The 142,059-nt window shown below is 50.1% G+C and overlaps 2 protein-coding genes and 1 pseudogene across 3 annotated transcripts; 2 read left to right on the top strand and 1 right to left on the bottom strand.

Moving 5' to 3' along the window:
• Nucleotides 1–9,285: 9,285 nt before the first annotated feature.
• On the top strand, nt 9,286–10,572 carry LOC129405892 (uncharacterized; annotated as a pseudogene).
• Nucleotides 10,573–65,161: 54,589 nt separating this feature from the next.
• TMEM106C (transmembrane protein 106C) lies at nt 65,162–71,610 on the top strand. Of its 2 annotated transcripts, XM_055142746.1 has the most exons (8): nt 65,162–65,275; nt 65,565–65,850; nt 66,954–67,017; nt 68,111–68,270; nt 68,367–68,507; nt 69,344–69,393; nt 70,059–70,112; nt 70,888–71,610. In XM_055142746.1, exons 2-8 carry the CDS (start codon nt 65,661–65,663, stop codon nt 70,982–70,984), a joined length of 756 nt encoding a protein of 251 aa, XP_054998721.1. In that variant the 5' UTR covers nt 65,162–65,275; nt 65,565–65,660; the 3' UTR covers nt 70,985–71,610. The 2 variants fall into 2 exon arrangements, with proteins under 2 accessions (XP_054998721.1, XP_054998722.1); XM_055142747.1 differs by lacking the exon at nt 70,059–70,112.
• A 3,948-nt stretch (nt 71,611–75,558) lies between these two features.
• COL2A1 (collagen type II alpha 1 chain) lies at nt 75,559–105,328 on the bottom strand. The gene is made up of 54 exons (XM_004610429.2): nt 105,244–105,328; nt 100,794–101,000; nt 99,356–99,372; nt 99,096–99,128; nt 98,963–98,995; nt 98,811–98,864; nt 98,565–98,666; nt 97,520–97,597; nt 96,880–96,924; nt 96,742–96,795; nt 96,335–96,388; nt 95,566–95,619; nt 95,161–95,214; nt 94,962–95,015; nt 94,740–94,784; nt 93,009–93,062; nt 91,383–91,427; nt 90,111–90,164; nt 88,965–89,063; nt 88,700–88,744; nt 88,514–88,612; nt 88,312–88,365; nt 88,063–88,170; nt 87,711–87,764; nt 87,527–87,625; nt 87,351–87,404; nt 86,933–87,031; nt 86,586–86,639; nt 86,234–86,287; nt 86,038–86,091; nt 85,854–85,907; nt 85,664–85,708; nt 85,442–85,540; nt 85,144–85,251; nt 84,809–84,862; nt 84,539–84,592; nt 84,141–84,194; nt 83,818–83,871; nt 83,255–83,362; nt 82,790–82,843; nt 82,155–82,208; nt 81,730–81,891; nt 81,432–81,539; nt 81,242–81,349; nt 80,066–80,119; nt 79,792–79,899; nt 79,581–79,634; nt 79,376–79,483; nt 79,090–79,143; nt 78,681–78,788; nt 77,920–78,208; nt 77,192–77,379; nt 76,596–76,838; nt 75,559–76,114 (listed from the first exon to the last, which is right to left on the bottom strand). The coding sequence occupies exons 1-54, from the start codon at nt 105,326–105,328 to the stop codon at nt 75,968–75,970; spliced, it is 4,464 nt and encodes a 1,487-aa protein (XP_004610486.1). The 3' UTR covers nt 75,559–75,967.
• Between the last annotated feature and the right edge of the window lie 36,731 nt (nt 105,329–142,059).

Below are 142,059 nucleotides of genomic sequence, written 5' to 3'. Positions count from 1 at the left end.
ATACCTTTAGCTTCAATATCATGGAGAGTTTTGTTGACCTTGTCGTCAATGTACCTTATGGATTCTGGTCTGATGTTGAGATCTTTAATCCATTTTGATCTGACATTTGTGAATGGTGTTAGGTAGAGATCTTAGCCCATTTTTTTTGCATGTAGCTGTACAGTTTTTCCAGCATCATTTGTTAAAGAGGTTTTCTTGCTCCACTTCACACTTCTTGCTCCCTTATCAAAGATTAGATGATCACATATTTGAGGGTGTGTGTAAGGATATTCAACCCTGTTCCATTGGCTTTACCTTAGTTCCAATACCATGCTGTTTTAATTATTACCACTTTGTAGTAGAGTTTGAGATTGGGTAAGGTGATGCCTCCCACTTTTTTCCCAAGAATTGCTTTAGCTATTCATGGTGGGGGGCGGTTGTTGCTCCATATGAATTTCAGAAGTGTTTGATCAATTTCTTTGAAGAACTCCATGGGTATCCTTATAGGGATTGCATTGAACCTGTATAATGCTTTGGGAAGTATTGCCATTTTGACAATGTTAATTCTCCCAATCCATGAGCAGGGGATGTACTTTCATTTCCTTGTGTCCTCTTTTATTTTGTAAAATAGCAATTTGCAGTTTTCTTTGTACAGGTCCTTTACCTCCTTAGTTAAGCTGATTCTGAGGTATTTGATTTTCTGAGGCATGATTGTGAATGGCATTGCTTCTTTCATATCGCTTTCTTTTCACTCATTATTTGCATATAGGAAAGTCATGGACTTTCGGGTATTGATTTTATAGCCTGCGACTTTACTATACAAGTCTGTTGTTTCTAGAAGCTTCTTGGTAGAGGCTTTAGAGTTCTCCAAATATAGTATTATATCATCTGCAAATAGTGAGAGCTTGATTTTTTCCTTTCTTATCTGGATGCCCTTAATATCTTTTTCTTGCCTAACCATTTACATAAATAACTTTTTCTTGGTTTGTTTTTGGGTCATGCCTGGCAGTGTTCAGGGCTTACTCCTGGCTCTGCTCAGGGATCACTCCTAGTGGGCTCAGGGGACCACATGGTGTGCTGGGGGTTGAACCCAGCTCTGCTGTGTGCAAGGCAAGTGCCCTACCTGCTGAATTACCACTCCAGCCCCACATGAATAACTTTTTAAAAAAAATAAACAGCGTTTATTTTAATGTAAAATAAAATTTAAGAACTAAAGCATGTTTTACCATTTAAAATCAGAAAAGGAAAGAAAAGAACATACTCTTTCATTTGCTATATAAAGTCTGCAGCTCTGCTTAAGAGCTGTTACAATAAGTCCCTGTTTAGGACCTAAATTCCTCTGAGTGAATGCAAGCATTCTAAGAGGAATAAACCTGTATTTTTCAGACTATGATTCACAGCCATCTAGTTTATTGGAATGTTGAGAGAGGTTTGTACATAGGAAAAAGCAGTCTATGACAAGGTAAGACAGTTCATCTCCTGATAAAATTCTAAATTATCTGGCCCCTTCCTACCTCTCAGATTGACTTCATCACACTCCCCTTCACTCTAGTTCAGATGCACCTTTCAGACATCAAGCACAGTCCAGCCTCAGTACCTTTGCATGTCCTGGTCTCTCTACCTGGAACACTTCCTAGACATTCACATTCTCTAAGCTAACTTTCACAAGCTTCTTGTCACTTGGGCCTCAGTTCCAATGTCATTTTCCCAGAGTGCTTCTTCCCTGTCCATATCATTGAAAATCAATGACCTCATTATATCACTCATCAGAGCAGTTTTTAACAGTATCTGAAATTACAAGTTTTGCTTGTCTATTATCTGTTTCCTCAATTAACATAAAAACCATGTCTATCCCATTTATTGTTATAATGTCAGATTAACATATAATGCCTAGATTAACATCCAGCATACTATACCAACTAAATAAATATTTGATTGAATGAAACAACGTTGAATAGATTTCTTGACCATAGGACTTCTTAGGGCCTTTCAAGTACAGATTTGTGTCTAAACTCTTCAAGCAAGAGGTATATAATAGAGGGTTTTCTAAATATGCATTCACTGGAGCATCTAATGGAAAGCATTTTTATTGTGCATACTTTTGGGGACACTGATTTAAGGTTTAAATTACCTTATGTTTTTTAAAAAATGATAGTTTAAAGAACTGGAGTGTAAAAAACACAAAAATAAAAAGAAAGGGCGCGCAGGCGGCTAGGCAGTCGAAGGAAGGAAGAAGGCCAAACTGGTTGCTCAATCGGTTTATTTCATGTCCATCTCCATTCTCCTCTGATTCTCCTCCTGCTTCTTTCTCCCCCATCCTACTTCATTCTCTCTCTCTCTGCCTCTCTCCCGGCTCTCGGTCTCTCTCTTGATCTGTGGATCTGGCCCCGGTGGATCTGGCCCCGGTAGATCTGGCTCTGTGGATCTGGCCCCGGGGATCTGGCTCCGTGGATCTGACTCCGTGGATCTGGCCCCCAACCCACTCTTACAGCCTAGTTAAATCTCCACAGCATGAGGGGGTTGGGGCATACACATAGGTGTGGTCAGCAATAGGGTAAGGTTCTTTTCCCTCAGGGGATACTTCTCCTAGGACTTAATTCTCTTTCAGCAGGAGGATCCACCCAAGGGCAGAGTCCCATGAATGTGTTTCTCTTCTCCTCAGCCAGCAAACATATAAGAATTCATAATATTAATTATTTTGTATGGACACAATAAGAGATGCATTAAAGCTTATAGAATTGCTCTCCTGGGGCCATCTCAATCTCAGATCTACAGTGCTCAGGCCAGATCAGTCTTTCCTATCCCTGGCAGGGTCCCAGTCTCATAATTACTATTGGATCATGACAGCATTTGTCTATGATCAAGCTCTTAACTTATAGTTAAGAATTAGGCACTTTGGCCAGGCCCATCTCGATGCCAGGGTAGCACATAACTCACCGCTTGCCCTGGATCCTTCCCATCCCACGTCGGGGACCCTACTTTGGGGTGCTAGGAACTGAGGGCAACTGAGGTTTAAGTGGAGAAAGCAGATGCCCAGGAGGGAATATCGAGGCCAATTAAGTCTTAAGTTATAAAAACATAATATTGTCTTCTTGTGTCTATACAAAAAGGACATAGCTTTAAAGTAAATTATTCAAAAGGCATAAAGAGGAGAGAAAGGCAATGTTATAATATTCAGTGTCCTAGAAAGTTCTGACCTTACCAATAAACAGAGTTTGATTAGAGGAAGAGCAGAAAAACTGGTAGAAATGGTTACAGATAAACAAAGGAATGGGAGTGACTTTGGAGCACTTTGATGGGTGTGACTGATAAACCCAAGCTCCTAGTGGCAAGGGGGAAAGGACAAACCAATGATATCCAACACTGGAGAATCAAAATCATGAAGCTATAGAAAGAGGGAGTATCTGAGCCAGAGAAAAAGAGAATACAATTGTGAAGGCATTTGCCTTGCATGCAGCTGAATTGGATTCTATTCTTGGCTCTACATATGGTCTTTTGAATTTTGCCAAGAGTGATCCCTGAGCTCAGAACCAGCAGTAAACCATGAGCACAGCTGGGTATGCCCCTGTTCAAAACAAAGCAAGACAGAGGGAAGATTAATAGAAAGGGAGATGGATATGGAAAAGATCCCAGAAGTAGCAGACAGAGACCTTTGCTGAAAGTTGAATCCAATATCTAAAACACTGGTCTTTAGCCATTGTCTATGGGCCAGTGTCAGTTTTTAGTTGTAGAAGGGTTGATCTACTGCCTTGGTTATAATTGCCAGTTTTTGGACCAGATGCAGGACAGGTCCTACAGGTGTAAAGGGGTCGAAAGCACTGATATAGAACACTACATCTCTTTCAATAAATGTATTTGACTTAGGTCTTGCTCAGCCCAGTTGTACCATGTGTGGCACTCACTTGCTTCTGCTGAAGCTTTATTTACAAACAAGGAAGTTTCCACCCTCGTTAAAAGCAGTGACAATGCACAATGCACTCACACTCATACTCTCGCAACTTCAATAAATGCTGTAAATTACATCCTAACAGATAAATTAGAATGCAAGTAGTAAGGATGTTATTTTATAACTAACAAAGATTCTGCTCCTCCAACATTAAAGTGATTCCTTATTTGAATATCTCCATAATTATCTCCTTGCTACATCCATCGAGTGCTCAAGTTGGGGAAAACCAGAAAAGTGCCAAAGAGTGGGTTTTATCACTTTCTATATTCTGGAGAGAAAATATTGATAAGTCTTTCTGAACTTCTTGACTGCTTTCATCAGACAAATTACTTCAAATTAGAGGGCACAGTAACAGGGAGGAAAAACAGAACGAAACTGAAATAACACTTCATCTTGAATGAACTGTAAACAGGTTCAATAGTTTAATTTGCCTGGAAATTGTCTTTGCTAAATGATTCTAAATTGGCTTAATAGCTCAAAGGAAACAAAATGATCTTTATGGGAATCGGAGTACAATTACATGATGTACTAGCTGCAGAAGTGCCATGATTGGGTTTAAATGTGATTACCATACATTCTTTTCTCTGGAAAGATTTCTAAGAAACTGATGAGAGTGACAAACTTTGGATAAAAGAATTTGGGGAGGAGGAAGATTTTTTCTTCTTGGCTAATTTTATGTTCTACTTGGGTTTCTACATTTACATATTACAGTTATTAGTTTTTTAGAAACTAATCGTAGTTGGTTTGTTAGTTTTTAAAATATATTATTAGTTTTTAAAATATCTATGCCTAAAGGATGCACGTCCTTAACTAGGTCATATGTCTCATTTTAGTCCCTGGATCTGGAGTAGGAAGAAAAAGAAGTGCAAAACTTGCAAGAGGGACTAGAAAGAGCCATCTTGGAGTTCTTGCAGAAGAAACTGGCTCTGGACCAAGTCACGGGGTTTGATGCTTCTTGCCTGCTCTGACGTGTGGAGAAAGGTGTGCCTTATAATTAATGGAAGAGAAGAACTATACTCATGGGTTCATGACCCCCACTTCTCAATGGGTGGAATATAAAAAACAAGCTAATACCATGTTATTGAAATGGATACTTTTCCGAGAGAAAAGGGTTGGATTTTTCTCATTCTTCTCAAAGTTTCAGGTGTTAAACTTGGCAACTTGACCTGATAAAAATCTGTCTGATATTAGAAAAATATCCACACCACCAGACTTTATCCTTTGTAGCCTGTTATTTTGGTCCCTGCCCGGCCCATAGGAGAGGAATGACCACTGGGCTGCACTAATTAGGACACATTTATTAAATTATTTCTTTCGATAAATATATTATGCATTTGTTAGGAACAAAGGTGCAAAACATAAGTTCTTGTCCCCTGGGGATAGTAAGCAAGAGCGAAGTCAAATTTTTCTAAATTTTAATTTGAAGAATACAGAGGAGAAGGAAGTGTAAGAGGAGAAAGAAATATTTTTATAACATGGAGTTTTCAAGTGTCTTTGATATCTATATAGACATGTGATTCTTCAAATTGTTCACCTTTCAGGTGCTTGTCATTAGATCCTTATAGCCTCTACTTCTTTCTTCCCTTTTTCTTTCCTTTCACAAATATTTATTGAGCATCTACTAAGTGGTAGACATTGGTACAATAGAAGATACAAATCTAAATACGATGCTGTACCTACTCTCAAATTAAAATGTGACAAGAAGTTGAGTGGAATGTTCATGCAGTACCAGAGATGGATTATTTCTTGGTGGACAGACTAAGAAGGTTTTGCAGTGGTGGTAACTTTTAAACTAAGAAGAGAAAAACGTGATTGGCAGAATTTAAGATGGGCTCCATGTCCCTCAGCCCTGGTATTGTTTCTTGGTTATGTGGCAAAAGAGAAATTATTCATGTAAACTTAAGTTAATCCATGAAACCTTTTGTTTATTTAACTGATGACAGAAGAATAATTTGGAGAGGTCTGAGGCATGAGCAGGGCGTGAGTTGCCATTGCTGCTTTATGGATGGAGAGACCACATGAGAAGAATGTGGGTGGAGTTAAGAAGCTGAGGGAGAGCACTGGCCGACAGCCAGCCAGGAAACATGCAGCCACAGGAAATGAACTTCGCCAACAGCGAAGAATAAGCCTGGAAATAGTCTTAGTCTCCCGCAGAGTCTCCCGGAAGGAGCCACGCCACCAGCACCTTGGTTTGGACCCCTGAAGACTCTAAGTAGAGAACCCAGTGGAGCTCACACTTGGTTGACAGAACAGCCGGGTCAAAAAAGAGAGTTTTGTAAGTCATAGCCTATGTGATCCCACACAGTAATGGAAAAGGAATCCAAAAGATTTTTTTTATGCAGAGGAGAGAACATGAGCACAATAATACAAGGGTGCTCAGAGACTCGGGCAGGGGGTGGGCCACAGGGGAGGAGCAAACAGCTCGAAAACTTGGGGTGCGGAAGTGCGTAGGAAGTTGCATGGAGCATCTACTAGATGAGTTTGAGCCAGATTTAGGAAGTCATTACATTTCTTCAGATGAAGGCATTTGGGCTAGGCTCTCCCGCCCACCCTCTTCTCCTGCCAGGGACGGTAGCCCCTGCTTGGCACAGAAATATACTTCTCTCATTTGACAGATGTTTGGGATATTATTCAGCCTTTACATGCTTCTGTCTTTATTTTTCCTCTTCCTTCACTTTTTTTTTTTTTTGCTTTTTGGGTCATACCCAGCGTTGCACAGGGGTTACTCCTGGCTCATGCACTCGGGAATTACTCCTGGCGGGGCTCGGGGGACCCTATGGGATGTTGGGAATCGAACCTGGGTCAGCCGCATGTAAGGCAAACGCCCTACTCGCTGTGTTATCACTCCAGCCCCCTTCCTTTACTTTTAAGCTCCATTCCCCATCAGGGAGGAGAATGCCCAGTAGCCATGCCTAATGATGTACTAGGAAGGAGAAGTAATTTTAGGACGTAGCCTTCACAGTGCTCTTCTGCCTGAGTTCCCTAATGTTAACCACCATAGGGACCGATGCTAGGTCAAACAGAAGGAAGAGTGTGAGCTGACTCATTAAGCAGGAAGGGACAAGGCGTTGGCCGTGAGACCTTGAGCAGTGATCGAGAGTCCTCTCAGTCATATGAGTGCTATCGTTTGGGAAACGGAGGAATCGAGATGTATCTGAAAGTATTTTCACAGGAAATACAGTTCACACCGAGGGTTTGAATGAAGGGAATTTGAAGAAAGCTCAATTCACAGAACAGTGGGTAAGGTCTTTAAAGGGAAAAAAAGTAGAGTGTAGTAATAGCAGTAAATTATTACCACCTAGGCCTCAAGGTCCAAGAAATAAGGGAAGAAAGAGAATCCAGCATCCTCTGAGAGCCAGAGACCTGGAGAATGGGCACCTGCCTGGAGCTATATGCAGAGAGGCATGGAACAATTGCCAAATGATTGCTTTGAAGCAGAGAGAAGAACCCAGTCTAGCCTCTTTTCTTCTGTTCTCTCATCCCCCAAAAGGACAATCAGATGATAGTCCAAAAGGAAGCCCAGCGATATGTGGTCCAGAGTGGCCAGTCTCCTGAAACAGGGATTAGGGAAAGGAAGATAAACAGTGGACCTGAAGGTGTGAGGAACGGAGGACGATCAGTGTATGAGACCAAGAGATTCCTGGTTTTGCCATGATGTTGACTTTGCCATGACCTGGGTTCAGTGATGATCACTTTTAACCATGGACCTTTCACTCTGATTATATTCCTGCTTTAGGGTCCAGAGGAGGGATCATCTGGAAGGTGGGAAAAGCTCAATCACTGGTCTCCCATACCAGGAACCTCCAGGAATGCAATCACCTCCCCAGGAAGTAAGGGGCTGGGGGAATACATGCAGAACTATCACATATCACCGTGGAAGCTTCTAGTCCAAGTACATTAGGGGCTTCCCAGAGATGAGGTCCTAAACTATTTAGGGTCTATAGTCTCAAAGTGGTGGGAAACTGGGTTCGACCTGGTGGTCTGGACTGGCCGTTTCTGCCAGAGCTGTGTTTTGAAGGGTGAGGGGCAGGAAAGAGATCACACAGGGAAAGATGTAGTTAAGTCCTTCCTTAAGAACACAGCTTGTTATCTTTTTGGTCAAGAAAATTACAGGGGAGTGATAAACTTACTAGAACAGCAAGAATCACAGTTGTTGTTTTGTTTTGTTTTGTTTTTTCCCCAAATTTACAGGACATATTCTTCCCAGAATTTCTTCTTCAGCTTAAATGATTCTAGGAAAGTTTCTGACCAACCAGGGGCTTGAAATTAATTCTGGCCAAGAGACACCATCAGTGGCATTAGGAATGATAGAGTCCTTGAATAAGCCTAGTGCCACCACATGCCCACCAAGCTTCCTTGTCCACTTTGGACGTCCTCCTGCTCCTTCTTCAATGTTTGACTCAGAAAGGGAAGCAGTTTTCTCTCACCTCTGACCAAACCCCAAAGCCTGCCCCATATCTTCTAGGCTCGGAGGGCAATGTCGCCATTTTTCGTGGGACACTGGGGGACCAGTCTAGAAACGACAAAACGTTTGACTAAGTGTAGGAGTCACATGAGGCATCCTGAAAGGTCCTTCATGGGCTGCGTGTCGTCTCCCCCCCTCCAGATGATTGTATGTGGCTTGTCCCTGGGCTCTACGCCTGGACTCTGGGTCCTCTCCCTCAACCTCAGGCAGCTGGCCGGAACCACACTTCCTAGGGACACAGTCCATTTGCTCTTTCTCAGGACCCAAATTCCTTCTGCAGTCTAGAGGAGGCCCCCACAGAAGAGATCTGACCCCAACTTACACAATTTGCCTCTCTTCCCTCCCATCACAGAGGGTCTGGGCCAAGATGGGGGTGGAGGCTGGGGTCAGCATTCTGGCCAGTTTGCTCTGTGGTGTCTGTAGCTTCTCTGAGACCACAGGCCAGACACACTTGGCAGCATCTTTGTCCCTATTGTCCAGGCAGTTTATGGCTCCCCAGGGATTTTGGAGTTCATGAACTTGGCCTCAAGCCATGAGTCAGACTTTGTACCCAGTACTCGGAGAGCCCGGCAAGCTACCAAGAGTACCCCGCCCACATGGCAGAGCCTGGCAAGCTACCCATGCCGTTTTCATATGCCCAAAACAGTAACAACAATGGGCCTCATTTGCCTGACACCGAAAGAGCCCCCAATACAGCAGCGTAAGGAATGATTAGCAAGGAGAGGCTGACAAAATCTCTCTTTTTAAAAAAATTTTATTGAATTACCGTGAGATAGTTACAAGCTTTCATGTTTGGGTTACAATCTCACAGTGATCAAGAGGCTGACAAAATCTCAGGGATGAGCTAGACTGACAAAATGAAGAAAGACTAAAATGACTGTACATTCAATGCACATATACGCTGGCATTGGAAGCATCCATCGAGGACCTGATGGTGCAAGCGCAGAAGAGCAAGTACGACATCGTTGGTCTGACCAAAACGAGAAGGCATCGACCACATCACGCCATTTTCGACACTGGAGAAGAATTGTTCCTCAGAACATGCAACAACAGAGGCATCGGTGGCATCGGTGTCCTTGTCAACACGAACTTGGCCATAAGCATTGATTCATTCGAATGCCTAACAACCCAAATCGGATGATTACACTTGAATAGATGTGGCTCACTGCTGGCAGTTTCTATCTTTGTCATCTATGCACCAACATCCAACTACAATGAAGAAGAAATCAAGAAGTTCTACATGGAAATGGAGAAGTTCTATAAAGAAGACCACACCTTCTACAAGATAATTGTTGGTGAGTTTAATGCCAAGGTAGGACCAGGAAGGTCATATCTTGGCCTAAAGAACTCCACATTGAGACCCATGGCCTAGAATGGAACGAACAAGGTGAGAGACTGTCTGAGTTCATCATGTCGACCAAGACCATCCATGATAACTCACAGTTCCAGAAGGCCAAATCTAAATGTTTGACATGGGAGTCTCCCGGTGGACAGTTCCACAAGAAAATTGACCACATCATATTCAATCAAAGGTTTTGCCTGACCAATGTTGCTGTTGTCCCAAAATTCCAAACGGGATTGGACCACCATCTCCTTTGTGCAAAATTCTGCCTCACAGAGTGGGGAGAAAGGTCTGTAAAGTTTAAGTTTAAGAAGAGAACTCCCAGAATGACCACCAATTGGGAGCTCTTTGGCACTATTGCGACAACGTGAGAAGATGCCATGGTTGACAACATTGATGAGGAATACGATCGACTGGTTCAGCACCTCCATGACTGCGCGAAGAATGCTGAGAGTGGGAAAGCCACAGACACCTGTCTTTGGAAACTCTTGAGCTCATTCGCCAACGTGGTTTGGCACGAGCCTCAGGCAACCACAAGCTAATGTCCAAGCTCTCAAAGTTGTGCAGAGAAGCTATAAAGGAAGACCTCAAATAGAGAAGAGCAGCAGTGTTGCTGATGCGACAGAAGCTGGGAAAAGTATTCGCAACGCTCGCCTGTCCAACTGTAAGACCAAGATGACTGCCCTCCGACGTCCTGATGGATCGATCACATCTTCCAGAAGGGCAATGGAGAGGATTATTCACAACTTCTACTTGGATCTCTTTGACAGCCACATCTACCTGCCCACATACCAAATTCTGCAGGATGGATATGTCATTCCCAACATCCTCCCTTCCTAAATCCAACATGCCATTTCATCGGTAAAGATGTGTACAGCACCCAGTCCAGACAAGGTCGGTCCCGAACACCTGAAGAATCCACTGCCAGTACTCGTCAATACACTTCACATGCTATCTATCTGAATGCAAGGTTCCATCCCAGTGGAAAACCAGCAGGACTGTTCTGTTGTACAAGAAGAGAGACATCCACAACATCGGCAACTATCGCCCAAACTGCCTGTTGTCCGTCGTCTACAAGTTGTTCACTTGAGTCATCCTGAATAGAATAGGCAGAACACTAGACAAAGGACTACCATGCCAGGTTCTGAAAAGGATTCAGCACAATGGACCATATCCACACAGTGACCAAGCTCATTGAAGTTTCGTGAGAGTTCAAGATGCTGCTCTGTCTAACATTCATCGATTTAAAGAAGGCCTTTGATTCTGTTGAGACTGAAGCAGTCATCGAAACCCTAGCCAAACAGGACATTCTAACTCAGTACATCAAGATCCTCCTCGAGCTATATTATGGATTTACCACCAGGATCTCATCATTCTACAAGGAAGTGATCATGGATGTAAAGAGAGGGGTTTGGCAGGGTTTCATTTCACCGAAACTCTTCAGTGCCACCCTCAAGCACGTCATGCGACGACTGGAATGGGAAGGAATGGGAATGCAGATAGATGGTCAGCAACTACATCACCTCCGCTTTGCTGATGACATCGTTCTAAACACCAAACATTAGCCAAATGGCACAAATGCTGGCTGACGTCGACTGCGAATGTGGAAAGGTCGCAGCTGAATCTCACGAAGACAATGTTCATGAAAAATGAAATTGTCCCTGATGTTCCATTTGCTCTCAATGGAACGAACATCTCCAAATGCAGCAGCTATGCATACCTGGGTCGAGAACTCAACATAAGGAACAACTTGATGCCAGAACTGCGCAGGAGGAACAGAGCAGCGTGGAACGCCTTTAAGAGCATCGAAGAAGTGGTTAAGAGGACGAAGAACCTCCGGCTCTGGGCACCTCTTTTTGACTCCACCATTTTTCCTGCACTAACATACACCTCAGAGACCTGGGCCCTACGAAAAGAGGATGAGAACGCTATTCAGGTATCCCAAAGAGGAACTGAAAGAGCTATGCTAGGAGTATCACCTCTCACTCAACTGAGAGAAGGAATCCAGAGTTCTGACCTCCGTTGACAATCAAGAATCAGGGACGTTGTCTCGTTTGCCATGGTGTCAAAAATCAGATGGGTGGGACATGTATTGTGATTCAGAGACGACTGCTGGACTAATCCAGCTGTTACTAACTGGATTCTACGGGACGTCAAAAGATCACGTGGCTGCCCACCAACGAGATGATCAGACTTCTTTGTCAAAACCCTGAATGAACGGTTTGAGGCTCTTCCTGTTCCTGGAGCGAGCAGATAACATTGGACTACACTAGCATGCGATAGGGATGAATGGAGACGTTACTGGCACCCGCTCGAGCAAATTGAAGATCAACGGGATGACGAGTGATACAAGTGATACTCGTTGGCTAGAAAGGTGCTCAGGTGGAGGGAAGGGCTGTCTTCTTCAGATTCAAGGATCAAAGATGAACTAAGGACCAGACAGAATGTGCAGTTCACTGGCTTCACTAGACCAAAGACCTAAAGTAAGCAAACAACCCACAGTTAGATGTTTCTGAGTACCATCAATACCCACCGAGGTCCCAAGTCCCCAACCCTAGACCCTAAGGCCCGCCCCATCACACACCCGCCTCCTCCCCTACAAATTCTCTATTCGGGAGGCACCAGGTACAGTGCTGCTTTCCAGTCAACAAGCCAGTTTTCTATTCCGATTCCCTAAGCTTAGTCCGTTGGGGTTCAGCCCCCACGCTCCTCACCGTAGCAGCACAATCACACAGCTGTGTAATCAGTAATCAGGCCAATTACTCTAACTGCCGGGTGTCAGGAGGAAGGGACCCACCCACGTACCCGAGGTTAAGATACTTTCTTCCAGCGCTGTTTTCCCACTCCGGTGACACGTGCATGCTCTTGGGAACTCCGTGTACCCGTGGCACCCCAACAACCGCCCCTGCTCGCCCCCCACCACCCTGTCCTCCTGTAGGGCCAGGCATGCCTCACAGAGCAGAGAGGACATCCATCTCCCCAAGATGCCTCATGGAAACCTGCACAGCACAGGGCAGTGTCTGCCCAGAGTCCGAGTCACCGGGATTGGCTGCACCGTCTGTGGAAAACTTGAGATCCCCTGTGATGAAGCGACCCTGGGCTGCAGACCCAGCCCAGCACCCAGATGCAGACTTCTGCCCCTGCATCAGGTGTTTTTGGCTTTGCTCACTAGGTAAAGACTGCTGTCTTGGGGCTGGAGCGATAGCACAGCGGGTAGGGCGTTTGCCTTGCACGCGGCCGACCTGGGTTCGATTCCCAGCATCCCATATGGTTCCCCGAGCGCCACCAGGAGCAATTCCTGAGTACAGAGCCAGGAGTAAACCCTGTGCATTGCCAGGTGTGACTCAAAAAGAAAAATAAAAGACTGCTGTCTTTAGCAAGCTCCATCTTCCCAGGTCAGTCTTGGTCCACTGATGCTGGGTGTTGGTTTTACCTAGCACCTTGGGCATGAGCACAGCAGCAAGTTAGTGAGTAAGACTATGCCCTGTTCCTGCTGCAGATGAGGGGGACACAGAGCTCACACAGGACTAGGGGCTATTGGAAGCTTTGATCTCTCAGCATTTCAGTCCCCTACTTATAGTGGACAATTGTACAGACATGTCCACCAATCACTGCCTTATATCCCATCCTCAAGGACCGATATCAAGAAAACAAGATGGGGGGGGGGTAAAGATATAAGGTGCTAGCCTTGCATGTGAGTAATCCAGGTTTGATCCAAATCCCAGATGGTCCCCCTGCGCCCTGTCAGGAGTGATTCCTGAGCACAGAGCCAGGAGTAAGCCCTGAGCAACACCAGGTGTGGCCCCCAAACAAAATAAAAACAACAACAACATAATCAATATGATTGGCCACAGGCCATTACTTAGAAATATTTTACTGTTATTTTTAGTCATGGATTTGTGTGAACATCTGCATTTTAAAAATCAATATTTTATTAACATTATCAGTGGCTTTCAATACTACATAAATGCCTTGATCATAGCTTTCCACTTCTATATGAGCATACGTTTCACCTAAGCTCTGGTGCCATTTCCATGATTGTGTGAACCCCAACCCCAACCCCACTGTCCACTAGCCTTTCCTCATACCCTGCCCCTCCCCCTGGCAGGGAACGTTCTGTTTTAATGAGTTGTTTGGTTACTAAGCACAGGTTCATAGTTAGAGTTTCTGAGAAGCCCCATGTCACCCAGAGCACTACCCCCTACGCTTCCCCCAGGAGGAAGATCTACAAGCAGTGGCAGCTACCCATGGCCCCACCTGGAGTGGAGTCTCTGATGAGTTGGTCTGCAGACCCTCCAGTTATGTGAAGGTTGAATAATGCTTCTGATGATCCTACCAAAGTTCCCTTCATTACTCCCACCCCTGCCTCCCTAAATCCTTATAATTCTGTTCTCTGATCTGGGCCTAAGAGCGCCCCCTCCTGCGGCACCTGGGCAGAGTGGCATTGGGAAATGATTATATATTATTTTGCTCACAATTTCTCCCAGGGCTGCCTTTGGCTAGTCTGTCATATACTGGTTTCAGATGACTGATGTACCCCTGGATACATGTACCTCAGGACCCCATGCAGAACCTCCTGAAAAAACCAGGACCCCCATGCAATACCTCAAGGCCCCATGCAGAACCTCAGGACCCCATAAAACATCCAGAACTCCTACACAGCACCTCAGAACTCAATGCAGTATCTTAGGACCCACATGCAGTACCTCAGGGCCCCCCCATGAAGTTTTCCGGGGTCCCTGAATTACCTCAGATCCTGTCCTCTTATCTATCAAGAGCGTCCACCAGGCCACAGACACAGTTGCCAGGCCTTAAACCCCGTAGCACTCAGTTTTGGAGGCCTGAGTGAGAGAGAGCCTGGATACTCTCAGTCCAGTCCTATTGGAGACATGAAATAGGGCACTCACAAGTGAGCTATTATGAAGACTTCCTGGTTACCCCTCACCAGTCGCATTAGGTAACCTAACAAGAATCCCTACCTCCACTTTCTTTTTTCCACTTCTCCCCTCCCAAAACACACTTATGTTTTTGCCAACATCAAAGTAGATAATTCTCAAGTGGGACTCAGCAAAATAGTCTCTGTCCATGTCATACAGAAGACAGCATAGGAGTCTTCATGCATGTGTGTGCATGTGTGTGTGTGCGCACACACACACATGCAAAAGCAAGCATGGAGAGAACTATAAGGTAGGAGAAAGGAAGGTCAAAGTGGCAAAATATTCATATGAGAGAGCAAAGTCTTCGACTTGAAGTTCAGATACTCACAGGGTTCACTGTGCTGAGTCCTGTTTGTACATTCCTCCTGTGTTTCGAAGGAAATCAACACTCAAGTAAAATGCCCTTCTCGGGACCAAGCAGTGAGGGACAGAAGTTCTCAGGACAAATTTGGGGCTATTACAAGCAGGTGGCTGCGGAGGTGACTAAATAAGATAAAAGTGCAATAAACAGAATAAGAAAACCCCAAGGGCCAGAACTCAGGAGAACTATGAGAAAATGATTCACCTTCTACTTTTGCTTCCTCTCTGGGTACTGTCTCTTTAAAAATCTAAAAAATACTAAAGAAATACTGAATAAAAATACTAAAAACGTAATGGGTATAATTCTGCTAGATATACTGTATCTGCTAAATGACACTCTAAGATTAATGGAAATTTTTGGTTTACATGACTGACATGTTTTAGGGATACAATTTCACACCTCTTAAAAACATGTTGCCACAGGCTGTTCTCCACCCAAGGACCCATTTTCTTCACCACAGTCCAGAGGGCCCCTGCACCCTTTCAACCCTCTTCCGCTGTGCTCATAGCCTCGGTTCAGCAGTCAGAGTCCAAGGGTTTGTTTTCTTTTCACTTGACTTAATCTGCTCCCTCGTTTTGTGTCTTTAAATACTACATAAAAGTGTGATTATCTGGCATTTGTCTTTCTCTTGACTTACTTTGCTTAGTCTATTCTCCTCTAGTTTCATTCAGATTATCACAAAAGACAAAATTTTATCTTTTCTTAGAGCTGAGTAGTACTCCATTGTATTTATGTTAGGTATGTGGGAGTCGTGCCCACAAACCACCTCCGGCTCAACTATACAAGCTCATTTATTGGCCTTATTTCAGAGACCCATAGATAAATCACGAAGGAGATCAAAAGCCACAGTTAATCTCAGACCCGCGCATAGCTGAACAGACTGGGATACATTGGAGGGGGGCAGGTTAGCCCATGCCTGCCCAAGCAGAGTCCCTAGGAGCTGCTTTCTTCCACAATCTAAAATTGCCGCCATACCCCCAGCCTGACTCCATTTTCTCTGAATGAACCTCACCAAGACATAATCTGCTGAAAATTCGGGTATGCGGGTTTTGTGACTGAAGCCTCCAGGCTTTCACGAAGTTGGGATAGGCTACTTCCCCCCACTTCCCAATACACATGGAAGCACTGGCAGTCACTCCCATGGAACCAACTCCAGTGCCACCCTGTAAATTCTATTACTGGCCTTGCTTCACAGATTCATACCATAAATAAATCTTGAAAGAGATCAAAAACCAGAGACACAGCAGTGAGTCCCGGAAGACACCACAGAACCAGAGATCTCTCCGGGCCCCATACCGAGCCAGTTTCACAGGGGCACCCCAGATGGAGCTGGTACACTCTCCCCTCCTAGTCCAGATGGAATCCTGGTGCCAAAGAGTTTCCACAAGCAAGGCCTATGTATGTGGGTTCCAGGACTCAATCTCCATGCCACCTGGCGGCAGAGGGGCCGGTTGTCCCTCCCTAGCTCCCCGCCCGCTTGTTGGCCTGGCTGTCACTCCCACAATGTGCCTCCAGGCGCTATCTTAGTGCACCAACAATCCTGGTTGATGTTGGCCATTTCATTTCTTGGTAAACTTGGTCCCACGTTGTTGGGGTCTGGCCAAAGGCACAGCAGTAATTTTGGGGTGTCAGGAAGCCTGAAGGCACCATCAGGCTGCTGATGCACTCGCCCTGCATGTATAGGTTGACCTGTTGGCATAGTACAGAATACCCCCTGTACTACATTTTCTTAATCCATTTGTCTGTCATTGGGCACTTGGGTTGCTTCCAGATCTTGATTATTGTGAATAGTGCTATAATGAACATAGGTGTGCATGTCTTTTCAAATTCGTAGTTTTCTGCATTTCTGGAATAGATGCTTAGTAGTGGAACTTATAGGTCATATGAGAGATCTATTTTTAATTGTTTGAGATGTATCCATAGAGGTTGAATTGATTTACATTACCACCACCAGTGAATGAGGGTTCCTTTTTCTCCACACCACTATGAGTGCTTATAGTTTCAGTCCTGTTTGATATAGTCCATTCTGACAGGTATGAGTTGATATCTCATTGTCACTTTTTTTTCCGCTTTTTGGGTCACATCTGGCAATGCACAGGGGTTACTCCTGGCTCTGCACTCAGGAATTACTCCTGGCAGTGCTTGGGGGACCATATGGGATGCTGGGAATCGAATCTGGGTCGTCGCATGCAAGACAAATGCTCTACCCGCTGTGCTATCGCTCCAGCCCTCATTGTCACTTTGATTTGCATTTTCCAGTGATGATGAAATTATTCCATGTGCCTATGGTCATCTGCAAGTCTTCCGTGGTAAGATGTCTGTTTAGTTCTTCTCCTCATTTTTTTTGTTTGTTTGTTTTTCAGCCACACCTAGTGGTGCTCAGGGATTATTTCTGGTTCTATGCTTAGTAATCATTCCTGCTTGGGGAACCACATGGGGTGCTGGGAATCAAACCTGGGTTTACCTGCTACATCTTTCTTTCGCCTTCTCCCCATTTTTTGAGGGGGTTGTTTTGTTGTTGTTGTTGCTTTTGTTGAGCTTTCAGTTGCTTATATATCTTGGATATTAATCTTTGTCAGATGTATAGCACCAATTCAATAGAGAAAATTTTTTATCATAATTTCTTTCACTGTGTGATGCCTTTTTATTTCTATGGGGTCCCATTTGCTGATTTTTTTTGTGCTTCCCTTCTTGTGGGAGTTGAATTTGTAATGACATCACTAAATCCACAATGTCATGGAGTGTTTTGCCTGTCTTTTCAGCTAATTTTATCCTTTCAAGTCTAACATCCGTCGAGTTTATTTTTGTGCATGGTGTGATAAAGTGATCCAGTTTTATTTATTTATATTTGCATATGACTCTTCAGTTTTCCCAATGTTGTTTATTTCAGAAATATTCTTTCTCCATTATTTCCTCTTGGCTTTCTTCCAGTCTTAAAGATACATGTAACTGAGGGCTTAATTCTGGGCTCTCAACTCTGTATGACTATTACTGTTTTGATTACATAGCTTTGTAGTATACTTTGACATAGGTGCATATGATAACTCCATTATTCTTTTTTCTCCATTTATCTGGCTATTTGGAAGCTATTTGGAATTCTACATAAAACTCGTTAACATAAGTTCTACTTCCTTGAAGAATGTTTTTGGAATTTTTTTTTTTTTAATGAATATTTTATTTATTTTTTTTTAAGTCACAGTCAAATACTGATTAAACCACCATCCCTTCACCAGTGCACCCGTTCCACCACCAAGAACCCCAATAAACCCCCCTCCCACCCCACCCCCCATCTAAGTAGCTGATGATATTCCCATTATTCTCTCTATATATTGAGTACATTTCATATTTCCATACAGAACTCACTACTATTGACTGGAAATTTTCCCCAACATAAGGCCTGCTGAATAAGCATCATCTAATAAATTCTCTTCGTTAGTAAAGGTGAAGACTTTGAGTCCGCGCGGGCGCGATAGCGGCCGCGCGGTTTTGGGTTTCTAATATTTTAGCTCAGTTCGCAGTCAAAATGGATGGCTGCAAGAATCTGCTCTGGTGCCAAAATGGGTTAGGAGACCTCAGGATCACAGTCAGTAGGCGGGAGGCTCTGCTTCTCGTGCCGCGGCTCTCGGTTCATCTCTGGGCGGAAGGCGCGCCGGGAACACCTCCCCTCCCAGGATCACCTACAGGCTACGTCACTAAAGAAAGTCCTACCTCCTGGTGGAGGGGTCTTAGAGGGTGGCTCTCACCGCGTGGCTGCTGCTGCTGCCGCCATTTTCGCTCAGAAAAATGGGGTGGAGAGGGAAAAAAAATCCCTCCCCGGGCTGCACGAGGTTGTAGTTCAGTTCGCAGTCAAAGTGCATGGCTGCAAGAATCTGCTCTGGTGCCAAAATGGGTTAGGAGACCTCAGGATCACAGTCAGTAGGCGGGAGGCTCTCTGTTTTTGGAATTTTGACAGGGCTTGCATTGACTCAGCATAATACTTAGAGTGAGATGGCCATTTAAACAATGTGAATTCTTTCAATTAATTAGCATAAAATATCTCTCCACTTCTTTGTGTCTTCTATTTCTTTTAAAGGTGACTTGTGGTGTTTTTGATTTACAAGACTTTTGCCTCGTTAGCTCACTTTGTTCATAGGTACTTAATTATTTTGTTTATGACTATAAATGGGATTGTTCTCTTGATTTCTTTCTCTACCAGTTTGTTGTCCATAGAGAAATTCCCCAGAGTTTAGCATACTGGTTGATAGCCTGACACTTTGCTATATAAGTCTTTTTTTGTCTATCATTTTTTTGGTTTGTTTTTTATTTTTATTAAAACACTGTGATTTACAAAGTTGTTCATAATACAGATGTTTCAGGCACTTAGTGTTCCAACACCAACAATCTGACCTTCCCTCCACCAACATCCCCAGTTTCCCTCCCAACCCCAACGTCAACGTGCCCCCTTAGTCACATAACATGTGACTTTATATTGCTTGCCATAAAGAAATGGCAAATAGAAAATAAATCAGTAAAAACCAATTTGTGATTGCTATACAATTTTAACCTAGGTAAATAAGGACATTAAAACTATTTAACGAAATATAATTAAATGCTTATTCTCTTTTACAAAACTAAGTTTTCAACTCTGGAATCTAAATATTGCATTAAATTTTATTTTATACTGGATCCCATTATGGTAATAATCATGTCATCGCTATCATTGATAAAACAAAAAAAACTGTGCTAGTATATTTCTTACTTTACATGAAACAGGTAAAGCCTACATATGTAAAAATTTTCCCCTACACTTTATTTAAACACTGTGGTTTACAAAGTTGCTCATGATGATTTATTACAGGCATTCTAATACCAATTTCACCACCACTATCACTTTCCCTCCCCCATTGTCTCCAATTTTCCCAATCACCCCTCAAGTCTGCCCCTGTAGTAGGCCCAAATAATTTATTTTATATTGTTTATTATGTATTTTGGTGTTTGGGGGCTAGTCTAGCTGTGCTCAGGGCTTACTCCTGGTTCTATGCTCAGGGATCATTCCTGGTGGATCTGGGGGAGACCATATGTGGTGTTGGGAATTGAACCACCATCAGCAGCTTGCAAGGCAAGCTTCTGAACTCACTGTACTATCTCTCTGGTCCATTGAATTGATTTTTATTGTTCTTATGACATTAACCAATATAGCAGAGATAATAATAGGGCTGGCATCTCAAAGCCTGCTTGGATTGGGACTGGGCCTCTTCCACTTAGATCCCCCATTTTCCAGTAGCTAGGTGGTCACACCCAAAAACTGCCCCCGGTGCTGTGTAATCCCATCAAGGGCCAACATCCAGAGCCTATAAAACCAAGCTCCTGGAAGCGTATAGCCTAGTTCTCCTTCTCAGAGAACCTGGCAAGCTACAGAGTGTTTCCTACCCACATGGGAGAGCCTGGCAAGCCCCTGTGGTGTATTCATATGCCAAAACCAGTAACAATGATGGGTCTCATTCCCCTGACCCTGAAAGAACCTCCAATGAGGCACCACTGGGAAGGATGAGTAAAGAGAGGCTGCTAAAATCTCAGGGCTAGGACAAATGGAGACGTTACTGAGATCACTCAAGAAAATCGATGATTGGGGCTGGAGCAATAGCACAGTGGGTAAGGCGTTTGCCTTGCACGCGGCCGACCTGGGTTCGATTCCCAGCATCCCATATGGGCCCCTGCGCACCGCCATGGGTAATTCCTGAGTGCAGAGCCAGGAGTAACTCCTGTGCATTGCTGGGTGTGATCCAAAAAGCAAAAAAAAAAATCGACATCAACAGGATGATGATGATGATGATGATGATGGTGATGATGATGATGATGATTGTTTGTTACCAATAAAATGCTAACAGAATAATAAAAAATATTCCCTAGAAGAAAATTAATGTAAATTAGTGTAAATTGGAGTCTGTGTATGAAGGATTACTAAAATGTTATTACAAATTAAGTCTTTTGCTAATTAATGTTTTTGTTAGTTAAGATTGGTTGGCTTCTGCATTACACCCCTCCAAACTGGATTATCAGTGTGTGGAGTCCAGAGATGTCACACAGCCAGGAAATCCAGTAAATCCAGAATTTTTTTTTTTTGCTTTTTGGGTCACACCAGCGATGCACAGGGGTTACTCCTGGCTGTGCACTCAGGAATTACTCCTGGTGATGCTCAGGGGACCATATGGGATGCTGGGACTCGAACCCGGGTCGGTCACGTGCAAGGCAAATGCCCTACCCGCTGTGCTATTACTCCAGCTCCAAATCCAGAATTTTTAACTTGGTGGTACAAATTAAAATTTCAGTTGGAGTAAAAATTTTAACTGGCAATGGCTTTGGGGTGGGGACGTGACTGCTGGGGCTTCTGGAAGGTACCGAGAGGTAGCCCATCCGGACTCCAGAAAGCCTGGAGATTTCAGTCACAGGGACCCATCGTGTACCTGAGTTTTTGTCAGGTTAATCTCTCAGTGGGGCTCAGTACTGAGATGATGGAGTTTGCTGGATGCATGGCGGCCACTTTGGAGTGCCGGGAGAAACTGCTGTGAGGCTTTGTTTGGGCGGGACCTGAGTCACTCTGCCAGGAACAGATTGTCTTGATTTTTTTTAATGGAGTCTTTATGATTTTTACATCTATGTCTTTAAGATAAAGTTTGTCCTTTTTTTTTTTTGTTTTGTTTTTGTTTTGGGCCACACTGGTTGTGCTCAGGATTTACTCCTGGTTCTGACTCAGGGATTACTCCTGGAGGTGCTCAGTGGACAGACACGGAGCTGGGAATCAAATCCGAGTCAGCTCCATGCAAGCAAGTGCCCTACCGAACTCTAAACTCTCTATCTGCTGCCCCCTCTCCCGCTTACTTTTCAAAAGTTGTAAAAAGAAATAATAAGAAAAAATAAAATAAAGGTTATTCTACTTTTTCCCCCCATAATGCACAATGGCACAAAAATGCTAAATGTGAAATTGCCTAAAAAGAAAGTGTAATTGCAAGTCTGTAAATGTACCTCAAGGTGATTCACTAATAAAAAAATTTTTAGAAAGAAAGTATAATTGTACTAACATATGGAGGAAGAGGCTTTGAAGCAAGAAAAAAATACAAGCATCGCAGGGTAATAAGGATAGTTACTTAAAAATATGATACAGGAAAGATAGGGTAATAACTAAATCTGCAAACACTAAGCAAAATAGCCTTGAAATACAAAAAGTGAAGTTGATGGAATTACAGAGAACTTAACATCTACAATGAATGCTGAGTTCTTTTCATCATTTTCAGAAACCTAAAGCTTAAGGAGTTAAAGATTGAATAAGAACACAAATCATTTAATAGAACTATTACATCTTGATCCAAAGGACATATATAAAATTTCACTTCTTGGGAAGTATACAAATTCTTTTCAAGGACAGATAATAAAATATTTACAAAAGTAGGCCAAAAAGCAAGTCTCAAAAGAGAACCCCAAAAATTATATTTTCTCTGACCACATGAAGTAAAATAAAATTTAAGTAAAAAAAATTAATTCAATTTTTATTTGTTAAACTTTAAGTTTTCTAAATAATTTATGTAAAATAAAAATAATTATGGTGAAAACTATAACCAAGCAAGAGTGACAATTATAATGAAAAGAATACACATCAAAGTTTGTTGCAATAAGAACATTTTAGTGAAAAATATAGTTTTAAATACATGTAAGAAATTTATGGTAATAAGACTGAGTGTGAATGAACTTCATGCTCAAGAGCGACAGGGAATATAGCTCAGCAATAGACAAGAGTAACCCTGAACTGGTTCCTTGACCCAGCAACGTCTCATCATCCAAGCACCACCAGCAAGGATGCCTATAAAGAAATTTAAGAGCACGTCCAAAGAAAGTAAAAACAAAAATAAATGTTAAAATTAACAAATCAGTAGACAATGAGTTGTCACACTCAAAGGCAGGTTTCCAAGATTACTAGATATGAGACTTTTCTTTCTTTATCTAAATCTAACAAAGACAAATAAAATATCAATATTGATCTAAGAAAAAGGGGCGGGAGGGGAAATGTAGCAGAAACAAGTTTAATGGCAACCCGAGGCAGTATCTCCTTGGGGATGCAAATATGCTTCCTGCTTTCTAGATGACCACACTGTGCCCATGTCGTGTTTATCTTTCTGTTTTCAAAGGGAGGGAGCCCGGCACCTAATAGATGTACAGTGAGTTTGCTGTGCCAAACGGTTTTCCTTCTTGAGAGAGCAGACCACTGACCCAAGAAACAGTGAACTGGGTCTAAGGACAGAGTCCTCGGCAGCATGTCCTAGCTACCATTTGTTCCCAGTGTTAAATAAAGGGAGTGTTATACTCTAAAACATGACCAGAACAAAAGCAAAACTATCCTTAGTATCATATTCTCCCTGCTTGGTTGAGATGGACTGGAGTGATAGCACGCGGGTAGGGTGTTTGCCTTGCATGCGGCCAGCCCGGGTTTGATTCCTCTGTCCCTCTCGGAGAGCCCGGCAAGCTACCAAGAGTATCCCGCCTGCACGGCAGAGCCTGGCAAGCTCCCCATGGCGTATTCGATATGCCAAAAACAATAATAACAAGTCTCACGATGGAGACATTCCTGGTGCCCGCTGGAGCAATTCAATAGGACGACAATGCTATAGTGCTACAGTGCTTGGTTGAGATGTGTCTGAACACGAGTTGAAAGGGCAGAGATATCGCAGGGACAAGGCGAGGGCAAGGGGTAGGCATTGCCAGGGAGCTTAGAGCAGTCTTCGTCCCACACCTGAACTCCAAATGCCAAGGTTATCTGTGGGGTAGCAGGTTAGGAAACCCTGGCTGATAATGACGGCTGTGCCCAAGCATGTCTGTGGCCAAGAAACGCAGACCTGCTAGATATTTTCCTTTCCATCTTTGAACCCGAAGGAGTTGTCTTGCCTTTCTCAAGCACGAAGCGGATCGGGAACAAGATTAGACACTCAACAGTGTTGGGATATCTCTGGCTGAAAACGGCCAAAGGCAAAGCATATGAACATGACCCTGAAGCCCAGGATTTCCCAGGCTGAGGAGAGGTTTCCTGGCTCTCTCCCGAAGTACTGCTTTTTCCAGCACGGCTCCCAGACTCCTTCATGTCCTAGAGAGGTCCCTCCTGCCTGATTGCCCATTGCTGAGTTGGAGCATCGGATGCTTTCTTTTTTTTCTTTTTTATTTTTCTTTTGGGGTCACACTTGGTGATGCACCGGGGTTAATCCTGGCTCTGCACTCAGGAATTACTCCTGCTGGTGCTCAGGGAACCATATGAGATGCTGGGGATTGGACCCAGGTCTGCCGCGTGCAAGGCAAACGCCCTCCCCGCTGTGCTATTGCTCCAGCCCCTCGGATGCTTTCTTGATCTGCCGGGGGTGAGTTGGGTGGAGTGAGCACAGGACAAGAGGGTGTGAGGGCACCAGTTGCCCTGGGGGTGAACAGGGAGAAAAGCTTTCCTGTGCAGAATCATTCCCAGGACCAGCCCTGATTGCTTGTGGAAACTGCAGGAAGCTCCCACGGCTGGGCGAGGAAGGAATGTCTCTGGATGCCCTGCACAGCAGATGCCAGTGGACTTTCCGGGTCACAAGGCCGCAGGAGCAGCAGACAAGAGGGCGGAGGGAGTTAACACGGGGTATTGGGCTCAGCAAATGACAGCTTCTGGAGAGACAGCTTCACGTGTGCGCCGTGGGGCAGATGCAATACTGCACCCGACTGTGCATCGTTATCTCCTCTCCATCAGTCCAACTGCCTTGTCAGCAGCGCCCCGGAGCCTTTGAAGGTAAAGCCCGGTCACCTAAAAGCAGCAAGAACACATGTTTGTCAAGCACTTCACAGTACAGAGCGACCCTTGAAACTCACTATCTCCTTCAGGGCCTCACAACATCCTCTGGGAGTAGGTATTTTTTTTTAATTTGCAAAAGAGGAAGCTGAGGCTCAGCAAAGATAAAGCTATAGGGGCTGGAGCGATAGCACAGCAGGTAGGGCATTTGCCTTGCACGTGGTTGACCAGGGTTCGATTCCTAGCATCCCATATGGTCCCTCGAGCACCGCCAGGAGTAATTCCTGAGTGCAGAGCCAGGAGTAACCCCTGTGCATTGCCGGGTGTGACCCAAAAAAGCAAAGAAAAAAAAATAAAGCTATGGGCTACCCTGGGACTTCATACTCCAGACCCTGTTCTGTGTCTTTACTTCTGCCAGCGTGATCCGGGAACCTACAGCAGCAGCCTATGCCAGAGCTTGCTCGAACATGGGAATCTCGAATCCAGAAATAGTGAAGCAGGACCTAAGTTTATAAAAGATTCCCAGCAGATACATATTAAAACTTTAGAGGCGCATATTCCACCACATAGACCACTCCTCGTAACACCTGATTGTCTCCTTAAGTTCCATGTATGTTCAGGCTGAAAGCAACTTCACAAAAGCCACTCACACCTACTTCATAATAGTACAAATGATGATGCGAACAAATTTTCACAATAAGACCCTGGCACCACTTAGATGAAAACTCAAGTCTCCTCTTTTTTACTCAGAAGGTTTCCATTATGTCTTCCCTCTGCCTATTTGCAGGGCGTGTGTGGGGGTGCGATTTGGGTGGGGGAGTGGTTCATATTTGCTGTTGTCTTTTGAAAAAGACTTCCTATAACTTTCTATAACTTTATGTGTCACTTAGACTCATAGTAAACCTCACATTTTCTGAGGGCATGTTAATAAAAAGTGAAATGAGAACAGAGAAGCCTGGCCTTTGTAATTTTTAAATAAAATTAAAAAATTCATTTTTTAATAAAATTTAAAAATTCATTTTTTAATTTTATTCAACACAGTCCTCTTCACCCGCCAGTCCATGGACTGGTACTGGTGCATCCAGAAGTGCAGAAAGGTTGAAAGCCACTGGTCTTCTGCCTGGGTTTTAGCTGTCAGTCCGTGGGCCAGTATGACAGACAGGAGCTGATCTGTCCTTTAGTTTAGTCTGTCAGACTTTTCCCAATTACTGAAGCCCAGGATTCAATCGTGTGGAAGGTAGTGATGGAAAACCAGCCTACTATGAAAGATTGGCTCTGGATAATCTGGAACAATCATTGAATTACTTACAAATATATATTAGATGTAATAACATGTGGAGAGATATACTTAATAATGATGTTTTGAGAAATATCTACATATCTACAAAGATGCAGGTTAAATACTGTGCCTTTCCTGCACAAGTGCAAAACTATGGAAATTTTCTGGTTAATTTGCTAAGACTAGATGGTGAAATCTGGTCTTTCAGACCAGTGGGATATTTTTCAACCTAAATATTTTGATTTGACTGTTTTTTGTTTATAAAGCTAACCTAATACTTAGCAAATAACTGTTCTATGCCTTCATGCCTTAGTGAGGGAAAAAATACTCATGTGAGAATGAACATACACATGTTTAATGTGCAGTTACATATATCTCAGCTTGAATCATTATGTTGAGATAAAATAATCTTGACTTAACTGTTCATCTGCAGGTAGTGGGGAATCCAGTGTCCTTCCCAATATCCTTAGGCGTTTGGGGGTGAGAAGGGGGTGGACCTTATGTGTGTCCCCATCCGTCACTCTGACTCAGGTTTTTACTTCTGTGCAGTTCCCTCTCTCTGATATCTTGCCTCTTGTGAGCATTTCTGCTCTTCACTTGCATTGATCCAGGTATTGAAGTAAATTCATTTTTTAATTTTATTGTATCACTCGCAAGGTCAATAAATACTGTAGACGTTCCCAGTAAATGTGGAAGTAAATGAAGAGAGTATTTGCTGCACGATAGAATAGACCATAAAAATGAAATCTAGAATCAATTTTTTCTGTTGTGAGGATCGCATCTGGGAAGGGTCACGCTACACCAGGGATCAAACCTAGAGCCTTGCACATGTAAGACATGTACTCTACCTCTTGAATCACATTACCGGATTCCCTGATTACTAGAGTATTTGTCCTTAAGAAACTCTCAATTGAGAGCTGAAGAGAAAGTACAGTGGGTAGGGTGCTTGCCTTACACACAGCAAACCTGGGTTTCATCCATGGCATCCCATATGTCCCTTAAGCACTGCCAGGACTAACCCCTGAGCATAGCTGGTGTGGCCCATACCCCAAATCCCCAAAGAATCTTTCAATTATGATGCAACTTCTGGCAGATATCTCTCTGGACTTAGTTACTAAAATACTAAAATACAGAAACCCAAAACAGAGAGGCCGTTAAGTGTGGTCACTCAACCTCATACCTCTTCATTCTCAGCAATGGAAAACAAATTATCTAATGCTTCCTTTTCAGCAGGTCCGACTTTAGGGGAGAGACTCTCCAAACAATAACAGTGAGTTTCGTTGAAATATTGAATGCAATCAAAGTGAAAGTAAAGTGAAATTTATTAGTTACACAGGCGGGGGGGCTAAAGGTGGGGGGGTTAAGGGTGTGGGGGTGCGGGGTGGAACTATACTGGGATTCTTGGTGGTGGAATATGTGCACTGGTGAAGGGATGGGTGTTCGAGCATTGTATAACTGAGACTTAAACCTGAAAACTTTGTAACTTTCCACATGGTGACTCAATAAAAAAATTTAAAAAAAAGAATCTCTCAATTATTTCCTCTCCCTATTGTCACCTATTTAGGCGAAAACACCCTACTGTGCTGTGGATTCTTCACCCAAGCTCCTTCTGAGCCAATAGCCCTCATACATAAATTGCTATGTTAATTATATTTGTCTCAGCCCAAACCATCCTATTCAAGGTCTGCCTTTCAAGACCCAAATGGTCTATCTGATATTTGCTCAGACAAATACCTGAGGATAAATTCTCCCACAGCGTCCTTTCCCAACACACTAATGCCCTCTGTAACAGAACAGACAGCGAAATAGGTGGCATCTGCGTGCTTCTGTATGTGTTTGAATGTATGTGAGAGAGACACACACACATGAGTAACAGTGTGTGGGCATACCATATAGGAAGTGCCCTGGAAGTTAGATTAAATGTGATTAGGAAAATGTGTGTGTCTAGACCTATTCATTAGGTCTTTGACTCAGTGCTGGAAAATCCCACATGAATTCATGAACTCAAGGTGGGAGTTCCCCACACCTGAGCTTCACACCTCATGCATTAATTGGGAAGCAACTGATTGCTTGGCATCTGCTTGACATTGAAAATGTAAGGGTGAAGAGATCGGATTTCCTGCTATCATAGGACTTACATTCTAAAGAACAAAAAGTAAAATAACCAAATAAATAAAATGAACAATACAATAAGTGCTATTATAAATACAACCCTTATGTTTAAAATAGAAATTTAAGGAGGAAGGCTAGTTTGAGCCATCAAGGAAAATCTCTCAGGAGATGAGACTCAGGCCAATTTGAAGGAAGAGAATGATGCTAGTTGTGTGGGGTAAGGATGCTGGACCCTCGATAGAATAGAACAATGGTCGTTAGGCCACTCCAAGAAGACTTGAGCACCTGGCCAGTGGAGAGGGTGTAAGAAGAAGCTGGAGAAATGAGAAAAAAGAACTGGAATGTAGTGCAGTGGTAGAGCACTTACTGCATATGTATAAGCACACGTGTAAGACCCTGAGTTTTATCTCTGTCACACACACACACACACACACACACTCATCCTTTGAGACTGGGGAGATGGATCTGAGGACCGCATTCTTTGCATGTGAGTGCCCCAGGCTTCCTCCCTAGTACCTCATGGTCCCTGGGTGTGTTTCTCCCACAAAAAAGCAATGAAAAAGGAATGGGAAAGTCCAGGGAATTTCAGGTTCTCATAGGTTATGGAAACAGTCTACACACATGTGAGTCTCAAGGAAAAGCATGGGTGCACTGGAAAAGAGCGTTCAGTGGCCAAGAACCGTTCCCCTAGCAAGCCCATGGCAACGGGCGGACGAAGGACCAGGGGAAAGGAGAAACAGGGCGCCAGGCTGGTCGGTAGACAGTTTATTTCTCTCCCTCCCCAGCCTAGTTCCATCCCTCCCCTTACAGCAGAGTAATTTCTCCTCTTTTCTCCCCAGCGTATTCGACTGCTTCCCTTGCAGCAAAATAATTTCTCTTTTCTCTATTGTTGTCCCATTGTAGTCCCCATCCTAGTCCCCTCTCTCCCCTATAGCATAGTTACATAGAAATCATGACGGGTGGGGGTACACATAGGTGGGGTTGAACATTGTCATAACAACAAACAGAAGTAAAGCCCCTCCTTCAGGGGAAGTTCTAGGAGATTAGCTCAAGGACAAGATCTCATCTGAGGGTTCAGCATCTAGATTACTAGGAGATCCACTCAAGGGCAGGATTCCATCCAGGGTGTATTGCCTTCTCCTTTCTTCAGCTAGTAATCCGTTTAAACAATCATAGTAAATTTACTTCTTATTAATACTTCTAGCCATTTTGTCTGAACACAAATAAGAGATATATTAAGTTCTTCCTGGGGGCTATCTGGCTATATATCCCAGACTACAGTTCTCAGGCCGAGTTAGTCTTTCTTAACCCCAGAAGGGTCCTTATTCAGTTATTTCTTTTTGGATCATGGCAGAGTTTGCACCATGACCATGCTCTTAGCTTATTATACTTCTTTTTTTTTTCTTTTTGGGTCACACCCGGCGATGCACGGGGATTACTCCTGGCTTGCATTCAGGAATTATTCCTGGCAGTGCTCAGGGGACCATATGGGATGCTGGGAATCGAACTCGGGTTGGCCGCATGCAAGGTAAATGCCCTACCCACTGTGCTATTGCTCCAGCCCCAGTTTATTATACTTCTTATGGCACTTAGCTTGTCCCGTTCTGATGCCAGGGTAGCTTATAGCTTTCCCTGGGTCCATCCTTGTTCCTCACTGGAACCCTTCTTTTAGGGGTATTATTATTTGGAGTAAAATTATTTGGAGTCAATATATACTTTTTTGTAACTTCCATGTTACAAAAGCAAAGCATCAACTGTCTTCCTGTGTCTATACAAAAAGGACATTGCTGAATAAACCATGCAAATGACATAAAAGAAAGAGAAAAGCATTATAGGATTATTAGTGCTTGATGGAATTGCGTGTGCCCCAGGAGTACTTTTTTTTGAGTAACTCAATAAACCTTAGCTCCCTGCAGGAGGAGCAAGGACAACCCAATGTTATCCAACACATACACACACATTGGAAAGCTGGAGAGATTAGAGAGATAGCAAGGAGTTACAGCACATACCTTGCATACAGTTTACCCCTTTTCAATCCCCAGAACCACATGGTCCCCTATGCATCTTTGGCAATCTTGGGCCATCACATTAAAACAATGGCCATTGTCCAAGAATCACTGAGAGTGGCCCTCGAACCCCCTGAGCACTGCTTGGGAGGTACAAAAAATTAATTACAAAGGAAAAGAAATGCTGAGTGGTGTTTAATTTGACAATTCCTAATGTTTTATAGAGATGGAGAAATTTCAAGTTGGAAGCAGATAGACCAGTTGTGAGACCAGTACAGAGTTCAAGTAAGAAGAGTTGGTAACTTAAAAAAAAAAATGGGGGGGGGTGGTGGCAGTGGAAGAAAATGATGAAATCCAAAGTAGTCTTTGGAAGTAGAGATGCTGACCATGATGGCAAATTGAATGTATCTAGAGATGAGTCAAGGAGCACAGGCTTTAGCCAGGGAGAAGGCGGAAGTGACACAGACCAGCTAGTAACAGGGTACATTTAAGAGTTCTCAATGGGGGGCCAGAGAGATAGTACCGCAGGTAGGACACTTGCCTTGCATGCAGAAGGCCCAGGTTTAATCCCTGGCATCCTATATGGTCCCTCAAGTGCCTCCAGGTGTGATTTCTGAGGGCAGAGCCTGAGTATCAGAGTAACCCCTGAGCATCGCCAAATGTGGGCCAACACCAGAACCAAACAAACGAACAAACAAAAAGAAAAACAGAAAAAATTTCTCACTAGGATAGGTCAATCCTGAAATACCTGGGAAGCAGACCCAAAGGGAAATGCCCAGTGGGAACTCTTTTTTTTTGGGGGGGGTCACACCCGGCAATGCACAGGGGTCATTCCTGGCTCATGCACTCAGGAGTTACCCCTGGCGGTGCTCAGGGGACCATATGGGATGCTGGGATTCGAACCTGGGTCGGCTGCATGCAAGGCAAACGCCCTACCCGCTGTGCTGTCTCTCCAGCCCCGCCCAGTGGGAACTCTCAAGGGGGAGGAACGGACTTTCTGGAGTCAGAAGGGTGGGCTTGCCGTGGTCTGCAGCCCTGGAAACACGAAGCCCGGGACCAGGTCCAACAACGGCATTAGAGTGAGTCACTCTGACGAGGAAGCTGCTGAGAAGCCTAAAGAGGATCCACCAGTGACGCAGGAAGCAAGTTGGGAGCCCTGTTTGGGCATCCAGAAAGGAGAGGGCAGCAGGGAGGACAGCATGGCGGAGTGGCCGGGAGAGGACAGGAGGGCTGTGGTGTTCATGGGGTTCAGTAGCATCAAGCACAGAGGAGTGAGTGGGGAAGCTGGGGGCAAGGTGTAGTGGGGGTTGGTAGCAGCAAGTGCACCCACACTCTTGTAAGGAGCGGGGCTGCTGCTAGGGTGTGGACTGGGAAAGAGAATCGGGTGGGGTCACAGCAGGCAGCACTCAGGGGCCTCTCCTGGGGCTGTTTCAGGGGCCCAGGTCCCAGGCTGTGGGCAACTTAAATGCCTTTCCCGCCTGCACGATCTTTCCGATCCTGGCAAAGAAGAGTTTTATCAACAGAATCTGGTCTGGGCAGAAGCAGGGCAGTGAGGAGAGAGGGCTGCTCGTCCCCCGCCACCCCTGCACTCCCCGACAGACACGAAGGAGCCCTGCCTCCGGACACAGAGAGGAATGCCAGGGTGGAGGAAGCCGAGAGAGGAGGCCCCCCACGCCGCCGCTCTGGAAATAGAACACCGACACTGGTAACTGAGTAACTCCGGGAGAGGGGCAAAGGCACGGGCAGAGTCAGAAGGAGCAAAAATAACCGGTCCCGCTTGGGCGGCGAGGTGAATCGGATGTGGAGGGCGGAGAGGCTTGGCCTGCGGTCCCTCAGCCCGGCTCCCCTCCGTGGCCTGCAGCCCTGAGCACTGCTCTCCTCAGTCGTGCTTGGGCCAGCCCGGAGCCTGGGTTCCCGGGCATCATCTTGTAAAGGTCAAGCTCCGAGCGCCCGAGTCTGCCAGCCTGATGTCCTCTGTTGCGCGGTCACTGCCCTCCCCCCCACCAGACTGACAGGTAAAGCATAGCCCCACATGGTCCCAGCCAGGCCTTCACACACGACCCTAGCCCTAGAAATGCACTGGCCACACTCTGACCACACCAGCTGGCCTGGTTGGAACTCACTTCCGGTGCCCGAAGGCCAGGCCTGCCCTGCCCCAGTGCTCTGATGTACTGAACAGGGCTTGGTTCTTAGTGCAGAAGCCCATGAGAGAAGAGCCCAGGCTCCTGCCTTCCTGCCGGGACGCCTGTGTCCTCCCTCCCCCGGAGACCAGGGCTCCGGTGTCTGCCTTGCCTCGGAGACTGTGGGACGCGAGAGGCACGTGTGCGTTTCCGCAGAGACTGCAGGGAGGCCAGGAGGAGGTGGAGGAACGATGCCACCTCTGGCCTCCGACCCATCGCGTGTCATGCCCAAGGCAAGCAGGACGCGGGGAGAGAGGGGGCCAGGTTCCAAGAAAGGGGGTTGGGTCTCTTGCTCCTGAGGAGGAAAGGAAGGTGAGAATCATTGACCTGAGAAGTTTCCATGAACCCTGGTCTTGAGGGAGGGGGGAGGGGGCAGCTGAAGCCAGGCAGGGACGGGGGGAGGGCGGCTCAGCTGCCTTGCAAAGCAGTTTCTCTGCTATAAACTTCTCAGTGGGTCCCTCGATCACAGACGCACCGGCCAGGAACGTGAGCGGGAGTCCGGCTGTGTGCACAGCCCAGGCCTGCGCCGCTGCCTCCCTGCACGACAGCCGGCTGCCTTCCGGTGAACTGTGTGCGAGAGTGGGAGAGAGGGTGGGTCACGGTTGTCTCTCTAAACGCCAAGCCCTGCGTCCCCCACTGCTGAGTCAGTGCCCCCTTGCCTGCACCCTCGGCACCCTCCTCCCAAGCAGATGGGAACAAAGAGGCCGCGAGTTTCCAGTTGTAAAAACCGGGGAGGAGCAATCAAGAACAAAGATCAAGGCTTTGGATTTTCCATGACACCGTGCAGGGGCGGGGGCACCATGCCTACCTGGCACCCGTCCTGCCACCCATGCCCTCCGGGGAGGAGGAAGCAGCCATCTGGGCACAGACAGTGCCAGCTCACCATCGACAGGGCGCCCTCTCCTGGGGTGACCTTGGCGGGGGAGAGCTGAGGGCTGAAGGCTGGGTTCCTTCAAGCCTCAGTTTCTCCTGGATCTCTGCTGTCAGAAGGTCTCTGAGGCAGAGTTTCACCCTGCGGCCTCCACACTGCAGCGCTGCAAGGAGGTCAAGGGTCGGGAGAGAGTAAGTGAAGGAGCCAGGCCAGGAGATGTGGACTCTGGTGAGTGCCAGAAGATTCCCTTTGTAGGAGGTCTAAGGGCAGCTGGCACTGGGCTGCCCCCCAGGGTGCTGCCAGTCCTCTTTCCCCTCCCCCTGTACCCCCTGGGCTTCCAGCAGGTCTGGGAAACTGGGACCCAGGGACACACTCTGGTAAACATATGATGGCGTGTCTGTTTAATGGTGTAAACTTCAGCTGTTGGAAAGAAGGAAATACACACACACATATATACATATATATATGTATATATATATATATATATTTCTTTTTGGGTCACACCTGGCATTGCACAGGGGTTACTCCTGGCTCATGTACTCAGGAATTTCTCCTGGTGGTAATTGGGGGACCACATGGGATGCTGGGAATCGAACCCAGGTCGGCCTCATGCAAGGCAAATGCCCTACCCACTGTGCTGTTGTTCCAGCCCCAAACAACATATATTGATATGGAAAATAGTCAAAGTGAACTTGGTGAAAAAAAATAGTTGAGAAACAATATATAGATTCTATTTTGTTAAAAATTATTAAGCCTAAAATGAATACATGTAGATATATCTATCTAAATAAATATAGTTTGAATGTACTTTGATATGCAGAAGTATAGATTCCAAATTGTTCAAATACATTATATCTGGGATAATTAAAAACAGAATTTGGAAAGAGATAACTGTGTTTGGCTTTTTTAAAAATAAGAAGCATGTGTAGTTGTATAATTGAGAGAAAGAAGATGGGGTAGAGGAGCAATTCTAGGTAAGCTGGGGGCACACATGCACATGAGGTCATGCCAAGCGGCCCAGGTCCACCAAAGAGGCACATCTGGCAAGTCTGGCAAAATCTTGCGCACACATCGACTCAGACTTGTGCCCCCATTTCTAGGATAACGTGTCAGATAAGGCCCACGGCGCTAGGCAACCACCCCCGTTCAGTTCCCAAGATCCTTTGCTTCCTCAACCTCCATGAGCATCCTTCACTTCCTGCCAGACCCTCACAGCATAGAGAAGCCTGGGGAGTCAGGACAAGCAGTGGACCTAGTGGTACAGGACCCAGCCTGGTTGTGGAGATGCCAGCCCCTCCCTCTCCAATATCACAGCTATTCCAGGGCTTTCTATGGCTCTGGGTTAACAAAGAGACACCTCTGGAAAGGACAAGCCAAATAGAATCCTGGTTCTCTTCCTTACACGTTGGGCTATTTAGCTCTTTTTTTGTGTGGGGAAGGGGCAGAGTTGGCCACACCTGGAGGTGCTGGGGTATTCCTCCTGGTCTGTACTCAGGGATCACTCTTGGCCAGCTCAGGGAACCAAATGGGGTGTCAGGGATCGAACCCAGGTCAGCTGCGTGCAAAGCCAATGCCCTACCTACTTACTGTCTTACCACTCCAGCCTCTATATACCGTTTCTGAGCCTGAGTTTCCTTAACTGTAAAATGGGGGTGGGGTAAGGGAATAAGCTATTGTAGGACTCAAATGTAATAATATCTAAGAGACTTTGGAAGATAAACTAGGAAATGACGATCACAAAAGTCAGGATCCTGGTCCCTCCAGGGCAGAGGGATAAGGAAGCACACGGGCATTCTGGGGTGCTGCCATTGAGCTATTTTTGTTTTCTTCTGTGTCCTTTTTCCTTCAGTGGTGCCAGAAGCTGAAAGTAGGGCACATGCAAGGTGTGAATTCTCCCACTGAGTTATATTTCCAAATATTCTACTCCCCAACCTGTGCAGTGAAAACATGGATTTTTGATTTGCAATTATTTATCTAGTCATAATATTTATTTAATATATGTTATGTTTCATCATCATCATCATCATCATAATCATCATCATCATCATCTGTTGATTGTTGATTTTCTCAAGTGGTCTTGGTAACATCTCCATTCATCCTAGCCCTAGATTTTAGGAGCCTCTGTACTCATCCTTCCCAATGGTGCCGCATTGGAGGCTCTTTCAGGGTCAGGGGAATGAGACTCATCATTGTTACTGGTTTTGGCATATGAATACGCCATGGGGAGTTTGTCAGGTTCTCCCAAGGGGGCAGGAAACTCTCGGTAGCTTGCCAGGTTCTCCAAGAAGGAGAACTAGGTTATAAGATGTCCGGGAGCTTGGTTTTATAGTCTCTGGATGTTAGCCATTGATGGTGTCGTTGAAATACAGTGCTGGGTTCAGTTTCTGGGTGTGACCACCTAGCTACTGGAAAATGGGGGATCTGGACGGAAAAGGCCCAGTTCCGATCCAAGCAGGATCTCAGCCCTGGGTCCTACACACTTGGGTTCCTCTGCTGGTTTCTTCATGCGTGAGGGTCGTCCGAACATGTGGAGAGGGGCCTTGAGCATGGCTGTGGCTGGGTTCCAGAGGTCTTCATCTGTGGGGGCTCTGCTCGGGGCGGGAAGGGAAACTCAACCCACCTCCTCTGAGGGGCCTCGGTGAAGACAGCCAGGAGTGGGGGCAAGAGTTATGTTTCATAGAAAGGAAAAAAGCTTGTGAAATTCCCATGTTTGGTGTAAATGTAAAATTGTGTTAAGAAGCACAAATTCTTGTTCTCATTCGTATTTTCCAAGAACACTCTGGGCGCCTAAGTTTCGCTGGGGTCCAATTAATCTGGGTGCAAGGATCTGCGAACAAGTACAGATTTTACCTATAAATTGAGACCGCCATTGCTGCCTCACTGGCGGGAGAGAGGGTGGCGTCCTAGGATGCCTGCAGTGCAGGGGGCTCTGGGGGGGCCCTGAGGAAGCTTGTCTGTCTCCCTTGCCAGGGCTTTCTCGCCCCTTTAGACACACAGAAGTGGAAAACAGCGAACGCAGCTGCCTGACCTTGCAAGGCAGCCCGAACCCCAAACAGCCCGTTTTCCATAGTTACCCACCATCCCTTAGTCAACATCCCAGCCAGGCCCTTCCTCGGTCCCTAGTCTAGGACTTTCCTGCCACCACATTGGCCCCCGATCCCACCCTGCACAGGAAGATCAGCCCCGGCATTCCCAGGCCCCTGCTGGCTCCTCTGTACTCTGAAGCACGCTCTGCCCACCTTAGTTCCATCTGCACAGGACACCCCCATTCCCTTTCCCCTGCTCTCAGGGAATAGGACGGGAGAGGGCGGGGCGTCAGGCCCCAGACCCCAGGCTGGGCCCCAGCATCCCAGGGCCCCGAGCAGCCATCAGGGCTAAGCCTGCCCTGCCACCGCAGCCGCAGGAATGTCCACGTGGTCCTGGCCCAGCACTGCCTGGTGACCACTCAACTCCCTGCCCCCACTTCTGACTTGTTCCCTGTCTCCTTTTGACTTGGCTTCTGTGTGGCTCTGTGATTTAGTTTCTCTCCCTGTTGTGTGGGTCTCTGTCTCTGCCGTCCTCTGCAGCCTGGCCTGGGCCAGTGGGAAACTTCTCTGTGCCAATGGGGGCCCGGGCGGCGGCAAGAAAGAAAGCACACACAAGCGGCGCTCATGAGGGGTGCGAGCCTTTCCCGCTGGCCGGGGAGGCTGCGGGGGGGGGCTCCCCCTGCTCCCCGTTCCTCGGTACCTGCCCAGCCTCGGGGGCCAGCTGCAGACCACCGCAGCAGCCAGTCCAGAGACAATCTCCCTTTCACAAGCTTATTTATTATTCTTTCCCCCACCTCTCTGTCCCTTCCCCACCAGCTGCTTAAAATATTTTTCAAGCAGAAAAATCCAACCACAGCTGGAAACCAAGCCTAAAGTTAGTCCAGAAGGTGGGAGCTGCCAGGGAAAATTGCTGGGGCTCCGGCAGAGCGGTGGGAGGGGAGGGCCTCGGGCGCGGAGATGGCCACGGCTGCCGGAGCTGGTGGCAGGGACAGGAACCAGGGGAAAGCGGGTGGGCCCCCATGGCAGTCCATCCGATCCTGGCGGAGGTCCCCCGCGGCCAGGTCCTGTGCTGGAATCGTGGGGAGACGCCAACTGGAGGGGTTAACAGGGGAAAGGAAGTTGGGGCTGGAGAGACAGCACGGTGGTAGGCGCTTGCCTTGCATACAGCTGGCCCGGGTTCAATCCCGGCATCCCAGAGGGCTCCCTGTGCACAGCCAGGAGTAATTCTTGAGTGCAGAGCCAGGAGTAAGCCCTGAGCATGGCCAGGTGTGACCCAAAAGCAAAAAAGGGAAAAAAAAAAAGGAAAGAAGGTACAGGAACAGACAGACAGACAGACAGACACACACACACACACACACACACACACACACAGAGAGTCTGATGACAACAGGAGCCACTTATAGTGTTTAACACACCCAGGGGCCTGGCCAAAATACTTCATGTTAACTGTACATCACAGTGATTATTATTATTTTTTTTTTGCTTTTTGGGTCATACCCGGTGATGCACAGGCGTCACTTCTGGCTCTGCACTCAGGAATTACTCCTGGCGGTGCTCAGGGGACCCTATGGGATGCTGGGAATCGAACCCGGGTCGGCCGCGTGCAAGGCAAACGCCCTACTCACTGTGCTATCACTCCAGCCCCCACAGTGATTATCTAATAAATTTTTTTTTAAAAAAGTCCTTCACATGCACTTAGATCCCTTCACTAAGCGCTTTGCATGCCCGTGCGTCACTCACAGCCTGTCAGTCCTGGCGGGGAGGCTCACTGCTATCTCCATCTTCTGGCAGGGAAAACAGGGACACACAGAGCTTAAGAAACTCTGGGGCCAGAGAGATAGCGCAATAGATGGGGCGCTTGACTCGCGCACCGCTGAGCTGGGTTCAATCCCCAGCATCCCATATGATCCCCCAAGCACCACTCGGAACAATTTGTGAGCCAGGAGTGACCCCTAAGCATGGCTTGGTGGGTGACGCCCCCTGCAAAAAAAAAAAAAAAAGGAAGTTAAGAAATTCTTACACCTCCACATGAACAGTCAATGGAGCACTTGGTCTCTGGGCCCGGAATCCACCCTTCAGCAGCTGTGCTGTGCCCGCTCCTGCAGTCCTGCAGCAGGCAGGGCCAGAACCCAGGGAGAGGAAGACAAGCGAACTAACCGGAGAATTCAAAGGGAAAAGAGGTCGGTCCTAGCAAAGGGTCAGAACCAAGGAGTGCTTCCTGGAGGAAGTAACATGGGTGTTGCTGCTGGCAGGGTGATGGGGGTGGGGGGGCTGAGACTGCGCTGGGGGCAGGCTAGACTGCATTTGGCAGACAGGACCCAAGAGGCCAGTTCCCAGACTATGGCCCCTGAGGCCCCAGGGGCTGTCCCAACAGCAGACCGGGCCGGAGAGCCCCTGACCTGCGGGAGAGGGACGGCCGGGCTGAAAATCAGCTCCGATTCCCATCTGCCTCTCCGGCGTCCTTCCCGCCCCTCCCCTCCTGCCAGCTCCCGAGCTGCCTTCTCCTCCTTGCTGTTTGTAGGGGCGTCCCGGCACGCCTGCTCGCAAAGAGAGGTGTGAGGTACAAGGCACAGACTCCTCCGACCCCTCCAATAACACAAATGTCAGGTGGCATCTGATTTAGACCCCCCCCAAAAAATCATCAAACTCTCTTGCTTAGGACAAAGGGCCCAGTGGGGTGTGGTCGGACGGTCATGTGGCCCCCAAGCCCCAAGAGACTGGGTGAGAGGTCACTGTCTTCATCTCTCCTTCCTGCCTGCCTCAGCTCAGTGCTGCAGGTCACTGGGCATCTCTTGAGTCTCAGTTCTCTCTCAGAGGGGGTTGGGGGCTCCCTCAGGGGCAAAAGACCCCCGAGATCAGAGCACCCAGCCCTCTTCTTTCGGCAGCAAGCCGCCTCCCAAAGAGCAGCCGCATGGTTGTTCAAGCCGTGGAAGGTGAGACACAGGCAGGCTGCCGCTTCTGAGGACTTGTGGTCGGGGAACACCGCCCTCATGGAAAGGTGCTGCCTGCTGAGTGCTCACGGCTGGGCCGCACTGTTCTGAGACACTTGCAGGGAATCATGTGATTGCTCATGATAGCATCACCACACATGAAGAAGCAGAGGTCCTTCAGGATCAGGCCCAGGTCACACGGCCAGCAAGAGGCAGAGCTGGGCTCCCCTGTAAGCTTTCTGGCTCCAGCAATGCCTAGAAAGCCTCAGATAATGGACTACTATGCAGCCACAAGTAAACAACGAAGTCATGAAACTTGTTTACAAGTGGATGGACGTGGAGAGTGTCATGCTGAGTGAAATGAGTCAGAAGAAGAGGGACAGACATAAAATGATTGTGCGCATTTGTGGGATATAAGCAAAATAGTCTAAGACGAATACCCAAGGACAGAGGACACAGAGCCAGGAAGATTGCCCATGGTTGGAAGCTTGCCACAAATGTGTGGGGGCCGGAGGGCAGTTAGGATAGACAAGGGACCACTATGACAATAATAGCTGGAAATGATCACTCTGGATAAGACCTGAGTGCGAAAAGTAGGTAAAGGGAGATACCTGGTAAGATAACCTTTCAGTACCTGAAGAGTGGGGGTGGGGGTGGGGTGGCGGGGGTGGGGGTGGGGGAAGAGTGCCTAAGTGCCTGCCATGGATACAGGCGGGGATGCGGGAGCGAAACTAGGGACACTGATGGTGGGAAACATACACTAGTGAAGGGACGGGTGTTGGAACATTGTTTGACTAAAACCCAATCATCTTTGTAATTGTGTATCTCACGGTGATTCCATAAGAAACATTTTTTTTTTTGCATCACACCTGGCGATGCACAGGGGTTACTCCTGGCTCTGCACTCAGGAATCACTCCTGGCAGTACTCAGGGGACCCTATGGGATGCTGGGAATCAAACCCAGGTTGGCAGCGTGCAAGGCAAACGCCCTCCCCGCTGTGCTATTGCTCCAGCCCCTCCATAAGAAACATTTTAAAAGCAAAACAAGTCACAGGGATCGGGCTGTGGGCGAGCCCTGCTGGAGCTGGCCCCAGGACCCTGCCTCCCAGGGATTACAGGGTGGCGGGGGCTCCCATGGGCTGGGGTCAGGAGACGAGGCTGTAAGTTCTAACGAGTTGCTGCCAGTTCCCAGAAATTTGAGGGAACGACTTCCCCCAGCTCTGGACCCACACGGCTCTAGCCACTGTCCCGCCCGGCCCGGCCTGGGTCCTTCCTGGCGCACAAGGCAGGGGCAGGCGGGGCCAGGCCTTTCCCTTCGCTCTTGCCTGCTCCCTGAACCTCCCAAGCAGAGGAGTGACCCAACCCCCTGCGGACTCTAAGGCTTGGGGTGGGTGGGGCCGGGACTCTGCTGGTCCACAGGCCCCAGCACAGCTCCCACCTTCCTCCAGGGCTCACAAGAGGCCGGGTCAGGGCCCACCGTCCTGGGGCCAGCCCCAGCCGGGCTCACCACAGCCCGAATCCCTGTGACTTGCTTTGCTTTTAAAATGCTTTTCATTGAATCACTGTGAGACACACAGTTACCAAGCCGTTGGTGATTGGGTTTCAGTCACACCTGGTGGGCCCGGACCTGGCCTCCTGCGTGTCCTGAAGGAAGACAGGAGCTGTGTTGGGGCCTCTGGACCTGCAGAGTCCCAGCCCCACCCACCCCAAGCCTCTGGCCCCTCACCCAGGCACTGAGTGACCCTCAAGCCAACCCTGCCCGAGGTGCTATCTATTCATTAAGTTCCTCCACCACCAGGCTCTGATCTAGGATCTAGGGACACATTCCCAGCCCTCCCAGAGCTGATGCTTGAGCAAAACATGGCGTTGTTTCATAGATGCTTTTTTCCTTTATTATTATTATTGCTATTATTATTTTAATGAACTGTGAGGTACAGTTACAGACTTGCAAGCTTTCATGCTTGCGTTTCAATCATACAATGATCGAGTACCCATCCCTCCACCAGTGCCCATTCTCCACCACCGATGTTCCCAGTATCCCTCCCACATCCCCCCATTCTTCATCCCCCAACCCCCGCCGTGGCAGGCACATTCCCTTTTACGCTCTCTCTCCTTTAGGGTGTTGTGGTCTGCAATGCAAGTGTTAAGTGGCCATCACGTTGGGTCTATAGTTCACTCTCAGTACACATCTCCCATCCCTAGTGGGTGCTCCAAGCATCCTTTACTTGGTGGACCCTGACCCTTCTCTATTGAACTGCCTTTTCCCCCAGCACGTGAGGCCAATTTCCAGGCCATGGAGCAATCCTCCTGCTCCTTGTCTCTACTGTCTTTGGGTGTTAGTCTCCCATTTTGTTATTTTATATGCTCTTTAGCAGTGGAGGAAAGCACAGGTGCTAGAGAAGAGCCAATGGAGAGAGTCGGAGGGGGGCACAGCTGTGTGGACACTGCAGGGCTGCGTGCAGGGGGCAGGACACAGGTGATAAATCTGCAGAGAAGCGTTGAAAGTAGCCCCAGGCCTGCATAGCATTCCATGGTGTATATGCACCACAGTTCCTTGGTCCAGTCACCCGTAGTTGGGCATTTAGGCTGTTTTCACGTCTTGTTTATTATACTAAGCACTGTGATGAACATAGGTCAACTAATATCCTTTTGAATTAATGGTTTTGTATTTGGGAGACACATTCAAGAAGGGGTATCACATTGGAAGTGTGTACATGGGAAACTATTGTTAACAGTGTTGTACAACCCAGCACCTCAATTAATAAGAATACTAAAGAATGACCCCGGGGCTACACTTGGATGACTATGTAGCATATCTGGGAGCAGGAAGTAGGGGGTGGGGGTGGGCAAGGAGAAGATAATATCATACACAGAGAGGACAAAACAAACCAGCACAGAAAGTACTGGCAGGTTTAGGGAACTACAAACACTCTTCTGTGGTCAGAGTATATGATTAGGGGTTTCAAGCTTCAGAAAGAGCTTGGACCTTACCCTACAGTCCATGAACAACCACTAATGGTTTTAAGGAACAAAATGACATGATCACATTTGCGTTTTATAAAAGGCCTGGACAGACCACTAGTGGAGGGTGGAGGAAGGGTCAGAGGGGCCAGGAGTCAAGGGTGGGACACGTGAACCCCCACTGTGTGACCCTGGGCAAGCCAACTCCCTTCTGACCCAACGTGTCTGGTTCTCCATCAAAGTGGAGCATGATGCCCTGTCTGCAGAGAAACGAGGACACAGGCAGGAAGTAGCTGCTACCGGGCCTGACATGTAAGACATAGTAAGTTAGAACATGCATCGTTTATTCAGGAAGAAGGCTGCTGCAATCACCCAGGCAGGACAGGGAGGGTCCAGGTGCAAGTGGAGAAGACTCAAAAGAATTCATGGCACTCTCTCTCCTCCTCACCCATCTGCATTTTCACAGCCTGCTGCACACAGGGTGTTTCTCCTCCTCACCCATCTGCATTTTCACAGCCTGCTGCACACAGGGTGTTCGCTGGCTCAGGACTGACCCTCTGGCTGACTGGGTGTTAGGCAGAGGTAGCGTGGGAGCAAATCTAAGCTCAGCAGCAGACACAGACAGATGTTTAACGATGGCCATCTCTTGGACCTCACTCTGTCCCTCTGACCTCCTTCCTAGAAACAGCACCAGGAGATACCACCTCTTACCTCTGAACACCACCTGTATACTCTGCTTCTTACTTGTGAAAATGTTATCAAAGGAACAATACCCAAAAAAACAGCCCCAAAAGTAACCACAGTAGTATTTTCCTCACATTGTAAGTGTTAAAATACGCAGACATGTTACTTGATGGATATCAGACAAGGAATGGTACATTTACACATCTACCACTGAGGGCGCGGAGAAAATTCTTTTCTTCACAGCAATATGGAAAGAAAAAAGCTCTTTGGGATTTTAGAAAACTAAATTAGTCAGAAGAGAAAAGAATATTGCATAGTTATGGAAGACATGTGAGACCGAGAATATCTCACATAGTTCATTTTGCAGTCATGGTTATGGAAGAGTTGTGTGCATTATTAGAAATGTCCCCTTATAAAAATTATTAGTCTGCTTACAAGTTTCCCTCTTTCCCTCCCTGAGAAAAAAGATTGTGGTTTGTGGTTCATCAGGATGAGTTTCACAGGGGTCTAATCAAGTTGTTGCCAAATTGGTTTATGAAGGTGCTAAGAGAGAATACATTACCTTATCTTTTCAACTTCTGTAGGATATATTTATTCTTTATTGTATGGGCCCCTTTTCAAAGACAGCAAGAGTGAGTTGTCTTCAAGTTTCTAGATACAAATAAGGAAACAGAATCGCTTCCTTTTAAGTACACTAGTGATTACATAGAACCCACCTGGATAATCCAGAATAAACTTCCCATTTCAATTTCAAGACCCTTTAAAGATTAGTCCTGTCAAAACTCAGTAGAAGCAGAAGTATAAGCCAATGAATTGCCAAAGTAACAATTACTGAAAGTTCATTGTGCACACACCAAAAATACAGTTTGCAAACTGGCAAACCAAAACATGCAATAAGATTGAAAGATATATTGTTATAAAGCCAGTTTGTAGGTGGCACTGTTTATTTTTCATGGTTATTGTTTCTAATATTAGAGCCCTCATATGCTAGGGGAGTAGCTAATGGTCACAGCATATCAATTTTGGAAAGCACTCTAAGTTTTACTTATGATTCCCAGAAATAGAAGCAAGAAGTGACCCAGATCAAGTAAATCTTGCAAAATAAGCAAAATAAAGCTTTGTTTGTGTGAGCAAACTGGTTTTGTCTGCTCAGGGAATTTACGAGACTGGTCATTGTTTTTTTTTTTTTTTTTTTTTGTAATAATTGTGTCTGCAAAGCGTCTTCATGTAAGATAACCCAAGTTCTAAGTATTAGGCTCTGAAGATCTTGCTATTCTTTCTCCTACCACCCTTGGGATTTATGTTTCTTTGCTTTTATTTTTTTCTAAAGATAGCACTAGCTCATAGCATTGGATAAGTTCTAGGTGTACAGCTTTATACTTAGCATCTGTATCACTGTATCACTGTCATTCCATTGTTCATCAATTTACTCGAGCAGGCACCAGTAACGTCTCTATTCCTCCCAGCCCTGAGATTTCAGCAGCCTCTCCATAATCATCTTTCCCAATGATTAGAGACTCTTTCAGGGCCAGGGGAATGAGACCTATTGACACTGTTTTGGCATATGAATGCACCACAGGGAGCTTGGCAGGGTCTGGTTGGCAAGCATTTGTATACATTATGTTATGATCACCACCAATAGTCTAGTTTCCATCACACTGCCCCCACCACACACCCCAGAAAATGCAGTTGCCTTCCCGATATCTATTTTACTACCGCCTCTTTGCCTTAGCACTCTGGTACCTACTATTCCATTTTCAAAATCTAATAGTTTATTTTGTTTTCTTTGTACATTTGCTCTGATTCATCTTTAGAAAATACAAGGTTACTTGGGTTCTATCCCACAACTCCTAATTTATCTGTACAGACTGTTTTAAGAGCAAGAAACAGGGTTTTACTCAAGATTTCAAGTACTTATATAAACAGACTATATTATCACTGTAGATCATTGATATCAGTGTTTCTCAAACTTTTAATGCAGATTTAGATGCCAAGGTTCTGGAGTAAAGATGTGTTACTAATAGTTCATGGACATCACAAGTAAGAAACTTGTTAGAAAAGTTGAAATATATCTACTAACTCGGAATCCTCATTTTCATAAGTTACACAGTGATTTTTAGGACCATTAAAGGTTGATAACATGGAAAATTTACTTTTTTTTTAGTTTTGAGACTAAGTTGCAGAAACACCTAAGCACCATTAGCTTATTAAGAAACATTCATTCAAAAAAAAGAAAGAAAGAAACATTCATTCATGTTAAAGACTTCATTTTCACTTCATTCCGAGGAAGAGAATTTGATGAGCAAGCCCAAGACGTTCCTATTATCAGATCTCTAGAATTTCTCTATTGCCATTGAGCCCACCTGCAATGACCATTTCAGTCCTCACGTGCCTGTAGCACTGTAGCACTGTTGTCCCATTGTTCATCAATTTGCTCGAGCTGGCACCAGTAATGTCTCCATTGTGAGACTTGTTGTTACTGTTTTTGGCATATCCAATACGCCATGGGGTAGCTTGACAGGCTCTCCGAGAGGAACAGAAGAATCGAACCGAGGTCGGCTGTGTGCAAGGCAAATGCCCTACCTGCTGTGCTATCCCTCCAACCCCTCACGTGCCTAGCGAATGAAAATGCTTACAGCTACTACAGGAGTGCTTATAGTTTTGTCATTTCTTTGGCCTCTCCTTCCCATTCTGACACATGTAATTGTGTTAAAATGAAGCCCCTTTGAGGTATAAACATGGAGTGAAACCATCATAAAACTATATAGACAATTCAATAAAGTTGATATTCTATCTCCAACTGCCTCCACTATCCAGCCACCGCCACACTCCAGGCCACTTTCTGGACACTGGGGCATGAGTGAAGCCCCACAGAACCAGGTAAAGCAGAACTGTGCAACCTTGGACTCTGGGCTCAACGAGACCCGGAAACAAGATCCTCTGTCTGCCTCCTGCAATCTCTGGCGCCCCAGGGATCAAACCCAGATGCCCCACCCTACCGGCACCAGATAAATACCTCACCAGCTGACCTCCACTACCTCCGCTACCCAGCCACTGCCACGCTCCAGGCTGCTTTCCAGACACACCATAAGACACTTAATACCCATTTTCCATAATTTCTGCACCATATTTGATGGGGTTCAAGTATGGTGTGAACTATGGGGACACCTGTAAGGGTTATTGGAGGCTGCTCTAAAAGCCTCCATCCCTCTCAGAGAGCCCAGCAAGCTACCGAGAGTACTCCGCCCGCATGGCAGAGCCTGGCAAGCTACCTGTGGCGTATTCGATATGCCAAAAACAGTAACAACAATGGACCTCATTTGCCTGACACCGAAAGAGCCCCCAATACGGCAGCGTTAAGAAGGATGAGCAAGGAGAGGCTGATAAAATCTCAGGGATGAACTAGACTGCCAAAATGAAGAAGGACTAAAATGACTGTCTGTGCTTTCAATGCACATACACTGGCATCAGAAGCATCCATCGAGGACCTGATGGTGCAAGTGCAGAAGATCAAGTACGACATCATTGGTTTCACCGAGACGAGAAGGCATTGATCACATCATGCCATTTTCGACACTGGAGAAGAACTCTTCCTCGGAACATGCGACAACAGAGGTGCTGGTGGAGTCGGTGTTCTTGTCAACACAAACTTGGCCATTGATTCATTCAAATGCCTAACAACCCGAATCGGACGATTACACTTGAATAGATGTGGCTCACTGCCGGCAGTTTCTATCTTCATTTCTATGTTTGTCGTCTATCTCCAAGTGAAGGGATTTGAAATTGAAGTGTGAACAGAGGTTCTTAAAGGTCAGTGGGCATCAGAAACCTCTGGAAGGCTTGTTCATGCAAGACTGCTACCGCTCCAGCCCAATATGAAAATCATGTCATTAATTTTGTTTTAAATCCTTTTAGATTTTAGCTAGAGCACCGTCAAGAAACTGCTGATGACGGCAAGACTTCAGCACCCTTGGCTCAGGTCACAGGGTGACCCTGTGCATTCCTATTGTTTTAAAAAAATTTTTTATTAGTGAATCACTGTGAGGTACAGTTACATACTTATGAACTTTCATGTTTGCATTTCAGTCATACAGTGATCGTTTACCAATCCCTCCTCCAGTGCCCATCCTCCTCCACCACCGTTTGCAGTATCCCTCCCACCACCCTCACCTCATCCCCCACCACTCCATCCTGCCTCTGCGGCAGGGCATTCCCTTTTGTTCTCTCTCCTCTCTGGTGTTGTAGTTTGCAATAGCAGAGGACGCATTCGGGTTGAAAGATGAGTGCTGAAAGTAGACTGTGCATTCCTATAGTTTGAGGCATCCGGTTTGAGACCTTTCCCTCCTTCATCAGGGACACAGTTATAGAAACTGTCTGCAGTTGAAAAAAAGAAACAATAAATGAGCCTTTTAAAAAAAATCTACCAGTAGTGATATAATCAACGGTACAGTTTGTGGTGAGGCAGATAAATGTAAGCATTTGTCAAACTGAAGAGAAAAACAAATCTTTGATCAACTTTCCTGCAACACAACACATTACTATGAAAGTGGTAACATATTTTAATTGCACTTTAATTTATTATTAACTTTTGAAGGGACAACAGAAAATAATGCAAAGAAGCATAGTTAAAATTACAGTGGTAAAAATTTAATGTAATATTGAACTTGTTTGGAAAATACAAAATTGGCACAAAGAAAAGAAAAACAAAAATATAAAGGTTAAACAAATGAAATACAAATAGAAGACAGATCACCTATGAATTTAATTTGTCAAATAAGTGTAACAGGTCTTTATGAAGAAGACAGAGATTATTAGAATTGATAAGAAATCACAGCAGGAAATAGAGAGGATAGGAGAAGACTATAAGAAGTATATAGGGGGGCTGGAGTAATAGCACAGAGGGTAGGGCGTTTGCCTTGGATGCAGCCGACCTGGGTTCGATTCCCAGCATCCCCATTTGGTTCCCCCGATCACCACCAGGAGTAATTCCTGAGTGTAGAGCCAGGAGTAACCCGTGTCCATCGTCGGGTGTGACCCAAAAAGCAAAAAAAAAAAAAAAGTATATAAAATTAAAGTAATTGAAACAAAATAAGGATATATACAACCCACTTAAACATTGAAAAATTTAACAAAACCATCTTAGTTAATAGTCATGATGCTAAGAAATCAGTAAGCACACAGAAGATTTGGAAAACACTATCAAACAGCTTGATCGAAATTTCATTTTGACCAGTTCACTCAATGACACACAGTGTTTACAACATTGCACAATGCTGACTTTAAGGAAAAGCAATCAGTTATTTCGGAACACAAACATGATTCAAAACAACAAAAGAAATGGCAGATTGGAAAGTGTGTTTATGGTGAGATCCAGGTGCACCTTACTGGATCCAAGTCTTACACCACCTAAATAACTTCTGGAGAACCTCACCCTCTATTCTGCAGGACAGGGGATAAGCATCTTTCCTCTGGGAGATGCAGGCGTGTTGAATCCTGTAGCTCACCGACTTAAACAAGTGTGGATAATCCCCTTCTAGACTACCAAACTCAAACTGGATTCCAAATATAATACTCGCAGTTACATTAAGGATTTTAAAATGTGTGACCCACAAAATGTCAAAATGGCCTTGCCACTGCTAGGGAGGACATTGACCAGCCTGCACAGACACGACCCTCAGGATGCTCAAAGTTTAAGGTTTAAAAAAGAGTTTTAAAGGTTTATGGGAGCTGGAATGATAGCACGGCAGGTGGGGCATTTGTCTTGCATGCGGCTGACCCGGGTTTGATTCCCAGCATCCCCTATGGTCCCCTGAGCACCGCCAGGAGTGATTGCTGAGTGCAGAGCCAGGAGAAACCCCTGTGCATGTGACCCAAAAAGTTTTAAGGTTTAAATAAGAGTTAACTAAGAGTTATAAGGGTTTAAATAAAACAATCAGCTTTATAAGCAAATAGGCCTCCAAATTAGAGGAGTGGTAAATATCAACCACCTTACTTAGCTCAAAGGCAGTGTCTGCAACTGAATTGAATAAGAAAAGTCAGGGGAAACTTATGCTTCATTATTAAAATAAATATCCAAATCTGTTCAATATACTGGCAGTTTGAGAAAGGATTTTTTTAAAGTTTTTATTTTATTAAATCACCGTGAAAAAAAATACAAAGCTTTCAGGTTTAAGTCTCAGTCATATAATGATTGAACCCCCATCGCTTCACCAGTGCACATGTCCCACCACCAGAAACCCCAAAATACCCCCCTCCCCACCCAGCCCCCACCTAAGTAACTGATGATCTTCACTTTATTCTCTCTATACTTTGAATACATTCAATATTTTAATAGAGAACTCACTATTATTGTTTGGAATTTCCCCCAACAATCAGGCCTGCTGAAAAAGCATCATTTAATAATTTCTTTTCATAGCTGAGAATGAAGACTATAACCGGCCGCGTGGTTTTGGATTTCTGATATTTTTAGCTCAGTTCACAGTCCCAATGCATTGCTGTAAGAAGCTGCTCTGGGTGCCAAAATGGGTTAGAAGACCTCTGGAATCAAAGTCTTTAGGAGCAGAGGGTTGGTTTCGCGCTCAGCAGCTCCGGAACTTATCTGGGTTGAGGGCGTGCCGGTAACGCCCGCTTCCCATGATTGCCTATGAGCCACAAAACTGCAAGAACTGTACCTCTGGGTTAGGAGTCTTAGAAGGTGGCTCTCACCATGTGGATATTGCTGCCACCGCCATTTTCCGTGCTGAGAAAGAATATTTTTGAGTCGTCATAGTAGAGTCAAATAAAGATTAGGACATCTATGTCATAAATATATCATTTTAGAAACTTAATATAAAGACAAAATTAAACACAAAAGTTGTGGAAATATCACAGGGGGACCCCTCTCCAGGGCCCAGGGTGGGTACTTGCTGGGTACTTATTTAACTTTTTTTTCAGTTACCTTATTATTTTAAATTTTTTATTAGTGAATCACCGTGAGGTACTGTTACCGACTTACAAACTTTCATGCTTGTGTTTCAGGCAGAAAATTTATCCAAGAAGCCTCACATACTGGCAAAACAAGATACTTTATTGGGAAAGGATGCTGAGCAGAGAACGACAGGGCAAGGGATCTCAAAGGGAGCCTGCTCTGCCTCATGGTATGAAGCAAGGGAGTTTGCGGGGATGGAATCTCCCGATTATCACAAGTTCAATCTGTTTTATTGTGTCCACATTTGATCTGACTTAGGTGGAGTACATAACCCAAGCAGGACTGATTCTAGCATGGATATTTCCAGGAAGCTTGTCGGGACCTATTATGGGATGTTACCTCTTCTTCCTTTGAGCTTCTCAGAGTCCTTCCTAGGCAGTTTGGGCAGGCAATTGTTTGTCCAAGGTTTCGCATCAGAATATCGTGTTATGAAACAACTCAGGCAAGATGTTATTTGGTGAGTGTCAGAGTGGCTGATTTTGAACAGCGATTCCTTAACACGTTTCCTCTGAAAGATTCCACATGCCTGGTGCTTCTTGGAAATCAGAGTGGAGGTCGCTCTTCAGCTACTTCCTGCTGGCATGGTTGCTGGGATGCCTCTCTCCACCTGGTTGAGACCAAGAGGGTCTGAGTCTGGAGCTAGTTTTCATTCTTGTAAAACATTAGGTTAATCTGAAAATTTTGGCTCGGTCAGAAATAAACTCAGTGAGTATTCTTAACAGACAGGGCCAAACAGGAAACCAATAGGTTAGTCCTTGATGGATCCAAGAGAGGAGGAACCAAAGGGAAGATTCTAAGCATCTGTTGGACCTAACTCTCAGGTCAGTGACCTGTTCCAGCAGCCCTTTGACAGCTTCCTGAACTTCCTGGATTGGTTATAAGAGAAATAGCATTCCTCCTTTAAGTAAAGGCAAGTGCCTTCCTGTCTAGCAGTTAACAGAACTAGAGTCCTGCATTTTTGCAGAATCAGGATGGCAAGGGAATTCAAATGGGACTGGATTCACTGAAGGATCCTGGTTGTCTTTATTAATAGGCTGTGAAGTTTCATGGGGCAACATTTGGAGCTTTTTCAAAGAGGAAACCCCAGTGGTTATGCCAGAAGTTACTTCTTGCTACCCCACAGGGTAACCCTAAGACCAAAGTTAAAGGAATAAATATTAGTTCATGAGTACCCTAATGATAGGGTACAGGAAAGGACAGGAAGGCATTATTTCTAGTAAAGTCATTGTGAAGTGAAAAATGAAATAGAATAAATGAACCTGATGGGGAAAAATACCCCCTACCTCTTGGGTCCCTCCCATGAAAGCAACATTTTGTTTTAAGACATATCTTGGGGATAGCTTATTTTTTGTCTCTTTGTAGGTCAATCTTTAAAAATTCTTCAGAAGTTCCAAAATTTGGATACTTTTTAGAACCAGTCACTGAGTCCTGAGACTTGAATAGTTTGATCAAATAATGTGTAAGTCTTTGATGCAGAATAAAAGATCATTCTACAGAGACATATATATGGACATATACATTCCATATATATATGTATATAGTATATATGGAAACAAACTGAAAATATGATTGAGAATTCCAAGAACTTTCAGTTTAGATATCAAAGCATCTTTAGTGACAGTGTCTCCTTATTTTATGTATTTTTATATTCTCGGTTATTCAGAAAAACAGCACAAATTTTGTCCAAGTACAATATTGGTGACCATCTTTCTGCAGTAGATAGTAAATTCTGCATTTTAGCTTGCATAATCTTAACTAAGGGATGGACATGGTTTTTAATCTATGCAAGCTAACTCAAAAAGTAGGAAATGTAAGTTCAGAAAGCCATAGTCATTAGAAATATTAGAGAAATTCATTTCAGTGTAAGGAAAATTATCTTTTAAAATTATTTAGAGGACTAGAGGAGAGAGTGGTTGGACATCGGGTAGGACATTTGCCTTATGCATGGCCAATCGAGATTCAATCCCCAGCACTCCATTTGTCCCTCAAGCACTGCTAAGAGTGTTCCTGAGTGCAGGGCCAGAAGTAAGTCACTGAGCACTTCCAGGTATGGCTCATATTTTTTTTAAAAAATTATTTAGAGGACTAAAATCTGATCTTCACAAAAGACGTGATTGAAATACATCTTTTCTCTCTCTCTCCATCTTCACCCTTATTCTTCCAAATAGTTATAGAAATAAATGAAATTTATTCTTAATAAATTTGGCCAGTTATTTCACATAAGCAAGAAAAAAACAGACAATGTGGGGAGTCAGAGAGATTGTATAGTGAATAGGGCACTTGTCTTGCATGTGGCCCACCCAGATTCGATTCCCAGCATCCCCAAGCTCTCCTGAATGCAGAACCAGGAGTAACCTCTGAGAACAACCAGATGTGCCACCCCCACCCAAAAAAAAAAAGAGGAAAAAAATGGATATTTTTAAGAAATTGGAGGGGTGGAGTAAGACCATGCCCAGCAGTGCTCTGGGGCTGGAGCTGAACTCAGAGCACCACATGTGATACCAAGGATTGAACTGCAGTCAGATATATCTAGGGCAAACATTTTTTTCCTTTTTTTAACTGGATCACTATGAGATACAGTTACAAAGCTTTCATGATTGAGTTTCAGTCATACAATGATCGAATACCCATGCCTCCACCAGTGTACATTTCCCACCACCAATGTCCCCAGTATCCCTCCCCCCATCCCACTCCTCCCCCTGCCTCTACAGCAGACAATTTCCCTCTTACTCTCTCTCTCTCTTCATGGAAATTATTGTTTGCAATACAGATACTGAGAGGCCGTCATGTTTGGTCCTTTATCTACTTTCAGCACACATCTCCCATCCCGAGTGATTCCTCCAACCATCACTGACTTAGTGATCCCTTCTCTGTTCCAGCTGCCTCTTCCCCCAGACATGAGGCAGGCTTCTAACTGTGGAGCAATCCTCCTGGCCCTGTCTCTACTGTCCTTGGGGGTTAGTCTCATACTATGTTATTTTATATTCCACAAATGTGTTGCAGTCTGTCCTGTATTCTATGTCTGTCCCTCTTTTTTCTGACGTATTTCACTCAGCATTATACTCTCCATGTCCTTCCACTTAGTTATAAGAAAATTTCATGACTTCATCTTTTCTGGAAGCTGCATAGTATTCCATTGTGTAGATGTACTATAGTTTCTTTAACCAGTCGTCCTTTCTAGGACACTCAGGTTGTTTCCAGATTCTATCTATTGTGAACAGTAAAGCAAGCATTTTAATTCCTGTACTGTCTCTCCAGTATCTATCTATTAAGGTATTTTAGATTAGGAATCTAATTAACCGTCAGGGGTCAGGGGCCCTATCACTTACTTTTCTTTTTCAGAAGTCTATTTTTTCCTCTGTTGATCATTACTGCCCAGATGAGGTCCTGGGGTCCTTATCATCATCCAATCCTTGTCTTATAATATTGATAGGTGTTAGGCGATAATATTGATATAGAAACAATTAAAGAACCAACCAGAACAAGACAGTTCCCCCAGGAGATGTCTCTAGATTACAGGCCTGAGATCAGTCTGTGTTGCTTTCTTAACCCCAGATTCCTTCTCCATTTGGGGGTGAAAAGAAGGGAATAGCATTTTTATTATACTCCCCCTGTTTGTTTTGGAGTCTCACAAAGGACAGCGTTCATGACTGACCATAATTGCATTACTCTGGGACCTTTAGATCTTGTGTTGATTCCAGAATGATGTGGTAGCCTGCTCCATCTAGGCTCTTGATGGGACTCATGCATAGGTATTTGGAATACACCTATGAAGAACTCTGGGGTTAAGAAAGGTAAAAAGAGAGGCTAGAGAGATGGTACAGAGAGTAGGGTGTTTGTCTTGCACATGGCTGACCCAGGGTCTATCCCCAGCACCCGAAGTGGTGCCCTGAGCACTACCAGAAGTGCTCCCTGAGTGCAGTACCAGATGAGAGCCAGGTATGACAGGAAGGAAGGGAGGAAGGGAAGAGGCAAAAACATTGTAGGCTATCTGAGGCATAGGCAAGACTTATGAGTTAAGAACCCAGGACTTTATAAATAGGCATTTTGTTGGGTTGGGGAGATAGTACAGGAGATAAGTCACTTGCCTTGCATGTGGCTACTGCAGCCAAATCCCTTATATTACATATGGTTCCCTGAGCACCAGAAGGGATCACTCCTGAGCACAGAACCAGGAATAGACCCTAAATATCATCAGGTGTGGCCCAACTGCTAAAAGATGTTCTGTTTACTCTCATGATCCACCTGTAATGCTAATATTTGGGGGCTAATTCCTCAATTCTTGAGATTCCTAAAATGTCCTGGACCTTTGGTGTCCTTTAAGTAGACTGGAAACTGTAAGTAATGCATCTTCTTAAAAGATTGCTTCTTTTTTGAAGCATTTCTGAGGTCAATCTCAATTTCTGAAGCAGTAAGGTCTCTGATAGCCCAGCCAAAGACTTGGAAGTATAACAAGTTTCCAAAATATCTATCATGAAGAGTAAGATTTTTCCTGAATTTTGTACAAATAAGCATATTGCAATAAAGTATAAAATACATACAAGGAGTTCTGATGGTGTCAGAAAGATAAAAAAATAAATGTTTCGTGTAAAAAAAAATGGACTCAGACCTCTAACGCCATGCACAAAAGTCAGATCAAAATTGATTAAGTGATTAAAGACTTCAATATCAGACCCCAATCCATAAGGTACATGGAAAAAAATATAGGCAAAACCCTTCATAATATCGAAGCTAAAGGTATCTTCAAAGATGAGACACCACTGAACAAAAAGTGGAAGCAAAAACCAACAAATGGGACTACACTAAACTAAGAAGTTCTGCATCTCAAAAGAAACAGTGACCAGCCTATAGAATGGGAAAGGTTATTCACCTAATACCCTTCTGCTAAGGGGTTAATATCAAAGATATACAAGGCTATGGTAGAACTTCACAAGAAATAAACATCCAACCCCATCAAAAAATAGGGAGAAGACGTGCACAAAAACTTCGTCAAAGGAAAAATTTAAATGACCAAGAGCTGCGTGAAAAAATGCTCTTCATCACTGAACATTAGGGAGATACAAATCAAAGCAATGAGATATCAGCTTACACCACAGAGACTGGCACACATCCAAAAGAACAAGAACAACCAGTGCTGGTGTAGATGTGGAAAGAAAGGGACTCTCCTTCACTGTTGATAGGAATGCTGACTGCTCCAGACTTTTTGGAAAATAATATGGGCATTCCTCAAAAAAACAAAAATTGAGCTTCCATATGACACAGAAATACCACTTCTGTGAATATACCCTGGGATTCTGAAAACAGTAGAAATACCATCCCACTCCTATGTTCAGTGCAGCAATATTCAGAATAGCCAGAATCTGGAAACAACCCGAGTGCCCAAGAACAGATGAATGGATAAAGAAACTATGGTAGGAAAAATGAAGTCATGAAATTTGCTTATAACTGGATGGACATGGAGAGTATCATGCTGAATGAAATGAGTCAGGAGAGGGACAGATATAGAATGACTATATTCATTTGCAGAATGTAAAAATATATAGTAGAAAACTAATATCCAAGGCCATGGAAAACAGGGGCTAGGAGGACTGTTCAATGGTTGGAATCAACCATAAGTATGTTTGGGGTGATGGGGTGAAGGGTAGGTAATATAGAGAAGGGACCAGTACAACAATAATAGTTGGAAATGATCACTGGGCAAGAACTGAGTGTTGAAAGTAGGTAAAGGGATATACATGACAATCTCTCAGTATTGGTATTACAAACCATATGCGAGAGAGAGAGAGAGAGAAAGAGAGAGAATGAGAAAGAGAGAGAAGTGCTTGCCATAGAGGCAGGCTGGGAGTGGGGTCGATGGGGGCTGAAGGGAGTGAAATTAGGGACACTGATGTTGGGGAATGTACACTGATAGAGGGATGGGTGTTGGAACATAGTAAGACTGTATGACTGAAGCCTAATCATGAACAGCTTTGTAAGGGTCTAACTCACAGTGATTCAATTAAAAGAAAAAACTAAATGTTTCAGTTCTACTCAGAGTAAGATGCAAGTCAGCATGCTAAGATTGCTTCCTGGCACAAAAATCTACAATTTTACAGGTCCAATTTTTCCATAAATTCTGAAATTTTTATTGCCAGTTCCCTGGGCAAAACTGCTCTGTGGGGTTGTCAAGGTCTGTTCCCATAAAGTCCTCTGAACACAAAGTATTACAACTGTGTACACGGCAAAAGCTGTTAAATGTTGATAATTAAATATCTTATTATGATATGATTGATAAGAAACTTGTTCAATTTTGTGACATAACATTTTCCACAATAAAATCCAGACTGGATCAGATCATGTCTGGTCTTCAGGAATTCCACATCGTGTTAAAATTATTGGTCAGTGGAGGGGAGGTTGGGCCCCACTTAGCAGGGCTCAGGGCTTACTCCTGGTTCTGTGCTCGGGGATCACTCCTGACTGTGATTGGGGACCATGCAGTACCAGAGATTGAACCTGAGTCAGGTGAGTGTAAGACAAATGCCTGAAATACTGAAATACTTCTTGGTTCCTCATATTATTATCCACATATAAGTTAAAAAAGGTTAAATATTTCTCCTTACATATCTATGTTTCCCATGAAGATTCAATACACCAAATAGGTCTCATTCATACACATTTTTCTTTCCATACGGGGAGAGAGCAATTATTATGAGATGCCTTAGAGCTTCTGAGATGTTGTATCGATTATTTTTCTTTTAATCAATTAAAATTTATTTCTTAGAGTTTTGATTTCTAGGAAGCTTTGTCACACTATTAAAATATTTAAAATACACTAACTTACTATGAAATAAAACTTAATGACCCATTTAATTGAAGTAATAAAGATTTTGAAACTAATATAAAACTTTTATGGTTGCAGTTTCCTTAAAACCAGGACTAGGTTTACTTAAGAAATGGAAGACCTGGTGATAAAAACGAGCATATACTAAGTTATTTTAGTAACATATCTACATTTTCTAGACAGATTACTTACACAATTTAGAGTCTGTGTTTGAAAGTCTGATGCTTCAATCACTTGTGTAAAATGTGTTTGGGAATCTGTAACCCCATCCCCATAAAGCCCATGCTTATTAATTAATCATAATTAAATCAAATGCTAATAGAAAATGTCATACATTATCATATTTAATTAACTCACAATTTAATAGTATTAAATTAATGTCAAATCAAACTAAAATTATTGAATCATTATGATCATTGTGGTTATTTTAGCAAACAAAACTGACACTTGAACAAAATAATAAGTATGAAAATATTAAATGGTAATTAATAAATCTTTGGCATATACTAATATATTAATCACAATATCCCGTTAATCACCGATTTCTCGGGCGGGCCCAGTAACATCTCATTTCGTCCTTTCCCTGATATCTTAGAAGTCCATCTGAACTTGGCCCTCCCAACAATGTTGCACTGGGGGCTCTTCAGGGTCAGGGGAATGAGATCCAGCTTGTTACTGGATTTAGCATATGAATACACCATGGGGAGCTTGCAAGGCTGTCCCATGCGGGCAGGAAACTCTCAGAAGCTTGCCAGTTTCTCCCAGAGGGAGAAGTAGGCTAAAGATATCGAGAGGCCTCCTGTTTCTGAGAGCTTGCTTTTAAGTCTCTGGGTACTGACTGTTGATGGGTTTACACACACCTGGGTTCCTCTGCCGGTACCTTCATGCGTAAGGCCTGTCCAAATGTGTAGAGAGGGGCCTCGAGCATGGCTGCAGCTAGGTTCCGGTGGTCTTCGGCCGCCAGGAGCTCTGCTCGGGGTGGGGAGGGAAGCTGGAGCCCATCCCATCCCCTCTGAAGGGCCCCGGGGAAGACAGCCAGGCGTGCAGGCAAGAGACTCTTAATATATACTAATATATTAATAAAATAGTAAAATAAATAATTTATAACAGCTATTAAAATTGATGCTTGGTTACTTAAAATACTTGATCAAATTGCTATCGAATAATGATTGGTTTGTGATGGAGCCTCACTGCATGTACATGAAATGCTGCCACAATCTAACATATGCCCCACATTTGAGAATTCAGTATCCCCATCTCTCATACATGCTATTTGCTTCCTACTATTTCCTCACAGGAGAGAAGGGAGAACTTGTGGGAATTACTTGGGTCTTCATATAACTAAAGCCCTAAGTGATGTTGGGACACGGATCTGGTATAGAGCAGAGTGTTCTGTGTTTCTAACGGTGCGGGTGCCGCCCTGGGAGGCTGAAAGGGATCTGAAGTCTTCTATTCCTGTAAGACGGGGCCAGGTGCGTTTGCCACCCACCCTTAAGCTTTGGGCTTGCCATTGCAATTCTGTCCTTTCCCTTGTGGAATAACTTGTCTTTCCAGCTATTCCAGTTTTTGAGCTTCCTGAAAGAAACTCTTTTCCAGAAAGAGAACCGCAGGCTGCTGCCAGATGTTTCTGCCCTCGATCCAAACTCCACAACTAGACCAAACGGAGCACCAAGGGGATCTGATAGGACTGAAGCTCAAGGAAAAAGAATTTCATGCCATGTTTCGAGTGTGTGTGAGTGTGTGTGTGTGTGTGTGTGTGTGTGTGTGTGTGTGTGTGTGTGTTTAATCCTTGGATTTAGATCTTCTGGTTTTGTTTGGTTTTTGGTTTGGGGGCCACAACTGGCAGTGTTCAGGGAAGCCGACAAACGTCTGAATCCCTGAAGCCTCAGCCATAGGCTAAGCAAGGACTTTAACCTTTATACTATCTGTCCGGTGAATTTCGGTATTTTTGTATTTATAATAATTTTTTAATTAACAGAATTTTTCGTTTGGGGCACTACAGCTGTCTTTAGGGCTTACTCCTCACTCTACACTCATGGATAACTCCTGGCATGTTTGAAGGGGCCATATGAGGTTCTGGGGATTCAACCCAGGTTGGACGCTTGCAAGACAAGTGCCTTCCTGCTGTACTGTCTCTCCAGTCCCTATGGCGTAATCTTTTATCTCAGAATCTATGACAAAATCTTCAGTATTTTAAAATAATGCTCACCATGCCCCTGTTTCTCTTTCGCTGTGGTTTGGTTCTCAGTCACTTAATGAATAGCCAACTCCTTAGTTAGTCTTCCTGAAGGAGTCACACAGACCATGGCAGCTTGTGGTTGGACAATTTCTTCCTCGATGATTTTGGATGCAAATTTGTGTTTCATATTTACAGTGTGGACACAGGTGTTCCCCGGGTGATTCCTACTCCTGAGTATCTTTTGGGTAATCAGGACCAACCCCCGGAACTCTCCATAGGCTAAGCATAACTAACAGCATGACATCTAAGAACATCAAGCTCGAGATGGTCCTGAACTAATGTGAGTCACGTTGGTCCATTTCACTTTTACTATCACAATGTGACTGGAAAATTGAGCAGTTAAAGCTTCCTAAGAGAAAAAAAATTTGGAAACCCGTTCTGCTCTATTTCAAGGTAGACTTACCCCTTGCAATTTGAACACTCCTATTATTCCTGTTTAATCTTAGAGCTTTTGCGTTGCTTACTCACGATCACATTTGCGTCTCTCTTTCAAATAATCCTAGTGGTTTGAAAGTGAATATCTGCCCTCGTTGACATGTTTCCTAACTGTCTGTCCCTTTTTCATCATGGAGAAATCTTCCCTGGGCTCTGCTGGGACTGGACAAGGAGTATACATACCCCAAGGCCTATTCCTCTGACCTTGTCCAACACACCACAGTTTTCTGAGAGACCCGTCAGACAGGGAGGAAAGAATATGACACCTTCATGTCAGAGACCAGCAGTTTTCCTGCTTCCTGAACACTATTAAGCAATTGTCCAGAATAGGTGACTTGGGGCAGGCAAGCTGGGCAGTCAGGACGGAGCTCAGACTTTGGTGTTTTCTTTTTTTTTTTTTTTTTTGGTTTTTGGGTCACACCCGGCGATGCACAGGGTTACTCCTGGCTCTTCACTCAGGAATTACCCCTGGCGGTGCTCAGGGGACCATATGGGATGCTGGGATTAGAACCTGGGTCGTGCAAGGCAAACGCCCTCCCCGCTGTGCTATCGCTCCAGCCCCCCCCCTTTTTTTTTTTTTGGACTTTGGTGTTTTCTGGTTTAGAATACAACTTCTTCTTTCCATTTGGAGGAAGAGGTCTGCTTCCTAGGGTGGGAGGGAGACTGGGTTCACTGGTGGTGGAGAATGGACACTGGTGGAGGGATGGGTTCTCGAACATTGTATGAGAGAAACACAAGCACGAAGATGGGTAAATTTGTAACTGTACCCTCACAGTGACTCACTTATTAAAAAATAAATAAATAAATAAATAGATAAACTTCACTGATACTCACTGATGCTTGGGGTAGGGGGCATCCTTGGGCCAGGGTCATCTAAACCCCATAATCAGCTTCCTCTAGCCCCTCAGAGAAGGAGTTGAGGAACCTTGGCTTTGCAAACCACTTGGTGACTGTGGTTTCAAGGTCCCCTTCGGCTCTGGTGGATGTCAGGATGTCAGTTCCTTAAACCCATAAATCTCTGTGCCCCTACAGTTTATTCATCACACATGACCTCTCGGAGCAATCTGCTTAGGTTCCATTTGGATTTAAATGCCCTTCCCGCTTCCTAGAATATTCTTGTGTGCCCATTCTTTATAGGAGATAGCACAGGGGAGAAAAAAAACATAGAGGGACTTGGTGCAGAAACCCATGGTCAAGTCTGACTTGCCTGCTGTCGTTGGGGCAATCTGTTCCCCCGGGTTTCCATGGATCTGGAAGAACAGCTGCTTCTCACCAAAGGAGATGCTACTTGATAGTAAAACGCTGTCAGAAGACAGTCGAAGAAACAAATAGCTTTTCCCCTTCTCCCTTCAGACCTTCTCCAAGGAGAATTCAACCTGGAACTACAAAGAGAACCATTTCTCTCCTTAGCTGAGCAACACGTGGGCCAGAGCTCTGCACCCGGAGATTCCTGATCCGTGATGAACAAACACAGAATCTATTCAAGACAAAGGTTTGTATGGCCCTGCCCTTAGCTCTTATAATCAGGCTCTGCCTCAAACCCTCCAAGCGCCCACACAATCACTTTGGAAAGTATCACTGTATCACTGTGTCACTGTCATCCTATTGCTCATAGATTTGCTCAAGCGGGCACCAATAACGTCTCCATTGTGAGACTTGTTGTTACTGGTTTTGGCATATGAAATATGTCATGGTGGCTTGCCAGGCTCTGCCGTGCAGGCAAGATACTCTCAGTAGCTTGCCAGGCTCTCCGAGAGGGACGGAGGAATTGAACCCAGGTCGGCCTCGTGCAAGGCAAACGCCCTCCCCTCTGTGCTATCACTCCAGCAAGGAAACAGCAAATTTGGTTCTGGTCCCAATTCCTTTGCTCCCCGGATGCTCTACCTCAGCAACTTTTCTTAGCTATGGAACAGAAGAAGCCAGAGTGAAGACCACGGGGTGCGTTTCCAGCGGTCACAGTCAGTTTCTGACACTGCAGAGACTGGCTCCCTGGCACAGTCCTGCTCCCTGAGCATCGGGGGTGACTGAAGGACTGAGCAGATCAAGTCTCTGACCCCTGGGGATCCCTCGAAGCCTTTCAGGACAGCAGCCAGGGGTGCAGAGGAGAAAGTGAAGATGCTGAGAGTCTGGGGATTTCCAGGGGGCCCCCGCTCTGTGCGGGCCCACCCAGAGAGCCCCAGTGAGCTCACGTCTGCAGAAACCTCACTGCTCATGACCGGGATGGTGAGATAACCCTGGAAGCCAGGCCCAGGCGAGAAGTGATGGGTGTCTGCTCAGGAATGTGCTGCCCAATTAAAGCTGCCTACCAGATGGCTGGGCATGATGCTGGAATGGCTCCCCGGGCAGTGCTGGCCAACCTCCAGCTGGGTGGTTCTGCAGGCATCTGCTGTAGACCTACTATGTCCCAGACGCCAAACTAGGTGCTGGGGGATGAGAGCCATGCTAAAGAGGACAGCCTGTGTCCCAGGTATACTTTTGGAAGCAGATGGTCAGCAAGCCTCAGGGGTCTCTCAGGGTCCTTGCTGGTGAAGCCCCAGGGCCCCCTTTACATGACCCATCAACCAAATTCAACCAAAGCCCTTTTTGCGAGCCCCCCCCCCCAAGTCTTCTTTTCCAATGCCTTCACATCTCTGTCTTTCTCTGGCCTCCTCCTCCAAACTGGTTTGAGTTAGGCTGCTGCCTCTTCACTTGCTCGGCTTATGGGATTATCTCAACCCAAATTTCTCAACCAGGGGCCATATCTTTCCCCCCTCCCAGCCAATATTGGAAGGGGCTGCAGGTGAGGATCACATCAATACAGGGCCACGGCAGAGACTGGAGGGCCGGCAGGTAAGACACGTTACTCAACCTTTTGCAGACCATGGGCCTCTTCTGACCTTAGTTTTTCCATGAACCAAAAATTATCCCACCTATTGGGTATCCCCTAGACTCATGCCACGCCCCCCCCCATTTATGCAATTTTCCTAGAAGCCCCCTTGGAATAATGGGTGGGGCCCTACGGACCCTGCTGAGAAATGCTGGTCTAGGCAAGCCTGGGATGCCCACCACCAGCAGATCTCAGGAGTTTTGCATCCTGTGCTTGGCAGGGTTCCCACCAAGGCTGCAAGTGCGAAGACACCCAGAGGACCAAAGGATGGACACCACACCCCCCCCCCCAAGATTGCACAAGGAAATTTGCAGTTAGGACTCTCAAACAGGAAAAGCGCCTCAGATGGACAAGAGCCTCTCCCTCAAAGGGGACGTGATTTGAGGGCAGAAGTTAGAGGAAGATAGAACCTAAGTGTGGTCTACAGGGTGGGTGGGTTAAAGCTGCCAGAAGACTTGTGCTAAAATACAGGAATTCCCCTTTGCTAACCTTGATGACTTCATTTTAGAATTGCACCCACTATGAAAAAGAGATGCTGCATAAAAACATAATTTCTGTGGGTGGAGCGATAGAACAGCAGGTAGGGTAGTTGCCTTGCACGCAGCTGACCCGGGTTCGATTCCTCTGTCCCTCTTGGAAAGCCCGGCAAGCTACCAAGAGTGTCCTGCCTACACGGCAGAGCCTGGCAAGCAACCTGTGGCGTATTTGATATGCCAAAAACAGTAACAACAAGTGTCACAATGGGGATGTTACTGGTGCCCGCTCGAGCAAATCTATGAACAATGGGACGACAGTGCTACAGTGCTAATGAGGAATCAGAAGACCAGTGGTGTAGGGACTGACTGTAGTGTCAAATCCCATCAGGACCCAGGCTCATATCAGCCTTCTATTTTGTCTTCCTAAGCAGCCCTCTTTTTCCTCATGGTCACAAGGTAGCTAGGCTTTCTCCAACATCAAGTGCCAATTCTAAACAGGAAGGTCAAAGACCAACTGTATCTCCCTTTGAAAACAATCCACCTACAATTTCTGCCTCCATTTCATTGGCTCCTCTATATCACGTGGCATGAGTTTTGTAGGGCATGTATTGTGGATCCCAACAAAACCAGATTTGTATAAATAAAAGCTAAACTGGCAGAGAGGTAAAGAAAGAGAAGTGTGAGGCTGGTGATAGAAAATAGGAAGCAATGGCTCCTTGTTGCTTTGTCCAAGATTCTATCCTTGACCTAACCACTCAGGTTTCTTAATTTTTCCACTGTCTGTGCACATTCATGTAAAACCACTTTTAGCAAGAGTCATGCTAAGAGTCAGCTCAGCAAGTACCAGATCCTCGATATCTGATCACGCTCCATATCTGATCAGGTTCCTCAGCCTCCACCAGCCTCCACTGTGCCCTGGGTAAAGTCAGCTCACCCTGCCTGGCTTGGACAAGAATCCCACTAGGTCAGGACAGCCAGGGGTCTCCTTTCCGCCCCCTGAGATTTCCTCTTTAAAGTTTTCTATCCACTGACCTTGAGCTTGCGCCTTGGCTATCAGTTCCCGTTTGCCTCTATTACGTCAGTCTAATCTCTTTATCCCACGGTAAGACCCCCCCACTGCAGGGTCTGTACCACCCCGCCCTTCTCACTCTTGGGTAATAGTGATGTCACTGTCTTCAACAGTAAGTGTCATTGATTTTTGTTTGTTTGTTTTTTAACAAAACCTCTTACCCTGAAGGCTCAGTTAAGGGATTATGTCCAGAGATAGGCAGATGGTCCCACGGCTGTGGAACATCAGCCTCCCCACCCCCACCCCTGGGAAAATGAGAAATCCCAAAGATTTGGAGACGTGTGAAGTCTTCAGTCTCATTCCCCACTGTGGAGCAATGAAGCCCTTCATTGACCCAGTCAGAACATTTCCTCTCCCCCAGTGTCATCTTAAGTGCGGTGACCTGGCTAAAATCCCTTCGTGCTTCTGCTGTAAATGAAGCTCAATCAGGCAGCACAAAGAAACCAGCCTTCTGGTGATGTGGGTGACCTGGGCGAGTGGCATAGACATCCATCCAAAACACAGACTCCACGGAACTGAAGCACGAGCCCTAAACTGGAACCATTGAAACTGTGTAATGTGTGTCAGGGTGACAGGCGGGCATGAGGCACTGGATGGGGTGGGGAGGCAATATGGGAACTTGAGTGGAGGGAAGTTGACACTGGTGGTGGGGTGGGTGTTGAAATATTGCATGCCTAAAACTCAACTATCAACAACTTTGCAAATCACAGTGCTTTCATCCAAAATTTTTTAGTTAAAAAAAAAAACAACAAAGGAACCGGGGCTGGAGTGATAACATAGCCGGTAGGGCGTTTGCCTTGCACCCAGCTGACTCGGATTTGATTTTCAGCATCCCATAGGGTCCCTGAGCACCGCCAGGAGTAATTCCTGAGTGCAGAGCCAGGAGGAACCCCTGTGCATCGCCAGGTATGACGAAAGAAAGAAAAGAAAGAAAGAAAGAAAGAAAGAAAGAAAGAAAGAAAGAAAGAAAGAGAGAGAGAGAGAGAGAGAGAGAAAGAAAGAAAGAAAGAAAGAAAGAAAGAAAGAAAGAAAGAAAGAAAGAAAGAAAGAAAGAAAGAAAGAAAGAAAGAAAGAAAGAAACCCAACCTTTCAAGTGCTCCCTGTTTTTCCCTCCCCACCCTCCCCTCCCCTGCTTCTCCTCTCCCTTTTGCGCCCCTCTCCTCCGCATCCCTCTCTCCTCTGCCCCTTTCTCTCATCTACGCTGGGGAGGGGGAAGCCCTACGCGGGATGAGGCGTCCGGTGCGTGTCTGCCAGGGTCTACGCAGCCCCCGTGCTTGAACACCGAACGTTGTGCGCGGCTTGGCCCGCCTCCTCCTCTGGCTGCGGGCAATTGGGCAGGAGGCTTTGCGCCTGCCCGTCCGCACGGCCGCCCCGCCCCCGGTCCCTTCCCCACCTGCCGGGGCCTTGCTGGGCGCCGCGCCGGCGGCGGGCTGGGGCGCCCCCTGCTGGGCCGTGGCGCGCGCAGGCGCCGGTGCCCGCCGGCCGGACCCGTGCGCGTGCGCGCTGGCGCGGGCGACGCAGGCGGCGCGGGGGACCCCGGCAGGTAAAGCGGCCGGGCGGGCGGGTGGGCGCGGCCCCCTCGGCGCGCGGAGCACCCCTGTCCGCCGCGAGGCGTGGCCGGGCCCGGGGGCGGCGGCGGGGCCCCTCCCCCTGCGGCCTCTTGCCCCGGGATCGTCGGCGCCGCCGCGAGGGGCGCGGAGTTTGCGGGAAGGGCCGAGGCGGGGCGCGAGCGGGCGGAGGCTGCACGTCGGGCCGGGACCCCCGCGGAGGGGGCGCCCGGCGGGAGTCTCGCCGCGGCCCGGGTGGTGACCGGCCTCCCCCTCCGCCCCCAGGGAGATGACGCGCCTTCTCCCGCGGCGACGCGGGGCCGCCGGCACGCGCCCACCCGCCCCGGCGCCCTAGCGGGAAGCCGGGGACCCCGCCCGGCCATGGGGGCCCTCCACTCTGCCTCCGCGCGCCCCCCGGCCTCCGCGCGAAGGAAAGGAGACCCCAGCGGGGAGGAGTCTCGGGCCGAACGGGAGCAGGAGGAAGCGATCGCTCAGTTTCCCTACGTGGAGTTCACGGGGCGCGACAGTGTCACCTGCCTCACCTGCCAGGGGACCGGCTACATCCCCACAGGTGAGCCGCCCGGCGACCGGGAGGGCTGTGCCCGCAGGGAGGTCCCAGGTCTCCGCGGCCTTCTCCTGTCCCCGGACAGTCCTGATGTCCCTGGCTGAAGCCAGGACCTTTGAGGCTGGGCCCGGTGGCCCCCTTCTAGTAGAAGGCCTTGCTCCTTTTCCGGTTCCCTTCTCCGATTAGAAAGCCTTTTCCCTCTCTTTTTTCCATTTCCCTTTCCATTTTCTTTTCCCATTTCCCCCCTTCCCCCCCATTTCTTCTGTTCTGTGTGGTTTGGGATTGTGGCCTTATATCTGCTGTGCATTGTGGGATTTACTCTCAGGTGCATCCCTTCTTTTGCTCTCTTAAGGAGGGGATGGAGTGCACGCAAACTTTTTTTTTTTTTTTGCTTTTTGGGTCACATCTGGCGATGCACAGGGGTTCCTCCTGGCTCTGCACTCAGGAATTACTCCTGGCGGTGCTCAGGGGACCATATAGGATGCTGGGAATCAAACCCGGGTTGGCTGCATACAAGGCAAACACCCTACACGCTGTGCTATAGCTCCAGCCCCAGACTTTTTTTTTTTTTTTAAGAGAACAGTGAATCATGAAACTGTAAGATCTGAAAATGTAAAGTAGGGAGAAAAAAAAACAAATGCTCAAGAATGGCAGACTGGATTTGGTGTGGGACTACTTATGTCTGATTTGGCACTCAGTCTTAACAGTTGAGATGGAGTGTTGCACAGGTTCAGACCTGGACAGGAGCTTAGAAATCATCTGTTCCAAAGCCTTCCTGTTACAGATGAGGCGAAAGTGGGCTGAGAGATAATGATGTCCCCAAGGCCACCCAGCAGGATAAGGCCCTGTCATCATCATACCAAAGCAAGAGTCCGAATTTCTCAACTCCCATGTCTCTACCCTTGCACCACGGATAAAAGTTTTGTAATTTGCAACACTTTGTATTTACTTTCTGTCTTGTTCATTCGACTCGAAATATGAGACTAGCATCTTAGAAATGTTCATTTCCAAACAGGTATACGTTGTGATGGGATATGGCATGGTGTGAAGGCAAGTACTGACGTTATGGGATTCATGTTACCCGAATAATTGTTTGTTTTTTTCTCTAGAGCAAGTTAATGAACTGGTGGCTTTGATCCCACACAGTGATCAGAGATTGCGCCCTCAGAGAACGTGAGTCCTGGCCTCTCTCCAGTCCCTTTTGTATGTGTTAGTGCCAATTGGCTTTCTGGAAACTCTGTCCTTTCTTCTATAATCTCGCATTGAATGTCCCGTTTTCTCTGAAACTCTTTGCTCTAGCAAGGTACCTCTGCTTCATCATTGAAACACGTTGAGGATCAGTTGGAAGGGCCTGGAGAAAAGGGATGGGGTATCCTTGGTGGTAGGGAAATACATTTTTTTTTGCGAGTTTTATACATTTTATTTTCAAAAAGTAGTTTGCAATAGTTCATTACAGGTAATATTCAAACACCCATCCCACCAGTGAGCATCTTCCCACCACAATAAGAGGGAAGTGTGTGAAGATCATTGTATTTCATTCTGGGGCCATTTAAGCCCGTGTATAAGAGAATACAAGCAAGTATGTTAAAACCAAACACACCTGTGCTGCTTTAGGTGCATCAGTGGGCTAGAAAATAAGAGGTCACTCCAGGAAATACTGCATCACTCTCTTCTGGGAGCTTGATTTTATAGTCTCTGGATCTTGGCCATTGATGAGATTACACGGCGCTGGGGAAGTTTTGGGGTGTGGCTGCCAAGCTACTGGAAAACTGAGGATCTGGGTGGAGGAGGCCCAGTCCCAATCTGAGCAGGCCTAGAGATCTCAGCCACGGGTCCCGCACACCTGGGTTCCTCTGCCGGTTCCTTCATGCATGAGGCTCGTCTGAGTGTGTCGAGAGTGGCCTTGAGCGTGGCTGTGGCTGGGTTTTGGAGGTTTTAGGCTGCCGGGGCTCTGCTTGGGGCAGGGAGGGAAACTCAACCCGCCCCCTGCTGAGGGGCCCCTGGTGAAGACTGCCAGGCGTGGGGGCAGGAGATTCTGCGGTGAGGAAATATTTCTGTTGACACAGTTCCTCTTATCGGTCTCTGTTCCCAGAGAGCAGCCACCAGGGTTTAAAAGGATTCTTCCTGCTGTACTCATGGCTGGTCTGGTTATGGACTTTATCTTTTTCTTTACCCTCTCCTCTCATTTCCAGTTTTCCATTTAATCTTTACTTGGGGGTTTTGCTCCCAGGCTGACTGGGTGGATCCTGTGCTTTATCGTTTGCAGCAAGCAGTATGTCCTCCTGTCAGTTCTGCTCTGTCTCCTGGCCTCCGGCTTGGTGGTGTTTTTCCTCTTCCCACACTCAGTCCTCGTGGATGATGGCGGCATCAAAGTGGTGAAGGTCATATTTAATAAGAAGGACGCCCTTGTAATCCTTACCATCATGGTAAGACCAGTGACCTGGTATCCAGGTGTACTTGGAAGTCTTGTGCGAATAAACGTAAGGAAACGTACACCCATTTCCTCACTTGCTCTGATGCAGGCCACACTGAAAATCAGAAATTCCAACTTCTATCCTGTGGCCCTGACCAGCCTGTCCAGCCAGGTCCAGTACATGAACACCGTGGTGGGCACACACACAACCACCAATGTCTCCCTCATTCCTCCTCGGAGCGAGCATATGGTATGTCATTCTTCTAGAATCCTTGCCCCAAGGGTCAAAGAGACAGGGGTGTGGGAATGCTGTCATCTCGTTACTTCCCTTTCCTCAGCTCATTTCCAAGTGCAGTACAATTTGATGAGACAGTCCTGGAAAACTGTCATTAAGAAAAGCTGCCGGGGGCTGAAGTGATAGCACAGCGGGTAGGGCGTTTGCCTTGCACCCGGCTGACCCGGATTCGATTCCCAGCATCCCATATGTTCTCCCAAGCACTGCCGGAAGTAATTCCTGAGTGCATGAGCCAGGCATAACCCCTGTGCATCGCTGAGTGTGACCCAAAAGCAAAAAACAAAACAAAAAACAAAAGCTGCCAGAACGATAGTACAGCAGGGAGATTGTTTGCCTTGCACGTGGCCAACCCAGGTTCAATCCCCGGCATCCTATATGCTCTCCAAGCACTTCCAGGAGTAATTCCTGAGCAGAGAGGCAGGAGTACCCCTGAGCATCACTGGGTGTGACCCCCTCACAAAAAGAAAAGCTGAGTGAGTGGGTGGGTGAGGGGGGAGAATCAGCCAACAGTAAAGTGCTAGGCTAACAAAATCATTTAGAAGAAAGATTTGCCACAAATCAAGAAGAAGCACTCTAATAGTCTGAGGTTCTCTGATCCCTCGAAAGGAAAGAAAGAAAGGTTGGAAACATTTGTTAGTGGCCCAGAGGTTGTATCAAGGGGTCAATCTAAGGGAAATATTTGGTGTGTGTTGGGAGAATGTTCCCAGATTGTTGAATTGCTAGTCGTAATGTAATCTGGATAGTAGTCAAGCCTGTTTGGCCGCAGACTGACTCGTGTGTCTTCTTTTCAGGTGAATTTTACCATGAAAGCTGAGATGGGACGACAGTACTCCTATGTGTAGTAAGGACCACGCTGTCTGTTATGTATTCTCTGCTGCCTGAAGGATTCTGAGCTGAACTTACCTGACTAGAACTTTCCCTGCTTTAAGTTCTAGCGTTCTGTCCTGTGGGTTCTTTCACTGTGTTTGTCTTGTGGGTATGTTTGGAGAGTGTGTCCCGTGTCATCTTGTGGCTAACATGCTGTTGTTTCTAAGAATATCAACTCCCCGGGGCTGGAGCGATAGCACAGCGGGTAGGGCGTTTGCCTTGCATGCGGCCGACCCGGGTTCGAATCCCAGCATCCCATATGGTCCCCCGAGCACCGCCAGCAGTAATTCCTGAGTGCATGAGCCAGGAGTGACCTCTGTGCATCGCCGGGTGTGACCCAAACAGCAAAAAAAAAAGAATATCAACTCCCCTAGGAACATTCCCTGAATCCAGGGTTTGTGTGATGGATTTGCGGGGGGTGACGCAGGGGGTTATCGTGGCAGACAAGGGGACTGCAAGTGTCATCCTGCGTGTGAAAGGGTGTTTGTGGCGTCTCAGGACCAGGGCAGAGGGTCGATGGGGGCAGAGGAAGTGTTGCTGGCCACCCGTGAGTATGACTGAGCAGCTGAGCACTCTTCTGCTGAGCTGTGCTTCAGAACCAAAATCCCACTGACTGCTTCCATGTCTGTTCTCCGACAGCTTCCTGTGCGCGCTGCCCGAGCCCCTGGCGCACAGCATAGTAATCTTCATGCAGTAAGTCTCTCCCCCGGCCCTTGTGTCTGAGTCCGCACAGGCAGTGAGGGGTCTGTGCGAGCTGAGAGCCAGAGGCTGCCAGCCCCATGTTCTCTGGATTCAGCGTCTTTGTCTCCGTTACCAATCACGGGGCTCGCAGTGAATACTGCACAGTTAGTGCCTGAAACGGAACCTAGTTTGCTCCATACCTCGTTGCTCTTTTAGAGTTCTAAGACCCTCTCCAGGAGTCAGCCCTTGACAGGCGGCTGAACGTACTGTCTAGCCACACCGCACCTGCCATGGGCCTTTAGGGTCATTCCTGGAAGCCATGACTTGGCAGCGGACCAGGATCTACTTCAAATATTTGACTTAGGAGGGTGGGAGCAGAGCAGCAGCTGCTGCGCCTTGGCACTGTCGGAATTGTGAGGCAGCGCGTTTGGGGGAGGGTTGGAGAGCTGTGTCGTGCGCAGTGGGGGTTTCAGGTCTTTGCTGGCTTCTTGACTGTAACTGCTGGCCACTGATGCACTGGGACCCCAGCACCCCTTCAGCTGAACCAAAGCAAATTCTCTCCAGACGTTTTGAAATGTGCAGTATAATGGGTGTGAGAACCTCTTCTTCGGAAGGTCATCACGTGCCCCAGCCTCTCCGCGAATGTAAACTGGTGTCTGGCCTCCTGGTTGTGTAGCCGGAAGCCACTCATCCGGAACCTGTAGATATTCTTGCCTGGTCTTTGCAAGATTCTATTGGGGCGGTTTTTCTTGCTCTCTTACAATCTGTCTTGGTTTCTTCCCTTCAGAACGTCGGTGAAGATTTCCTACATCGGCCACATGACGCAGAGCTCCTTGGAGACCCACCACTATGTGGACTGTGGAGCCAACTCCACGGCTATTTGAGAGCCGCTCTTGGTCCCTCCGTGGCTGCGCCTGTCGGATGACACTGACACCGTGGCTGTTCCAGGGCCGGGGTTTACATGCCTACCCACGTGGGAGACGTGCAGAGAAATAGGGTCCCTCACTCCCCAGCTAGCATCTTCCTGCCGCTCGGGGCGGGGGCAGCCCCCCTCCACGCCCACTGACGTTCCCCAGCAGCCGCACTGCCCAGGGTCCCCCCGTTCCCAGCAGACAGTGCACACTCGGTGAGTGGGAGTGTCTGGTTTGCTAAACGTAGTACAGGTCTTTGCAGCTTGGGGCGTTCCGAATTGAAATCGTGTGACCCAGCCGTCCATCCTGGTGCCGCTGCGGTTGCCGTCAGGGCCTTGTCTGCGCGGGGGAGGCAGCGGGAAGGGAGCGTCTGAGTGAAGAAAGCACAGGCCACTGAACATGTGAATTTTTTTCATCTGCTTCAACTTGTCTGAGCAGCTTTAAAAGACGGGTGTTTTCGGTTTTTGGTTTTTTTTTTCCTGTAGAAAGTTAAGAGTTGTTTTTATCGAGAGTCTATCTGAGGCTTGATGTACCCTTCATCCATTGGCTGGAACATGGATTGGGGATTTGGTAGAAAAATAAACCCTGCTTTGGATTCACGGGTGTCTCCTCTGCTTGGGTGGACGAGTGAGGCGGCGTCTCACAGGGCTGCGCACAGTTGCCCGCTGTGCGGGCCCTGCAGCCCAGGCCCGGGAGAGAAGCTCTGACCGCGTCTATCCCGGCAGCCTCCCTGTTGGTCCTCCAGCGGCTCCAGGACAGGCTGGCCTGGTGCTCTTCCAGAACTGAGCACATGACGCCCCCTGCAGGTTGGGCAGGGGAGGGCAGCTGCCTAAGCCTGAGAACAGCTTCCCTGAGGCGGGGGGCGGGGGGGGGGTGCTTCTAGCTGACCGTGATCTTGATCAAAAGGCATTTGGAAGCGTGAGGTTGCACGAGGTTGCACATCTCATGAATTTTCCCCACCTCTCAGCCACCAGGGAGTCCGCCCCAAGACATGGTCGAGCTAGTTGGAGAGCTGGAGACTTAAGTGGGCGCCATCTCCTTAATCATGTGCTTCGGGAAACCCCAACAGGCAGCCCAGAGCGGGCTGTTGTCTCCAAAGCGTTCCCAGAGCTTTGCATTTGCACATTTACTCCGAACGTGAAATGACTGAGCATCTGCTGTGTGCTGACCGTCTGCTGCACTTTTGTCCTGGCGTATCTAGAAGTTTGAAACAACCACCACAAGTCGAGTCTCACCAGATTTCATGTAGACCACAGTTTGCTTACTGCTAAGAGAGGAAACGTCCCCTTATTCTTCTGCGTTGGTATCAGGCGGGTCAAACAATCAAATACATTACTAGGAGGAAAGCCAAACTTCAGTACACACATGTGGGGAATTGTCTTAGAACTGAGTTCCAGGGTCGCTGAGGAGAAGTTGGGGGCGGGGGGGGGGGGGCAGAGCGCATCTATGGTTTGCGCTAAGCAGGCCCGGGTCTTCGGAAAGTGAAGGAAGCGTGAGAAATACCAGCTACTCTACAAGTAGCTGTTAGCCCTGCTGCATAGTTTTTCGGATAGGTGATTTCTAGTAACCCTGATTCCAGACACAGAAACCTCTCATTTTTATTCTTGTGGCTGGCTAGGTAGTAAAAGCTTCTTAGGAGCCAGCTCAAAGAACAGTTTGTCATTTTGAAGTGGCAGGTCCTGAAGTCCTGTTTGGAGCCTCCCGTTTCCTAATTACTCCAAGGTAAGGTCTTCGATAGCTCTGGGTCAATGAACGAGGGGTCCTAGCTCCGAGTATGAAACAAAGCCGTCCATTGATGAGAGCTCTGTGAGAATCAAAGGGCCCCAAGTATTTTCTCTGAGCAACATTCCTTCCTCTGCCTTTGTAATAGGACTCTCCGTCATCTCCACAGTACTTTCTTCCTTGGCTCAGGGAGGACATTACTTTAGAAGTTTTCTCATGACTTGCCCAGAATAGCAGGGGACCTGAGCGTGTCTGGGCTGAGGCTCAGACTCCTGGCCCCGAGTTAAAGCTTTCCGGCGTCTGTCGTTGAGATGAGGATGCCCGAGAGAGGACCTGACCAAGACCCCTCCGTCGTAAGCCAGTTCTGGGTTTTCAGTGCTCTCTCCAATCAGAACACGTCGTAAGCGTGTTCTGATTGGAGAGAGCTGCTGCCTTTCCTGGGTACCAGAGTCAGGGAAACTAGGGATGAGCCTGGTAGTGCTCCCCTTCTCCCAGGCCAGCTGGGGGGAGGGAGCAGCTGTCAGCGCTCACACTGCTGGCCTGGGTAGGGCCCCCCAGTCTGACTACAGGTAGGTTCCCTGCCCCCCACCAAAAAAAACTTTCCCTCTATCTGCTTCCTCTTTTGCCTGGAAACAGCGACTGTGATTTCTAAGTTTTAACTGGTAACCAGGAGAGTAGAATGAAAGGGGTCACTTGAATATCCTGATGTCAATGGGATTATCTTTTAAAAGGGCTGAGCTGATGGTCACGATCTCCTGAGATACTTCGGTTATAACAAGCGACTCTGGGGTTGGAGAGACTGTACAGCGGGTAAAGCTCTTGCCTTGCATGCGACTGACCCAGTTTCAATCCCCGTCACCCACGGTGACTCCCTGAGCACCTCCAGGAGTGATCCCTGAGCACTGCTAGGTGTGGCCCCAGAGCAATGACCAGCAGTGGCTCTGCAGCCAAAAGGAGAAGTGAAATCAGCGTGGGAGCCACAGAGGTCTTTGTAGTTGGCTGTATCCTGCAGTTCCAGCTGTTGCCTAGGGAAACGCTTTCACAGGCATCCCTTTGCCTTCCTGCATTTCCCCTCGCCCTCCTGTTAATAAAGCGTTGTTCACTTTAAATCATGATATGGCTATTTTAATGACTTTTGAGGGGGGGGTCACACCCAGCGATGCTCGGGACTTACTCCTGGCTCATGCACTCAGGAATTACTCCTGGCGGTGCTCAGGGGACCGTATGGAATGTTGGTAAATCTAACCCGGGTGGACCACGTGCAAGGCAAATGCCCTACCCGCTGTGCTATTGCTCCAGCCCCTTAATGATGTATTTTTAATGATCGTGTTTTTGTTTGACATGTACTGGTCCTGAGACTAGTCCATAAGGATGCTACCATACCCAGTTTATTCATGCACAACAACAAGTCTAACAACAAAAGCATCTTTCACGCAGCTTTATTTTTCTTATTGGCAGAAAGTCTATCTCCCTCACTAGATGGGTCTCTAGCCACGAGCATGCCAAGTAGCCTTGTGAAATGTGTTTTACAGAATATGACTATCTAGACTTACGTCAGTGCAGCCTCCAGCCCGCTGCAGTCGCCACCATGACGCCCTCTAGTGGAGAAGGCAACGACTTCCTCATTCTCCGCACAGCCTGCGAAGTTAACTGCCAGGTGCTTGAGGGTTCCGAGAAGCCTAACTTTCAGAGGACAGTTATGTGCAGGCTCAGAACGTTGTGGGTTTTTTTTTTTTAATGTTTGGAATATTGCTTGCATAAATGCATTAGGGTTATGATAGTAAGTGATCAACAACGAAGTGATGTCCACAACTGAAATGTATTCTCACTTAGTTCCTCAATTTTGCAAGCCGGTGGCCCAAAGGATGGGTGTTGGTCTGGCTGGTTCCTTTGGAGGAGCTTGGAGGTAAATGTCTGTGCTGGTTCCATCTCCTTGACTGTCCTCATGACATCTGTGTGCTTGTATCCAAATTTCCCCTTTTGATAAGGACCCCGGTTATATTGGATGAGAGACCCACCCTACTCAAATAATACCTCATCTTAACCAGTTTCATCTGCAGTGACCTTCAGATCCAACGAAGGTCACATGAGGCCCAGAACGTTTTAAATGGGAGCCAGAGGGGTGGAGGCTGGAAAGAGATGGCTAGGTTTTGGGGGGGGGGGGCGAGAGGGGGCATGTCATACGCGACACCTGTCCTTGGGCAGAAGTCTTAGGGAAAGACGCACGTGGACATCACAGAGATTGGGCGTGTGCGTTCACCAGAGCCCCTGTGGGATTCTCCTTGCCCGTCCCTTGGAGCGTCTGGAATCTCTCAACCTTCACTTGGCCCTCCTGCACTCATCTGACCCAGGGGCATGTTTCATGATCCTGTGCCAGGAAAGGCCTCCTCTCCTTCGGGCCTCTCTTCCCAAACCTGTGTCCCATCGTCCCCTGGGTTTCCACAGTGCCCAGGCTGACCAAAGGGCCCATTTTGTGCTTGCATGAGACTTCAAAACCTGGCAGTGTGGCCTCAGGGTCCTGCACTGAGTGCATGGGAAGTTTTGGAGAACTTCTGGGCTGAGTCCACAGAACCAGGGATTAATGGGATGGGCGTGGGCTGGAGAGAGTAAGGTCGGTCAGGTGCTCGCCCTGCATGTGGCTGACCCAGGTTCCATCCTTGGTGCGACATTCAGTCCCCTGACCATTGCTAGGAGTATCCCCAACCACCATCGGGTGTGGCCCAAAAAATCAAAGAGATGGGAGAGACAGAATTAACAGGAAGCAAACGAAAAGAACAAAGCACAGGTCAGTATGGACTTTCCAATAATTTTTTTGTTTTTAATATCAATCGATGTTTTAAAAAATACAGAGGTGTTTGACACAGAATAGCACCATTACGTAGGACACACACAGTTCCCGCGCCCAGCATCCGGAGGAGGGGGTCTTCTTGTCTGGGCTGGGGGTGGGGGGCAGTCTCTCAGGGGGCGTTTGACTCATACCAGTTAGTTTCCTGCCTCTGCCTGGACCCAAAGGTCTAACAGGAAGACAATAAATAAATAGAACACCGAGATTTTACTTTGCAGTCTGCCCAGGTCTCTCAGCAAGAGAGGGGGTTCAAGTCCAAACTGTGAGCGGGCGGGGTGCATGGACATCGGGTCGGCCGTTCCCTGCAGAGCCCTAGAGTGACCGCGATTGGAAAGTACTTGAGTCCTTTGGTTTTTGCCATGGGTGGTGATGTCTCTGGGTTCGTGTCTTTACAAGAAGCAGACAGGCCCTATGTCCACACCAAATTCCTGCTCGGGCCCTCCGATGTCCATGGGCGCAATGTCAATGATGGGGAGGCGGGATGTCTTCTGTGACCGGTACTCGATGACCGTCTTGCCCCACTTACCGGTGTGTTTCTAGGAGAGAAAGAACAGACGCCGTTTGCCTGGGACCCCGAGAGACCCAAGACTCCAGACGGAACCAACCCAGCGAGCACCGTGGGACACAAAGTACACAGCACACTCGGGTCCCCTAGACTCGCCCCAGTTCATCGAACCCTCTCCATGCCATCCCGCCTCGCGGCGCTGCCTTCTGCATGACCCACCTCCCCGCAGTGAGCTCCGTCCCGGGACCCCCGCCCCGCCCACCCTGTGGAGCTCACTACTGGACGGGAGGCCCTGGACAGACTCGGGCAGAGTCCACTTCCCCCCCGACTGGGGGAGCAGTTAGAAGCGGACGCCCCTCTTCCTCACCCCCCACCCTGTGTGGCTTCTCCCCACAGCCTCGCGCACACGCCTCGAGTGATCCTGTCTCTCTGGTCTCCGCCACTCGCTGTGGACCCCTCTCGGCCTGCTCTAGCCCGATCCCAGGCCCCGGGAAACGCAGCGCCCGACTCACCGTGCAGCCATCCCTCAGGACAGTGTACGTGAACCTGCTGTTGCCCTCGGCCCGGATCTCCACGTCATTGGAGCCCTGGATGAGCAGGGCCTTCTTGAGGTTGCCGGCGGCCTCGTCCATGTAGGCGATGCTGTTCTTGCAGTGGTAGGTGATGTTCTGGGAGCCCTCGGTGGACAGCAGGCGCAGGAAGGTCATCTGGACGTTGGCGGTGTTGGGAGCCAGGTTGTCATCGCCGTAGCTGAACTGTTGGGGCGGAGAGCAGCGGCGTGGGTCTGGGAGCGGCAGTCGGGGCTTGGGGCTGGGAGCTTCCCCCACATATAAATGGGGAAGAGAATATTCCCCGCCCTTGCCACTTCCTTCCTCTGAAGCTCCACAGGAAACTGGGGAGAAGCTGCTCAAGATGCTTAAAAGCTTCCATGAAGAGAGGCCAGGGTGTAGCTCTGCGCTGAGGACAAGCCTCACATGTATGAGGCCCTGGTAAGCTGTCCCGCCTCCCCCCCACCCCCGCCCACCCCCCAAAAAATGAAAGGATTGCAAAGTCCAGCATCAAAGAATAGAGGAGCCGTGTCGGGCTAAGACCAGGAGGCGCCACTCACGTGGAAGCCGCCATTGATAGTCTCTCCGAACCAGATGTGCTTCTTCTCCTTGTTCCTGCTGCTCCACCAGTTCTTCTTGGGAACAGTGGCAGGGCTGGGGTAGACGCAGGTCTCACCAGTCTCCATGTTGCAGAAAACCTTCATGGCATCCAACGTGCAGCCCTGGTTGGGGTCGATCCAGTAATCCCCTGCAGGGCAAGAGACAAGCAGCCACCAGGACTCAGTGAGGCCCGGGCAGACTCCCACCAGGGTCAGGCCTTTCTGGGCCACTGAATGGTTGGAAACGGGGTAGGGGGGAGGCCGGGGAGCAGGGTGTGGAGGACAAGGTGGCCGCGGGGAGGGGGGATGCAAGGGTCCAGGGAGCAAGAGGCAATGTCCTGTGTTGAACAGGGGCACAAGTGCAGGGGAAGGCCTGCCACTGGGTAGAACTGAGCCAGAAGCCACTTCTGTTAAGCAGCCGTGGCAGGACAGGAGCTGGGGCTGTGTTTCTCGGCTGGGACATGAGGGAGGGAAGTGGGACCCTCTGTAGAACCTTGCACTGGGGGCATCTCACTGGAAGTAGCTGCCCACCAAGCTAACTTCCTGCCCACCAGACTAACTCCCTGCCTTCCTGGCTGACTTCCTGCCCACCAGGATGACTTCTGGGCTGACCCCCTGCCTGGAGCTAACTTCCGGCCCACTGGGATGACTTCCCGCCTTCCGTGCTGCCTTCCTGTTCCCAGGCTCACCGCTCTTCCACTCTGGGTGGCAGAGTTTCAGGTCCTGGCAGGTTCGAGCAGGGTTCTTGCGGGAGCCCTCGGGGCTGCGGATGCTCTCGATCTGGTTGTTGAGGGACTTGAGTGTGGCGTCCACCTCGGCGTCGTGCTGCCTGAGGCTGCCGGCTGCCTGGTCCGCCCGCATGTACTGCATGGGGTCGGGGCCCTTCTCCCTCTGGCCTAGGCCAGCGAAGGCAGACATATCGATGCCAGGTCCGGGGGGGCCGGGAGGGCCTGGGGGGCCGGGATTTCCAGGAGGACCCTGTAGCAGGAAACAGAAATCAGCCGTGAGTGGGGCTCGGGGCGGGGGGTGCCCCTCTGTGTGTGCTCCCATCTGCTAGAACGTGCCAGAGGGTTTTCTTTCCAACTCACGCGTGAGGAAGCAGTACGGCGGACCAGGACAGAGAACTCCTGACATTCCTCCCGTCCCTATAGCCCCCTCTTCTTTTTTTTTTTTTTTTTTTTTTTTTGCTTTTTGGGTCACATCTGGTGATGCACAGGGGTCACTCCTGGCTCTGCACTCAGGAATTACTCCTGGCGGTGCTCAGGGGACCCTATGGGATGCTGGGAATTGAACCTGCGTGCAAGGCAAACGCCCTCCCCGCTGTGCTATCGCTCCAGCCCCAGCCCCCTCTTCTGTTTCCAGGGGATCCCCAGCACACAGGACGCTGACCGGGCCCTCGGCACAGAGGGCTGACGCCTCCCGGACGCTGGGGAGGGGGTCAAATACTTACAGCGGGGCCAGTTTCTCCTGAGCGTCCACGGGGGCCGGGAGGTCCGATGGGGCCTGGGATGCCGTTAGATCCATCTTTGCCGGAGGGCCCCACAGGGCCTGGTGGTCCCTGCAGTCCAGGGGAAGCAGAGAAGGCCGTGGGACGGGAGCCATCCGCAGAGGGGAGGCGGGGCTGGGGGTGGCTGTCGGGCATCCCCGGGCCCAGTGTCTCGCCCCCCCCCCGCCCTCCTCAGCGTGAGGAGCACCCTCAGAGCAGCTCTCTGCCGTCTCAGGAGCACTGTCCTGTCACACACACAGCCCTTCCCCGCTCCGCCCAGGTGAGGACGCCGGGCCCACGCCGGCTTCCCCAGAAGGGGCGGCACTGCCCACCCGGCTGCACAGCTGCCCAGAACCCCGCCCGGCCCACTCACTCTCGGGCCAGAAGGACCGGCAGGACCGGAAGCGCCTTGGTCTCCGGAAGGACCCTGTGCAGAGCGGAGAGACGACAGTCAGCCTGGCACACCGGGCACCCCTCTCCCCGGCCACCAGGCCTTCGTGAGCCTGGGCCTGTCCTGAGAGCCGGGGGGAGCAGGTATGCATCCCACCCTCGTTCCCTCTTCACGTGCCCCCCACCCGGCCTCCGGGAAGCCCTGCCAAGGGGCAACAAGCGAGATGCGAGTGGGCCCTGGGCAGAGGGCCTGGGCTGCCCATACTCACAGGGGGGCCAGGCAGCCCCTGCAGCCCCGTGAAGCCACGGTGTCCCTTGAGACCCCTCTCGCCAGCCTCTCCTGCTTCTCCTTTGTCACCTCGGGGACCTTGAGGGCCCTGGGAACGGGACAGACAGACGGGGTGAGGCCAGGCTGGGCTCGGGGGGGGCGCGTGCACAGCGCCAGCTGCCACCCGCTCGGCCACTGATACTCACGGGGATTCCCCGGGCTCCGGCGGGTCCTGCGGGGCCCATGGGGCCTTGTGCGCCCTGGAGGAGAGAAACCAGGCGGCGAGCAGTGTCAGGGGCAGGGTGGGCCGCCCAGGCATCCGCCTTGGGGCAGGGCAGGGCGGGGGCCGGAGAGCTCCCGGCCCCCGCAGCCCCTCTCCTCCACACGGGGCTTGGCGGAGGTGACACCGTGACTCACCGCTTCTCCTCGGTCTCCCTGTTTGCCGGTGGGGCCAGAGGGGCCGGGAGAGCCGGGGGGCCCAGGGGCTCCGGGGGCTCCCAAGGGACCAGTCTCACCACGATCACCCTGTCAGGAGACAGACCTCAGACTCAGGAAAGAATGTTCTAGAAGACGTGAGGACCAGAAGGTCCTAGAGGAATCCAGTCCAGACTCGGGTCCCAGCCTGCCCCCCCTGGCTGAGCTGAAGGGAGACGGCCCAGGACCCCCCCACTGAGAGACCCCCGATAATCACCTTCACTCCAGCTGCGCCGTCTCTGCCCGGGGGGCCATCAGCGCCAGGGCTTCCCTGGCAAAGGAAAACAGGCGACGTCGGGGTGGGCCCCCTGCCCCCGCCCCGGCTCCCCCCGAGGCCTAGACTGGCCCCCCCGCCCCGTTTCAGCTGGGCAGGCACAGCCTTCTCACCAGGCATCTGCCTTTCTCCCCCAGGTCTCCAGTTCTTTCCATTTTTTTAAATTTTTAATTTATTTTTTAATTGAATCACAGTGAGATGCAGTTACAAAGCTGTTCATGGTTGGGTTCTAGGCATGTAATGTTCCAACACCCGTCCCTTCACCAGTGTCCATTCCCTACCAATGTCCCCAGTTTCCCTCTCCACACCCCTACGGGCACCTCTCTCTCTCCCTCCCTCCCTCTCTCTCCCTCCCTCCCACTCTCTCCCTCCCTCTCTTCTTCTCCTTCCCTCTCTTCCTCTCCCTCTCTCTTCCTCTCTCTCCCTCCCTCTCTCTCTCCCTCCCTCTCTTCCTCTCCCTCCCTCTTTTCCTCTCCCTCCCTCCCTCTCTCTCCCTCTCTCCTCTCTCCCTCCCTCTCTCTTCCTCCCTCTCTCTTCCTCCCACTCTCTCCCTCCCTCTCTCTCTCCCTCTCTTCTTCTCCTTCCCTCTCTTCCTCTCCCTCTCTTGCTCTCCCTCTCTTCCTCTCCCTCCCTCTCTTCCTCCCTCCCTCCCTCCCCCCCTCCCTCTCTTTCTCCCTCCCTCTCTTTCTCCCTCTCTCTCCCTCTCTCTGTCTTCCTCCCTCCCTCCCTCTCTCCCTCCTCTCCTTTTGGGCCTATGGTTTGCAATACAGGTACTGAAAGGTTATCCAGTCTATCCCTTTACTTACTCTCGACACTCAGTTCCCGTCAGAAATGATCTTTTCCATCTATTATTGTCCTGCCGGTGCCTTCTCTATCCCAACTGCCCTTCGCACCCCACACACTCTTATGGCAAACTTCCCACGACTGACCAGGCCTGCGAGGGCCCCCAGTTCTCAGCGTCTGCGCCCTCCTCTCCCGCCCAGCCTGTCCACGGCCTCTCGGCACAGGGTCCTTCTGTCCATCTCCTTGCCCCTTCTCCGGGGCACAGGCCTTGGTCAGGCCGGCCAACCCCAGACGCGCACGGGGCCCCTCCCGTCCTCACGCCGGGCTCCTGCTCACCTCTCGTCCAGGCTCTCCCGCAGGACCGGTCAGGCCAGGCGGGCCCACGGGGCCGGGGGGACCGCGGTCTCCAGATGACCCGGGAGCTCCCTGCTTGCCAGGCTCACCCTGAGGGCAGCAGCAGGGACAGTGGGTGGCCGAGCCCCGGAAAGTGGCCCAGCTCACCCGGGGAAGGGGCAGCGACACTCACCGATGGGCCGGGCAGGCCGGGGAAGCCTCTCTCCCCACGCTGTCCAGGCAGACCCACGATGCCCCTCTGCCCAGCCAGACCCTGGGGGCCTGGGGGGCCATCAGGACCCTACGAAAAAGGCGGGAGGTGACATGAGTGGGGAGGCGGGAAGAGTGGGGAGATGAGAAGGGGTGAGAGGTGAAGAGAGGGGAGGGGAGGTGTGGTGAGGGCGGGCGGGGAAGCCCACCTGGCCAGCAGCCAGCCTGGACCCCGCCCTGCCCCCGCCCACCCCCGCTGCCGGGCGGCCCAAGGGACTTACCGGGGGGCCGTCGTCTCCAGGCTCTCCCTTCTCGCCAGGGGCTCCGGCAGGGCCTTGCAGACCAGGCTCGCCAGCGCGGCCCGCAGGGCCACTGTCCCCTCGAACACCTTTGGGACCGTCTTTTCCAGAAGGACCAGGAGGACCAGGGGGTCCAGGGTTTCCCTGCAAGGAGCAATTGGAGGAACTGACTCACTTGCTCTTCCGGCCCTCCGGGCAGCCAGCGCCAACAGGGCCCCAGGGCCAGCCCCCTGCCGCCCCCCTCGCCCCTCCCCACGAGAGCCCTGGGCGGCCAGTCACGAGGCCCGGCCCTCTGCTCTCTCCTGGGCAGCTCTTGCCTCGTGGGCCGGGGACTGCGTGAGAGGGGGGCGCCGGGCCTGGGGGCGCTGGCCGGGCAGGAGGAGGGCGGGGCCAGAGGCATCACTTACGTTCGAGCCTGGGGGGCCCACGCGGCCAGCAGCTCCGGGGAAGCCGGTAGCTCCCTGTGTGAGGAGAGAGGAAACCCTGACTCCCTGGCCCAGAAGGACCCCCGGGGTCTACTGGGGGGCTGGGATGGGGGAGGGACACAAAGCCTCAAGGGAGAGCGAGAGCGGGAAAGCAGCACGCGGTGTGGCCCAGGGTTCGGGCAGTGGCTCTTCTGCCTCTAGAACCTGCAGCGTCGTTAAAGGCAGTCAGTGCTCCTGGGAGCACAGTCAGGCGTGCCGCTAGGCCCGCTTCCCTGAGCCACTTACCACTGACGCAGTGACAGAGAGGAGACCCCCACCACACACACACACTCACACATACACACATGCGCACATACACATGCACACACACATGCGCACACACATATACTCATACACACTCACACATACACACGTGCACACACGCATGCACACACACATATACTCATACACACACACACACACTCACACACACACCCCTGCCATGGGACAGGCTCGGTCCCGGGACAGGAGCAGAATGAGACGGGAGGAAGTGGGGTGGCCGCAGACACCGCCGTGCAGTCCCGAGGCAGGAGGGCGAGAGCCCCCCACTCACAGCCCGCACCCTGCCCCTCACTCACCGGGGGACCCTGGGCACCGCGGGCTCCTTTGGGACCAGTCACACCAGTAGGGCCCTGGGAAGAAGGAGGGAGAAGTGACCCACAGACCCCAGCAGTGGAGCTGAGGGCTGTTTCCCGGGGCAGCTCGAGATACTCTCAAGCTGGGTCGAGTCCAGAGCTGGGATACTCTCGGCACGAGTATCCCAGCTGGGGGAGCCGTGGCGGGCGGGCCCGGCGCCTCGGCCATGGGAGACCACAGCCCTGGGGGGACTCCCTGCAGTCGGTCCAGGGGGGCCTTGCTCTGCCTTCCTCAGAGACCCCTGCTCTCGGGTCTGCCCCCAGCCGCCTCCCACAGCACAGTGGAGGCTGGTGCCCCCAACCCCGGAAAACCCTCCCGCTGCAGCCTGGTGGGAGTCCGGGCGGAGGCGTCCCTCAGACTCGGGGTACTGTCGCAGGGACAGTTCCAGGGAGCCCCATGATACTCACCTGAGGCCCGGGAGCTCCGGAGGGACCCTGAGGACCCGGGGCCCCGGCGTCACCCTTCTGGCCGGCCTCTCCCTGCTCGCCCTTGGCTCCTGGCTGGCCATCAGCGCCCTGTCCCGGGAGGAGAGAAGAGTGAAGGCAAAACCAGGTAATCTGGGCACTTCCCAGAGGGCCCGAGACCGCGGGGTGTGTGTGTGTGAGTGTGTGTCTGTGTGTTTGAAAGTATGAGTATGCCCGTGTGTGAGTCTGTGCGTGTGAGTATGTCTGTGTGTGTGCTTTTGTGTCTCTCTGTGTATTTTATGTCTCTGTGTGCGAGAATGTGTGTGTGTGTCACTGTGTGTCTGTGTATGTGTGAGGCTGTGTGTGTGTGTGTGTGTGTGTGTGTGTGTGCACGCGTGCATGTGTGAGACTGTCCCCACTGGGACTGCAGGCCTGGTGGAAGATTGTTACAGGGGCCTGGAGCTGTGACAGGGGAGGAGGAAGGTCATTTGCTGTCTGGAGCCCTGTCCCTCCCACCCCCTGGCCACCAGGCGCCCAGAGCAGACCGGAGTGGCCGGCATACTCACGGGAGGGCCGGCGAAGCCAGCAGGTCCAGGGGGTCCGGTCTCGCCACGCTCACCCTGTGGAGAAGGGGGCGCGGCAGGGTAAGGCTCTGCCTCGCGACCCTCCTGCGGCCCCGCAGCCCCAGGGAAGGCAGCTGGACGCGGCCGGGGGAAGCTCAGTGTCCAGTGGAACCCGAGAGCCTCCTCGAGGGTCTGGCCGCCCAGGCCTCTGCCCTGACCTCAGGGCCGACCCTCGGTTGTCCCGCCCTGGGGCCGGGAGGGAGCAGGAGGCCACAGCAGTGGTCCCAGGGGTGCGGGGACAGGCTGGTTGGGGGGCGGACACTCACCGGGGCGCCTCGGGCACCAGCCGTCCCGGAAGGACCCGGAGGCCCGGCTTCTCCCTAGGTGGGCAGGGGGAGAAGGAGTGATGAAGGCTGGGGTCAGAGGGGCCCTCTGGGAGCAGAGCGCACGGAGGGAGCCCTGACAACGGCCCCCCACCCCCACCCCGCCTGCTGCACCCGATGCTTGTCCCCCACCTGCACCCACATCTTGGCCTCGTGGAAGGTTCTCGGCCCAGCTCCACCCGCTCCACCCACAAGGCAACGGCCAAGGGCTTGGCTCTGAGAAGCTCCCCGCCCGCCCCCCCCCCCCCCGCACCCCTCGCTCTCTGCACCCCACTGTGCGGGGGAAGGAGCTGCAGGAGGTGACTGGGAAGGCGGCAGCGCGGAGAAGGGCTCAGACTCACCTTCTCGCCGTTGGCACCCGCAGGACCCGGGGGCCCGATGGGGCCGGTCAGACCCTGAGGAGAGAGGGGTGGGGAACGCCAGGCACTGAGAGCCCGCAGGACTCGGGCGGGGACTCCGCACCCAGAGCCCTGGGCTCGTACCCCCGGGGCCCCAGAACAGCGTGTCACCCGGGGGTCCCCGTGCTTGCCCAGCCCACACTGTCCTCCCCCGATCCAGGGGACCCCCTGCTTCTGCCCCACCATGACCCCCAGAACCCAGCGTCCACTTACTCGCCCGCCGTCCTTCCCGGGGGCGCCCTCTGGGCCTTTCTCACCGACATCGCCCTGTGGGAGCAAGAAGAGGGGCTTGGTCAGGGGAAGCCCCCGGCACCACCCTGCAGCACAGGGGGAGAGAGGCGGGATCACAGGCAGGGCGGGGCCCGAGCGGGGCTGGGGAGGACATTGGAGCTTGGGGGATCCCCAGGTTCCTCGGGGAAGGACGAGGCACAGAAAGGGCCGGGGTGGGGGGTGTCCAGTGGAGCCGGTCAGACCCCAGGAGCGAGAAGGAGGGGGGCTGGACCCCTGGGGAGGGCGAGGGGCCGAGGCCATGCTCAGCCAGAACTTACCCTGTCTCCCTTGGGCCCAGCGATGCCAGCGGCGCCTCTCTCTCCGGGCATGCCCTGCAGGCCTGGGGGGCCCTGAGCGCCGGGGGGCCCCGCGGGGCCAGGTGCACCCTGGGGGGAGGCGAGCAGAGCCTGTGACGGCAGCACCCCGCACCCCGCACCCCTCCTTCCCCGCCTCTCCGCCCCACCCCCTCCCCTTCCTCCTAGCGCTCACCCTCCTGCCCCACCTCAGCTGTCACCCTCCTGCCCCCCCTCAGCTGTCACCCTCCTGCCCCCCACCCCCCGGGCCGGCCTCACTTACTTTGGGGCCGTCAGTGCCGGGAGTGCCGGGGAGGCCTCGGCCGCCCTGGAGGCCCTGGGCGCCGGGGGAGCCGCGCTCGCCTGGGAACCCGCGTTCGCCCTGCGGCAGATGGAAGAGCAATCAGTGAGGAGCTGTGGGGCCGGGGGTGGGGAGGGGAGCAGGAGAGGCCCCCCCCCGGAGCCAGGCTCGGTGAAGGACAAGGACGGGGCAGGGGAGGCTTACCCGGGGGCCCACGAGGCCGGGGGCTCCAGCTTCACCGGGAACGCCCTGGGGAGCAAGAAGAGTGTGAGGGAGGCGGGGTCCACACCGCATCCTGCAGGCGGGCTTGACCCACGCAGGACAGCCACTCCCCCTGCCCCCCGCTGGGGCTCCCTGGGCTGCCGAGGCCGCAGGCTCCAGGGCCCGTGCTCACCTGGTCGCCTGGCTTCCCACCTTCACCGGGGGGACCGGGAGGCCCGGGCAGTCCCTAGGAGCCCAAGGGAAATGTGTTAGAAAGAGGGTGACCGTGGGGGCCCCACCCTCCAGGGGTCCCACTCAGAGGAGGCAGCCGTGCCCTAGGGGAGGGGCTGGGCAGAAGTAGCGTTACAGCCGCCTACCTGGAACCCGGACGGCCCAGGAGCGCCCTGCTCGCCACGTTCACCAGCGGGACCCTGCAGAGGAAAGCGGCAGGCTAGGGCCCCCCTCCCGGTGCGAGGACTGAGGGGGGGGCTCTGCTGCCCTGAGTCAGCGCTGACCCACAGCTGAGGCCCCCCACTGCCCCCACGTCCCCCCAGGGGCTGGGCAGCTACTTACAGCGGGTCCGGGGGGGCCAGCAGCACCCGTCTCTCCATCTTTGCCGGGAAGACCCTAGGCGGGAGAGGCCGGCGACATAAGAATCCGGTTCTTCAGACTCCCCATCACCCACCCCTCCCGCCTTCCCGCCCCCTCCCCGCCCGTCCCCCTCCCCCACCTTCTCAGCACGGGGCTCCCAGCAGCCCGGGGTCTCACTAGCAGTCTGGGGGCCCCTGTGCAGGTTCCCAAGACAGGCTCTGCCGCAGGCACCCAAGTTGCCGACTGGGGGTCCAGGGTGTGGGGACACCTCCCTCCCGCCCCCCTTGAGAGTGTCCACCCAATGTGAGGGGCAGTGGCGGGCACAGGCACTTACCCTCAGGCCAGGAGCACCAGCCAGCCCCTTCTCGCCAGCTTTGCCAGGCTCACCCTGGGGAGAGAGCGGGACCGTGAGGAGGACGCCTGGCCGGGCTGGGAGACCGGCCTTGGGCGGGGGGTGGTGGCGTAGACACCCAGCACCCGTGCCTCCTCCCCAGCTCGGGTGTGACACCACTGCCTAAGCATCAGTGTCCTGACTCCCGGTCCCCCCCAGTCCCCGAGCACTCCGGCAGGACCCCGAGTTCACTGTCAGAAGCCCGTCTTTCCCGGAGGGGCCACTAGAGGGCAGCACCTCGAGGCCGGTCACTGAGGGGCAGCATCCCCTAAGGTCAGCTTGATACTTACATTAGCACCTTTGGGGCCAGGGAAACCCATGACACCAGGCTGTCCGCGGGCCCCCTGAGGACCCGGAGGCCCAGGGCGGCCATCTTCACCGGGGGCTCCCTGGAAGAGAGGGTGCCCTTCTCAGCACAGCACTCACCCCACGTGCACCCGCCATCCACAGCTGCCTGCCTCGTGCCGGGCACACAGCCCCTGGGAGGCAGCAGGGCCTGAGCCGGACCCCACACCCCGCACTGGGTGCCCACCGGGGACCAGGCACTGCGGAGCTCTGGTGTTTTGCCCCTGAAAGTGTCCACTAGTCTGCCTTGGCCAGGGCCAGGCCCAAGTGCACAGCCCAGACGAAACTCCTGCCTTTCCCCAGCTAGCACCCCACCCCCAAGCGCTCCCAGACCCCCAACAACAGCCCTGAGGCTGGACTTACGGAAGGGCCGATTTTGCCTTGAGGACCAGCATCGCCAGGGCGGCCAGTGAGACCCTGTTTTGGGGAGAGACAGACGGTGTCCCGGGAGGCCCAGGGGGAGCCTTGGGGGAGCAGCGAGGGGGGTCAGACAGGCGTGCTCAGAGCTCGGAGCGGGGGTCAGTCCATCCCGTGCTTACCCGGGCCCCAGGAAGGCCGGGCTCTCCGGGGCGGCCGGGGTCACCGTTGGCGCCCTTGGGGCCAGCAAGGCCGCTGGGTCCCCGCTCTCCGGGGGCTCCCTACACAAGAGCAAACGGGAGTCAGCAGGGGGCCCTGTGACTCGGGGAGGGGCGGAAGGGGAGCCCAGGCCTCGTCCCCACTCACCTTGGGCCCGGCCAGACCATCCTGCCCTGGGAAGCCTCGGTTGCCAGGAGCACCCTGGGAAGAGAAGGGTGGTCAGGCTGGTCCCCTCCCCCAAAGGCTCCGCACTCCCCCTGCCTGCCCGTGGCTGTTTGAGGCAGCTGCTACCCCTGGCAGCCGTGAGACTCGACTTCCCGTCCTGCTCCAGCCTCGGCCGGAGCTCAGACCGCCCCCTGCCATCCTGGGGTCGCAGAATGGAGGGGGACACGCCCCATCTCCCGAGTGAAGGGGGGAGCAGGGAAGAGGAGCGTGAAGTCCAGGAGACCACTGGACCCACCTTCGGCCCCAGGGACAGCGGGGCCCCGCGCCCACTTACTCTCTCTCCAGGGGGGCCAATAGGACCGGCACCCCCAGGCTCGCCCCGAGCACCTCTCTTTCCTTCTTCGCCAGCAGGGCCAGGGGCTCCTTGGGGGCCTGCAGGACCCTGAAAAGTGGCACCAGAGCGGAGAGTGTGAGTCGGGTCTGGCCTGGGAGGCGGAGCGGCCATGGCTGGTGTTTCAGGGACTCGGGGACAGGGGCGGGGACAGTGGCCACGGTGGGGAGCGGGTGGGTGACAGGTACTCACAGGCTCGCCCTTGGGGCCTTGCTCGCCTTTGAAGCCAGCGATGCCGGGTTCACCCTGGGAGAGAGAGGCAGGTGCTCATGGGGGTCCCGACCCCCAGCTCAGACCCCCTTCGCAGCCCCACTGAGGGAGACCGACGTGAGCAGGAGGGAGGGGGCGCCTGCAGGGCTCTCGTGGAGACTTGGGGCTCATGCCAGGCTCTTACCGTCTGGCCTTTGGGGCCCAAAGGACCAGTTGCACCTTGAGGGCCGGGGGGTCCGCGGGGTCCAGGAAAGCCGGGAGCACCAGCAATGCCAGGAGCACCCTGCCAGCGTGAGTGGAAGGGAAGGTGTCACCAGAGGGCCAGGAAGGAGCACCCCACCCGGAGGGCCGAGCCCAGGGCCGCACTCACAGCTGAGCCTTTGGCGCCAGGAATCCCGTCTGCTCCAGGGTTCCCCTGCAAACGGACAAGGTGCCATTGGAAAATCAGGGGCCGCCAGGCAGCCCCGGGGCCTTCCCAGCCCTCCCGGGCCCCAATTCACGGGGCTGCCGCCCTCTGCGCCCGCCGGGGCCCTGCTGGCTCTGGGAGGAGAGGCGGTTTCCGCAGGGGGTGGACAGGGCCACCCGACGGGGCTGCGTAACGGCAGTCCAGTCCCGCCGGGAGGAAGGGCACTCACCGAAGCCCCGGCCGGCCCCGGGGACCCGGGGGTGCCAGGTTCCCCGCGAGAACCTTGAGCGCCTTCAGGCCCACGAGCGCCCGTGGGACCAGCTTCGCCCTGGGGAAGAGAGGCAGGGAGGGGGTAGGATGAGAAGGTGGCGGAGGCGGGGCACGGCACCCCTGCAGAGTCCCCACCCCGCAGCCCCCTCCCTCTGCCTCAGCACCCATCTTCCTCCTTCCTTCAGGAAGCAGGAGCCCCCGCTGGGCTCAGGGCACTGTGGCCGATGGCCCTGGCTCCTGACAGGACGCAAGAGTGACCAGCATGGCCCTGCACCCCACACGCCCCCCCCCCCCGCTTGCTCCTGGCTCCAACCGCCGCTGACTCTTTTCTGCATGTCCCCCCGGCCTTTGCTTTTTGCTTTCATTTTTCCTGAAAGTGCTCTGGCCGGCAGAGGCCCGGGGTGGGGGTGGGGTGGGGGTGGGGGTGGGGGGATGCCCTGGCCGCGAGCAGGCACGGGCCTGCTCAGGTTTCTCCTCAGAGAGCACATTCCTGTTTCACTCTAGTAATTATTATTTCCCAAAGGTCAGGCCCCTCACCTTCCGCTGTCCCTCCTCACAATGTGTCCCCTTCACTGGCTCCGGGGCCCCAGACTCTGTCTGGTTGCCATGGAAACCCCCAGGAGGGGAACAGCAACCTGATGCCAGTGGCCACTCAGAGGCGCCTTGTTCACTTGTTCGTCTCTGCCCCAGAGCTCCCGGCACATGCGCGCTGCCCAGGGCCTGGGGCTGTGTGTCCCCCCACCCCCCCACCAACACCCCGATCTGGCCGGCCTCCCACTGGCCTGGAACAGTCCTTGGAAGCCCCTGGTACATGGTCTGGAGGGGCCAGCCCCCGCTCTCGCCCACCCCCAGACAGCAGAAAGGGGTGAGTGGAAGCAGGGACCCCCTTCCGCCTCCAAGCCGGCCCTTGCTCTGCTCCTCCCTGACTCCGCTGTCCCCACTCCGAGGCCTCGGCCTCGGAGCACCTGCTTCTGACCCTCCTCTGACTCCCCCTCCGGCCCTGACTGTGAAATGCCTCCTCCTCCCCCACCACACGCCACAACAGAATATGGGGGAGGGAGACCTTGGAGGCAAGAGGTTCCTAAGTCATAGACGGGGCACGTACCTTGGCTCCGGGGGCACCAGGGAAGCCAGGACCACCGGCTGGACCCACGGGACCCTGGGGGAAGGAAGGGGGAGAGCGGTGAGGGCTGTTTCTGGGCAGAACCTCCCGGTCAGCAGTGAGCCCCCCTGTACCTCCCCCTCCAGCCCATCTTCACACGGACGCTGCAGAAAACTGGGTCCACGCTGTCTCCTGCTAGGGTCCCGGGCCCTGCCCCAGAAGCAGAGCAAGTTCTGACCATGTCCATGAATGAGAGAGGCAGGCCATTCCCGAAGGTCCTCCTTGGGAAAGCAAAGCAGCGCACTCTCCAAGCTCTCGGCCCCCCTGAGCACGACCCATCTCTCTCTTGCTTGCCTCTGCTCATTTCCTGGAGAAGCCTGCATGCCATTTCTCCCTCTCCCCCTCACAGCTTTCTTTACAAAATTCAATAAAATATCTTACTTCACAAAATGTAAAGAAGCAGGAAAGAGAGAAAGAAAGAAAGAAAGAAAGAAAGAAAGAAAGAAAGAAAGAAAGAAAGAAAGAAAGAAAGAAAGAAAGAAAGAAAGAAAGAAAGAAAGAAAGGAAGGAAGGAGGAAGGAAGAAAGGAAGGAAAGAAAGAAAGAAAGAAAGAAAGAAAGAAAGAAAGAAAGAAAGAAAGAAAGAAAGAAAGAAAGAAAGAAAGGAAGGAGGAAGGAAGGAAGAAAGGAAGGAAAGAAAGAAAGAAAGAAAGAAAGAAAGAAAGAAAGAAAGAAAGAAAGAAAGAAAGAAAGAAAGAAAGAAAGAGAAAGAAAGAAAAAAGAAAGAAAAAAGAGAAAGGAAGGAAGGGAGAGAAAGAGAGAGGAGGAAGGAAGGAAGGAAGGAAGGAAGGAAGGAAGGAAGGAAGGAAGGAAGGAAGGAAGGGAGGGAGGGAGGGAGGAAGGAAGGAAGGGAAGAAGGGAGAAAAGGAGGAAGGGAAGAAGGGAAGAAGGGAGGAAGGGAGGGAGGGAGGAAGGAAGGAAGGAAGGGAGGAAAGGAGGAAGGGAGGGAGGGAAGGAGGGAGGGAGGAAGGGAGGAAGGAAGAAACACAGACCTGCCAAGAGAGGAGTACACAGCCCAGGGCTCCACTGAGCGCACACACACACACACACACACACGCACACACGCACGCACGCACGCACGCACGCTCTGGTACAGCTGTGGCTCAATCCCCTTCGTTGCAGCAGAAGCCGGCTGAGTGCCACTAAGGTTGGACTGAGCAAAGGCTCCGAGCACTCAGCAGACGCCACAGGAACCCGGGGGGTGGAGCTCACTTACCGGAGGCCCGGCGGGGCCAGGCTGACCGTCGTTGCCCCTCGCACCCTGTGGGCAAAGAGAAGGAGGCGTTGGGAGAGGGGCCACAGTGCCTGCTTCCCCACAGGCCCCTGCCAGCGCGCGTGGTCGTCACTGAAGCTGAGGTCAGTGGCGTGGCTGGAGAGCCTCGCTGGGCTGGGCCCAGGACCCCGGCCCAGGAGACCGCGTGAACCAAGAGCAGCCCTGTCCCCGGCTGAAAGGGCGTGCGGGTTATTTCCCAGCTCTTCTCCCCGTTCTTGAGTTCCGGGCTGATCTCCGTGAAGATAAGAACCGTCATGGAGGTCCAAGGGGCAGGGGTCTCTGTGCCCAGGAAGGGGGGAGGCAGATGATCTTGCCCCTTACCCCTAGGGGTGAGCCACCCACCATGGCTCCAAGCCTGGCCCCAAGCCCAAAGCCTGTCACTCTGCAGATGTGCACTGAGTCTGTGTGTTTGTGTGTATGTGTTTGTGTGCCTGTATGTGCATGTGCGTGCATGCATGCGTGTATGTGTGTGTGTGTGTGTGTGTGTGTGTGTGTGTGTGTGTGTGTGTGTGTGTGTGAAGATACATACTGTCCCTGTCCCACTGCCCCGGGAACAAGGCACTCCAGCAGGCTGCTTGTTCTTTCACTGATCTGCTTCTGAGGGAAATCACTGCCGCACAAGTGCGCTCTCTGGGAAGCTGCACAAACGCTGCGGCTGAGCCTGCTTTGCCCTGTGAGGCGGGGGCGGGTATGGGAAGCACAATCTCTGGGCAGCGTGACTCTTGTTACATCCCCCGCCGCCAGGGGCTCTTGATTTCTGTGGGATCAGAGTTCAGTGCCTCAGCCCCCATTCACGGAAAGCCCCGGATCCCATTCCCCACGTGAACCGGAGATCACTGTGGTGTGAGCCCGCAAAGCCCTTTTGTCTCAAGCTGGGTGACTTGTCCAGGCCTCCACTTCCCTTACTACGGAGGACAATGGACGCTGCCTCTCAGGGTGTGAGGAAAACAAGGGGGCTTTGTTAGATTGGGTGGGTGGCTTTGGGTTTGGGCAAGGCCAGCTGTGCTGGGGCTAACTCCTGGCTCAGTGCTCGGAGATGGCTCCTGGAAGGTCTCTCGGGACCAGGCCCAGGTGAGCCGCGAACTGTGCAAGGCGCCTCCACTGGACCATGTGTCCAGCCCCAAGGCAGGGGTTGAACCCAGGCAGCACGTGTGAGCTCACGGCCACGCACAGTGCGGGGGGCAGAGGCTCTGCGGAGCGTGAAGCACCGTGAGCGGCTGCCGGACTGTCAAGAATCTCCCTGAAGCCTCTGAGCAGCCGAAAGAGCCAAAAGTAGCAGAGCAGGGGCGTCGGCTGACGTCCGTCCCCACAGTGGGACTGGGCATCAGCCGAGGGACTCCCTCCACGGGCCACACCCAGTTAGACAGAGTCCTGCCCACACGGCTCAGGTCCCCCACCTCTGCCCCCCCCCCCGCCTCCCCCTGCACAGCCCGGCCTGTGAGTGAAGCCAGAGGGCACGGCGACACTTCCCCACCTTCACTGGCCTGTTTGGGGGCCCAGACCAATAACCGGAAAGCAAGAGGCACCGCCTCTGGAGCTCTGGGTCAGGGGACCCTGCCAGGTACTCACCGCAGCGCCGGCGGGGCCAGTCCGTCCCCTCTCACCAGGCAGGCCTCGAGGACCCTGACACAGCAGGAAAACAAGCCGAGTTACTGAGGGTGGCTCTGGGCCACGCCCCTCCCCTGCCCCTCCCCCTCTGCCAAGGCCGAAAGGGTGCCCACTGCCAGGGGCTCACAGACGGGCAGCCACACTGGGGGCTTCTCTGCCCGGAAACACAGACGCTGCCCAGGTGACCACTGGGTTTCACAACGGCCAAACACCCCACCGTGCTGAGAATAGACAACTTTCACTCTGTTCTGTTTGGGAAGGGGTTGGGGCAGTTGGGCCGTACCCAGCTGTTCTCGAGACCCACTCCTGGTCTGTGCTCAGGGACCAGACACAGTGCCAGGACCAGCCCTGCACCGACCTCTCCCACGGGACTATTTCTCCGGCCCAGGAATGCGCAAAATCTTTCAACTTCCCTCAGCCGAACCTTCCGCTCCCACTCCGTCAGGAGGCAAGACAGAAGGGAACACACACGTGGGTGGGGGCAAAATGGGAAGAACCTGGACCACTGAAGGTTCATTGAAAGCTCTCTCTCTCTCTCTCTCTCTCTCTCTCTCTCTCTCCTCTCTCTCCTATCTCTCTCCTCTCTCTCCTCTCTCTCCTCTCTTTCCTCTCTCTCCTCTCTCTCCCCTCTCTCCCTCTCCTCTCTCCCCTCTCTCTCTCCTCTCTCCTCTCCTCTTTCTTTCCTCTCCTCTTTCTCTCCTCTCTCCTCTCTCTCCTCTCTCCTCTCTCTTCTCTCTCCTCTCCCCTCTCTCTCTCCTCTCTCTCTCTTCTCTCTCTCCTCTCTCTCTCTTCTCTCTCTCCTCTCTCTCTCCTTTCTCTCTCCTCTCTCTCCCCTCTCTGTCTCCTCTTTCTCTCCTCTCTCTCCTCTCTCTCTCTCTTCTCTCTCTCCTCTCTCTCTCTTCTCTCTCTCCTCTCTCTCTCCTTTCTCTCTCCTCTCTCTCCCCTCTCTGTCTCCTCTTTCTCTCCTCTCTCTCCTCTCTCTCCTCTCTCTTCTCTCTCTCTTCTCTCTCTCCTCTCTCTCTCTCCTTTCTCTCTCCTCTCTCTCCCCTCTCTGTCTCCTCTCTCCTCTCTCTCCTCTCTCTCTTCTCTCTCTCTTCTCTCTCTCTCCTTTCTCTCTCCTCTCTCTCCCCTCTCTGTCTCTCTCTGGTTTTTGGGCTAATCCCAACAGGGCTAAGGGCTGTTACAGGCTCTGCGCTCAGGAGTGACCTTGGAGGACCAGATGTGGGGCAGGGCATGGCGGGTGGGGGGGGAGGGGAGGGGGGCGCGGGGGCGGTACCAGACCACATCTTAACCCCTGCACTATCTCTCGAGTCCCAAACTGTAGTTTGGGGTTTTGGGGTTTTCTTTTTCTTTTTTGGTCTGGACCACACCCAGCAGTGCGGAGGGGCTACTCCTGGCTTTGTGCTCAAGGGTCACTCCCGGCGATACTCTGGGGGCCATACACGGTGCTGGGGATTGAACTTGGGTCAGCTGCATGATAAAACAAAACTTTAAAACACTGAAACACACTCAGTGTGTTAACAGAACTATCTCAGGGAGGTGTTTGTTGGTGAAGCCTTGCACGAACGTCCATTCGACATTCTGCTCCTAGCGCCTTGGAATTTACAAAACGGACTGTCTGCTTTGCACAGAGGCACCACGGACGTTGAGAGGGAGCCACCGGCAGGGAGGCCTCGGGGCCTGCGGACTCACCATGGGGCCTGGAGAACCGTTCTCCCCAGGGGCGCCACTCTCACCCTGGAAAAGACAACACCGTCAGTCCCCAGGAGCCCCCAATGAGTAAGTCGAGGCGCGTGAGAACCACTGCCTGAGTTCTGCTCCTCCTCGGGGGGGGGGACTGGGTGTCTGCAGCCAGAGCTGTTCTGCCACCTCAACTCTGCTACACCCCCGCCCCTCCCCGGCCCCTCTCCTCACCTTCACACCGGGGGCTCCAGCTTCTCCTTTAGCACCATCCAGGCCTGGGTAGCCCTAGAGGACAAGAGAAAGCCTTTGACCTCTCTCCTGCCAGCACGTCTTTCTACTACGGTCTACCAGTCGGTCACATGCCCCCAATGCTCTGTCCTCTCCTCTTGGGCAATCCATTCCTCCCAACAACCCCACCCATGATACTTACTCGGTGACCTTTGACACCAGGAAGGCCTGGAGTTCCGGGGAAGCCGCGAGCACCCTATAACCCAAAGAGAACTTTGAGGCACCGAACACAGGAACTGCGGAGAGGCTGCTCCGGGCTGCCCACCGGGCAGCTTCCCAGGGGCCTCCAGGAAGCTGAGGCGAAGCCCAGCCTAGGACAGGTCCTAGGGTGCATCCCAGCTGCCCCCCGCTGTACCTGTGCCCTCTTGATGCAAAGTGGGTACACACCACTGTCCAGCTCCCACCCGCCTCCACCCTGCCAGGCTCATAGACATGACAAACGTATTTGGGCTCAGACCGAATTCAGAACTATGTGAACTGCGTGAACTGCATGGCCGGGATGAGGGAGCTTGGGAGGGGACAGGGGGGACAGGGTGGGGGGCTGTACCTGAGGACCTGGAGGGCCCCTTTCACCAGATTTCCCAGGCTTTCCGGCTTCACCCTGCGGGGACAGAGACGTGCCTCAGTTTCCCCAAGTGACACACCAGCCTACCTGGGAACCTTCGGGACAGTGCCTGTCCTCGCGACCCTTGGCTTCCTCGTGCCCCTCATCCCGCAGACGCCAGCCCTCCCCGGGAGTTTGGCGGGCTGAGGTGCCGTCTTTGCTACAGCTGCATGTCGCCTGAGCAAGCCCCTTGTCCCCGCTGGCCTCCTGCCTGCCCTGGCAGACACCGGTGGCTGACAGAGCCAGCGCGCCATCCCCCAGGGACTCGAGACAGTCTAATGTGATTCCTGACTGCAGGCCGCCAGCTCTTGGCTCGCCACTTCCTCTGCATCCCTCGCAGACATCCTGACTCAGGGCTGAGCTGCTCCCAACTTATTTACAATTAAGATAACCTTGGACTGTGAAGTCCTCCTTTCTTTGCTTTCTTTTTTTCCCTTTGTTTTTCTTCCTTTCTATCTTTCCCTCTTGTCCTTTCCCACTCCCTTCTCCCATTTCTCAATTTCCTCCCTGGAGCTGGTGATGTTTTCTTTATTTCCCTTCCCCACCGGTAGGTCCAAAGCTGTCTTCAGGCACAGGTGAGCCAAGTCTGAAGTCGCCAGTGGCCCAGTCCTGCCCCCTGAGAATGCCCAGACACCCTGGTCACTGCCCGGGCACACAACCACTCTAGGCCCTCCCAAGGGCTGCCCCTGGCTTGTGACTCAGTTCTACTCACATCGTCACCAGGCTTTCCTGGAGAACCAGGAGGACCGCGTGGTCCCATGGGACCCTGCCAACGAAAGGAAAAAGTTTCAGGCATTGAAGGAAGCAAATGCCTCATCAGAGGACAAAATTCTGAGACTGGAACTTTGGAACACAAGTTAATTATGAGGAAGAAAGACGGAAAAGCACCCCACACCAACGTCCCCCGAGTTGTTCTGTGAGGAAGCAGCAGATGGACAAGCCAGGGAGCTCAAGAAATGGACCAGGAGGGGCTCCTGGCCACCGAGGTTCCTCTGTCCCACTGGTGCAGAAGTGACACTGAATTCCCTATGGGTCCCTATCAGGAGAGAGACGCAGGCGAGTGGGACCCCTGGAAAGTCTCTGGAAGAACAGCGAAGCGGGGCCCCTGTCGGTACTCACGGAGACTCCGGGTTCCCCGGGCTCCCCAGGGTTGCCTTGAAATCCTTGAGGACCCTAAAGCAGGAAAGCAAAGGCGAATTGATATCAGAGAACTGGAAAGCATTTGCACAACCCCAAAAGAACAAGGCCAGTACTCACGGGAGAGCCAGCAGGGCCTGGTGGTCCTCGAGGTCCCATGGGGCCCTGCATTGGAACAGAAGAGGAGGAGGCTGACTGCAAAGGCTGCTCGGGGGCTCCAGAGGCCCAGAGAAAGGACAAGGCGCTGCTCTGTGGGCAGGGGGCCTCCCCAGGCTGCCCCCGCTCGCTTCCCACTCCCCCTGCAACAGTCTATTTTTATTTATAGGCACCGTTTAGACCAAGAAGCTGGCCTGGCTCTCTCCTGGACAGCGGCCATGTTTACTAACGTCTGAGTTTCATTTAGCAAGTGCCAAGTCAGAGCTGCAGGGCTGAGATTTCCTGCGGGAAGCCCCGTGGATTGGGAGAACAGTGGCTGCTGTCTGCAGTCTTCAGTTCTCATTCCAAGAGCAACAGCAACTGGCCTTCTAACACATCAGGCTCTATACATCTCTCTATCCTCATTATTCTCAGGCACTTCCAGGCATCATTAAAACGCATCCCGGGCCATTAAAAACGCACTGAGCTAACTAAAAACAGGTTACATAAGTGATGGCGAAGTGCTGCTCCAAGCAATTATCTGTAGCGCGAGTTATCAGTCTCTGGCCCTGCTCAAGGCCACCTCCTGCCACTCTGGCTGCAAAGCACTGGTGTCTTTTCTTACCATTGGTCCTTGCATTACTCCCATCTGGGCACCACCAGCCTTCTCTTCAAATCCTCCAGCCATCTGGGCAGCAAAGTTCTGCAAATTAACCCACCAGCATGAGGAATTTGGAAGGTCCAAGGTTGTTCCTGGCTTAGCTTGGCTAAGTCAGCTATCGCTACATAAAAACTCTATTGAGATCAACTTGAATTGTTAGTGATTAAGCTCACGTTGATCAGAATTACCAACGGCTCCCAAGAAGTAGTTTTGGAGATGACAGCAGCATAACCACTGCTTGTCCTGAGAGATGAAGTGATGCTTGGCAAAGTGTCAAGCACTGGCATTTAATTTTCTAAAATGATTTCTAATTCCAAAGCATTAAGTGCATTTAGCATAAATTGCAAAAAATGCTATAATGCATCACTTTTAAAGGTTTTCTAAGTCCCTCAGCGCCCAGCAAAAGGCTAAAATCAACAGTCTTGAAATATTTTAGCAAGGAATGTAGTAGGCGTCTGTGAGCCATTTAATTTAAAAATTAAAAACAGAGCAAACATCAAAATGGCAAACTTGCACCAACTGGGCAATAAGATGATTTGTTGATTGGTTCGAGTCCAAAAACGACTTCAGCCCCACACCTTCACTCAGTGGGGCTCTTTCATGAGAATGAATAGCTGCTTGGAATGTACTTGGCAAGGACCAAGAATAAATGTCTTCCAAGGACAGTGGTCACTCTTCTTCCAGGGAACTACAAGCGCCCAGTCATTCTCCCCGCCAGCCCCCGCGCCCACTCCCCAGACCCAACCACACAGCACAGACGCCAAGGAGCCAGGTAACTGAAGACCTTCTTTACAGAAACCCAGGGAGTGAGAAAAGTCAGCCCGGAGCTCCACAGTCTCATGCCTAATATGTGATTCCACTGAATTACAGGCCTGGGGGAGAGGCCTGTGGCCAGGCTCTGTACACACTGCTGGCAGCCCTGGGAGCCGGCCAGGTGACTGCGAATAGCAATTTAGAAGCCACATTTCTGGAGGGATGGCCCAAAGGAAGGGGATGTAAGGATACTTACCCCACCGAGGCCGGGGGGACCGGGGAGGCCAGGAGGGCCAGGGGGGCCAGGGTTTCCAGGGGTCCCAGGCTCTCCATCTCTGCCCCGAGGTCCAGGTGGACCCTGAGCAGAAAGAGGGGAAGGTGTCAATGTGAAGCAATGTTGCTGCAAGAGCCGGCTGCCCCCTGAGGAGGCAGGGAGGCTGGAGGCTGCACTTGGGAGGCCCGGGGAGCACACACACATTGGGAGCAAGGCTGGCCTACTCACTTTTTCGCCTTTGTCACCACGATCACCTCTAGGTCCTTGTTCACCTGCAGGTCCCTGAAGGTACAGAAAAGGCTGCGATCCCAGCCAAGACAGCAGCCCTGCCCCGCAGCCACTCAAGGAAGGGATGGGAACGGGAATGTGCCCTTACTTACCTGTGGCCCAGGGGGTCCTTTGGGTCCTACAATCTGTGAGAGAGCCCCAGAGGATGGTAAGTGAGCGGGAAGCCCAAGAAGACGAGCCACTTAGTGATCAGTGCAGCACAGTGTGAGTGTAATTTGTACTTACATCCTTGATATCTCCAGGTTCTCCTTTCTGGCCCTAGAACATTAATAACGAATCCATGAGATAAGATTGAATCATTTAAGTGTACCACACCCCAAATAAAGAAAGCCCTGCCCCGACCTCTGCCGGAAGCTCAAAAACCACAGGCTGCATTTGTATGGCGTTGTTGTTGTTGTTATTATTATTATTATTAAAGAGTATAAAAAGGCAAATGTAAAAGCAAGACAAAACAAAACAAACAAACAAACAACTCAAACCCTCACCTTTGGTCCTGGTTGCCCTGCAAATGGGAAAAAATAGAGAAGGAGAATGTTAGATACGAAGAACAAGTTCTTGTCACTCAAACGCTCTTTAAGGAACTGAACAAAGAAAGGGAACAACCAGGGAAGGAGGCAGCTTCCTGTTACTCCACTGGGCCCTTCAGTTGGGGTTAGGGTAACTGGGGTCCTACAGGGGCTGAGGACCCATGAGAAATAACGATGACCCAGACTCTGTGATCCAAAAGGCAGTGGGCATGCAAAAGAATGGCGCAGGGGCAGGCAAAGCAGACATGAAGGGCAGGAGACCTAATCGGCCCTGGAGAGAGAAAGCACTAAACCCACAGGAGGGTCAGTCTCTTCTTTCCCCCTGGCTAGGAAGCTCTTCCTTGGCGCCCAGGCCCTCCCAGGAAAGGAGTTAGTAGTTAGGAAAGTCTTACATTTGAGCTGGCTCTCCTGGAAGCAAGCACACAGGGGAGGAAAGAAGAAGGAAAAAAAAAACACAGCAGAGCAGAGGAGTTAGAGAGGGCATTGCAGCCATGCCATCCCATCTCACTAACCCTTCCCCGGGTGGCAGCAAATCAACACTTCACCCACAATGGCCCCTCAGAAATGATCGGAGCCATCAAGGCAGCTGCCTGGTATGGGTGAAGTGTTAAGGAAAGGCGACTTCTCGCTCCCCTTTAATTTCCTCTCTCCTTGAGCAGGGAAAGAACAGGGACATCTACTCCAGACGCCTAGATGTGTCTTCACTCCCTCCACAGGGAGATGGAACCTCTATCTGGACATAGGGAAGCTGTCCCCTGGGTGGGCACCGGCCAGCAGCCTGGTTGGAGCTGGGAGAGTGAATAACGACATGTCAGAGTGCATGTGTGGGGCGTGGTCCTGGCCCCCTGTCCACCTTTTACCACTGAACTCCCAGAGCTGGGCTACTCCTCCTCCCTCACTGTTTCTTGATTATGGCAGGGAACTCCAAGAGAGCTAGACAATAGGTCACATGTCTCAAACAGGGACCCTGTCTGCCCAGTGGCCAAACAGGTGTCCCCACAGGGACTCTGCATGTCCTCCATGGAGAAGCTGAAGCATGGTGCCATAGGACGAAGTCGTCTTTGGACTCGTCAATGGGCCTTTCCCGTTGGTTGTGGCTCTAGTCACTGGCAGAGTGGATTCCAGAGAACATGCTTTGGTATCCCACATCTATATTTCCCCGTGTCTTGGAAACATGTTTTGGGGGGGATATTTGATGAGGAGGGACCCTCGAACGACTCAGGCTTGGTGTCACCCTGCCAGCGAGAAGTGGCCTTTCCTTTCCGCCTCTGAGGCGAGCGTCCCATGGATCACCGGCTCCTCTGGTTAGCAGAAGTGACCAGCATCCATGGGCTAGGCATTTGCTACCCCTGCAAGTAATTTATTTATGTGGAACAGGAAATAAATAAATTACGACCACTGGCAGTGGAGAGGTCAGTCGGGCAGATGGGGCAGCACTCTCCGAAGGGGATCTCAGTGCTGAGACAGTCTTTCACATCTTCACAGATTATGTCGTCGCAGAGGACGGTCCCAGTGTCACAGACACAGATCCGGCAGGGCTCGGGCTTCCAGACATCCTTATCATTATACCTCTGCCCATTCTGCACGCAGCTGCCAGCCTCCTCTGCACCCAGGGGGCGCAGGGGAAACAGAGGGCAAGGGGAGGAGGGGGTGGGGATCCAGAAAAGAAAAAGAGAAAGAGATTGCAGTCAACTTTGATGGCATTCCAACGAGGGGACCGATGGGCAGCAGGCACGGGAGCACAGAGAACTTGGAAATTCCTTATCTAAGGTGTAGCTTATCCTCCCACAGATCCAACAAACACTGCGGGCCCTGCACTCTGCTGCCCATTCGCCAGAGAAAACCCTGTGTCTGCAAGGAAGGCAGATAGGGCTGCGGGACCACACTCTCCCCACTTATCCGGGAGGGCAGCTTCAGTGGGGGGTTGCAGTGCTGGGACGGGAACTTGGAGGCCTCAAGGTAAAGCAGAGGGGAAGTAGAAGTACGCCATTTAGAGTAGCAGTGGATGCCTTTTTATCTTCTGCCTTTTTAGAATTGTGGGATTTGCAAGATACAACTCAAAACTCAAATTCGGAAAACATGAGAAAGTCTGACCCACAACATTAGAAGTTATGAACAGCCAGGCTCTGACAGCGCAAATGGGTGGGTGAAAGGAGTTCTTTGTTTTTGGGGGGGTTCTTTTGAGTTTTTTTTTGGGGGGGATCACACCCAGCGATGCTCAAGGGTTGCTCCTGGCTTTACACTCAAGAATTACTCCTGGCGGTGCTTGGGGGACCATATGGGATGCTGGGAATCGAACCCGGGTCGGCTGCATGCAAGGCAAACACCCTCCCCGCAGTGCTATCGCTCCAGCTGCAAAGAGGAGTTATTTGAATTAGGATCTACCCCATTCTTTAAACCTGGTTAGGATCGGATCAGTTTTTTTTTATTTGTTTGTTCTTTTTGTGTTCAGGAGAGGGGGCAACATTCAAGTAAGACCCTCGGAGAGACCAGCTGAGGGATAGTACAGTGGGTAGGGCACTCGCCTGCACATGACTAACCCGGATTCCATCCCTGGCACCACATAAAGTGATCCCTGAACACAGAGCCAGGAGTCTGCCCTCAGCACAGTCAGGCGTGGTCCAAAACCAAAAAGGAACAAGAAAACGAAAAGAAAAGAAAAAGGAAAAAAAACGTTTGGAACCTCAAGTCTGCCACTACAAGGCCTTGAGAGGCAATGAGCCCCAAAGGGGGCCCCCTCTGCAGGCCTCCCCACCCCCAGCTGCCCCTGGACAGACACTGACCCAGTGGGAAGAAACGGCCCATTTGGAGGCAGGGGAAGGAGGCTGGGGGCAGGGGGCAAGGACGCCTCCTCTGGACTTCTAAGGTGAACCAGTCCTTCAAGAATGCGGACCAGGCACCCCAGTGATAGGGCAGCGGGGGAGGGCACGGGTTCATCCCGGGCATTCCACATGGTCCCCTGAGCCCGCCAGGAGCGATCTCTGAGTGTAGCCCTAAGCACCCCGGGGTGTGGCCCAAAAGCCGAAAAAAGGGTGTGGAGGGCGGGGGAAGGGTGAGGCCCGAGAGCCCGCGGGCTGCCCTCTGGACTCCCCCTGCAGATCCACCGGCGCTGACCCGCCGCGGCGCGGGCACCACGTGTTCGGGAGAGCCCAGCGCTGTTTTCCTCATCAAAACTCCCAGCAAAGGCAGCGGCAGGAGCCGAGTTCTGGGAAAGAGCCACCAGCTCGGCGGGCGGGGAGTGCAACGGGTCTGCCCTTGGCTCTCCCAACGGAGAGCGAAAATCTCAAACTAAACATTTTTTTTTTCCCTTTCTGCCCCCTCAACCTCCAGGCCAGACACTCACGGCCGACGGGGAGATGCCCAGATCTGCACTGACGCTGCTAGGGCGCGCCCATCGCCAAAATAGCTGGCGGGAAGGAGAAAGAGGAGAAGTAAATGAGAGACCTGTGGTCCGGCCTCCGACGGCCGCACCCTCGCGCACACAGCCTGGGGAGCCGGGGCGGGGTGGCTCTGGCTGCCCTGGGACACCCGGAGGGTGGGCAGTGGGCTGGAGCGCCGGCCCCAGGGCCGAGCCACGCGGTAACCCGATCCGTCGGCGTGGACCGCGCTGCCCAGCACCTCTCTGATAGCGCCCGGCGCGCCCGATCGGGTTCCGCGCATTAGCGCGCGGGATAAGCGAGTCTTTGTGGCAAGCCAATTAAAAGTTACCTCTTTCGGGGAATTGGGTGGGTGTTGGGGGGGGGTGGGGGGGGTTTGCCTCGCCGCCGCCTTGCGCGGGGCTTGAGCCCAGGAGGCGGCGACTGGAGAGCACAGGGGGCACCATTGTGGGAGGGGGGTCGGGGCGTTCGGGAGAGCCCCCCGGACCCGGCCGCTCTCATGAATGGGGCTTTTCTCGAGAGCACACAGAGCCCGATTCACGGGTCTCCGCAAGGAAGCCGTTTAAATAAACACGGGCAGCGTTTCAGCCCCCATCTGGAAGCCATCGCTGCCAATCTGCCGGCGCAAACAAGCGGCACAAAGGCGGATTGAGGGCTCCCTCGGGCCCAGGGCGCGCTTTCGGAGACCAGCGCTGTGCAAGGCAGCCGGGGGTCAGAGCCGCGGCCGCGACAGGCTTCTGGCTCCTGGAAAGACGGGCTAGAGGGGCGTGCCCGAGCTCTGGGTTCCCGACTTTCCCGACGTCCACTCGCAGCGCACTTGCCCCGCGTCACACCGTCGTCGGCTCGGCTGAGCCAGGGAGGGGGGTGACCGAGCCGGGAAGTGCCAGGGCGAAAAGTCAGCGAGTGGCTCGGGTGCACGCCCCCTGGAGAGAGGAGAAGCTATTGGAAAGTCTGGGCCAGAAGGAAGAAGAAAAAAAAAACCAAACCTGTGGAATTCACTCCCGCCCTGGAAAGTCGGACCGGGCGAGCGCGTTGCCACCAAGCGCCTCCAACACCAGATGGAGGATCTGGGAGTCGTTATGGAATCACACAACAAACGCCACTGCTCTCCAAGGCAGACACCGTGGAGAAGACAGCTTTGTGCGTGTGGACATGCAAATGTAGGACAAAAATAAAGTCTGTCGGAAAGGAGGCGCTTACAGACAATGCTGTCCTCCAGCAAGTGTCGGGACACCGCCAGCCCAGAGCACCCGCCGGCCAGAACCACGCCTTCCCGGCTCCTGCCGGCGCTCCGGTCAGGGGTACCAGGAATGCAAAGTCTTTTCGGGGCCGCACCCGTCAAAGCCTTCTCTGCAGGCAGCCTGATGGCCAGGGAGAGTGCCCAGCGCCTCCTGGACAAGAGGGACTCTGATCCATCCACCCACACCCCCGCCCCAACGCGCCACCCCCTAAAAAATTTTCCCCCTGCGATTGATTTACAATCTGCACCATACAAAGACGGGGCTAGAATCCCAGCCTTCGGAAACGTGCCCAAACACGTGGAAAAAAACCCTCTCTACCTAATACACTTTCCAGGCTTCGCTCGTTCTGAATATAATCCCAGACAGCGGCCTTTATTAGCGAAGGAGGCGGTGGGAAGGTGCGGTCCCAAGTGCCTCTGGAGCTGACCGGGAAGCCGCCCTCCCTTCACTGCATTCGGCTGCATAGAGCCATCGGTGCGCACACGCACACGCACACACTCACAGCTCGGCGAGCCCTAGACACACAATATTTCACGATAGTGCCACTCTCAGGAGGCCGGGGGGTGGGGGGAGAGAGCGCAAGGAGGGGGCGCTATTTTCCGGGGTCCGAAAAGGCACCTTCTGGGTGGAATGCTGTCGCCTTCCGGCCTCTCGCGGGAGATGTCTGCACATTTTAGACGCAGGGTGGGGGCGGGGGGAGCAGAGCTGGGAGTCGGGGCTACAGGTTGCTGCCGGGCTAGACAAGCGGGAGAGGGGCCGTGCGAGAGGCGCCAAGGGCTCTTTGTGGCCTCGAATTTCAGGCCACTCGGTTCAGAGCATCTCCTTTGTTCCAGTCCCCCTTCGAACACCGTTATCGCCACCCCCGCCACCCATGCCCGGCCGCGACCCCGAGTTCACGCAGCCCCTTGGCGCGGGCTGGCCCTGGCTGCGCGACCTCTCCTCAGAGTGACCCAGATGGATGTGCCGCGACAAGTCTTGCTGACTCCGAGAGTCCCGTCGCGTGCGTGCGCGCCCAGGGTCCAGCCCGGCGTGCGCAGCCCTCGCCGACACCGCGCGCTCAGCCGTCCGGCGCAGCCGAGGGGCTTGCAGCGGGCTCGGGGCGCCCCCGCAGCGGGGAGATGGACGCGGCCGGCGACTCTCCGAGCCGGACCCGCGGGCTCCCAGGCTTGCAGGGGCCTGCGAGGCGAAGGAGGAACGGGGAGGGGCGGAGGGGAGGTGGGCGACTTACGGGCATCCTGGCCCTGACACCGCAGGACGGCGGCGGCGAGCAGCGTCAGCAGCACCCACGTCTGGGGGGCCCCGAGGCGGGCCATGGCTCCCCGCGGGCTGGCGGAGCGGGAGGCGGCAGGAGCGCGGCGAGGGTCCGGCTCTACCGCGCCCTCATGCAGGAGGCCCGCGCAGCCGAGGAGCAGGCAGGAGGTCGGGCGGCCCAGCGGCTCTCTGCGCCTTCCCCCGGCCGCGGCGCCCGTTATATGCGCCCGGGCCCTCTGGAGGCCGGCGGCCGTGCCCAAACCGCGGGCCGCCCCCGGCCCCCCGCGGGCTGTAACCTGAGCCCCCGCCCCGAGCCCGCACCTGCCCGCGCGCGGCCCCGCTTCCCGCCCCCCACCACCAGAGTGGCCTGATCGGGCGGGGCGCTCTGCCCCCTGTCCGCCCCCCCAGCCCCCCGCCGCCCCCCCCCCCCCCAACACACACCGCCTGTCCCGGGCTGCCGCGCTGCCCCTCGGACCGCAGGCGGGAAGGGGAGCCCGGGACCCCTCCCTCTCGGACTTCTGCCCGGATTGCAGGGGCGGGGGGTGTTTGGAGAGGCTCCGGCCGAGAGCCCTAGACGGTGGACTGGAAAGACTCGGAAGGGAGGAGGGGACGCGGGGGAGGAAGGCGAAGCCAGGGGCAGACACCTCGTCGGACCTGGTGTTGGTGCAGCGGGGGGCGCCGGAGGAACCCGGACGCCCTCTGCGCGCTGAAGCCTGCAGGCCCGGAGCAGGGTAGATTTGGCACGTCGCCCCGACCTATCTCCCAGTCCTTTCCCGGGGTACCTGCCGCGCCCCAACTCCCAGTCCCCATATCCGGCCCCATCCTGGAAGTTCTGGACGATAGACGCGTGCCCCCACCCCCACCCCGGGCTCGCCTCTTCCCCACCCGCTTTGTCGGGAACTAGGTGCTCGCTAGGAATTGGGTAGAGGTTGGTCACGGCCACAGCGACACCCTGGCCAGGGGAGAGGCCAGGGTGTCGCTGCACAGAGGGAGACTGGTGGGAAGGTGATCGAGAAGAGAGGCCCCAGGCCCTGTGCCGGAGGACAGAGGTGGGGGGGGGGGAGGCGCAGTGCACGCCGCTTAAGGACTAGAGCAATAGCACAGCAGGTAGGGCGTTTGCCTTGCAAGCAGCCAACCAGGGTTCGATTCCTCTGTCTTGGGTTTGATACCTCTATTCCTCTCGGAGAGCCCGGCAAGCTACCTAGAATATCCCACTCACACGGCAGAGCCTGGGAAGCTACCTGTGGTGTATTCATTATGCCAAAAACAGTAACAACAAGTCTCACAATGGAGATGTTACTGGTGTCCAATCAAGCAAATTGATGAACAACAGGATGACAGTGCTTTAGTGTTACAGTGCTATCTACTGTGTGTGTGTGTTTTGTTTTTTGTCTCCCTTGAAGCCGTTGATCTTACCTAACCAATGAGTCTGGAAATACCCAGGGGACAAATGGTGTTGAACACTGTTTCAGCATGAAGGTGGATTTAAGTAACCTCCTTATAGACTAATGCACTTAGATGCAAAATGTGATTTACAGAATGCATAGGTAACAGTAAGGCTGGATATTTATACAATGGACCTCATATAGATAAAGCCATAATTAAACCAAACAAAAGTTTTGGTGGAAACACCAAAATGCAATAAAATAAAGCTTATTTCCAAGTGATGGAGTTCAGTGGGCAGCAATGATATATAGAATTCTATTGCTAAGTTGCTCTTGATTTCATCCTCTGTCTCTGTTACTGGGATCTGACAGTGAAATGTATCCACATAAAAGAGCTCTGGAGAATTCCCAGTTCTCATAATTGATCTGTGAATACACAGTTTTATTCCTCACTCCCTGTGGTGGGAAAGGAGTTCTTCATCTGAGATGAGTGCTGACCAAAGCAAAATAAAATTTAAATTTTAAATTGACAAAGTCAAAATAAACTATGTAAATTATTTCAATTCTAAAGTAAATATCCATGAATCCAAGTAACTACTATTGTAGAATCTCTTATTGATGACTCTGACTAGGACTGAACCTATATGAGTGCATGAGATGATGGTGGTGTGCGGGGGTCACGGGGTGGGGGACAGGATGAGGGGGCAGGGAGAATCACTGACCAAGTATTACTTGTTTAGCAATCTCTAGAACTTAGCAAAGAAGCGAACAAAGGGACCAAGGGATGCAACTCAGAGGTAGAGCATTTACCTTCTAAGCGGGTTCAACATGTACCTTTGAGCAAAGGAGAATCACCCCTTAGAATTCTTAGCCAGAGGGCCTGAAGTGATAGTACAGAGGGTAGGTAGGGCATTTGCCTTACACAAGGCCGACCTGGGTTCAATTCCTGGCATCCCATACGGTCCCCCAAGCACCGCCAGGAGTAATTCCTGAGTGCAGAGAAAGGAGTAACCCCTGAGCATCACTGGCTGTGACCCAAAAAAGCAAAAAAAAAATTCTTAGCAAGAATTCACTAAAGTACTTTGTGTATAACAGCAGCCCTCATACTCTGTATTCATTAGTTCATAACTTAGATATTGTATTAATAGGTAATGACATCTAAAGTCACCAACAAGATACAGGAAACGATATAATAAAGGAGAATAGTTGTTGGAAAATAGCAAGAAGGATAAAAGAAAAGACAGGAGAGCAAAATAAAGTTGACACAAAGAATTTTTTTAAACGTGGTCGCCTAAAGGATGATAGACTTACAGTCCTCAGCAATCCTAGAGAGTTTGTTTATGATTTAAAATACCCATTGCAGACCCTGTGGTTCATAATGATGAATATAAGATTCTGTTAAGTGTTCAAATTAAATACGGTCTCTTTAAAGAGATAGGAAAATATGTATTCCATTTTAGAAAGGACTCCATTAAACATGAAGCAAACGTTTGTTGGTGGAATGTGAAAAGTCTTAGGTCCTAGCAGTGCTAGGTAGATGAAGAAGCAGGAAAGTGCTGAAACAGGAAAAAAATGAAAACAAAAAGCTATTGCCCCCCTTGGTAGAAGAGAAGCTTCGATGCCTGAAATATAACCTATGTAAACCCCACATGGGCTTCGTGGTCTATAGTGGGTCCAACCTGAGTCATTAAACAGGCACGATCATTGTGTCTTCCTCAAGGCAGACCAAACTGGGTGAAACCGATGGATTCATCCAGTCATTTTGTGAAGTGTAGAAAAAAAAAGTTCTCTATTTAGTTTTCTTTCATGGGTATATTAAATTTAAACTCTGTAGACATAGCCTCATTAGGAGCTATATTTGTAGGTAGACGGTAAAAAAAAAATCTTTCTCTCCTTCTCCACAGATCTCATTTTAAAATAGTGATAAAGTGAGGAAGGATTCACATTCCAAGCAAGAAGCCCACCCCAAATATGGCAGGAGGTGAGCACACACTTCTCTCTGCCTCGGCCACGCTCACACGACACAGCGGTGGAGGGAGAAAGAAAGGGTCCCCTCACTGGCTCCCTTCAGCGTCTGTTGGCTGCAGTCAGCTCAGACATCCTTTCAAGATGTGTTTATGTTTTCTTTTGGCATTTCTGGGGCAGAGTAACAGGACCAGGACTGTCCAGGATAAGGTTTCCAGATTTATGGTGTACATTCCATTCCACCGGAGCATAAATGTGTTACTATGTATTCACAAATGCAAACAGCATTAAGAACCCCACCCAGTCTCCTCCATGCTGTCCCAGCGCCATCGGAGTTCAGCTTACTGCTTGTACTGAACACCTACTCTGTATGAAACAGGGAGACAGGGTTTAGGAGACTGGCTTTGTATGTGTAGTGGGAAGGGGGCAGTGACTGCTGAAAGGTCCCCTAAAAACAAAAAACAAACAAACAACAGAAGAAGAAGCAGTTTCCTGAAAATCATCAAGAAGCTGGAAAGAGTTCAGAGGAGCAAGTCTTCAAGGAGAGATGAGGCTTCTAAGGGCAGAGCGGTCTGGATGGTTTTTCCTAAGAAGAGCCAATGAATCAGAGACAGGGTAGGGGTCTCAGGGCAAGGTGGGTCAGTCACGGGGTCCACTGGGAGTAGGACACCGCAGTAGAATCAAATAATTGCCTGGCATGAGCGACAGACTCCAGGGCTGCCACTGCTTGTCACCGAGTCTGGCCCAGAAGTGCCCTTCTTCTTTGCCCTACTCTCTCCTTATCTCCCGCTAGATAGGCACTTTGGGGAGTAGCAGGTGGGAGTGGTGAAAGGCAGATATCTGATCTTTTAAAGACTTTTATTTTTGTTAAGAAAAGGCTGTCATTTACATAGATATGAGCTTCCCATTTCACTTTTTTTTTAAAAAAAAAACAAATCTTTTTCCTGCAACTTCTTAAAATGCCTAATTTTGTGGCTTTAAGAGAAACGCACTTCAGGGCCACAGAGATCGTATAGCGGGTAAGGCATTTGCCTCGCACATAACCCAGGTTCAATCCCTGACACCACATATGGTCCCCCTAAACACTGCCAGTAGTGATTCCTGAGCACAGAGCCAGGAATAGACCCTGAGCATAGTCAAGTGTGGCCCAAAAGCCAAAAAGGGAAATGCGTCTCTTCCATCAACTCTTGGTGACTCTAGAGTGAAAGAATATAGAAGCCAGAGGATAGGACAGCGAGGAGGGCACTTGCGTTGCATGTGGCCAACCCTGGCATTCCATATGGTCCCCTGAGCCTCACCGGGAGTGATCCCTGAGTACAGAGCCAAAAGTACATCCTGAGCACCGCTGGGTGTGACCAAAAAAACCTAAAAAAAAAGTCTAATGCAGAGATGTTGGAGCACTCTGTGCAGAGGTGCAACGAAATTACAGTATCTGCGGGCTGTCTAGCCACAGCCATCTCTAAGAGCCAGAGTATATTTGCTCTGAGAACACATCAAGTAATGGGTAGTGGCTCCTGAGGACACTTTCTGAAGGGCCAACGCATAGACAGGTCAAAATGCATGACTTCCACCTCTCATCTGTCTCCTTCCCTTAAAACTCTTTGTACTTGTAGAACCTGAAGATATAACTCAATGGTAGACCACATGCCTCACACGTGTGAAGCCTGAATTAGATCCTCCCAGCCCCACACAATAAATAAATAACCATTTAATTTTTTATTTTTGCTTTTTGGGTCACACCCGGTGGTGCATAGGGGTTACTCCTGGCTCTTCACTCAGGAATTACTCCTGGCAGTGCTCAGGGGACCATATGGGATGCTGGGAATTGAACCTGGGTCGGCCTCATGCAAGGCAAACACCTTACCTGCTGGGCTATCGCTCCAGTCCCAACCATTTAATTTTTTTACTTATTACTCCAAGAAGTATCATAGAGTTGTACCTGAAGTCATTCATTCATTCATTCATTCATTCCTGAGTATATAGAGAAGTTCTAATCTTCCTTGAAAGCAGAGGCTGTAACCCATACTCTTGTGGTTCAAAGTTCTCAGGGGTTACTTTTGGTGCATTTCTTTCTTTTTTTTCTTTTCTACTTTTCTACTTTTAGCATAGAAGTACTGCTATTATTCAGCCATTAATTAAACTGAATTGGGCATGAACTCCACATTGCTTTTTTTTTAATTACAGTGAGATACAGTTACAAAGCTTTCATGTTCGAGATTCAGCGGTACAATGATTGAACACCCATCCCTTTACCAGTTCACACTTTCCATAACCAGTGTCCCCAGTGTACCTCTCCCCAATCCTAGACCTCGCCCTGCCTCCATGACAAGCAATTTCCCCAAAACTGTATACTTTTGGGCATTATGTTTTGCTGGAATTTTCTCACCACCATTCAAGTCTGCCTCCCATGGGCAGATTAGATAGATCATTTATTGTCCATTGCTCATCATAAATATCTTGGGTGCACGCTTCTGGAATCCTAGATTGTAAATGGTTGGATTCCAGAGACATTTCTGTAGGACACTAATCTAGTTCTGGATACAATTGGGTGTCTCTGGACCAGGGCTGTTGATGCACTAAGATGGCACCTGGAGGCATGTTGTGGGGGTGACAGCCAGGCCAATGAGCAGGTGGGGAGTCAGGAAGGGACAGCCCTGGCACCTCTGCTGCCATGAGGCATGGAGATTTAGTCCTGGAACCCACATACCTGGGCCTTGCTTGTGGAAGCTGTTGGTCACTGGGATTCCATCTGGAGCCAGCGAGGAGAGTGCACCTGCTCCATCTGGGATGCCCCAGTGAAATTGGCTCAGTATGGGGCCCAGAAAGACCTCTGGCTCTGTGGTGTCTTTTGGGACTCTCTGCAGTGTCTCTGGCTTTTGATCTTTTTCACGATTTATTTATGGGTTTCTGAAGCAAGATCAGTAAGAAAGTTTACAGGGTGGCGCTGGACTTGGCTCGTGAGGGTGACTGCCAGTGCTTCTGTCTGTATTGGGAAGTTGGGGGAGGTAGCCTATTGGGAAGTAGAGGGAGGTAGCCCACCCCAACTCCATTGAAGCCTGGAGATTTCAGTCACAAAGCCTGCATACCCAGATATTCAGCAGATTATATCTTGGTGAGGTGTGTCCTGGGATGATGGAGTCAGGCCAGGGGTATGGCGGCGATTTTGGATTGTGGAAAGCAAGCGGCTGCTGGGGGCTCTGCACAGGCCAATCCGCCCCCTCCGATTTACCCCAGTCTGTTTGGTCATGCGTGGGTCTGAAATTTACTGTGGCTTTTGGAATCTTTTGAGATTTATCTATGGGTCTCTGATATAAGGCCAATAAATGAGCTTGGATAGCAGAGCAGGAGGTGGTTTGTAGGCTCCCACATACCTAACTTTTGGCCATTTAATTTCTTGGTAAACTCCATCACAAGTTGTTGGGGTCTGGCCAAAGGCACAGCAGCAATTTTGGGGTGTCAGGAAGCCTGAAGTCACCATCAGGCTGCTGATGCACTTGTCCTGCAGGTACAGGTTGACCTGCTGGCAGCATCATAGCCCCAACTTTTGGTGCATTCCTCAGAGGTCCTCTCAGCAGTGATCAAGGGACCATGCATGCTATTACTTCAGCCCCTAAAACATAAACTTTTAACATTTCCCCACATCTAGCATGGTGCTCTCACAGTCTTTCAAATTTTGCTATTGGAAGTGTGGTTCAAACTTACCCTGGAAATAACTACTGAGAGTAGTATAAACCACAGAATCTCAATCAATAAAACAATTGGGGGGGAGCTGCTGCTATAGTATAGTGGGTAATGCAGCTTGTGGTGGACCCAGTTTTGATCCCAGGCATCCTGTATGGTGTTCTGAGCCTGCCAGGAGGGATTTCTGAGTGCAAAGCTGGGAGTAGCCCCTGAGCACCACACAGTGTGACACAAAAACCAAAAAAGAATTTTTAAAAGTTGTCCTGGGAACTTGTTTGGGAAGCAGAAAATACTAAATCAAAATGTACATTTTCACCAAGATGTCTAAGTAACTCACATGTCAGTTAAGAATAAAAGTATTGATCTAACTGTTGTTGGGCAGGTGCTTTGGCCTTGGGTAACAGAGAGGCTGGGTGTGCAGTTACAGGCAGCTGGACTCACTCATGCAGTAGATACAAGCACAGCTGGGAGGGGCCCAGAGCTAAATAGCAGTTGAGAAGAGGATGAGGAGAGGGACAGACAGGGATGTAAGGAGGTGGTCGGCTGAAACCCTGCTGCCTCGGGGAGAGTGTTTGTTTTCAGATGTGGGCAGGGGGTTACTTTTCCCAAGTTCCACCTCTCTGATAGGAAGGGGGGATTAATTGTATCAATAACACATGTTAGAGAAGATATGGAGGAAAAGGCATCCTTGTGCTGTTGGCAGGAAAGTGTCCTAGGGCAACATTTTGTGAAATGCTCTGGAGCTAATTCAAGAAAATAGAATTTGATCAGAAATCTCACTTTGGGATATCTTCCTATCAGATTAATATAAAAGTCTTAAAATGAAAAGTTATAACTATTCTTATAAAAAAGTTATAACATCTTAAAAAAAGAAAGGTATAACATCTTATTGCCTAGTTCTCCCTCTCGGAGAACCTGGCAAGCTACCAAGAGTTTCCTGCCTGCATGGGAGAGCCTGGCAAGCTCCCCGTGGCGTGTTCATATGCCAAAACCAATAACAATGATGGGTCTCATTCCCCTGACCTGAAAGAGCCTCCAGTGCGGCACCGTTGGGAAGGACGAGTAAAGAGAGGTTTCTAAAATCTCAGGGCTAGGACGAATGAAGACGTTACTGAAACTGCTCAAGAAAATTGATGATCAATGGGATGATGATGATGATAAGGAGGAGGAGGATGAAGATGATGATGATAACCATTCCAGTGGTTACAAGTAATAAAGTATTATTTACATTAAAGAAAATATGGAAGCAATGAAAGAGCCCTTTAAAAGATGATTGGATAAAGAAGTTGTGGTACCAGGACCAGAGATATAGTACAGTGTATAAGGTGCTTTTCTTGCATGTGGCTGACCCAGATTTGATCCCCGGCATCCCATATAGTCCCCTAAGTCCCACAGGAGTGATCCCTGAGTGCAGAGTGACCCCTGAGAATTGCCAGGTGTGCCCCCAAAACAAACAAACAAAAAAGTTGTGGTAACTTAATACAGTGGAATACAATTCAGCTATTTTTCTTTTAAAAAGATAAAATCTTGCCATTACCAACAAAATGAAAAAAAACTTAGGGAAATTAAGTGAAAAAAGTAATCAGGAGGGAAAAATAAATATTGGCTGATTCCACCCCATGTGTACAATGTAAGGATATACATTTGATGAGCAGACAAAACAAAATAAAAAGATGAACTAGTGAGCATTGCTAATCGAACTAAGGTTATTTGAGAAGAGTGGGGTAGGTCACTAGGGAGGATATACATTATAAATAAATAAAACATAATTTAAAAGAAAGTGGGATTGAGGGCCAGAGTGATAGCACAATGGGTAGGGCACTTGCCTTGCATGCCGCCGACCTGGGTTCAATTCCCAGCATCCCAAATGATCCCCCAAGCACCTCAGGAGTGATTACTGAGTGCAGAGCCAGGAGTAATCCCTGAGCAATGCTGGGTGTGACCCAAAAAGCAAAAACAAAAAATAAGCAAACAAACGAAAAAGAAAGTGGGATTGATGTTAGGAAGCTGCCCATTCTGGAGCTTTCATCAAGAATTCCCAGGACAGGGCCTGTCAGGTGAGGCTGACATCCATCTCCCTCAGAAGCAGCCCCTTACCTCTGACCCATGACCTCTTCCTGCTAAGTATCAAGTATCAAAGGGAGAAGTACCAAAGTATCATGAGAATCTAGGAGGTAGACACAACTCTGGACCTACCAGGCATCACCCACCGGAGAACCCAAGTGCTGGGGAAACAAGTTTATTCTGCCCCCCCGGGGGGGGGGGTGGGACTCACCTCTAGGAAGTCCCTGAGGAGCTCAAGGGAATATGTGGTCAGCTTCTCACGGCTCTGCTGCCAAGAACAACCTCAGGAGGGAGCAGAGGGGACAGTGCGTGCCTCCCTTCCCCACACTGCCGACCCAGCCAGGGCACCTGTCTGCCCTGCTCAAGGCACCTGTCCAGGGATGGGCAGGACCCGCTCCAACTCTGGGCCAACTCCCCAGCCGACAACTCCCCCAGTGCCCGTCACACCCTTCACTCCCAGCATTCAAGTGTCCTGGAGCCCTTGTTCATTATTTCCTCCCACTCATTCTCCTTCCTGTCCCTCTTCATTCCCCCAGTATTTCTCAGCCAGAGTTCCTTCTACTCCATCTGCGCAGAGCATCAACTACTCCCCAGACACTTTGAGATGGTGTAGAAGGCACAGAGAACCAGGCATCAGACTTCCCAAGATATTATGTCACAGCTATTTACATAAAGAGCCCAACTCCTTTAAAACATTATAATCTGGGGCTGGAGAGATAGCACAGTGGGTAGGGTGTTTGCCTTGCATGTTGCCAACCCGGGTTCGACTCCCAGCACCCTATAGGGTCCCCTGAGCACCACCAGGGGTAATTCCTGAGTGCATGAGTCAGGAGTGATCCTTGTGCATTGCCAGGTGTGACCCAAAAAGCAAAACAAAAACAAAACCAAAAAACATTACAATCTACTGCGATGTGCTGTGATACAGCGCAGTGCAGCACTAGCCAAGCACTCTGCTCTGGCCTTTGAAAAATGGCCTCTGCTTAGTCATACTTCCCCCATGGCCATCTGAGCAGTCAGCGGGTACGGAGCCCAGCCTTCTTCCACCCACCTTTGCTCCAGTTGTACATTTCTTCCTCCAGCAACACAAATCAGACACCCTGAGTCCCCTCAATGACTGCCCTGGGACCCTGCCCTGCAGTCCTCAACAGCTGGGACAGGAGCTGCCTTATCAGGATGGAGAGAGAAGAACCCGACTTGTACCCCGTTCTCTCCTCTCCGAGCACAGCAAGAGGCCTTTCAAATATCCTCCTCAAATGGCCCAGGAACACACCAACTTTTTCTATTTAAGATATCATTAGATCACTCTATCACTGTCATCCTGTTGCTCATCGATTTGCTCAAGTGAGCACCAGTAACGCCTCCATTGGGAGACTTGTTACAGTTTTTGGCATACCGTCCATGCCACAGGGAGCTTACCAGGCTCTGCTGTGCAGGCGGGATATTCTCGGTAGCTTGCCGGGCTCTCTGAGAGGGACAGTAGGTCGGCCGTGTGCAAGGCAAACGCTCTACCTGCTGTGATATCACTCCAGCCCTTACTTTAAATAAGATAAATATATATTTTTAAGTGTTACCCTAAGCCTGTCCAGGTTAGGCACAACTGCCCCTTCTAGATCTGTCCTTGGGGGCAAACAGGGACAAAGCCAATCTGCTCGTGGCTTCCTGCGACGTGCGAGTGTGGCAGCTCTGGGCACTGATACCTTAGGGTACCAGTCGCAAACAAACCAAAAAACTGGCAGATTTCTGTTCTTATTTTGTGAGTTCTGTTCAAATTTCTGTCTAGTAGGATGTACTTATGAGTGTTTTTTATTACAATGAGTAAGATTTTGTTTGATTGATAAATAACCTGAAATTTGAGGTGTAGAACTGAAGATGTCTGGGGTGGGGGGGGCTTGGAGTTGGCTTTGTTGCCGCTGCTGTTCTTCTGGGATCACATCCCGTCATGCTTAGGGCTTTGCTTCTGCTCCACATTCAAGGGTCTTTCCTAGCGGTACTCGGGGAAATCAGATGTGGTGCCGGGCTGGGGGTCGGGTCAAATGCAAGTGCCTCACCAGAGACCATTTCTCTGGTCCTTGAAGATGTTTTCATTGTTTTTAAATAACTTACTAATACAAACTCTGGATTCACAAATTATTAATATTACCTGGAAAGGAAATTTTGCACTATGGGTAGAAGAGTCCAATCCTGGGGCACAATTTTTGCCTAAAAAGGTGGACAGGTACCATAAACGATCAAACGGTTGCAAATGTGTGGCTTGACCTATAAAAAAGAACAGGAAATTCTAAGGTTATTATGAAAGACAAGCTTGATGGAGTTGTGGAAAGATCAAAAATTGGACCAAGCAGGAGAGATCGTACAGTGGGTAGGACATTTGCTTTGCAAGCGGCCAACCTGGGTTCTAAACCCCAGCTCTCCTTACGGAGTGGTGGACAGCGGGCAGGGGCTTTGCCTTGCATGTGGCGACCTGAGATCAGTGCTAGAAAAGAGTGATTTTAAGAACTGTTGTCTGGTAGAAGAGCAGACAGAATAGCACTTGGGTGCTTGAGCTGCCATATGTGAAGGATGCTGTATCTTTTGGCTCACACAAGAAATTACTTTCCTTGACTGGCTCAAAAAACTTCCTATGATTCTGGTTCTCATAACTTCCCTTTCTTTACTCAAGGCGAATTAGTTATTAAAATTGTTGCTTCATTCACGAACTATGTGTGTATGTACGTGTGGGATGAAAGAAGAGATTGGCAGGTTGGATTGTCCCAGAAGTATTGTGTGCAGGATAGATCCACCCATAGAATCTGGTAGATGGCAGTGAGAAAACAGCCTTTCATTCATCCTTTCCAGGGCACAGTTAACAAACATCTACTCCAAGTGTCCTAGAGATACCAATTTACGTAACATTCTACTTCTTTTCTTGAATGGCTGATTCATTCTTCCAAATTTCTTGGTCTTGGAGCAGTAGAAAGAAGACTGGTCTTGGAGACAGGAAACCTAAAATGTGCATCTTTTTACCTAACTTGCCAAATGATCTTGGCTTAATTGCTTGACTCTGTGGCCTTGGATGCTTCACCTGCAAGAGGAGGAAGCTGCATTTGGTTTGGTGATGAGAAAAATACTAGAGGTATTTTCTGTCTCATTGTGACTTTTCATTGATCATAGCAGAATTGAGTGTGACTACCAAAGACCCATGAATTGAATCTAAAATTCACTCCTATGAGGTTAAAACAAGATCAACATGCAGAATGTTTAACTTTTCCTGCAGTATGTCAGATGGGGGACTGGAGCGATAGCACAGTGGTTAGGGCGCTTGCCTTGCACGCAGCCGACCCAGGTTCAATTCCTCTATCCCTCTTGGAGAGCCCAGCAAGCTACCGAGAGTATCCTGCCCGCATGGCAGAGCCTGACAAGCTCCCCATGGCGTATTTGATATGCAAAAACAGTAACAACAAGTCTCACAATGAGACGTTACTGGTGCCCGCTCGAGCAAATCGATGAACAATAGGATGACAGTGCTATAGTCCTATGTCAGATGGGCCCTCTTCTGTCTCTGGTACCCAGTACCTCTCTCCCCATTCCTCAATCTCCTAGACAAGTTGCTCAAGCACAGAAGAGTTACCCAGGAAAAGGAAACAGCTTCTCTCCATCACCTACCTTTCCTCAAGGCCCAGAAAAGACATCTTAAGAGAGGCAGAGGGTGTGTCCAAATTGTATCCTCTGAGTTGGGCTTAGAAGGGGAAGATTGTCATCAGCTGTACCCAGGTGTTTTGGCCCATATTCCATGCTATAATGACCAATAGTGACAGATGCTCTGACTGATGAGGTCAGAGCATTTTATTGCCTGAATTATGTACCAGTCAGCAGTAAGGGAAGCAATCCCATTACAGCCTGGCCTTTAACCCCTGCCAAGCCGGCATGCCCATTATGAAATTGTCCTAGATACACTCCACTAAAATTGTAACTGATGCTGAGTAGACCTCAGTTAATTTCTCAGTATTCACAGAGAAGAGGTCACAGCTCAAAGCCCAATTCTTGTGATCTGTAGCACCTGCTGAAGGTTTAGTGCCCAGGCACTCTGATGAGGAGTGCAAAGTCATATTGTGTGATTGTGTGATCCCTACCTTCAACAAAGCTTTGTTCCACCTGCCGAAAGAGGGTCACTCAAATAGAGTTTAAGCAAAGAAGTGCTCATGATTGCTGCCTAATAGAACAAATCTCTATCTGCACTGTCCAATACAGTAGCCACTTGAATACTTAAAATGCAGCTAATTCAATGAAGGAAATCCATTTTTATTTAAATCTTCTTGGCTTTATTTTCAATTAAGTAGCCACGTGTTGATATCAGCCAACGTATTGTGTCTTGCAGCATATTCTTGCCACAAAAGAGTAATTTACGGACAGGACTTTCAGGTCCCACCCAGACCCACTGAATCAGAATCTTCCCCTTTCACCAGATCCAAAGCTTATTTATTTGCACATTAAGTGCGAGAAATATTCTTCTGGATAACCTTGACCGAGTCTCAAAATCACTTGGGGAACTTAAAAAATTCCCAATATTGTGTGTACAACCCAAATAGTAACTTAATCAGAATTTCTGGGAGTGGCACCTCGGCGTCCATGTTTCCTAACCTCTTTCAGGTCATACTTCTGTGCACCCATGGTTGGGAATGGATATTTCAGGCCATACAGCCAGCCTGGGCCCCACTCTGCAGAAGGAGCCCCGGAGAGAGCCAGAGGATCACTTCTCAGTCTCTAAATTCACGGACTCAGTTGGTTGGGAAGCCAAAGGAGTTATTCATTTTGAACAAGTGTAAAAATTGGCTGGGGACTATATTTGTTTCCAACACCTAAGTGAGATGTTCATTAGGTTTTCACAAAACATGTCCAAATGCCACACCACCAAAGGATATTGAAGCAGTCGGGATGACTGAAGGCTCAGAGGGACTGATTCATTTCCTCACTCTGGGACTTGGATAACCCTGGCATCCCAGAGCAGCCCAAAGAACGGACCTATTCTTTCCATCCATCCAGTAGGGTGGCTGGTTTTTCCAGTGCCCCTGTCTTTGGCTGTCACTCCCTTCAGCTTAGCAAATACCAGGAGGTTACTGGGGCCAAAGAGAAAAGGTGGGTTTTCCTGAAGAGCTGGACGTTCAACCAGTTTATCGAACAAGACTTCTTAGGCCTCTGCCACTTTCTAATGATGAAGGACATCAAAGATGAGTCTTTCTCTCCGAGGCCCAGGAAGAGCATGTATGAAATTGAACTGTGGGGAAAGTAAGTACCAGGAGAAGCAAAGCTGCCCCAAGGAACAGTGTGCAGTCCTGGTGTGGAGTGACAATCTCCAGAGTCCTGCTGAGGAATAGCATCCTTGACTCAGACGATTCACCCTGGTGATGGGACCTCCAAAAAGATGATCATTCGCTTGTTTGTCTTGACATACCCAATTTCTTCAGCATTTGAAAGCTCCTCTCCTGTCTTCCATGCTGACTAGGGGACTTGGTATGAATGACAGAGGTGTCCTCAGGAGAGTCATCTTGAAGAAAGAATGCAGGCAGGGTGAGCGCCGGGAGTAGGAGCCCTAGGAAAGCCAGAACACCCTTCTACACCCATGACCCCCATCCCTGAGCCCCCACCTCTATCCCAACCCTAGAGCTCACCTCTTACCTGCACCCTCATCTCCGTGTTACCAAGTATCCCTACAAAGCTCTGTCGGCCTGCTCCTGGGTCCTGACCCAAGTTTCAATGAGACTCTTTCTGTGCCCAGCTGGATAGAAGGCCCATTTCTGGAGGAGATCAAGGAAAGAGGCCAAGAAAGCTCACTTCATGGGAGCTTAGGTGAAGTTGTGTTTCGTGGAACCTGAGGCCAAAGATAGGCCAAATTTACTGTCACCTCCAATGGTCTCAGTGTTACTGCAGTTCTGTTGTTCTCTCACTTCCTACTCTCTTATTTGGACAATTAGCAATGTTAAATGCTCTCAGCTTTGTCAATGGCACCTTATGGTCAAACACAAAGTATCAGGTACCCCACTGACTACTTAAAGGGAAAATGTTCCAACCCTCTTGACTAACATATAGGAAAAAAGATCTAAGAAGTAGGGCTCTGAGCATTTTGAAGCTTAAAGTTAAATGAGAAGTCAGTACAGCTGATTTCATCTTTATTTTAAATATTATTCTTTTATTTTTCATAGTGTTTGTGTTTTTGTTTTGGGGCCACACGTAGGGGTGCTTGAAGCTACTCTTGTCTCTGTGCTCAAGAGGGACCCCTGGCAGTGATGAGGACCATATCTGGTTCTGGGAATCAAACCAGTATTGGCCTAAGAGATAATATGCAATGTAATGTTATCAGCTCACTCCTGCCTGCATTATATCCCCAACTCTCATGGAAAATTATTTTTTCATTAAAAAAAGTTATTTATTTTTAAACAACGTGATTTATGAAGTTGTTCATAATACAGTTGTTTCAGGAATTGCGTTCAATGTCCCAACACCAATCTCACCACCAGTATGTCCTGTCCTCTCCCAATGTCCCCAATTTCTGTCTTTAGCAGGCACAAACTAATTTGCTTCATATTTCTTGTTACAGCAAAGAGGAAAATGGAATTATTAAAAAACTAGATCAGCAAAAGAGATTTGAGATCATTGTTGTATCTCACAATGGTGCTACTGATGTCAGTGAGAATTTACTGAGCCAACTGGTGCTAATTGAGTCTCCTGTGTTTTCACTCATTAAACTGTGGGCTCCTACACAACTTGCCCATCAAAATTTCAGGGTTCCTACTGGTATGTCAACACTACAAAATTAGGATATACACACAGACACATATGTGGCCACGTGCCACAGGAGTTGTGGAGTGGACTCTCTGGTGGCTTGATGGATTGATGAGGCTTGGCTGGAGAGCTGGACTGTCTCTGTGCCAGGCGATGTTGGGTGTGGGCGGGGGTGCTGGGCCTTCTAGCAGGCGGGGAATATGCCCACCCCATGGTGAAGGTCCCAGAGTTCTCAGTACAGAGACCAGTCCTCCAGGGACAACGGAGTGATTTGGTGTCTTTTCCTCATTTATATTTTTTATTTTATTAAAAAAATTATATTGAATTACAGTGAAATACCCAGTTACAAAGTTGTTCATGATTTGGTTTCATTCCTACAAGGTTCCAACACCTGTCCCTTCACCAGTGCACAGTTCCCACCACCCCTCATTTATTTTTGGTTTTAAAATGTTGCCTTAGGGTTGGAGTTATGGTGCAGTGGGCAGGGCATTTACCTGGTACATGACCAACCTGGGTTCGATCCGCAGCATCCCGTATGGTTCCCCAAGCACCACCAGGAGTGATCCCTGAGTGCAGCACTAGGAGTAACCCTGAGCATTGTTGGGTGTGACCCAAAAATCAAACAAATAAATAAATAAATAATGCATTTCTCAGAATGTATTCCTACTTAAAAAATTACTTTTTAATTTAAAATTTTATCTATCCTGATTACTGAGTTCTTGGTGCTCATTAAAATTTGTATTCCGATGTAGCTCAGTGGTATCACTGTATCACTGTCATCCCATTGCTCATCGATTTGCTCGAGTGGGCACCAGTAACATCTCCATTGTGAGACTTGTTACTGTTTTTGGCATATTGAATACACCACAGGTATCTTTCCAGGCTCTGCTGTATGGGCGGGATACTCTCGGTAGCTTGCCAGGCTCTCCAAGAAGAGTGGAGGAATCGAACCCAGGCCAGCCGTGTGCAAGGCAAATGCCCTACCTGCTGTGCTATTGCTCCAGCCCAAAGGGCATGCAATCCTGAGTTCAGTCTCTAGCACTGCACACACACACACACACACACACACACACACACACATACACACATATACAACACATAGAGAGTTGCTGGATATTTTCACTGCTATGTGGAATATGAATGACTAAATCAAATAAACTAAAAAAACTGTGGTGTAGTTTTACAGACATCTCATTCCTTAAAAAAGACTGTGAATACGGGTGGGGGGGGGCCCACGGGGAAGGAGAAGGAAGGACGGGAATCCTTCGGGACAGCTTTGCACCAGCTGCAAAGGGCAGTGCACGAGAGTCTTTCTCCCCTGCACTCATCTGTGTCATTTCTCCCTTCCTTGCACTTTTTTGCTTTGTTCAGTTTGTTTATACCCTTTTCCCACTTTTCTATTTAATTTATTCCATTTTAACATAATTTAAAAATTATTCTTCTATTTTATTTTGCATTTGGTTTGTGCGCATTCTTAGTACAAAACATGAGATCTATTTTGGAGGGAGAGTTTGGACCAAACCCAGAGACACTGACACCTACAACCAGGTTGTTCACAGTTGTCCTTTAGGGAACCACGAAGTGCATGGGAGTGAACCAAGGTCCACCCAGTACCCATGTGCCTTAGCCCTAGTACTAGTTCTCTGACCCTATGCCTATTTTGTGCTGAGTTGAATTGCTGGTACTTCTTCGTGACTAAAAGACTTTCTGCTCTGCTTAAATTTTGAAGTATGCTATGCAAAAAATTTTGATTTTAATGGTAAAATATATCATTGTTATTATTTCTGTTCTCATTCATAGACTTAAAATATTTTCTCCTGGGGTAGGGCATTTGCCTTGCACACAGCCGAACTAGGTTCGATTTCTCCGCCCTCTCGGAGAGCCCGGCAAGCTACCGAGAGTATCCCGCCTGCACGGCAGAGCCTAGCAAGCTACCCGGGGCGTATTCGATATGCCAAAACCAGTAGCAACAAGTCTCACAGTGGAGACGTTATTGGTGTCTGCTCGAGCAAATCAATGAACAACGGGATGACAGGGATACAGTGGTTTATTTATTTTTAGTTATTTTAAGGTTTAATTTTTACATTAAAACTTTTCATCCACATGCCATTTAAGTTTGGAAGTATGAATCTGAGTTTATTCCCTCACTCCCCACCCTAAATGTCTAACCAGTTGCTTGACATTTATTGAAAACTCTCTTCGATAGCTGGTTGAGGTACCATCTTCACTGCTGTAAATCCCTGAGCCTGTGCCTCTCGGTTCTGTACCCCCTGTGCCCTCCAGCCTGGATACCTGAGATGTCATTTAGACTGGTGACAGGTCACCGGCTTTGCACATGCTGGGATGAGATGAGGAGAAGGCGAGGAAATGGTAAAAGGGTTGGATATCAATGCCAAGAATCTTCTACACCATCTCCAAAGAGCCCCACATCCCAAATGGTTTGACTTCGGAATCTGGTCTCTAAAGAAAAACAAAGACATTTGGTTCCTCATTTTAAAACCTTTTTTTTTTTTTTTTAATTTGGCTTTACACCCAGCGATCGGCAATGCACAGGGGTTACTCCTGACTCTGCACTCAGGGATTATTCCTGGCAGAGCTCGGGGGGCCATATGGGATGCTGCAAATCAAACCCAGGTCGCTGCATGCAAGGCAAACACCCTACCAACTCTGCTCCAGCCCCTCATTTTAAAATCTTGCTGCTGGGGCCAGAGGGGTTTAAGGCACTACTTGCAGCCACCATGAGTGCCCTGCAAATCCAAAATCAATAAAAACCTTATTGCTTGTCTAAGGCAGAAGGAACCCATTCTGGGTCCTCTGCTGGCCCTCTCAGAACCTTCCTTAATGCTAGGCCCTGAGAGGCGGTGAAGCAGAGAGATCCGTCACCGTCACCGTGCCTGACCTCACAGGCTCCCAGGGGCTCCAAGCCCAGTGCTTGACAGTCCTGTGTAAATTGAGCTAGCCCTTATCTTAAGGACACTACAACAGACCCTAAACAAACACATTAAGGGTCTAAGAAAGCTAACTAATTGCCAGCTAACTAACCCCCTAGAGGTATGTGAAGGAGATCCCTCTTTCTCCAGACTTCAGGACTCTTCCACCGGATCCCCTTCCCATGGGGCAATATCCTAGAAGACAGTTGCTCTACTTGAGGCTTCTTTCTACCTAGCCGGTCCCCCAGCACACTCATTAGCTATTGTGAATAAAACAAGCCTCGGATTCAGCTTCTGTAGAAAACAGTAGGGAGATTTCTTTAAAAGACTAAGAGTAGAGTTAGGAGAGAGATAGTACCGGGGTCCAGATGCTTGCTGCACATGCAGCTGACCCCAGATCTGATCCCTAGCACGGCATGGAGTACCGCCAGCGCCGTCAGGCATGATTCCTGGGCACAGAATCAGGAGTAAGTAAAGCTTGAGTACTTTTGGGTGTGACCCCCCAAAACCAATCACTGTCACTGTCACTGTCATCCCACTGCTCATCGATTTGCTCGAGCAGGCACCAGTAACATCTCCATTGTGAGAGTTGTTGTTACTGTTTTTGGCATATCGAATACACCACGGGGAGCTTGCCAGGCTCTGCTGTGTGGGCGAGATACTCTCAGTAGCTTGTTGGGCTCTCCAAGAGGGGCAGAGGAATTGAACCCGGGTCGGCCGCATGCAAGGCTATCGCTCCAGTCCCCCAAAACCAATAAATACATTAAAGAAACAAAGGGAAAAACAAAGTCTAAAAAAGACTTGCACTGGTTAGCAAACTGATATTAAGGTCTTGAAAGTTTTTTTTGTTTTGTTTTGTTTTAAGGGACTGGGAAGGAGGATGCTTATCTGATACTACCCCAAAATCTAAGTTTCTATAGATAAAAATGATATGAAGAATTTTGCTTCACAACTTTCTAGTTGAAGGATAGGGAGTAGGTAGGATGAGTGTAGTAAGATACGCAATGAAATTGGCCAGGAGTGAAGATTGTTAAAACTGGGGACAGATGCTTGGGAGTTTATTACATTATTCTCTCATGAACAAAAAGAAAGCAAGAAAGATGGGAGCCAGAGAGCCAGTACAGCAGCAGAACCTCTTTGCTTGGGATTGACCCAGGTTTGATCCTTGAGACCATATATACATGGGGACTCTCTCTATGTATATATATGTATGTATACATCTGTAGCACTGTAGCACTGGCATCCAGTTGTTCATCGATTTGCTTGAGTAGGCACCAGTAACGTCTCCATTGTTAGACTTGTTGTTACTGTTTTTGGCATATCGAATATGCCATGGGGAGCTTGCCAGGCTCTGCCATGTGGGCGGGATACTCTCGGTAGCTTGCCGGGCTCTCAGAGAGGAATGGAGGAATCAAACCTGGGTTGGCCACATGCAAGGTAAATGCCCTACCCACTGTGCTATCGCTCCAGTCCATTTTATATATATATATATATATATATATATATATATATATACATATATATGTATATGTGTGTGTATTTGTATCACTTGTAATCACTTGTTGTCCTGTTGATCTTTGATTTGCTTGAGCAGGCGCCAGTAACGTCTCCATTTGTCCCTGTCGCATGCTAGTGCAGCCCAATGACACCTGCTTGCTCCAGGAACAGGAAGAGCCTCAAATCGTTCATTCAGGGATTTGACGAAGAAATCTGACCATCTAGTTGGTGGGCGGTCACGAGGTCTTCTGATGTCCCGTGGAGTCCAGTTGGTAGCAGCTCTAGTCCAGCGGTTGTCTCTGAATCGCATCACATGACCGGCCCATCTGATTTTTGATGCTTTGACAAACGAGACAGTGTCCTTGATTCTTGACCGTCGATGGAGGTCAGAACTCCAGATTCCGTCTCTCACTTGAGTGAGACGTGATACTCCTAGCATAGCTCTTTTGATTCCTCTTTGGGATACCCTAACAGCATTCTCATCCTGTTTGCGTAGGGCCCAGGTCTCTGAGGCATATGTTAGTGCAGGAAGAACAGTGGAATTGAAAAGATGTGCCTGGAGTCGGAGTTTCTTCATTCTCTTAACCACTTCTTCGACGCTCTTGAATGCATTCCACACTGCTCTCTTCCTCCTGCGCAGTTCTGGCGCCAAGTCGTTCCTCATGTTGATTTCTCAACCCAGGTACACATAGCTGCTGCATTCGGAGATGTTCCATTGAGAGCAAATGGTCACGAGGTCTTCGTTTTTCACGAACCATTGTCTTGTTGAGATTCAGCTGCAATCCGACCTTTCCACACTTGTGGTCTAAGTCAGCCAGCATTTGTGCCGCTTGGCTAATGTTTGGTGTTATGAGAATGATGTCATCAGCGAAGTGGAGGTGATGTAATTGCTGACTGTCTATCTTCACTCCCATTCCTTCGCATTCCAGATGTCGCATGATGTTCTTGAGGGTGGCACTGAAGAGTTTCGGTGAAATGGTATCACCCTGCCGCACCCCTCTCTTTACATCAATGATCACATCCTTGTAGAATGGTGAGATCCTGGTGGTGAATCCACAATACAGCTCTCGGAGGATTTTGATATACTGAGTTTGAACGCCCTGTTTGGCTAGGGCTTCGATGACTGCCTCAGTCTCAACAAAATCAAAGGCCTTCTTTAAGTTGATGAACGTTAGACAGAGCGGCATCTTGAACTCTCGCGAAACTTCAATGAGTTTCAATATATTTGTATATTCAGTATATTTGTATATATACATATATACATCAGGAGTGATGTTGTGAGCACAGAGCCAGGAGTAAGCCTTGAGCATCACCAAGTGTGCCCCTCCACTCAAGAAAAAAGAGAAAGAGGAGGGGTGGAAAGAGGAGTGTGCAGGAGGGAAGACATAATGCAGAAGGATGTCTTCCTCATTCTTGCTCCACATGTAGCCCCAGTGTCCCCCAAAGAGTGGATGCAGAGTTCCTGGGATCATCTCTGTCCATGGACACCTTCTCCTCATGCTCCCCCCTCAGACAGATGGAACCCTGGATGCCAGAACAAATTTGAGCTTAGAAGATTGTGCTCAGAAGGTGACAGCTATGCCATTTGGGTGTACGTGGAGTAGAAAATTCACAAATTCCAAGCTCGGCTCCCAAAGCAAACGTCCCCGTCCAGGTGGCTGCCCCTTCTCTTCCCCTGGACTGGCTCCACGGGCCACCAAGCAGGAGGCTTTGAAAACCAGCTAGTGTTTGAGTTGTGAAAGCACCAATGTTTGCAATGTTTGCCCAACAGAGAAGGAGCATATTTTCTCCCTTCCAAATGCAAATTCAAAAGATGCTCCGTGGGTTTTTCTTCAGACTTTCCACAGGAAACATAAATAAGGAAGAGAAATGACTTGAGGTGCGGAGACCTGAGTTGGAATTTCAACCCTGAAGGAATTGCTTGTAACAAGCGCTCTCTGTCCCTCAGTGCAACCTTCCTTCGACGTCCTGGATCCACATTGCTTTCCTCTGAGCAGTCTTCCGAGCTGAGGCAAAGGAAGGAACGGAACCAATTTTCAGGTCTGACACCCAGTCAGGTTTTCAGTCTCCTGCAATGGACGGCCAGTGCTTTGGGCTTATCGGCTGTTGAGGGCCCTTAAGCTAATGTTTTGTCTTTTATGTTTCTTGAATGTGTTAGCGTAGAGGAAACGTGGTGTTCTGGCCTCAAGGGCCCTGCAGCAGCGAGGCGGATGCTGATCAGAGCAGGGAGTTGCAGTGGGGTAGCAGGCCCGCTCCTTCTCTGCTGGTCTCCTGGTCTTCTTTCCCTGGTTTGCTGTCTGCCCTCAAACACTTATAAGCTACCTGCAAATATTCGACCAGAGGGAATAAAGCAGAGATTGAACACACACATACACACTGGCCGATCAAAGGTTTTGAATCTGTCACTGTCACTGTCATCCCGTTGCTCATTGATTTGTTCGAGCAGGCACCAGTAACGTCTCTCATTGTGAGACTTATTGTTACTATTTTTGGCATATCGAATACACCACGGGTAGCTTGCCAGGCTCTGCCGTGCGGGCGCGATACTCTCGATAGCTTGCCGGCCTCTGGGAGAGGGATGGAGAAATCAAACACGGGTCGGCCGCATGAAAGGTGAACGCTCTATTGCTGTGCTATCGCTCCAACCCTGCTATCGCTCCAGCCCAAGGTTTTGAATAGTCACTTTATTTTAGTTTTAGTTTTTAAGTAGATAGTTTATGCTCACTGATGCTCACAGTGCTCAGGGGTCATTCCCAGCCCAGGATGGAACCCAGGTCTTCCTTCTGCAAAATCTGTGCTCTTCTCCTCTGGTTTATTGCCTCAAGCCCAAAACATTTTTCTTTAGGTGTTTTTCTTTCCTCTAATATTTTATCTTTGGGTGAACCCAACAAGCCATTGAGCAGCTACATTTTTTCTTGAAAGTGGCATCAATTCCTCCTGCCCCGCCTGATCATTCAGCGAAGCAAAGCACCTCCGTGCTGCAGAGTAGCTTGAACGTATAACTGTGTGGCATCAAGGTACTCAAATCTAAAGAAAGACTCTCTTGTGTGGGCATGAAGTTTATTTTTCTGTTTCTCTGAAGCCAGAGTCCATCACACGAAGGCTGTTGATGGTTACAAAGGCTCTCCAGGCCTCAGTTCACCAGGGTCAACAACCCATGAGCCTGCAGCTGGCCTGCTACGTCCTGAATGGAGTCAGGCAGTCCGAGAGGGGCCTCCTCTGAGCACCGTTTGTGGAACTGGGCGACCCCTCGCAGAACACACAGGGGGAAGCAAGGGAATGTAGTGAGTGTGCCGACAAGTGGCAGGCAGAAGCATAGGGATGTGCTCAGAGAGCTCACTGGGCTCTGGATTCATACAGGTCTGGGCCCCAGGGACTCCCCAGACCCTGCCACGTACCAGCTATCTTGTTTCCTGGCATGTAGAAGTGACCTGATCCCAGAATGTGCCTCGTAAAATGATGGTGAGGATCAAACGAAGCTTAGAAAGAGGGCCGGATCCATAGGCACATGAAAAAGTGCTCTACATTGCTAATCATCAGGGAGACACAAATCAAAACAACAATGAGATATCATCTCAAACCACAGAGACTGGCACACATTAAAAAAATAAATAAGAACAACCAGTGCTGGCGTGGATTCGGGGAGGAAGCAACTCTCTTATTTTTGGTGGGAATGCTGATTGGTCCAGCTTTCTTGGAAAACTATATGGGCATTCCTTCAAAAACTAGAAATTGAGATTCCATATGACCCTGCAATACACTTCTGGGAATATATACTGAGGGTGCAAAAAAAGTACAGTAGAAATGACATCTGCATCTGTATGTTCATTGCAGCACTGTTCACAATAGCCAGAATCTGGGAACAACCTGAGTGCCCGAAAACAGATGACTTGTTAAGAAACTTTGGTACATTTACACAATGGAATACAATGCAGCTATTAGGAAGGATGAAGTCATGAAATTTGCTTATAAGTGGAGGGTTATGGAGAGTGTCATGCTAAGTGAAATGAGTCAGAGAGAGGGACAGATAGAGAACTGAACTCATTTGTGGAATATAAAATAACATAATAACATAATTTGATACCCCAAAACAGTAGAAATATTGATCCACAGTTGGAGGCCTGTCTCATGAGCTGGGGGAGAAGGCAACTGGGATAGAGAAGGGATCACTAAGTCAATGATGGTTGGAGGGATCTCTCGGGATGGGAGATGTGTGCTGAAAATAGGGATAGGACCGAACATGATGGCCTCTCAATATCTATATTGCAAACCATAATGCCCAAAAGTAGAGAGAGAGAGAAGAGGAAAACTGTCTGCCATAGAGGCAGGGAAAGGGGTGGGACACAGGGTGAGGGAGGGATACTGGGACATTGTGGTGGAAAATGTACACTGGTGCGGGGATGGGTTTTTGATCATTGTATGACTGAAACTCAAAGTGTTGCTCACAGTGATTCAATACAAAAGAAAGGAAGAAAGAAAGAAAGAAAGAAAGAAAGAAGAAAGAAAGAAAGAAAGAAATAAAGAAAGAAAGAAAGAAAGAAAGAAAGAAAGAAAGAGCGATAATATAGTGTAGGATATCATTGGTCTGTCCTTTCTCCCTTGCCACAAAGAGTTTAGGTTTATCTGGTATTAATCTCTAAACATTTTAAGACAACATTGGTATGTCCTGTTCCCCTTGCCACAGGAAGCTTAGGTTTATCACAGTGCTTCCAAGGCACTTCCAATTCCACTGTGTTTATCTGTAAACTCCTCTCTATGCTCTCTTCCCTAACCAATCTATCACCTTTTCCCCCTAACTTGACTCTGTTAACTTGTAAGATCAGATTCCTCAGAAATCTATGATTTTATATGTATGAGTGAAATATTGCCTTTCTCCTCTCCTTATATCTTTTGAATAGTTTAGTTTAAAGCAACGACCTTTTTGTATGGACAAAGGAAGACAGTCAATATTATGCTTTATAACTTGGGATTTAATTGGCTTTGAATATTATTTACTCTCGGGCATCTGCTTTCTAGACTTAAGCCTCAGTTGCCCTTAGTTCCTAGCACCCCAAAAGCAGGGTCCCCATGACGGACTGAAGGGACCCAGGGCAAACTGTGAGCTACCCTGGCATCTATATGGGCCAGGCCAAAGTGCTACGATTCTAACTATAAGTTAAGAGCTTGATCATGGACAAATGCTGTCATGATCCAAAAGCAATGACGAGACTAGGACCCTGTTAGGGATAGGAAAGACTAATCTGGCCTGAGCACTGTAATCTGAGATCAAGATGACCCCAGGAGAGCAATTCTATAAGCTTAATGTATCTCTTACTCTGCCCGTACAAAATGACTAATATTAAGAATGTATGCTTGTTGGACCAAGGAAAGGAGAAACGCACCCCTAGATGGCATTTCACCCGTAGGCGGGTCACCTTGCTGTATGAGAATCTGTCCTAGAAGCAGCATCCTCTGAGGGAAAGAATTATGACCACAGTTATGTGTAAGCCCCAACCCCTTGTGCTTGGGGATTTAACTAGGCTGTAAGAGTGGGATCCAGGGGATTCAGATCCAGATCCAGAGCCAGGAGGAGAAGTAGAATGATGAGAGATTGAGAAGGAGAATGAAGTAGCATGGGGGAGGGAGAAGCAGGAGGAGAATCAGAGGAGAATGGAGATGGGAGTGGAATAAACTGCAACTGAGACCAACCAGCCTGGCCCTTATTCCTTCCTTTGCCTGCCCATCACCCTCGACCTCCCCGGGGTGGGGGAAGCGGCATGAGACTACTGAACACAGGCGGTGGGAGAGATAGAGCCCCACATGCCCCTTTTGTGTGATTACACAGTCTAGTGGGTAGGGCGCTTGCCTTGCACGCAGTCAACCTGGGTTTGATCCCTGGGTTCCCAGGTGAGTCCCCAAAGTCCCGCCAGGAGTGATCCCTGAACCTGGAGCACAGAGCCAGGAGTGAGCCCTGAGCACCGCCGCGTGAGGCCCCCAAACAAACAAACAAACAAGCTTAGAAAGAATTTAGAACTGCCAGTTCTTGCTCACCAACAGAGCCTGCTATGCTAGGCGTAGTAGGAAAGAATCAGGGGCCACAGGAGACTGCAGAGACGTGAGTGCAGGGACGCCACCTCGCCAGCCTCATGGCCCAGCCCGGACAGGCAGCTCAGACATTTGTTACATCTGTAAAGGTGACCGGAAACTCCCCTGCAGCATGACCTCATGCCGTTCCTGGTGGCCACGACTCTCCTCCACAAGGCCTCAGTCAAGGCCCCCCAACCCTCTTGGCCCCTCGACTCCCTCAATGGTCCCCAGGCCTCGAGGGGCCCTGTCTCACTGGGGTCCCCTGCTGGGGTGGTTTGCAGAGACCTTTAGGGTCTGGCTCCTCTCCACCCTGGGTTCTGCCTGATTCCTGACTTGAGTTTTCCAAATATGAACTCTTTGAATGAAGTCACTTCAGTGCAGAGGTGGGGTGACCCAGACAATATTTCCTCGGTAATTTTAGGAGGAGCGATAGCACAGCGGATAGGGCATTTGCCTTGCACATGGCCGACCTGGGTTTGATTCCTCCGTCTCTCTCGGAGAGCCCAGCAAGCTACTGAGAGTATCCTGTCCGCACGGCAGAGCCTGGCAAGCTACCCATGGGGTATTGGATATGCCAAAAACAGTAGCAACAAGTCTCACAAGGGAGACGTTACTGGTGCCTGCTGGAGCAAATTGATGAACAACGGGATGACAGTGCTACAGTGCTACAATTTTAGGTGGACCATGAATGGACGTCTTTCATTTTAATAGTCACAATTTATTTTTTAATGTTCATTGGAGGAAAGGGTGGACTTTCAATCTCACGATAGCGCTTTCAGTTCGAGTACATGAGCCAAGCAAAAGAGCAGGGAGAACGTTGACTTAAGGAAACTAGGAAACTATTAAGTCAATAATCATCTAGGTGGTCCCCAGAAGGGACAGATTTAGGAACACTGCGCCCTTGATTCCAACCCTCACCCGGAGCTCCCTGGACATGGGAGTCAGTGGATGCAGCTTTATCCCGGCAGCCTGGCCTTTCCCGGGGGTGGCAAGAGAATAAGGCTGCTCCCAGTCCCAGGGACTCTGATGTCACGCGGTAGCTCCCTTGAGAGTGTCTGCACCTACCCCACCTTGCCTCTCAAGACAGTGCTCTCATCCTGTCTCCGGCTGCTCTAAGCCCCTGGAATGCTGGCCTTCCCACTGCCCCTCAGCCTAGCACTCAAGCCTCTTCCAGACACGTAGTTCCTGACGCTGTCCCAGGCCCAGAATACTCACAGCCTGGACGTGTGGATTCTGCCCAGTTCCCCAACGCCATCTTCCCTCTGCTTACACGGCTCTGCTGGGGGAACCACTCACTGACCTCCGACCTGTCCTAGTCTTCGCCCACTCACTCCCTTGCAGATGGGGTCACAGGTACAGCATCAGGCTTACGGCCAGTTCTGCCAGCTGTGTGTCTGATCAACCTCTCAGTTACCCTTTGCCTCTTCTGCGTGAGAGGAAGATGACAGAGACCTCTCCCAGGTCCCAGGGGTGTGTGTGTGTGTGTGTGTGTGTGTGTGTGTGTGTGTGTGTGTGTGTGTGTGTGTGTGTGAACTTCCTGAGATGCTCCTGACAGCACTAGGCACACAGTACCAATAAGTAGACTACTAGAACTTGGAGTTTGGTTCTTGGCAAGGGCATCTTTTGACACTTGTTTCCAGGTTGTGAGCATATTATTTTGGTAGCTTTTGGTTAATTGTTATGTGTTTTCCTATGATATGTTTTCTACAATATCTGTCTTTCTCTGTCTCTTTATCTCTGTCTGTCTCTCTCTCGGTGTGTGTGTGTGTATGTGTGTGTGTGTGTGTGCGTGTGTGCATGTGTGTGTGCATGTGCATGTGTGCATGTGCGTGTGTGTGTGCATGTGCGTGTGTGTGTGTGAGTGAGAGACAGAGAGAGAGAGAGAGAGAGAGAGAGAGAGAGAGAGAGAGAGAGAGAGAGAGAGAGAGAGAGAGAGAGAGGGCTCTCCAAAGAAATGTTCAGGAAACCTGGAGGTCTTTCCCTCTTATTCCAGTCAACTGGACCTTGGCATGCTGGGATCACCTGGGTCCTGTGGTGCTCAGGGCCCTCTAACGCTTTATGGTAATGCTCAGGGAACCAGGTGGTGCCAGGGACCAAAAGGGGATCAATACAGAATTATCTTTCTCACTTGTGGAGCATACACAGTGAGGTAGCAATGAAGATCCAAAGGCAACATAATGGGGGAACTGACCCACACAAATGAGTGGGGGGCACGAAAGGAAGAGTGGCTGGGTCCTTTGGGGGAGGGATGTGGGTTAATGGTGATGGGGGTGGTGTTGGAATCATGCCCATGAGGAACCATTATTAACAGTATTGTAAAGCTAAATAAATAAAATAATAACTTCGTTTAAAAAGAAAAATGTAGGGGAACACTGCTTAACTATATGAAAACAACCCAAATGCCCAAGTACAGATGAGTGGATCAGGAAGCTGTGCCATATATACACAGCGAAATACAATTCAGTTCTTTCTGTTTGGTTTTGATTTGCTTTGGGGGCCACACCTGGCGGTGCTCAAGGCTGACTCCCAGCTGTGCACTCAGGAATCATGCCTGGCATGCTCAGGGCACCTACGGGACGGAGCCCAGGTTGGCCCTAGGCAAGGCAGGCGCCATTCCTGCTGTATTATCACTCTGACCCATGACTCGGTCCTAAGAAAGAACAAAATCATGCAATTTGCAGCCACATGCATGGAACTAGAGGAGGTACAGAATGATCTCTCCCACGTGGGGCTTATAGATACACAGCGAGGTGGCAGCAAAGGGCCAAAGGCAACCCAGTGGGAAACCGACCCATGCAACTGAGACGGTGCAGGGAGGTTTGAAAGGAGGGGCGCTGGGGTCCTTGGGAGATGGGGGTGAGCTCACTGGTGAGGGGTTTGGTGTTGAAATTGCATGTGTGGGAAACCATCGTTCATGATATTGTAAACCACAGAAACTCAATCAATATTTTTTAAGTTTTCAAGAAGGTGTGTGGCGGGGAGTTGGCTGCATGTTAGACATATGCTTTAAGCCCTGCGGTAGCTATTCCGACCCTACACACCGTCTTTTAGGCAGAGACCCCTGCAGGGCCTGGAACCAGCTACCCGCTCCTGAGTCTAAGGGCCCTCGGAGCTGAGAAGGGCGAGTCCCAGGCTGCCTTGTGGCCCCTCTTCCCTGGGCAGCGCTGCCTTTGGTCTCTAAGGCGCTTTGTGGTGGGGCCTCCTCTTTCTCCAAGTTCGGTCTAATCACTAGGGTCTTCCCAGTCCACGGAGCTGCCCCAGAGCAGGTGGGTGGAGGACACAGGCACACACAGGGCCAAGTTCCTGGAGCCCCCCTGCATGGAGAGACCAGAGAGAAGTCACCGGCACACTGCAAGCAGGGCGTCTACGGCCGGGCACCGTGGGAGGGCTGTCCTGCAAGACCCATGCCATGCTCTCGAACCCGTGTTGCTACCTTGCTCAGGTAGCAACAAACACAGCTCCCGAACTCAGGCTTCGGGATGTGTTCCCTAGCAACCACCCCGGAGGCACCCCGCATGCCTTCTTCCAAACTCCAGCCATGCACAGCTCATTAGCTTCTCTTGCCTGGTGCCGGCATTAGGGGCTGTCTGACCAGACTCCAGCAGTGATCTCCTAGAACTGGGGGGGGGGGCTGTATCTCAGGAGACGCTGAACTCCCCCCGCCCCCTTTGCCGCCCCCCCCCCCCCACCCCAGGCCTGGCATGTGCTAAGGTAGCCTGTGATGCCTGTTTGCAGGGAGGAGAGGCAGCCTTGAGAGCTGTCCGGAAGCTATGAGGAAGCAGCGAGGAAGGTATTATTAGCTGCATGTTAAAGATAAGGATGTCTAGGTGCAAGACAGCATGGCCCGGGGCGCCCCTGGGCTCTTGAAGAACTCACCAGAACTCACCTACTGATACTCAGAGCTTCTGGCGGGGGCCACATTCCTTCCGCTGTTCCACAATTGGTCATGACAGGGCTGACCGTGCCGGGGCTAAGGGAGCGTGTGGAGACACACTCCTTCCCAGGGGCCCTTAGCACAAGCCTCTGGAATCAGATTGCTCGGTCTGGGAGAGTGAGTGGCACCGGCTGTGCAGGAGGTGGGCGCGGGGGCGGGGGACAGCTGTGTGGACAGGGCCTGGGGTCACAATGAGCGGTTTACCTCACTGGCAGGGCCACCCAGGAACCACGCATTTTCTATTCCACCCAACAGGGCTACATGTGATCTATGAAGCTTTTTATTATTTTTTTAATTAATTTTTTTGCTCTTGGGGTCACACCTGGCGATGCACAGAGGTTCCTCCTGGCTCTGTACTCAGGAATTACTCCTGGCGGTGCTTGGGGGACCTTATGAGATGCTGGGAATCGAATCTGGGTTGGTCACATGCAAGGCAAACGCCCTCCCCGCTGTGCTATTGCTCCGGCCCCTATGAAGCTTCTTTTTTTTTTTTTTTTCTGCTTTTTGGGTCACACCTGGCGATGCACAGGGGTTACTCCTGGCTCTGCACTCAGGAATTACCCCTGGCGGCGCTCAGGGGACCCTATGGGATGCTGGAAATCGAACCCGGGTTGGCCGTGTGCAAGGCAAATGCCCTACCCGCTGTGCTATCGCTCCAGCCCCCCTATGAAGCTTCTTAAATTGAAGTTTCCTCCTTTGAGGAAGGAGCTTTGAGGCGGCTCTCGGAGCCCAGCGGGGAAGGCCTTTACTTCTGGGCTCTGTGCACGGAGGCCTCCATGCCGCCGCCTTCACCGAGTGGAATTAGGAATTCCATGGGCCTAACCCAGAATGGTGGAGACCGGAGCACCGGGGATACGATTTGACCACCCCACCCCTCACCCCCTGATCAGGTCCCCCCCCCCCCCTTGGGAACTAAACGGCAATTCGTTGAACTGAACTCTAACGGGTTCGATAAAGCTATCCCAGGCCCAGTGCTGGTTGTGGGCATTAGGGGATGTGGGTGAACTCTGAATCTGAGTCTGTCCTGCAGGAGCAGAGCCTGAGCGCCGGGTTCAGGCTGCAAGACGGGCCCTGGAGGCCTCGACTTTTCCCTGTGTGAGGCCAAGTGCAGAGGACCTTTGTCTGCCTCTTGAGTGCCCCCTCCCCCAAGCCGGCCTCCCGGTCTGCTCTTCCCGCTGCACAGCCCCGAGGGCCCTCTGGAGCAGCGGGCGTCCCTGAGTCGGCCCAGGCTGGCTGGGCCCCTCTCCAGGAAGGGGCTGAGGGGTGTGAAGGACTGGTGTGTGCGACTTTGTTTATTTTCTCTGAAGGATCCTGCCTGAGCCCTGCTATAAAAATAACCTGCCTGGAAACCTCATCTCCAAGGGGGAGAAAGAGGCTTTTGTATCCAAAGAAGTGGCTCTAACAGCCTCCCTATACCTCGGCCTCGGCCCCAGCCTCAAGGAGGAGTGGGTTAAGGTGACCAGAGCCCAGGGCGGCAGAAAGCAGTGAGGAGCTGGCGACAGTTGCTCCAGGGTGGGGTGTGGGGGAGGGAAGGATGCGCAGGCTCCTGGGCAGCCCCCCTCTCTGACTGCTGCTGAAAGAGTCCCCCTGCCTGCTGGCTCTGGGAGGACCCTAAGGAGGCACTCGGGAGAGAGAGGAAGAGAAGAAATCAACAAGAATTAAAAAACGACTGATGGGGGGCTGGAGCCATAGCACAGTGGGGAGGGCGTTTGCATGAGGCCGACCCGGTTCGATTCCCAGCTTCCCACATGGTCCCCTGAGCACCGCCAGGAGTAATAACTGAGTGCAGAGCCAGGAGTAACCCCTGTGCATCGCTGGGTGTGGCCCCAAAAAGCAAAAAAACAAAAAACAAACAAACAAAACTGATGGAGCTGGAGAGAGAGTGCAGTGGGGAGGGCACTTGCCTTGCACGTGGCCAACCTGAGTTCAATCCCCACCATTCCATATGGTCCCCGAGCACTGCCAGGAGTGATTCCTGCCTACAGAAGCAGGAGTAACCCCTGAACATCGTCAGGTGTGGCTCCAAAATTAAAACTGACTCGGGGCTGGAGCAGTAGTACAGTGGGTGGGGTGCTTGCCTGGCTCTCAGCCAACCCAGGGTTGATCTCTGGCATCCCATATGGTCCCCCTGAGCCACCAGGAGTGAGTGCTGAGTACCATCAGGAGTAAACCCTGAGCATCACCGCTTGTGGCCCCAGAAATACAAACACAAAAACGAAATAAATGAAATAAAAAAAAGAACACCTGAGTCACGCTGAATACCAGGGAGATGATGAGGCCAGGAGGCAGAGGGAAAACAAGTGCAAGCAAGGGGAGGCCCTCGGGCAAGCGAGAGGAGTCAGAGGAGAAAGATGACAGAGAGAGGCTCAGGCGCAGAAACGAGGAGTTCCAAGGACCAAACAGAGACAGGCTGTGTGCATGAGGGCGCTGAGGATTCGTTCCCTTTCCTGGGACTCAGGCTGTGTCTCTTAGGCTCTTCTTGACCCCACCTGTGGAGAGAGAAAGCTGGCAGGGGAGAGCTGCCCTCTAGGACACACTCCCACTCAGCCTAGCTCCTGCCCAACACAGACAGGCCTGTCCCAGGCTCCTCACGGTACTCCTTCCCACGCACGCACGGACTGGCAGGAGGGACAGGCCACGCAGACCTTGGATGCAGGGTCCTAATTCAGGCCCAAGCTTCCCCACTTTTTAGCTAGATGGTTTCATACTCAGCTCTTTAAAAAGCCATTTACAAAACCTTTCGGGGGTCTGAGAAATAGTATAGTGGGGACGGCACTTGCCTTGTGTGTGACCAACCTGAGTTCGATGCCTGGCACCCCATATGTTCCCTCGGGCATTGACAGGAGTGATCCCTGAACACAGAAGTAGGCATAAGCCCTGAGCACCACGAGATGTAGCTCAAAAGGGGGGAGTCTGCAAGTGTGCTCTCCGTAAGTGTGAAGAATAATAATACCCGCTGTCTCACCACCACATCTTTGTACACACTGCCACGGAAGGGTGCTCACATGTGCTGAGTTGCGCTTTGCAGTAAGGGCAGAGGGATGACCCACTCAGACACATCATTTCAGGTTTCTGAAGGGGGCTCTGGCCCGAGATTGATCAGAGTCTTAGTAGCCAGCAGTACTCACGCCACTGGGAACTGCGTCACGCATTTGTAGCAGACTGGGTTCCAGTATCAACCACGGTTGATAAAAAATACAATAAATAGTAAATTAAAAAATTTACTCTTCTGTAAAAAAAAAAAAGCAACCTCTTTCATCATTTTTCATCACAAAGGCTCAAGACTGACCCTCCCAGAAACAGACGTCAGTAGGAAATGCGCCATCCGAGACATCCTGGAAACTCTCCTCTAGAGTGGAAGCTTTATCTCTCCAGGGATAACTTGTAGGGTCAGCAGAAAGCGACATATTATCTTCCCTAACACTCAGAGCTGATGGTATGTGAGTGACGCAGATTAAAGGTGAGCAGAGAGCTGGGGTCCCGAGCGCCTTCTGACGGCAGATGTTAAGGTGAAGAGAGACTCTGAAGGAAGCTCTGCTTTGGGGACAAAGAGCCGGCGAGCACAGCCGTCCACCAAAGCCGCTGAAACCACGGCCCAACGCAGGCTGTTGGCACCACAGGCTCTAAGCCGTTCCCAGGGCCTGAGACTGAACAGAGGCCCAGCAGGGAATGAAGTAAGGAGCAGGGCTGGAGCTGCTATGAAACAGAAAGCAGTGCCCTTGTGGAGGCCACGGGGACCTTTTCCCCCAACTGGCTCTCGACGATTCATGCATGTGCTCCCCGTACTAATAACTAACAGTTCATAAACTCATGCCTGACACCAACTGTGCGATAAAGCAGTGCTCCAAATGCTCTGCAGGCATGACCTCATTTGGTTCCACTGCAGTGGAATTTGGCACAACCACAACCCCCCTGCACTCTCCTGCCTCCCCCCCACTACACACACACACACACACACACACACACACACACACACACACACACACACACACACATTGTGGCCGACTTGCAGTCTGGGTAGAGAACCGGGACCTATCCTTGGTCCCAGTTCCAAGGACAGGTCCTGGTTGCTGTGGCCGTCACCTGCCCCGGAGGCACCCCCTGCACCCCTGCACATGGGTCCAATCAAAGTTGAGGCCGGAACTGGACTTAATGAAGTTAGAAGAAAGGGTTTCCCTTTCTTTTTTGTTTTAGGCTGTGATATGCCTGTGACAAGCCTGCTGATGGCGTCCACGGAGACTGGGTGAGCCCTACTGAGGCTGAACGAACAAGTTGGGGAGGCACAGCCTTCATGGGGGAAAGTTGAGGCTCTGCTCCAACTATTTCCGAACCCTCAATGACCTTAGAATTTTCAGCTATATGAGTTAACAGAGCTCATTATTCCTGGGCTGGACTTGAGTTTATAGATGCAAGACATACATGTATTATAGCACTGTGGCACTGTCGTCCCATTGTTCATCGATCTGCTCGAGCGGGCACCAGTAATGTCTCCATTGTGAGACTTGTTGTTACTGTTTTTGGCATACTGAATATGCCACGGGGAGTTTGCCAGGCTCTGCCATGCGGGCAGGATACTCTCGGTAGCTTGCCGGGCTCTCTGAGAGGAACAGAGGAATCGAACCCGGGTCGGCTGTGTGCAAGGCAAATGTCTTACTTGCTGTGCTATATATGTTACATATATGTATTATCTATCTATACATTATAATCTGCAAATGAAACTATCCATACTGATGGAGAACTGAAGGTCAGGGAGGTGAGGTCACCTACCAAAGTTAAATAAGCTAGTGAGTGGTACTGCTGAAAGTCTAATGAAAGTAACTAGAACGCATACCCAATGCAGTCCCACCCTGATGCTACAAGTGCTCTGAGCTCCTCTTTTTATTTCTTTCCTGGCATTCTCAAGACAACCTTTGGAGGTGGAATCTAGCATCATCCCTCTTGTACAGAGGAGGGAACTGAAGTTTAAGTGGGTTAACCTGCTCCCTACCACACAGCTCTTGAGAAATAGCACTATTTGAACCCAGGCCTCTGGGATCAGGGCCCTGGGCCTTCTCTCTAATCTGACGGGTAGAGACTGCCTCCAAATGACCCAGGAAGGTTTGTTTCACTCTCTTTGAGGATGAATTAGTTTCCATTTGTTCTCTCCAGTTTGGTCCTATCTCTCCACGGAAATTACATAAATAGGTGGGCATTGAAGACAAGAGGGCTAATTTCGGGGCTGGAGCAATAGCACAGTGGGTAGGGCGTTTGCCTTGCACTCGACCAACCCGGGTTCGATTCCCAGCATCCCATATGGTCCCCTGAGCACCGCCAGGGGTAATTCCTGAGTGCAGAGCCAGGAGTGACCCCTGTGCATCATCAGATGTGACCCAAAAAGCAAAAAAAAAAAAAAAGAGGGCTGATTTCAGTCCACTATTTGAAAGGCTTCTGGTTATGTGAGCAGTGGACGAGGCTGCCTGTGAAGGCCTGAGATCCCTGTGGCTGAGTGGCCAGCAGGCCAGGAGCTGACTTCTATCTGTACAAGACAGAGACTTACAGAGAAGGCATGATCTCCTTAAAGTCTTCCCTCCCTGGGCCTCAGTTTCTCCACCTGCACAGTGGTTGGGGCAGGACTAGGTGGCGGCTGAGGTCTCTTCCAGCTCTAACTCTCTAGAATTCAGGAATTCCCGGAGGCAGGAGTCCAGACCCCAGGGTCTGGCCTGGAGAACAGAGAGGTGGCTGTTTGGCCAGCTTGGGAGAACAGAAGGGCTTATTGAGCGCCCCGTTCCCTGAAGCAGAAACAGCCAAATGGCACATGCAGAGAAGATAAATTCATCTGTGGGTCTACTGAGTGTAGCTGAAAAAATGCAGTGCTGAGGGCCATCCCAGGAGAGCCCCCGTCCAGCTGCAGGCTGCAACCTGTGGCAGAGAGCAGGAGGGCGGCCTGGGCTGCCTTCTGCTCTGGCCAGAGGAAGGCAGGCCGGGCCGACACCACGAGGCGAGGCAGGCTGGCCTCCTCAGGCTCCTGCAAGTGCGTTCATCCGTAATTAACAATCACAATCTGAGCATCTGCCTTGAATGTCACTTCAGCCATTGTTGTTCATAAAAGCCATAAAAGTGTGCTTTTCAGCATTCTAGAGACTACTGGCAGGACTGGGGCTGGGGGGGGCAGAATGAGACTCAGAGTCGGGGGCCTCCTTCCCTGGGTGTCTTTGGGCGGAGAGGTGAATGTGGTTCCATTGGAAAGCTTCCTTCCAGTGGTCTCTAGAATTTTCCCTCTCCTCTTTGCTATCTTGATTTATTTATGTGCTTTGCCATCTGCAATCCCATTTGACCTTCATTACAATCCACTGCAGGTGACTTTTCCCATCTAGAGAGGGGAGAGTGGATGTTTAGGAGGCACTCCAGGGGCCTCAGTTAGCCAGTGATGGCTTTCACCTTGGGCATACTCTCAGCCCTCCACCCCCTCCTGGGCGCCATGATTTTGCCTGGCTCCGCTTCCTTTGTGACAATGCAGAACCCTTGGAGTGGGATTA

The sequence above is a fragment of the Sorex araneus genome, chromosome 6, assembly GCF_027595985.1.
Source record: "Sorex araneus isolate mSorAra2 chromosome 6, mSorAra2.pri, whole genome shotgun sequence".
Classification (NCBI taxonomy): Eukaryota; Metazoa; Chordata; class Mammalia; order Eulipotyphla; family Soricidae; genus Sorex; species Sorex araneus.
This window is presented reverse-complemented; position numbering and strand designations above follow the sequence as displayed.

What these genes read in the sequence shown, in the direction of transcription:
- TMEM106C (XM_055142746.1), top strand. Translation starts at nt 65,661, where the DNA reads ATGGGGGCCCTCCACTCTGCCTCCGCGCGCCCCCCGGCCTCCGCGCGA. An exon ending in AGATTGCGCCCTCAGAGAAC is followed by an intron (nt 67,018 to 68,110) that starts GTGAGTCCTGGC and finishes TATCGTTTGCAG; the next exon opens with CAAGCAGTATGTCCTCCTGT. An exon ending in AGCATAGTAATCTTCATGCA is followed by an intron (nt 70,113 to 70,887) that starts GTAAGTCTCTCC and finishes TCTTCCCTTCAG; the next exon opens with AACGTCGGTGAAGATTTCCT.
- COL2A1 (XM_004610429.2), bottom strand. Translation starts at nt 105,328, where the DNA reads ATGGCCCGCCTCGGGGCCCCCCAGACGTGGGTGCTGCTGACGCTGCTC. An exon ending in AAGGCCCCAAGGGCGAGCCT is followed by an intron (nt 88,171 to 88,311) that starts GTGAGTACCTGT and finishes GCCACTTTTCAG; the next exon opens with GGTCCTGCAGGCCCCCAAGG. An exon ending in CTGGGCCGTCCGGGTTCCAG is followed by an intron (nt 85,908 to 86,037) that starts GTAGGCGGCTGT and finishes TTGGGCTCCTAG; the next exon opens with GGACTGCCCGGGCCTCCCGG.